General features: G+C 44.6%; 1 protein-coding gene across 1 annotated transcript; it reads left to right on the top strand.

Moving 5' to 3' along the window:
- Positions 1-43507: 43507 nt before the first annotated feature.
- On the top strand, positions 43508-106342 carry kcnj5 (potassium inwardly rectifying channel subfamily J member 5). The gene is made up of 3 exons (XM_068054319.1): positions 43508-43577; positions 100093-101074; positions 105751-106342. The coding sequence occupies exons 2-3, from the start codon at positions 100141-100143 to the stop codon at positions 106149-106151; spliced, it is 1335 nt and encodes a 444-aa protein (XP_067910420.1). The 5' UTR covers positions 43508-43577; positions 100093-100140; the 3' UTR covers positions 106152-106342.
- The last annotated feature ends 37837 nt before the right edge of the window (positions 106343-144179 follow it).

Below are 144179 nucleotides of genomic sequence, written 5' to 3'. Positions count from 1 at the left end.
TCTACAACACGGCCAATCTTTGGGTCTTCTGCAAACTTCTTGATCATGCCCCCTATATATATGTCCAAATTGTTAATATATCCCACAAAAGCAGGGGACCCAATATTGAGCCCTGCAGAACCCCACTGGAAACAGCCCTCCAATCGCAAAAACACCCATCAACAATTACCCTTTGTTTCCTGCCACTGAGCCAATTTTGTATCCACCTTGTTACATTTCCCTGGATCCGATGGGATTTTATTTTTTTAAACCAGTCTGCCATGTGAGACCTTGTCAAAGCCTTGCTAAAATCCATGTAGACCACATCAATTGCACCTCCCTCATCAATCTTCCTTGTTACTTCTTCAAAAAATTCAATCAAGTTGGTCAGATGAGATTTTCCCTTAACAAATCCATGTTGACTATCCTTAATTAATCTGTGCTTTCCTAATTGACAGTTTATCCTGTCTCTCAGATTAGATTCCAATAAGGTTAGATTGACAGGCCTGTAATTATTCGGCCTATCCCTCACTCCCTTTTTAAATAAAGGTAAAATGTTAGCAGTCCTCCGATCCTCCAGCACCACACTTGTATCCAGTGAGGACTGGAAAATTATGGTCAGACCTTCTGCTATTTCCTCTCTTGCTCCTTTTAACAGCCTGGGGTACATTTCATCTGGCCCTGGTGGTTTATCAACTTTCAAGGATGCCATTAATACTTCTTCTTGCCCGATATTTATCACATCAAATACTTCGCACCCCTCTTCCTTAACTACATTATCTGCATTGTTCCCCTCTTTTATGAAGATAGATGCAAAGTATTCATTAAAAACAATACCAACATATTCCACCCCTACACATAGGTTACCTTTTTGGTCTTTTATTGGCCCTGCTCTTTCCTTAGTTATTCTCTTACTCTTAATGTATTGATAAAACGTCTTTGGGTTCACCTTGATTTTGCTTGCAAATATTCTTTCATACCCTCTCTTTGCTTTCCTAATTTCCTTTTTGATTTCACCCCTCCACTTTCTATACTCCTCTTGACTTTCTGTAGTAATGAATTCTCGGTGTCGGACATTTCTGCCTTATCTTCCCCTGTAGGTTCCTTGACATTCATGGATCTCTAGATTTTGCCGTCCCACCCTTTTTCTTTGTGGGAACATGTTTACTCTGAACCCCTTGAATCTCCCCTTTGAATGCCCCGCACTGCTCTGACACTGATTTACCTTCAGGTAGCTGTTTCCAGTCCAATTTCGCTAAATCACTCCTCAGCTTAGTAAAATTGGCCTTGCCCCAATTTAGAACTCTAACTCCTGTTCTATCCTTGCCCTTTTCCATAATTATGTTAAAACTGACTGAATTATGATCACTACCTCCAAAATGCTCGCCCACTGCCACTCCTTCCACCTGCCCCTCTTAATTTCCTAAAACTAAGGATAAAACTGCACCCTTTCTGGTTGGGCTTGCTACATACTGGCCAAATAAGTTCTCCTGAATGCACCTCAAGAATTCTGCTCCCTCAATTCCTTTCACACGAAAACTATCCCAGTTAATATTGGGGTTCTTAAAATACCCTCCTATTGCTGCCCTATTGTTTTTGCACTTCTCAGAGATTTGCCTACATTTCTGCTCTTCTATCTCCCTCTGACTGTTTGGGGTCTATAGTACACACACAGCAGTGTGATTGCCCCTTTTTTGTTCTTTAGCTCAATCATATGGCCTCATTTGATGAACCTTCCAACATGTCATCCCTCCTCACAGCTGTAATTGCTTCTTTGACCAAAATTGCCACTCCCCCTCCTTTCTTATCGCCCTTCACATCGTTTCAGAAAACCCTGTAAACAGGAACATTGAGTTGCCATTCCTGTCCCTGGTGGGCAGGCTTTAAGGAAATCAAGAGGTGAGTTATTTGCTGCAGAATTCCTAGTGTCTGACCAGCTCTTTTAACCATAGTATTTATATGGCTGGTCCAGTTAAGTTTTTGGTCAATGGTAACCCGCAAGACATTGATGGTGGGAATTCAGGTTTGGTCATGCTGCTGAATGTCAAGGGGAGATGATTAGATTCTCTCATGTTGGAGATGGTCATTGCCTGGTGTAGCGCAGATGTCACATGCCACCTATCAGCCCAAGCCTGAATGTTGTTCAGATCTTGCTGCATTTGGGCATGGGCTGCTTCAGTAACTGAGGATTCTCTCCTCAGATACAGAGGTGAGACTAACACAGAATATACTATTATTTACAGGGAACAATACTGGAAGTGGTTGACAGAGAAAAAGGTCTAGGTGTTATTGCGCCCAGATCACTCAAGGTTCATGATGAATGCAAAAAAGTGATAGCCAAAGCAAACAAGGTATTGGGTTGTATGAATGGAACAAATTAATACAAGTCAAAGGACACTTGTCCTTATACAGGTCCTTGATTAGACCACATCTAAATTTTAGTGCACCCAGTTTTGTTTCCTCACATGGTGAGTGATATTGGTAGCTGTGGAAAATGTTTAGAAGAGAGCTAGAAGAGAACTATTCCTAGCTCAAAAAACTGGAGTTACTCAATTAGGCTTAAAAGAAAGACTTGCATTTAAAGCACTCCTTTCATGACCACAGGGCATCCCAAAGCACCTTACAGCTAATGAAGTACAGTCACTGTTGTAATGTAGGAAATGAGGCAGTCAATTTGCACACAGCAAACTCCCACAAACAGCAATGTGATAATGACTGGATATTCTGTTTTTTTATGATGTTGATTGAGGGATAGACATTGGCCTTCGCACCAGGGATAATGCCCTGCTCTTTGAAAGAGTGCCTTAGGATCTTTTATGTCTACTTGAGAGAACAGACTGGGCCCTTGGTCTAGCATCTCATCTAAAGGTCAACACCTCATAATGTAGCATTCAATTTTGAATTAGTTTCTCCTCAAGTCCTAGATTAGGATTTGAACCTACAGCTTTCTACCTTAAAAGTAAGAATACTATCAACTGAGCTGAAGCAGACTACATTTACTTTAGAATGATGTAGACTTATAAATGACCTGATAGGGCTATATAAAAGAATGAATGGGAGGGCTGTGTGTCTTGTGACCAGTGGAGCACACTGACCAATGGAACCTGTTGACCAGTGGAACGTACTGGCCAGTGGAGTGCACTGATCAGTGAAGCACACTAAATAGTGAAGTGTGCTGACCAATCACCTGTGAATTTGAGGTAACAGCCACATTTCCATTGAGCTGGAAAGCCAGACATGTGTTTGGATATAGCTTGCCGTATTATGGCCTACCAATATTGGGCTGTCCCAGCCTCCAGCAAGTTGAGGGACAGGCAGGAGGGAGGGGGTGGCAATCATGGGGGAGGTGTGGTGGTCCTAAGGTGGCAGTGGCCCAGATTATTTTTGTGGGGCCTGAGGCAGCACTCCAGCTCCTCGGAGAGCCACAAAAATAATTTCAAAATTACCTTGGTCAGGTCTTCTCAGGTCCATCTTCCGTGGAACAAGTCGGAGGCTGCATGGCACAAGTAGGGCTGAACGAGCACGATTTGCATATTATACATGGCTTAATGCCTGCGACAGGTGGGCACACGGGGCACCCAGAGGTAGACTTCCTTCCAAATGTTCTCCACCTCTTTGCTGGTGTTAATGGGCAGGAAGGCAACAAACACCATGTGGAGGCCATTAACTCCAGGCTTTAGTCTTGAAGATTCAACTAAGCCCAAGTTTCCATTCCCTCCGATATTACAAGCAGCCGTTCTTAGGCTTTAATCCCCTGACAAAATATTCGATAAAGTTTCTTCTGCCTCCTTCTTCCTGCATTAAATCAAATAGAACATTCAGAATATTTGCAGTTTTTAACATCCTACATGCTGGATCAAGATCAGAATCATCATTTTCAACTTTCAATCATGTCCTCTTGAGATGTACCAGGAACGTGAGGAGTTTGCTAATAACAGCTTCACACTGCCAATGATCAGTAATTGTACAAAAAATCCTTTTGCTATTCCATTTTATTGCTGGCCATCTCTTCACTTTTCATTGTGAACACGTTCTTTCCCTGCTATCTTATCCATAATTTTACATCTATTTTGCATCCATTAAAACCCAGCTGTTGTTCCCCAACCCGTCCATCCAGTTTTTAAACTCTGTGTGGCCTGAAATAGGGCAGTCTCCCTGGGCCAGGCATTTAAAACTTTTTCACTTCATGCACTGAAACAAATTGACACAAATTTCTCTGATATCGCAAATACACAATTTTTTTTAATTACATGGAATCATAGAATCATGGAAAGTTTAAGGCAAAAAGAGGCCACTTGGCCCATCGTGTCTGTGCCGGCCGAAAAACAGTCCACCCATTTTAATCCCACCTTCCAGTATTTGGTCCATAGCCCTGCAGATTATGGCACTTGAGGTGCATATCCAGACTCCTTTCAGGCAGTGAGTTCCAGACCCCCATCATCCTCTGGGTGAAAAAGTTTTTCCTCATCTCCCCTCTAATTTTTCTGCCAATCACTTTAAATCTAATACACTCACCCTTTTTAAAATTTACTTTCTCTCTTTTGTGTCTTTTGTATCTATTCTAAACATTTAATTCTCTCGCTAAATCCTTTAACTCCATACTCACCTGTTTCCTTCCTCGGCTTGCAGGAGGTTGGAGAAATGAGCTTTAAAAAAGGCTTCAACAGGCTTTTTCCAGCCATGTACGGTTGCCAGGCTCGGAGCCAGCAGGAGCTATACTGAGTGAGTAGCCCTAAAACCTGCATACACCTGGAGGGACCAACTTGTCCTTCTTCTGTTGAGGCACACTGCATGTCAAAATTCAGACCCAAAGATCCAGGGTGGATATTAGTCAGCCCGCCTGGTGGGAAACTGGCAGGATTGGATCAGACATGGTGTATAACAGGCGACTGAGTCAATCTCATCAGATTCCCACCAGGCTGATCCCAAGGTGGCGATTGGTGGAGAGGTTGCAAATAGTCTCAATACCCTTCAGCTGGGGAATAAAAGATGGCACAGGGTGTCTGCACCTGATTTTGCTGTTTTTGTCAGCTGTTGCAGAGAAAGCACAAAGCTGGAGTGGAGGGATAGCACTCCATCTCTTAGCAAGAGCAAAATACTGCCAATGCAGGAAATCTGAAATGCTGGAAACCAGGTTCTCAATACTGATAATAGAACCATTAACTCTGTTTATCTCTCCATGAAGCCTAAGCTGCTGCTTGCTTCCAACATTTTCTGTTTTTAATTCCATCCCTAAGCAACTTCTTTTTTAAAAAGTAATGTAAGCACTCAGAATACTGTTCACGTTACTTTATGCTTTTCCTCAACACGTAGCAGGACATTGGGAGTGATAGATGATTACTGCACTCCAGCCCAGCCACATTTACAAGATGAGACACCCAGAGGAGCTGGATGTCCTGAGAGACTGAAAGTGTGACTGTGTGGGCTGAGGACACATAGCACCTGGGACTAATGTGCAGGTGCTCCACGCCCACGAGAGGGATGGGCCCTCACATCTATAAAGATCACCTCGGGCAGGCGGTGCCCAGATTGCAAATGATTTCCTTTTCTTCCTGTGTCTGAGCTTTAAGCTGCTCAGTGATTTCCAAGCTTAGAAATTTGCAGAAAATCAATAACTATTCTCAGTTAATTGTCAAAATATGGTGAGCCTTATATTTAAATTCAGTGCAATTAAACCACCTACATTGAAATGGCTGGAGATCTGCGAGTTTCATCAGGATTGCAATGATAGTGTGGGAGAACACTCAGCCTTACTGAATGATCATTTCAAGGGGTCTGAATGACGCCACCTGCTACGCACAGTATTCCTCACACTCCCAGGTCACCAGCTCAGCACTTTGTTTGCATTTTAAGCAACATAGAACTTTCCCCAATACCTTCATGTGGCTGCGGGAGTTTTTAAATCCAATTAAAAAGACAGGTTTTAAGACTGAAAAGTGCATGTTTAAAACATTATGTTTTCAAGATTTTCACCATCACATTCAAATGGCTTGCCAGCGAGCTTTCTAAATGGATCAAGGCGGCTTATTTGTGCAGCTGGTGTAAATGCAATTACCTGGGTGGAATGCAGAAAGGGTGGAATTTCAGAACGTAAAATGTGAGCAGCATTTAAATTAAATCTCCCCCTCCCAACTGCATTCACAGTTTGAGCTGTAGAGTTGCACAGAATCTGCAGCTGAGAAACAGGCCAATCGGCCCAATGGGTTATGCTCCACATGATCCTTCTCCCACTGTAATTACCTCTCTCCATCCTGCCCACTGTACCCCTCTATTCCCTTCTTCCTCAAGTATACATCAAGCCTCTCCTTAAATGCATCAATGCTCTCTGCCTGAACCACTCCATGTCATTATGCACACGAGCACGCACACACACTCACACACACACAAAAACATTTATGTTTAAGGGGGAGTCACAAAGTAAGGTTTTACATTTTGGTAAGGCTAACTTTGAAGGGATGAGGCAGAAATTGTCAATAGACTGGGCAGAACTGTTCACAGATAAAACTACAGATGGTAGGAGGAAGGTGTTAAGGAAATGGCAGATTTACTAAGCACTCACTTTGTGCCAATTTTCACAGTAGAGGATGAGGATAAAGTACTTGAGATATGAGGAAAAATAAATCAAGTGTAGAAATTAACTTTATTTAATATAAGCTAAAAAAAATGTTGAAAATAATGAGACTAAAGATAGGCAAATCTTGTGGCTATGATCATTTTCCACTCCAGAATATTAAAAGAAGTAACTGAGGAAATTGTAGATGCTTTTGTCATGATCTTTCAAAACTCTCTTAATTCAAGAATTTTTCCCTTGGTTTGAAAAATTGCTAAAGTCATGGCACTATTTCAGAGGGGAAGAGAGATAAACTAGGAAATTGTAGTCCTAGGAGTTTACCGTCTGTTGTGGGAAGGTTACTAGAAATGCTTTCAGGGAAACAGTGACCTGGCACATGGACAAGTATGAGCTGACCAGAGAGAGACAGCATTGATTTGTAAAGGGTAAATCATATCTAACAAACCTAGTTGAATGTTTTGAGATGGTAACTAACTTGGTAGATAGGTGAGTGCCTATGGATTTTATTTATATGGACTTCCAGAAAGAATTTGATAAGATTCCATATAAGAGATTGCTAAGAAAAGTGGAAACACATGGGTTTGGAGGCAACCATTTGACATAGGTAGGGAATTGGTTAGGAAGTAGAAGACAGTGAGGAGATTAATGGGTATGTACTCAAATAGGCAGGATGTGACTAGTGGTGTTGCCCTGGAATCTGTACTGGGCCTTAACTTTTCAATTCATTTATAAATGAATTTGATGAAGCAATGGAGAGTTGTATATCCAAGTTTGCTGATGAGACTAAGTTAGGCGGCACAGTAAGAAGTGTAGTTGGGAGCAGAAAGTTGCAAAGTGACATATTGAGATGAAGTCAGTGGGCAAAACTGTGACAGATGGAGTTCACTGTGAGAAAATGTGAAGTCATCCACTATTGAACTAAGAAAGAAAGATCAGAGTATTTTCTAAATGGTGAGACCCTATCTGGAATACTGTGTTCAGTTCTCAGGAAGGCCTTGGAGGGCAGATTCAGCAGAATGATATCACAGCTAAAAGTGTTACATTATAACGATAAGGTGAATAAATTAGTCTTGCATTCCATTCAGCAGTAAAAAAAAAGGAATGATCTAATTGAGGCTTTTAAGGTAGTTAAAGGATTTGATAGTGTAGATAAACTATTTCCTCTGGTGGGAGAGTCCAGTAAAGGGTGGCATAACCTTAACATTAGAGCTAGACTCTGGGATGATATCAGGAAGCACTTCTTGACACGAAGGACTGTGGAAATGTGGCATTCTTTCTCTTTTAAACCTATTAAAAATGTCAAAACTGACATTGATAGATTTTTGTTAGGCAAAGGTTACAGAACCAAGACAGGTACCTGGAGTTAAGATACAGATCACCTATTGTATAATTCAGTGACGGAACAGGCTTGAGGGGCTGATGAGCCTTCTCCTATGTTCCTACATTATAGAGTTATAGAATCACCGAGCTGACTGACATCAGACAGGGAAGAAACTGGAGAGACTATAAACATACTCCACTCACCCTTGTCAGGCAGACCTGCTGAAACCATCTTACACATGCACCCTCACGCACACACAGATGCCCACACACATGCCCACATGAGCACAATGTATACACGCACACACACGCACACAACTTCAAATGAATAAGATGGGACAGGGAACTGGTGAAAGTAACTCCATGTTGCTTTTATTTGGAGTTGGGGAAATGGGAGCTGAATAAAATTCAGCAATGCAGGTGAAAGATTCCTGAGCTGAGCTCACACTCAGTTTAACTGCTGTTACATATCCCCAAGCTGATCACCACAGAATAGAATGTAGGAGTGCTCACTAATGTGGCCAGACTGTTAAACTCTACCTCAGATGAGGGCAGGGATCTGGTGAAAATAACTTAAGTCTGAAGATAAAGATATAGGAGATGAGAGTAAAGATAAGGAATAAGGGTAACATAAGTGGTCAGGGGACAAATAGTTCCCGGACATGAATATACAAAAACTGTTAAACGTAAAGTGAGTGGGACAATTAGTATAAAAATTAGTATTAAAATTAGTATTAGTCAGTCAGCACGGTTTTGTGAAGGGTAGGTCGTGCCTCACAAACCTTATTGAGTTTTTCGAGAAGGTGACCAAACAGGTGGATGAGGGTAAAGCAGTGGATGTGGTGTATATGGATTTCAGTAAGGCGTTTGATAAAGTTCCCCACGGTAGGCTATTGCAGAAAATACGGAAGTATGGGGTTGAAGGTGATTTAGAGCTTTGGATCAGAAATTGGCTAGCTGAAAGAAGACAGAGGGTGGTGGTTGATGGCAAATGTTCATCCTGGAGTTTAGTTACTAGTGGTGTACCGCAAGGATCTGTTTTGGGGCCACTGCTGTTTGTCATTTTTATAAATGACCTGGAAGAGGGTGTAGAAGGGTGGGTTAGTAAATTTGCGGATGACACGAAGGTCGGTGGAGTTGTGGATAGTGCCGAAGGATGTTGTAGGGTACAGAGGGACATAGATAGGCTGCAGAGCTGGGCTGAGAGATGGCAAATGGAGTTTAATGCGGAAAAGTGTGAGGTGATTCACTTTGGAAGGAGTAACAGGAATGCAGAGTACTGGGCTAATGGGAAGATTCTTGGTAGTGTAGATGAACAGAGAGATCTTGGTGTTCAGGTACATAAATCCCTGAAAGTTGCTACCCAGGTTAATAGGGCTGTGAAGAAGGCATATGGTGTGTTAGCTTTTATTCGTAGGGGAATCGAGTTTCGGAGCCACGAGGTCATGCTGCAGCTGTACAAAACTCTGGTGAGACCGCACCTGGAGTATTGCGTGCAGTTCTGGTCACCGCATTATAGGAAGGATGTGGAAGCTTTGGAAAGGGTGCAGAGGAGATTTACTAGGATGTTGCCTGGTATGGAGGAAAGGCTGAGGGACTTGAGGTTGTTTTCGTTGGAGAGAAGGAGGAGGAGAGGTGACTTAATAGAGACATATAAGATAATCAGAGGGTTAGATAGGGTGGATAGTGAGAGTCTTTTTCCTCGGATGGTGATGGCAAACACGAGGGGACATAGCTTTAAGTTGAGGGGTGATAGATATAGGACAGATGTTAGAGGTAGTTTCTTTACTCAGAGAGTAGTAGGGGCGTGGAACGCCCTGCCTGCTACAGTAGTAGACTCACCAACTTTAAGGGCATTTAAGTGGTCATTGGATAGACATATGGATGAAAATGGAATAGTGTAGGTCAGATGGTTTCACAGGTCGGCGCAACATCGAGGGCCGAAGGGCCTGTACTGCGCTGTAATGTTCTAAAAAAAAACAAAATAAAAGCAAAATACTGCAGATGCTGGAAATCGGAAATAAAAACAGAAAGTGCTGGAAATGCTCAGCAGGTCTGGCAGCATCTGTAGAGAGAGAAACAGAGTTAATGTTTCAGGTCTGTGACCTTTCATCAGAACTGGCAAAGGTTAGAAAGTAAATAGGCTCTGAGCCACTGAAAAGGGGGAGGGGGGAAGAAGAACAGAAGGGAAGGTGTGTGATAGGGCAGAGGGCAAGGGAGATTAAATGACAAAGATGTCACTGAACAAAGGCAAAGGGAGTGTTAATAGTTGTATGAAAAGACAAAGCATTAGGCCAGAGAGAGTGTGAATGGCAGAAAAATGAACAGCTCTGTCCAAAAGCAAAAACCTGAAAAACAAGTTTACAACAGGCATGTGGTTAAAAAATAAAATGAAATTTAAAAAAAAATTAAAAAGGCAGTCACGCTCTGAAATTGTTGAACTCGATTTTGAGTCCAAAAGGCTGTAGAGTGCTGAATCGGAAGATGAAATGCTGTTCCTCGAGCTTGCGTTGAGGTTTACAGGAACACTGCAGTAGGCCAAGGACAGACATGTTAGCATGAGAGTAGGGTGCTGAATTAAAATGACAAGCAACCAAAAGCTCGGGGTCATGCTTGCGGACTGAGCGAAGGTGTTCCGCATAGCAGTCACCCAATCTGCATTTGGTCTCCCCAGTGTAGAGGCGAATGTATTGTGAGCAGTGAATACAATATACTAAATTGAAAGAAGTACAAGTAAATCACTGCTTCTCCTGAAAGGAGTGTTTGGGGCCTTGGATAGTGAGGAAAGAGGAGGTAAAAGGGCAGGTATTACACCTCCTGCAATTGCATGCGAAGGTACCATGGGAACAGAATGAGATGTTGGGGGTGATGGAGGTATGGTGTCACGGAGGGAACAATCTCTTTGGAATGCTGACAGGAGAGGGATGGCAGAGGATGATCCTTTGGATGTGAAGGCTGGTGTGGTAGAAAGTGAGGACAAGGGGAACCCTGTCACGGTTCTGGGAGGGAGAGGAAGGGGTGAGGGTAGAGATGCGGGAAATTGGCTGGACACGGTTGAGGGCCCTGTCAACCACAGTGGGGGGAATCCTCGATTGAGGAAAAAGGAAGACATATCAGAGGCAGTGTTGTCGAAGGTGTCATCATCAGAGTAGATGCTTCGGAGACGGAGAAACTGGGAGAATGGAACGGATTTCTTACAGGAGGCAGGTTGTGAGAAAGTGTAGTAGAGGTCGCTGTGTGAGTCAGTGGGCTTATAATGAATATTAGTGGACAGCCTATCCCCAGACATGGAGACAGAGAAGTCGAGGAAGGGAAGGGAAGTGTCGGAGATGGCCCAGGTGAAGGTGGGAGAAGGGTGGAAATTGGAAGCAAAGTTGATGACGTTTTCCACTTCGGAGCGAGAGCAGAAAACAGCAGTGATACAGTCATCAATATACCAGAAAAAGAGTTGTGGGAGGGGGCCTGAGTAGGACTGTAGGAAGGAATGTTCGACATACCCCACAAAAAGACAGGCATAACCGGGACCCATGCAGGTACCCATAGTGAGTACCAGACTCTTTTCTCCCCTGGTCCAGTCTCTTCCCACCTACATCTGTGACTCTCCTGACACCCTACGTCATTTCGACAGTTTCCAGTTTCCTAGCCCTAACTGCCTCCTCTTCACTATGGATGTCCAATCTCTCTACATCTTCATCCCACACCAGGATGGTCTGAGGGCTCTCCGCTACTTCCTCGAACAGAGGCCCAACTAGTCCCCATCCACTACCACACTCCTCCGGTTGGCCGAACTTGTCCTCACTTTGAACAATGTCTCCTTTAACCCCGCTCACTTCCTCCAAATAAAAGGTGTTGCTATGGGACACCACTAGTCACATCCTGCAATTTAGAGTATCTGCTCATTTTCCCTACTCTCTGTATCCTGCTGTTCAGCCAATTTCCTAACCAAGTCAAAAATTTGCCTTCCATTCCATGAGCTTCAACTGTAGCTAACAGTTTGTTATAAGGGACTTTATCTGGAAGTCCATATAACTAACATCTATAGACATTCCCCTGTCATTACTTTAGTCACCTCTTCAAAAATTCGATCATGTTCATCAGGCATGACCTGCCATGCTGGCTGTCTTTGATCAGCTGAAGATTTTCAAGGTGTTCAATCTCTTTATCCTTAAGTGTAGATTTGAGTAATTTCTTGACAACAGATGCCAGGCTAACTGGTCTATAATTCCCTGGTTTTCCTCTCTCACCTTTTTTAAATTGTGAGTGACATGCACAATTTTCTAATCTAAAGGAGCGGCTCCTGAATCAAGAAAACTTCGGAAGATTATAGTTAGAGCATCTGCAATGTTCTCACCGACTTTACTGAAAACCCTGGGATGGAAACCATCAGAACCTGGGGATTTGTCACTATTTAATGCTATTATTTTCTTCATTACTGTTATTTTAATTATGTTAATTTTTGTGAGTCCTTGTCCCTAATTCAATATTGGTTTCCTTGGGATTTCTGGTATGCTGACCTCTTTCTCTGCAGTAAATACAGATGCAAAGTAATTATTTAAAGTGTCTGCCATTTCCTTGCTTTCATTGACAATATCACCATTATCAGTTTTTAAGGGGCCCACATTGCTCCGGACCACTCTTTTTCCTAATGTAGTTGTAAAATCTTTTATGTTGATTTTGATATTCCTTTCAAGTTTCTTTTCATACTCCCTTTTTGGAGCTCTTACCATCTGATTTGTTATCCTTTGCTGTTCTTTTTATCTTTCTAATTTGCCAGGATTTGTGCTATGTTTTTCATTTTTGTGTGCTTTTTCTTTTAGTTTTACGTTATCTCTCATCACTTTAGCTGTCTATGTCTGCCATTTTTGACAAGTAGACAAGAAAGCATTCGATAAGGTGCCACATAAAAAGATTATTATACAATAGAAGATAGAAGATCACCGTATTGGGGGTAACGTATTAGCATGGATTGAGGATTGGTTAATACACAGAAGTCAGAGAGTGGGGATTAATGGGTCTTTTTCAGCTTGGAAAGATGTAACTAATGGAGTGCCACAAGGATCAGTCATAGGACCTCAATTATTTACTATCTGTATTAATGACTTGGAAGAGGGGGGCAGAGTGTAATATATCCAAATTTGCTGATGATACAAAAATAGGTGGGAGGGCATGTTATGATGAGGACATAAGGAACCTGCAAGGGGATATAGATAGGTTGAGTGAGTGGGCAAAAACTTGGCAGATGGAGTTTAATGTAGGAAAGTGTGAGGAAGAATCAAAAGGCAGACTATTATTTAAATGGAGAGAGACTTCAAAAAGTGCAGCACAGAGGGATCTGGGTGTTCTTGTGCATGAAACACAAAAGTTTAGCATACATGTACAGCAAGTAATTAAGAAGGCAAATGGAATTTTAGTATTTATTGCTAGGGGTTGGAGTTTAAAAATAGGAAAGTTTTGTTACAACTGTACAGGGTGTTGGTGAGGCCGCACCTGGAGTACTGTGTACAGTTTTGGTCCCTGTATTTAAGAAAGGATATACTGGCATTGGAGGTAGTTCAAAAGAGATTCACTAGGCTAATTCCTGGGATGATGGGGTTGTCTTATCAAGAACGGCTAAACAGGTTAGGTCTTTATTCATTAGAGTTTAGAAGAATGAGGGGTGATCTTATTGAAACGTACAAGATCCTGAGGGGGAATGAGCCCGGCCAGGTGGTTGAAGTTTCAGTAGGGGACTACTTTGGGAATAGTGATCACAATTCCGTTACTTTTAGAATACTCATGGACAAAGACGAGAGTGGTCCTAAAGGAAGAGTGCTAAATTGGGGGAAGGCCAACTATAACAAAATTCGGCAGGAGCTGGGGAATGTAAATTGGGAGCAGCTGTTTGAAGGTAAATCCACATTTGATATGTGGGAGGCTTTTAAAGAGAGGTTGATTAGCGTGCAGGAGAGACATGTTTCTGTGAAAATGAGGGATAGAAATGGCAAGATTAGGGAACCATGGATGACAGGTGAAATTGTGAAACTAGCTAAGAGGAAAAAGGAAGCATACATAAGGTCTAGGAGGCTGAAGAAAGACGAAGCTTTGAAAGAATATCGGGAATTTAGGACCAATCTGAAACAAGGAATTAAGAGGGCTAAAAGGGGTCATGAAATATCTTTAGCAAACAGGGTTAAGGAAAATCCCATAGCCTTTTATTCATATATAAGGAGCAAGAGGGTAACTAGAGAAAGGATTGGCCCACTCAAGGACAAAGGAGGAAAGTTATGCGTGGAGTCAGAGAAAATAGGTGAGATTCTAAACAAGTACTTTGCATCGATTTTCACCGAGGAGAGGGACATGACGGATGTTGAGGTTAGGGACAGATCTTTGATTACTCTAGGTCAAGTCGGCATAAGGAGGGAGGAAGTGTTGGGTATTCTAAAAGGCATTAAGGTGGACAAGTCCCCAGGTCCAGATGGGATCGATCCCAGGTTACTGAGGGAAGCGAGAGAGGAAATAGCTGGGGCCTTAACAGATATCTTTGCAGCATCCTTAAACACGGGTGAGGTCCCGGAGGACTGGAGAATTGCTAATGTTGTCCCCTTGTTTAAGAAGGGTAGCAGGGAAAATCCAGGTAATTATAGACCGATGAGCCTGACATCAGTGGTAGGGAAGCTGCTGGAGAAGATACTGAGGGATAGGATCTATTCCCATTTGGAGGAAAATGGGCTTATCAGTGATAGGCAACATGGCTTTGTGCAGGGAAGGTCATGTCTTACCAACTTAATAGAATTCTTTGAGGAAGTGACAAAGTTGATTGATGAGGGAAGGGCTGTAGATGTCATATACATGGACTTCAGTAAGGCATTTGATAAGGTTCCCCATGGTAGGCTGATGGAGAAAGTGAAGTCGCATGGGGTCCAAGGTGTACTAGCTAGATGGATAAAGAACTGGCTGGACAACAGGAGACAGAGAGTAGCAGTGGAAGGGAGTTTCTCAAAATGGAGACGTGTGACCAGTGGTGTTCCACAGGGATACGTGCTGGGACCACTGTTGTTTGTGATATACATAAATGATTTGGAGGAAAGTATAGGTGGTCTGATTAGCAAGTTTGCAGACGACACTAAGATTGGTGGAGTAGCAGATAGTGAAGGGGGCTGTCAGAGAATACAGCAAAATATAGATAGATTGGAGAGTTGGGCAGAGAAATGGCAGATGGAGTTCAATCAGGGCAAATGTGAGGTGATGCATTTTGGAAGATCCAATTCAAGGGTGAACTGTACAGTAAATGGAAAAGTCCTGGGGAAAATTGATGTACAGAGAGATTTGGGTGTTCAGGTCCATTGTTCCCTGAAGGTGGCAACGCAGGTCAATAGAGTGGTCAAGAAGGCATACGGCATGTTTTCCTTCATCGGATGGGGTATTGAGTACAAGGGTTGGCAGGTCATGTCACAGTTGTATAAGACTTTGGTTCGGCCACATTTGGAATACTGCGTGCAGTTCTGGTCGCCACATTACCAAAAGGATGTAGATGCTTTGGAGAGGGTGCAGAGGAGGTTCACCAGGATGTTGCCTGGTATGGAGGGCGCTAGCTATGAAGAGAGGTTGAGTAGATTAGGATTATTTTCATTAGAAAGACGGAGGTTGAGGGGGGACCTGATTGAGGTGTACAAAATCATGAGAGGTATAGGCAGGGTGGATAGCAAGAAGCTTTTTCCCATAGTGGAGGATTCAATTACTAGGGGTCACGAGTTCAAAGTGAGAGGGAAAAAGTTTAGGGGGGATATGCGTGGAAAGTTCTTTACGCAGAGGGTGGTGGGTGCCTGGAACGCTTTGCCAGCGGAGGTGGTAGACGCGGGCACGATAGCGTCTTTTACGATGTTTCTAGACAGATACATGAATGGGCAGGAAGCAAAGAGATGCAGACCCTTAGAAAATAGGCAACATGTTTAGATAGAGGATCTGGATCGGCGCAGGCTTGGAGGGCCGAAGGGCCTGTTCCTGTGCTGTAATTTTCTTTGTTCTTTGACAGGGTGGATGTTGAGAAGATGTTTCCACTAGTGGGGGAATCTCAAACTAGGGGACACAGTTACAGAATAAGGGGACACTCATTTAAAACTGAGATGCAAAGGAATTTCTTCTCTCAGAGGGTAGTGAATGTCTGGAATTCTCCATCCCAGAGAGTTGTGGAGGCTAGATCACTGAAAGTATTTAAAGAGGAGGTAGATAGATTTTTGAAATATCGGGGAGTTGAGGGCTATGAGGAGCTGGCAGGAAAGAGGAGTTGAGGTCTGGGGCAGATCATCCACGATCTTATTGAATGGTGAGGCAGGCTTGAGGGCGGAATGGCCTCCTCCTGCTCCTATTTCTTATGTTCTTACGCTCTTATGTTCTTGCTGCTTAGGGATATAAACTAGTTCTGTATCACATTAAATACTTTTTGAACATCTTCTATTAATCTTCTGTCATTTACAAATTATAAGTTTTCCCAATTTACTCTGGACTGTCTGTGTCATCCCATTGAAGTTAAATTTACCTAAATCTAGAATCTTAGTCGTTGTTTTGTGTTTCTCCCTTTCAAGCACTATGGCTGGGATTTCACTGAGCTCCTGACGTCAGGCTCCATGGCGGGGAGGGCAGGAAGATCGTTCCGGCAGTGGCCCACCACGGAGTCCGACACGGGGAGTTCTGGGTCTGATCTTCCCGGCAGTGGCGAGGCTCCATGGCAGCTTTGAATATTTAAATAAAGCATATGAATAGTTATAAATAAAATTCACTCCAATCTGACCTGCGGGCCCCGATCATCTGAGTGGCGGCTGGGACTCAGGCGCCTTCACTTTCCCGTCCAGGGAAAGCAGGTGCCACCGTGATGAGGAAGAGGGGAACTTTTGATTGTTAGTGCAGTGAGGTGGGGGGGAGCAGGGTCTGATTTACTCGACTAGTGGAGGGGATGGTGGGAAGGGATGACCTCTGCACTTTGTTTAGTTTGAGGGGGGAAGGTCATATGTGGAAGGTAAAGTGTTTTGGGGGAAGAGGAAAAATACTGAATTTAATTGTTATGGGGGGGGGGCGGGTGTTGGGAAGAAGCAACATGTGATTGGATCATATCACTGAAATAAATCCTTTAAAAACATGTGGAATGATGGTAGTCTTTGCCCAGTTTTGTCTGATCATGCTCCTGTGAAGCACCTGGGGATGTTTTACTATGTTAAAGGTACTACATAAATGCAAGTCATTGTCGTAGAGGTGTTTAAGAGTGTTCTTCTGAGGTTGTCGCTAAGGCATATTCTTTGGGCAAATTAGAGGGGACTTTCCTCTTTTTTATTCATTCATGGGATGTGAGTGCCACTGGCAAGGTCAGCATTTGTTGACCATCCCTAATTGCCCTCGAGAAGGTGATGGTAAGCAGTCTTCTTGAACCGTTGCAGTCATAGGATGCAGGTACATCCACCGTGCTGTTAGGAAGGCAGTTCCAGGTTTTTGACCCAGTGATAGTGAAGGAACGAGTATATAGTTCCAAGTGAGGATGAAGTGTGGCCTGGAGGGGAATTTGCAGGTTGTGGTGTTCCCACATGTGGTGTTCCCACATGCCATTGTCCTTCCAGGTGGTAGAGGTCACAGGTTTGAAAGGTGCTGTCGAAGGAGGCTTGACAAGTTGTTGCAATGTATCTTGTCTATGGTACGCACTGCTGTCACTGCGCTGGTGGTGGAGAGAGTGAACGCTTAAGGTGAGTGATGGGGTGCCAACAAATGGGCTTTGTCCTGGATGATGTCGAGCTTCTTGAGTGTTATTGAAACTGCACTCATTCAGCAAGTAGAGAGTATTTTACCATACTGCTGACTTGTGTCCTGTAGATGATGGACAGGCTTTGGAGAGTCAGGAGGTGAGTTACTCACAATAAAACTCCCAGCCTCTGACCTGCTCCTGTAATTATATTTCTGGCCCAGTTATTTTCTGGTCAATGCTGACCTCCAGGATGTTGATGGTGTGGGATTCAGTGATGATAATGCTGTTGAACATCAAGATTCTCTCTTGTTGGGGTTGCCTGCATTTGTGTGATGCAATGTAACTTGCTACTTATCAGCTCAAGCCTGAATGTTAGCCAGGTGTTGCTGCATGCAGGTATGGGCTGCTTCGAAGTTGCAAATGGTATTGAACAGTGCAATAATCAGCGAATATCCCCACTTCTGATATTATACTGAAGGGAAGATCATTGATGAAGCAGCTGAAAATGGTTGGGCGTAGGACACTCACCTGAGGAACTCCTGCAGCGATGTTATGGGCTGAGATAATTGGCCTTCAACAACCAAACCATCTTTCTTTTGTGCTTAGTGGAGAGCTTTCCCCCTGATTCCCATTGATTTCACTTTTGCTAGGGCTTCTTGATACCACACTCATTCAAAGGCTGCCTTGATGTCAAAGGTAGTCACTGTCACCTCTCCTCTGGAATTCAGCTCTTTTGTCCATGTTTGGGCCAAGACTGTAAAGAGCTCTGGAGCTGAGTGGCCCTGGTGGAACCCAAACTGAGCATCAGTGAGTAGGTTGTTGCCAAGCAAGTGGTGCTTGATATCACTATCAATGACACCTTTCATCACTTTGCCGATGGTTGAAAGTAGACTGACGGGACGGTAATTGCCAGATTGGATTTGTCCTGCTTTTTGTGAACGGGATATACTTGGGCAATTTTCCACATTGTCAGATAGATGCCAGTGTTGAGGCTGTACTGGAGCAGATTAGCTAGAGGTGCAGCTAGGTCTGGAGCACAAGCCTTCATTGTTACAGTCGGGATGTTATCAGGGTCCTTATTATGGCCAGGGAATGGTTTTTGGTGACACTAGGTGCCTGTAATTATAGGCCCCAATATTCCTTTACAATGTACTTGGGAACACAGTTTACAGACATTAAGGAAAAGGAAGAAAGCAAGTAGACCCATGAGGCTGGACCTCCAACTCTTTGCCCTTGCATTTCTGGTGCTTTCCGAGATGCAGGTATTGCCTAATGAAGGCCCTCTTCCTCAGCTTCTTCTGGGAAGGCGAGTTGGGCATCCATTTTAAGAGGCATCTAAAGAAGCTAGTCCTTTCGGCCTCATCAGATCCAAGGCTTCAGGAGAAGGCAACAAGGAAGCTAGAAAGATAAGTTTATCTCCACAACAACTGTTTGAAATCCTGGTCTTTTGGCTTCTTTTTTTTGTTACAAAGAGATCTCAATCAAAAGTAATAGCCCTGCAGTCTGGTTCTGGCCACAGGAGTGGGCTAGGTCCTAAACCCACAGTTCCAGGTGGGATATCTGAATTGTGATACAGCATACTTCAGGTGCATTGTGCCACTTACTGTGGCCCTTGTGGAGGGCAGAGGAATATTGGTCAAGCATCCTCCAAGCACTAACATCTCTCCCCTTTCTTAGCACAAAATTTAAAAATATATCACATTTCTTCGAATCATTCAAATTACAACAGAGCATGAGGCCATTCTGCCCATCTCACTTATGCCAGTACAAACTCTTCAACTGAAGTTGTCTCCTCTATCCTTTTAGATGTTTCCTTTTCAAATATTGATCCAACTTTCTTTTAGACAATGCTCTCGTCTCTGTCTCAATACTCCCTTGTGATGAAGTGTTCCCTGTTCTAATTAACCTTCCATGAGAAATTTCTTCTAACTTTAATCCTCAGTCTATGTCCCCTTGTTAACAATTTAACAATGAAGCTTTCACTGTTTACCTTCTCGCTGCTTTTAATAACTTTAGAAGTCTCTATTTGATCTCCCGAAACATCCTTTGTTATGGGGAAACCATCTCAGGAGAGAAATTATTTTGCATAGTGTCGCTTCGACACAGACTTACATTGATTCTCCAGGGACAGGCAGTGCCACAGGCAGCTACCTGCATGACCCACATGGTATTCTTCAATGATATCAATGAAGAATGCTGTGCAGAACATGCAGATAGCTGCTTGTGACATCGCCTGCCCCCAGGGAATTGATGTAAGTCCAGCAGCTCTATGCGAATGGCTTTCTTACCCTTCAATTCCCAAAACCACTTCATAATTATAACCTTTCACTCTGAGAATCTTCAGTCCTTTCTATGGCTCAAATATGCTTCTAAAGAGTAACCAACTGCTTCAACTTTTTCCACTGTGGCTTATTAAACATCTTGAACAAATTTAACGTGACTTTCCTTACTTTTACGCTCAGTGTCCCTATGATGGAAATGGTATCTCTCACAACTCACTGGTGCCAGTGGGAGGTCACACTTGGGTATTTTATTTGGCTGCTGCCTCTAACGATGGTCTCACTGCACTTCTTGAACACAGACCTTGATATGAAGTTGCAGTCGTGTGTTTTTTTTAACCCTGCAGAGACCTTTCACCTTCCAGGACTCATAATCCCAGATCATGAGAGGCCACTCTGAAAGATCTTATCGACACACCTCACTCAATCTGGGCTCAGATTCTGAATTACCTAATGAGATCACCTATACAAATTAAACAAGACAGACAGGAAAACAGCACAAGTTTATGTACAATAACAGCAGGGAGCTATTACTTGCAGATTTATAATCTGCTGTATGTTCACACTTCCCCAAACATCTTTCCACTTTGCAAGTGTAAGTTCTAGACTTTGAAAAGAGCAGAGGTAGACACGCTGGAGTAGTGTTCGCTGCAAAAGTTCATGGTCTGTTGGTGAACTGAGAATTTCAGGTGAAGAGTCAGGTCCATAATGAAGGACACTAGTTAAAGTGTATGAAAAGATTGGGCAACACCAAGGTTGGATTTTCAAAACTTTAAGATTGTGCAGGAAAGGGAAGAGTGGGCCAGGCAAGGAGTTCAGATTGTGCAAGTCCTCAGAGAGAAAGAGTTAGGATTAGGAAGGTGCAATGAATCCTGATTTTAACACAATGAGAATGTAATAAGGAAGAAATTATAGGATAAAACCAAAATACTGCGAATGCTGGAAATCTGAAATAAAAACAGAAAATGCTGGAAATACTCAGCAGGTCTGGTAGCAGCTGTGGAGAGAGAAACAGAGTTCACGTTTCAGGTCAACAACCTTACAGCAGAACTGAAAAAATTAGAGATGTAACAAGTTTTAAGCAAATCCAGAGGCAGGGGAAGGGTGAAGGGAAGAATAAAAGAGAAGGTCTATGATAGGGTGGAAGGCAGAAAAGATTAAATGACTAAAAGGATGATAGTACAAGGCAGAAGGGGTGGTAATAGGACAAGTAAAGAAACAAAAGATAGGGGTTTAGAGGAGGTGGAAATGACAAAAGCAGACAAATTACCAACAGCTGGTGTCCAAAAAAATGGAAGCAGTGGTTATGACCTGAAATTATAGAACTCAGTGTTGAGTCCAGAAGGCAGTAAAGTGCCTACTTGAAAAATGAAGTGCTTTTTCTCGATATTCTATTGTTCATAGGAACAGTGTATGAAGCCAAGGACTTAGATGATGGAATAAAAAGCCACATACCCAAATTTTTCTATGACGCAAAGATCGGTGGCATTGTAAGCAGTGCAGATGGAAATACAAAATTACACAGAGATATTGATAGATTAAGTGAATCGGCAAAACTGTGACAAATGAATATCAATGCAGGCGCATGTGAGATCACCCAATTGGACCTAAAAAGGATACAGCAAGATACTTTCCAAATGGTGAAGAGACTCGGGTGTTCGAGTACACAGATCATTAAAATGTCATGAACAGGTACAGAAAATAATCAAAAAGGCTAATGGAATGCTGGTCTTTATATCAAGAAGATTGGAATTCAAAGGGATAGAAGACATGCTCCAGCTATACAAAGCCCTGGTTAGACCACACCTGCAGTACTGTGAGCTGTACTTGGTACCACACCTTCGGAAGGATGTATTGGGCTTGGAGGGTGTACAGCTTAGATTTACCAGAATGATACCTGAATATTAAGGGAACAGGTAGGGTAGATAGAGATAAACTATTTCCACTGGTTGGGAAGTCTAGGACTAGGGGGCAGGATCCAAAATTAGAGACAGACCTTTCAGGGGTGAAATTAGGAAACCCTTCCAAAGACAAAGGATGGTAGAAGTTTGGAACACTCTTCTGCAAATGGCTATTGATGCTGGATTAATTGTTAACTTTAAATCTGTGATTGATAGATTTTAATTCTCCAAAGTTATTAAGGGATACGGGGCAAAAGCGGGTATATGGAGTTAGGTTGCAGCCATGATCTCACTGAATGGCAGAACAGGCTTGAGGGGCTAAATAGCCTAATCCCATTCCTACGTTCCTACTCTGCAGCAAGTGCCTTTCCTCCTGACTCACCAGAACCTGTCCACCATCTAGAAGGCATTCATTAGGAGTGTGATGGAATACTCTCCACTTGCCTGGATGAGTGCTTCTCCATAACACTAAAGAAGCTCAACATCATTCAGCATAAAGCAGCCCACTTGATTGGACCTCATCCACCACATTGAACAGCCATTCCCTCCACCACAGGCGCATCTTGGCAGCAAGGTGTACCATCTACAGGATGAACTGCAGCAATTCACCAAGGCTCCTTTGACAGCACCTTCCAGGCCAGCAACATCCACCACCTGGAAGGGCCAGGGCAGCAAGCGCATGGGAACACCATCACTTCCACGTTGTCCTCGAAGTCACACATCATCCTTACTTGGAACTATATCTTCATTCTTTCACCATCAGAGTCAAAGTCCTGGGATTGCCTACCTAACAGCACTTCACAACACACAGAATGCAGTGGTTCAAGTAGAAAAGCCACCACTCCTTTCTCAAGGGCAACTAGGGATGGGCAATAAATGTTGACTTTGCCAGTGATGTTCATATCCTGAGAAATAATTTTAATTTCTTTAACTAAATTGGTAAAACATGTTCCACTGGTACCAAACAAAATGACCATGAAAGCTGCCGTTTGTATTAAGAACCTAGTTGATTCACTAATTAATCCTTTATTATTAAAATATACAGAAAATGAATCCGAGAACTGAAGATTTATACCAAATCCATGAGAAAAATTATCCTAAATATTTTATCCCAAATACTTCTGCCAGTTATATGATTTAATTTATAATCATTTCCTAATATAGATGTTATGTTACTAACAGTGTGGGATTTGGAGCACATGGTGATTTTGAGCGGGAGACTGTAGTATGCTAATCCCTGTTGAAAACCTATTTAAATAAATATATCCTCCAGAGGGAAACTAGAGGCCAATTATTGAAGGAAAGTTCTATAAGTGGGCAGCTGCCTGTAAATCCTCAATTCAACTCAAGAAGAGAACGGACATACAAAATCAAAATACTGCGAATGCTGGAAATCTGACACAAAAACAGAAAATGCTGGAAATACGCAGCAGGTCAGGCAGCATCTGTAGAGAGAGGAGCAGAGTTAACGTTTCAGGTCGATGACCTTTTATCAGAACTGGCAAAGGTTAGAAATGTAATAGGTTATGAGCAAGTGAAGGTGGGGGGGGTGGGCGGTGGGAGAAAAAAGGAAGGTCTGTAATAGGGTGGAGGGCGGGAGACATTAAATGACAAAAGTTTTCATGGTACAGAGCCAAGGGAATGGTAATGGCACAAGTAAAGAAACAAAGGATGTGTCTGGATGAGGTGTAAATGGCAGGAGAACAGCCGTCCAAACACAAAGTAAAGGGATTAAGAAAGAAACAATTTCGGGGGGTGAGGGAGGTGAGGAGTTGAACAAACTGGTCAAAGACACATGAGAACAGGAAAATAAATAGGAGCAAAGGTTATGATCCAAAATTATTGAATTCAACTTTGAGTCCAGAAGGCTGTAAAGTGCCCAGTCGAAAGAGGAGGTGCTGTTCCTTGAGATTGTGTTGAGCTTCATTGGAACACTGTGGCAGGACAAGAACAGAAAGGTCAGAGTGTGAACAAGGTGGACAATTAAAATGACAAGCAACAGCAATCTCGGGATCGCGCTTGCAGACTGAACAGTGGTGTTCTGCAATGAGGTCACCCAGTCTGCACTTAGTCTCCCCAATGTAGAGGACACCACATTGTAAGCAGCGAATACAGTATACTAAATTGAAAGAAGTACAAATGAATCACTGTTTCACTGGGAAGGAATGTTTGGGGCCCTGGATGGTGGGAATGGAGGAGGTAAAAGGGTGTTACATCTCCTGCGCTTGTATGGAAAAGTGGCATAGGAAAGGGTGGGAGTTTTGGGGGTGACTGAGGAGTGGGTCAGGGTGTCACAGAGGGAACAGTCCCTTTGCAATGCTAAAAGTAAAGGGGAGGGGAAGATGTGTTTGATAGTGGCATCACACTGGAAGTGGCAGAAATGGCGGAGGATGATCCATTGAATACGGAGGCTGGTGGGGTGGAAGGTGAGGACAATGGGAATCCTATCATTGTTCTGGGAGAGTGGGGAAGGGGTGAGAACAGAAGTGCATGAAATAGATCGAACATGGTTGAGGGCCCTGTCAACCACGGTGGGGGGGAAATCCTTGGTTGAGGGAAAAGGAAGACATATCAGAGGCGCTAGTATGGAAGATCGCATCGTTCAAACAGATGCGATGGAGATGAAGAAACTGGGAGAATGAAATCGAGTCCTGCAGGAAGTGGGGTGTGAGGAAGTGTAGTCCAGGTAGCTGTGGGTGTCTGGAAGCTTATAAACAATATTGGTTGATAGCCTATGCCCAGAAATGGAGACAGAGAAGTCGAGGATAGGATATTTAGATCTCCCAGATTATTGCCAACAATCATTCAGAGACCTGCCATTCTCAGGGTGTGAAAGCTATAGAGAGGAGCACACCTCCAGTGAATAGCTTATAGTAATATCTCTTCTCAGAGGCTTTATTGCAAGTATTTATTGCTTTTTATTGCTTCCTGGAAAATAAATATATATCACAGTTAGATAAATAAATCTGTTTATATGAACAATTATTTTCAAATAAAAGCAAAATACTGCGGATGCTGGAAATCTGAAACAAAAACAAGAAATGCTGGAATCACTCAGCAGGTCTGGCAGCATCTGTGGAAAGAGAAGCAGAGTTAACGTTTCGGGTCAGTGACCCTTCTTCGGAACTGCTGAATTATTTTCAAAACTCAGTTTCAACAAAAGCTAGGCAGCTGTTACAACCATTAGAATAGGGCACAGAATAGAGGATTCCACTTGTTTAAAGTTTAATTTGGCTCCCATATAACATGCAGTAAACCTTAGTTGAATAGAATTACAGAAATTACCACAGAGACAGCTGAATGCATGAATTACTTTGCTTGACAAGATTAGGAAAGTTGGATAAACTCTGAATAACGACATGACTGCTTTAACAAACAGATATTACATAACAAATAACCTCATCTATATGTAAAATTGTGTTTATCTTTAGTTCTGATGAAGGATAATCAACTGGAACACCGTGGCCTGGAAGCTTCATTGTGCTCAGGGTTCGCAGTGCGGCAGTAACCCACACCACATAAGATCCGTACTGCTTGCTGCTGGCATGACTGCTACTCACATCATTCATTGGCTGCATCAACAGAGCCCTCCCCTAATTACCCCATTTACTGGTTTCCTTGTTTAACTTCCCCATTTACCAATGCCTGCCCACACTCCATCATGCCTCCATTCATTGGTGTCCTGCCCTAATTCCCCAATTACTGGCGTTCTTCCCTATTGCCCCATTTATTGGTGCCTTCCTCTAGTCCCTCATTTACTGATACTCTATCCTAATTCACCCATTTACGATGCCCTCCCCTAATTCCCCCATTTGCTGATGATCTCACAATAAAACAGCATGTGCACGTGCTTCTATACAGAGAATGCTGGTGCAGAATGATACAGGATTGCCTCGGTACCGCAACACTGGCTTGAGCAAGGAAGAATTTGGTATGAATTTTTTATTGAACCTTTTCCTTTTAAATTAATGAACCCCAAAATTTCTCAGGCATTTTGCTGTAATTCCGTTGGTAGACTGGCGAAAACAGGAATATGAGGTGAAGATTAATTTATGCCTTATAAGGGACTGAATGATCGAGTGAGGTGAGGGTGAGGCATGTCGGCCTCCTCAAGGATGGATCGGAGTCCAACAAGTGGCCAACACTCCTGAAGACAAGAGGAATAATAAAAAAACGATAAATCCCTGTAAGGATGAGGGCTTTCCACGGTACCCAAAAACACCTCGAGAGTCGGATGTCTTGTCCAAACGAATGATCTTTATTACGAGCGCGCAAGGAGAAGTCCTACTGTCACGAATGATCGTGGGGATTCCACTAGTACAATGTTTGAGCTGTCATTTTATACAGTTACAGGAGCTTTACTTGACAAGCTGTTTCTTTAATTACATCATCTCCCATCTACTGTCTTCCCTAATCTCATCCTGCCTTGATTATATTATTCATCTCGTCAACCTCTTGATTAGGTTATTCATGTGATTTGGGTGTCTCCCTCCTGATCTCGTTTACCTTTTGATCAGGTTATTCATGAGATTAGTGTGTCTAACAGGCAAGCTTTTCTCAAGTTTCAGGGACCTAAGTTATGCCAAGTACCCCATGATTCCCTAAGCCAGTCTCCCCTACAATCCCCATCCTCAGATGGCGATGCATCCAAAGTGGTGCTTGTGTACGCCTGTCCCATTTATCCCACAATCTCCAATGGGGCCTATATTGGAAGGTGCAATCCCAGTATGACCTCCAGGATGAAGACCTGAGAAATTTCAGAACCATGGTCCTTAATGATTATTGTAATGGGTTGCTCCCTTTAGTGAAAAGTCACTGGTAAATGATAGTTTGAAAACTTGACCTGAACTTTCTGTAATGACATTCTGGAAAACTAACCACTTGCAGTACCTTCTTCTGTTTATCTTTAAGGATAAAAACTCACATGTAGACCAGGTAAGGATAGCAGATTTCCTTCCCTAAAGGATTGTAGTGAACCAGATGGGTTTTTATGACAATTAGGTAGTTCAACATCCTGGGGGTCACCATTGACCATAAACTTAATAGAATCAGCCATATAAATACTGTGGCTACAAGAGCAGGTCAGAGGCTGGGAGTTCTGCAGTGAGTAACTCATCTCCTGACTCCCCAATGCCGGTCCACCATCTATAAGGCACTAGTCAGGAGTGTGATGGATATGGTCCACTTGCCTGGATGACACCATCCAGGGCAAAGCAGCCCGCTTGATCGGCACCCCATCCACCACCTTAAACATTCACTCCCTCCACCACTGGTGCACAGTGGCAGAAGTGTGTACCATCTCAAGATGCACTGTAGCAATTTGCCAAGGCTCCTTTCACAGCACCTTTCAAACCGGCAACCTCTACCACCTAGAAGGACTAGGGCAGCAGACCCTTGGAACACCACCACCTGCAAGTCCACCTCCTAGCCACACAGAAATATAAAAACATGGGAAAATAGGAGCAGGAGTAGGCCATTCGGCCCTTCGAGCCTGCACCGTCATTCAATATGATCATGGCTGATCATCCAAACTTAGTACCCAGTTCCCGCTTTCTCCCTGTATCCCTTGATCCCTTTAGCACTAAGAACTATATATCTGACTTGGAACTTTGTCGCCATTCCTTCCTCGTTGCTGGGTCAGATTCCTGGAACTACTTCTCTAAGGGCACTGTGGGTGTACCTACACCATATGGACTGCCGAGGTTCAAGAAGACAGCTCACCACCACCTTCTCAAGGGCAATTAGGAATGGGCAATAAATGCTGGCCTTGCCAGCGATACTCCCATCCCACGAATGAATGAAAAAATGTTTCATGGTCATCATTGCTGAGAGTAACATTTCATTCCAAATGTATTAATTAAATTTAAATTCTACCAACTGCCATATTAGGATTTGAACTCAGGGCTCTGGAGTATTAGTTCAGGTCTCTGAATTACTAGTCCAGGAACATTGTTGCTATGCTAACATTCCCTTTTGCCGCCTCGGTCTATAAACTTGTTCTGTATCATATTAAATTTTTTTTGAACATCTCCCACTGATCATCTGTTGTTTTTCCCCATTCATGGACTTAACCAGTTTACGGAGGTAAGTCTCTGTCTCATCCTACTGAGTTCAGCCTTCCCTCCGTCTAGAATCATGATAGCCGTTTCATGGATCTCCCTTACAAACACTAAGGTGAATATGATCCTATTATGATTTCTGTTAGATAAATGTCCATGTGCCATGACACTGTTAACTAAATCTGGCTCATTACTAATTAGTAAATCTATTATGAGTTGAGGTGGTGCAGAGACTGGTGAAGTTACGGAGGTGGAAATAGGTGCTCCTGTTATTGAATGGATATGTGGTTGGGAAGCACATTTCAGGATCAAATAAGGCACCAAGTTTCTGAACAGTCTGGTTCAGCGTCAGACAATGGCCAGGTAGAGGGATTGTAGTGTATTGAACTGGCTGAAGATTTTATATACTGCCTTTCTGCTGCACTCTCTGTGGGGAAGGTGTGAATAAAGTTCAGCAATGGCTGCTTACAATAAGACCTCATGTTAGACCAGAGTTTGTCCAACCTTTTCAGGCGGAGGGGCACATTATGATTTTTTGCTCGGCCCAGGGGGCCGGTGAGCAAATTTCGCAAGATAAAGGTATGAAACATGTATCTTACTAATAAGAATAACAGCAAATGTGCATTTTTGTGAAGAAGCTTTAAATGAGAAGACTAATTTATTGATCTACTTCCTCGTCACTATATTGAAAACTGATTTATTTTTGCTTGCAATCTCTGCCTGCACACTTGATGTCCATCTGTCAGGAGAGACGTTGGTCTCTCTTCCCCCACCTCTCCCCACGCTCTGTGTATGTGTGTCCTGTTCTTTCTTCCCCCATCCCTACCCTCTCCTCTAGGACTAGGGGACACAGATTGAAGGTTTTATGCAAAAAATGCAGGGTGAATATGAGGAAGCACTTTTTTATGCAGCGGGTGGTAATGACCTGGAACTCACTGCCCACAAAGGTGGTGGAAGTGGGGGCGATCAATGACTTCAAGAGGAAGTTGCATGGATGCCTGAGAGAAATAGACTTGCAGGGCTATGGGGACAGAGTCAGGGAGTGGGACTGACTGCATAGCTTCATGGAGAGTCAGCATGGGCTCAATGGACAGAATGGCCTCCTTCTGTGCCGTAAGTAAATGATTCTTTTGACTCTCTCTCTCTCTCTCTCTCCAGTGTTCCCCTCTGTCTCTCTCCCCCTCTCCCTCTTTTGCTCTCTCTCTGTTCTCTCTCTCTCTGCCCCCTCTCTCTCTCTCTCGCTCTCTCTGCCCCCTCTCTCTCTCTCTCTCTCTCTCTCTCTGCCCCCTCTCTCTCTCTCTCTCTCTCTCTGCCCCTCTCTCTCCCACTCTCACAGTTGCAGTGAATGAAACATTCAGCCGATGGGTGGTCAGTTCTTTTAAAAACATTGCACTGTCAATTTCACAGCTCACAGCTGCTGACATCAGGAACCGCCGTTTCCCAACAGACTCGAGGTTTTCCAGCGAGCTTTTAAAAAAAAAAGTCAGAACCCACCAGAAAACCCCGAGTCTGTTGGGGAACAGCTGTTCCTGATGTCAGCAGATGTGAGCTGTGAAACTGACAGCGCAATGTTTTTAAAAAGAAAACAAAGGGAAATTTCTCATCTCCAGTCACGGTGAGGATGAGGATTGGCCCCGGGAACAGTTTACATCTGTGGGCCAGATGGAAACCTTTGGCGGGCCAGATCTTGGCTTGCGGGCCATATGTTAGACAACCCCCTGTTAGACCTTACTCCGTGAATACACAACAGAAAGATGACAACAGGATGAGATTTAATTTTTTTTTAATTTTTATTCGACAGATTATGGTCTGAAGAACATTGTGACACACGTCTTGGAACTCCCAAAATCGATTTTGAGGAAGTTTGGGTGTTTTGAAAGATTGCTACGGGTGCATCTTATTATGTGAGTGTTCCTATTTTTCTTTGCAGAAAGTGCTTTAAGAACTGATATTTGTGGACTGAGTGAAGTGTACACAGACTGCAAGGCACCTGTTTCCAAGCAGCTCAAAAGAAAATGACAGGAAGATTTATGACTGTCACATGACTTGATTGTGGGTTTTAGTTTCACTTCTGCATTGTGAAAGAGGTGTGGGCTGGACCAGCAGCATGCAGTGAGACCTGGCTGGGAGCTGTTTTGCACACCAGAAAAAAAGACCTACTCTCTGTAAAAGAAGACTTGCCTCTCTTGGAAAAAGAAACCCTACATTTGAGGTGGTAGCTGTGGTCTACCTGGAGAGGGGGCAAGACACCTGGAGAGAGAAAAGACCTAGAAAAAGAGGAATTGCTACACTCTGTGGAGGAACACTGGCTTGCAGAGAGGAAGCCCTGCATTTTTAAAAGTAGCAGATTTCTATTGCCTCCAGTCTCTGGAGAATCCCTGCCTCAAGAGTGATTCCTGTTGCCTCTTGTGTTTTGGGAGATCCTGAAAGCTCTATTGCTAGATTGCTATTTCAAAACCCAAGTAGACCTGTTGCTACACTGCTGAATGATCTGTGTGACGCCTGCTGCAGACAAATTGCCTTGAATGCCTACCCATCACAGACTGTAATCAACCTCGCCTGGAGAGAGTTTGAGTGGCATTTGACTATTAGACTCTGGGACACCTCACCATCCCAGAAATATCCCATCAGACGGTGAAAACCCAAGAAACAGTTATAATCCAAAAACATCCTTTTTCCCCGGTTAACCAGTTTTTAAATGTATGTGTGTGTACATGAGGGTTAGGAAGAATAAGAAGTTTAAAAAGAATCTTTTTTCATATAGAGTTGTCTCATTATTGTTTAAAACTTAATTTATTAATAAATAGTTAATTTTGTTCTTTAAAGAAACCTGGTTTTGTGTGCTTTATTCTGGGGAACAAATAGAATGTTAATTTGGCTATTTTTCTGGTAGGTGGGAAACTTCACTAATATGCTGTGACTTGTGGAGTTGGGGGACTGAATTAACAGTGCATTACTCCCGCCTTTGTCGTAACAGTCTGCACATCGTGTTGAGGTTTAACTCAGTGAGTCAGCACGGTACGTTGTTTTAAAAATATGGCACTGAAGACATAGTTTAGGACAACGGGATCATTCAACTCTAACAAAGAGGGCTGATGTAATCATGAACAAAGATTACACATTTAGCTGCAAGCTAATACAATAGAGGATGAGGATAAAGTGGTTGTTTTCCTAACCAATGTTGCTCTCAAAACCCCAGGGCTATTCTGAAATTAATAAGATTCCAGACTCAGAATGAAATTACACTGCGAGTTGGATTCGGTGGAAGGAAGTAGTTGCCAAATGAGTCTATTGCAGATTATATTCCTGAGTATATTATGGGTATGGACTTAGAAGTCAAGCTTAGAGACACGTTTGTTGGAGGTCCTAAAGACAGTAAAATAACGGTAAAATCCATACCAAGCTCTTGAGTAAAGGAAATAAGCTGGCGTGGAAGGAGGCCTGCGATGAGGCCACAGTCATGGAAATGGCAGGAAGAGATAGTTGCAAATTGCAAGGATGTTCTTTTCCCTGGCCGACAGGGGAGGTCCACTGGATTTCAGCAGGAACCAGGCCACGGCAGCCAAGTTCACAGACTCAGACAGAAATTTAGAAGCTACTGTTGCCATGGTAGTCACCTACCATCTAAATGCCCCCATTTCCAGTCAAAGTGCTATGTCTGTAGGAAAGTTAGTCATATCCAGAGGGCATGCAAGCGTATAGAGGCAGTATACAAAATGTTCAGCCAGTTCAATACATGACAGGGATGGTCAGTGACTAGGGAATAGAATTTGTGATGGCTACCAAGGTATTCCTATTTAGTTGGAGAAAATTTTTGCTCATCCAGTACTGGATGTTGGAAAAGCAGTCTGACATTTAGAAATAGTGGAGGAGTTGGGAGAAATGGTGGTAAGGTAGAGCTAGATGTCATCAGTGTACATGTGGAAACTGATACTGTGTTTTCAAACGATGTCAACAAGGGGGAGCATTTGATGAGAAATAGGAGAGGGACAAAGATTGATCCTTGGAGGACACCAGAAGCAGCAATGCCGGAGAGGGAAGAGCCACCAGTGTAGTATACTGTATTCGCTACTCATAATGTGGTCTCCTCTACATTGGGGAGACCAAACGCAGACTGGGTGACCACTTTGTAGAACACCTCTGCTCAGTCCGAAAGCATGACACTGAGCTTCCGGTTGCTGGCCATTTCAATGCACACCCCTGCTGTCATGCTCACATCTCTGTCCTGGGATTGCTGCAGTGTTCCAGTGAACATCAACGCAAGCTCAAGGAACAGCATCTCATTTACCGATTAGGCACGCTACAGCCTGCTGGACTGAACATTGAGTTCAATAATTTCGGAGCATGACGGTCCCCCCATTTTACTTTTATCTTTAGCTATTTTTTCTTTTTTCTTTTTCTTTTTTGTGTTTATTTTATTTTAGTTTGTTCAGTTTGTTTCTACTATGCCTACCCACAGTTTTTTTTCATGTTTGTGCTTGTGGCTGTTCAGTTTTCACTCCATTAACACCCTATCAGTACTAATGCTTTGTCTTTCAACACACCATTAACATATTGTTTGCCTTTGTTCCATGACTTTCTGGTCAGCTATTCTGTGACCTTGTCCTATCAATCGCCCCTTCTCTTTTGTTATCTCTTGCCCCACCCCGCTTTACTTGCTTAAAATCTTTTACATTTCTTATATCTGCCAGTTCTGAAGAAGGGTCACTGACCTGAAACGTTAGCTCTGCTTCTCTCTCCACAGATGCTGCCAGACCTGCTGAGTTTTTCCAGCAATTTCTGTTTTTATTTCAAATTTCCAGTATCCGCAGTATTTTGCTTTTATATTATTGTGTAGGAGCAGCAGGTTAGAGAAAGGAACACAAGAGACAAGCACTAAAGGAATGTATAATGGTGATTAGTGTTTTTCTCTATGATGGATGAGTATTTATTTGATAATTTTGTTTTGGATTTGATGTATTTTATATTTGTAGTGAGGTGCGGGTGGAATAGAATGAACAAGGACAATATGATGGTAATTGTAAGACAAGCAGTAAGGAATGTGGGACTGGTGAGTGGGAAATTGGAGTTCTGATTTAGTTGAAGCACGTCTCAATGAACTAGTCTCTAAGAGCTTGGGTAGACTTAGGGTATGTTGGTCGCTGTAATGTATTTGTATATTATGCTAATGATGCAATGACACGATGATGTAATGATACAAATAAACACTTTCTTGAACTGTCCATGTTTAAGTATCCATTTTCCCTCCTAGTGCCACCCAAATATATTACAGAAAATTGTGACAAGGATGAGATGAAGGTCTGTAAATATAGGCAGCAAACAGCAGCAGAAACTGCAGTGAACAAGATCAGCCAGCCCCTAGTGACCAACCTAATCAGATGATCAGCTTTTGGCTGGATGGTGCGAAGCCTGAGCCTCAAACTTTCTCCTCAGTTGAATGGGATGTCGCAGGGTCCTAATGTGCATCGGATTCAAAGTGCTCATTTGGGTAAGAGAATATTTGCAACTACCGACTAGACTGGTTTTAGGTATCACTGTTACGGGCAGCTGCAGTAAACTGATTACTGGGTGACTGAGAATTTGGAAAGGGGAAAATATGGCTGTGCCCACAGGATGCATCGAAAAGCTAGGAACATATGAGAGGGCTCGAAAACCATTCCATTTGTATATTGAAAGAATGGACATGTTTTTCAGAGCTGGAACATTCTGGAACTTGAAGGCAAAAGTGAAGAAGTCAAGACTCAGAATAAGGCAATTCTTGAGCACAAGAAAGCAATTTTGCTAACAGAAATGGGCATGCTAACAAACCTTCTCGCTCCCAACAAGGCAAAAGATGTGCCATTCAAAACAATCGTTAACAAGTTGGAGAAACTTTTCAACCCTAAGCCACTAGAGATAGCAGAAAGATACAAATTTGGAACCAGAAATTAGAAAAGTCATGGAACAGTTGGGGAGTATATTGTGGCACTGAAGAATTTATCACTACATTCAACTTTGGCACATTCTTAGATTGTGCATTTTGAGACAGATTTGTGTGAGGATTGGTAGATAAAAGAATCCAATTGAAATTACTGAATACACAAAATCTTATATTTGAGCTAACGTGTAAGATTGCTCTTTCTGTGGAGGTGGCATCAAAGAATGTGCAGGAATTTCATCCGATGCAAGTAACTAGTACAGCTTCTGTCCACTGTCAGAATGCTTCTGCCATGCCTAAAGTGAGGAGACCAAGTCAGAAGACTGTTGGTGATAGCAGTTTAGTGTCTTGTTATCACTGTATTATTACGACTGTAATGGCAATCACACAACACACACATGTCAGTACAGAAATGCCAAATGTTTTAATTGACAAATTGCTGAGTGAAGGCCAAAGCAGGAAAGGGAACTCATTCCAGTGATAATGAAAAACAGTGATGTCACAAGGGTGGAGTTCACAATCTTGAAGTGAATCCAGAGTACCTAAGTGAAGAGGAGCTAGGGCTGTACAGCATTTATGTCACCAGCAATCACTCAAAATACAGAGACTTTTGTACAAAGGCATTGGTAAACCAACAGTACATCAACTTGTGCATCGAAACAGCTGCAGATTGCTCAGTTGAGTAGAGACATGTACAAGAGCAAATTCAGTGATATACCTCTGACAGCACAGTTTAGTTGAAAACCTACTCTGGTGAGGTGTTAGAAATGTGTGGACAAATATAAGGACAAGTCCGTCAAGCTACCCATTGTTGTAGCGAGATATGTCAACAACCAATGTTAATGGGCAAAGCCTGGCTTCACAAACTGAAGTTAGACTGGAAGCATGTTTTCCAAATTGAGACAACCAAGAAGCTTGATCAGCTATTGAATAGTTACAGAAACATTTTCAAAGATAGCTATGAAGGCATAATTGGTGTGAAAGCGCACATCCGAATTAGGCCTGATGCAAAACCAGTCCATTGCAAGGTTAGACCAGTTCCTTAAGCTCTCAAAACCCAGGTTGAAGAGGAACTAAAGAAGCTAAAGAGAAATGGTGTGCCAGTGAAAACTGACCACAGTGATTGGGCAACCCTAATCATAGTAGCGCCAAGTCAGACAAATCCGTAAAGCTATGCAAGGACTACAAAGCCACAAACAACCAGGCAGTGGATGATGAGCAGTATCCACTTCCAACCTCTCAAGATTTATGTGTGGAGCTGACTGGATCCAAGCTACTCATGAAGTTGGATTTGTCCCATGCTTATGCACAATGTTACAACCAAGGCAGGAGTAATGCACTGTTAATTCAGTCCCACTACTCCAAAGGTCATAGCAGATCAAATATAAATTTTCCCACCTACCAGAAAATAGCCAAATTAAACGCTTTATTTATCCCCCAGAATAAAGCACACCAAACCAGGTTTCTGTAAACAACAACATTCAATATTTATTACTAATCTAAGTCTTAAACAATAATGAGAAAAATCTATAAATATATGAAAGGATCCTTTTCAAACTTCTTATTCTTCCTAACCCTCATGCACCACACATACATTCAAAAAAAATTGGTTAACCAGGAAAAAAAGGATGTTTTAGTTTACAACTGTTTCTTAGGAATAATAAAATTATTAGGTTGTAACATTCTGGTAGGATATTTCCAGGTCAGTGAGGTATCCCAGAGTTGAATAGTCAGATGCCACTCCAAGTCTTTCCAGGCAAGATTGCTGAACAGTCTGTGAAGGGTAGGTGTTCGTGGCACTTTGTCTGCAGCAGGCGTCACACAGATCTTTCAGCAACGGGTGTAGCAACAGGTCTACTTGGGCATTGAAGTAGCGGTCTAGCAATAGAAGCTTTCTTAGGATTTCAGGATCTCCCAAAACGTGCTACCTTTAAAAATGCAGGGCTTCCTCTCTGCAAAGCAGCCTTCCTCCACGAGAGCAGCAACAACTCTTTTTTTCTTGGGTCTTTTCCTCTCCAAAGGTCTTTTTCTCTCTCCCAGCAGACCACAGCCACACCTCAAATGTAGGAGTTCTTTCCAAGACATGCAAATCTTCTTGCAGAGAGTTGGTCTTTTCCCCTGGTCTGCAAAAAACAGGCCCCAGCCAGTTTATTCTGCCTTCTGCCTGACCATTTCACTGGTCTTTTACAATGCAGAAGTGAAACTGCAACGCTGACTTGTCATTTCCCTTGCTGTTGTTTGGGACAGGTGTCTTGCAATCTGTCCCACTCAGTTCACACAAGTTTCAGCATTCAATGTTCACAGAAAATCCTTTTTCTCAGTCTTTTAAAAAACACACAGAATTCTAAGCTTACAAATAAAAAAAAACTCTTGTCATGAAGGCCCCCACCTGCCAAGAATGAGGCACATTAATTTTGCCACATGGACTTTAAATTTCACATTGTTGCTAGGAGGAAGAGAAGGCCTATGACAAGGAGTTGTCAGGCCCATGGCTGGAAACACATTTTTGCATATTAACAGAAAGTGTTTGTAGACAAAGGAACTATTCCCTGCTCCAATACAATCCACAAACAGATGTGGTCAGACCAGTTATTCACATGACTAACTGGCTGTAGCAGGGCTTTGAACTGAGAGTCTGCAGAAAGCAGAATGCTCCTGGACTGAAGACCTCCTGTCTGCTCCCATCTCTTTCTCACAAGCCTCTAAATCCACTGAAGACACATGAAGCCCACGAGAGAAAAGACTCCTACAGTGGACAAGGTTTAAGAAGAATACTGGGCCCCAACGAAAAGCAAGACCTACCTACAATCAAGAACTCTACAGTGAGTTCAGTGAACTGTAACAACAACTCTTCAGATATTGCCTCAAACTTTTCCACTTTATTTATCTTCTCTTTTCCCCCTCTTGCATGTGTATATCGTGTATGCATGCTAGCGTGAGCACGTCGTGTATTTGTTGGTGTTAACTGAATTAGAGTTTAAGTTTAATAAATTTGACTTTTCTTCTTTAAACCTGAGAGAACCTGTTGTGCTGGTTTCTTTGTAATTGGAAAGCTGTGAACAAGAATTCACCAAGGGAGAGCTAAAAACACAGTATGTTGAAAAAATAAAACCCTGTTACAGTAAGACCAGGTGAAGGCTGAAAGGAAACCCTAGACCTCTTTCTCACCTGGTTGTAACATTCTTGTGACAACAGCTTAATGTGCTTCAAGAGAGTCCACGGTATCTCATGATAAACTCACACATGGCGTTATACTTCTCCATTGGTTTGAAGTCGTTTCCAAAAATCTTCCAAGCTACAATAGACAAGATTTTGCAAGGAGTGCTCTTGCAATCAGGATGATGTGTTGATCACGACCACAACAGAGGAAGAGAATCTTCAAGTGTTGGATGCTAAAAAGGCCCAATGATCACGATGCAATTGATATTATGTACCTTGTGCTGAAAATCAATGAGAAAGGTCAACAGCCAGTGAAAGAGAAGATAGAGACAATTGTTAATGCTGCTAAGCTAAAAGATGGGTCTGAGCTTAGATCTTTTCTAGGCGTAGTTCAATACCACTCATGATTTCTGCCTGAGCTTGTAATGGTGTTAAATCGACTGCATGAGTTGTTGAAGAAAGATGTGAAATGTGAATGGTATAAATCACAGCAAGGTGCTTATGATGCACGTAAGAGAAGCTTAACCAGTGATGCACTACTCATTCATTACAAAACAAATCGTGACCTGAAGCTAGCATGTGACGCTTCACACTATGGAGCTGGAGCAGTGATCAGTCATGTCCTGATGGTCAAGAGAAGCCCATAGCATTCACATCACATACCCTGACCAACAGTAAACACAACTACGCGCAGATAGAAAAGGAAGTACTCAGAATCATCTTTTGGAATCAAAGCGTTTCACCAGTTTTGTTGAGTAGAAACTTCACGCAAGTAACAGATCATAAACCACTAATAGCTAGGAACCCAAGTCTGCAATACCAATCAAGGATGCAGCAGTGGGCTGTACTTCTTAGTATGGTTGCACAATTGTATATCTCAGTTTGAAAGAGAAGGCTGTCACTGACTCACTGTTGCATTTACTGCATAAGGACTCAGAAGTAGACTGTGATTGATGCAATCTTCACAATGGGAGTAGGAGATGATGACATTCCAATCACTGCAACAGAAATTGCAACTGAAACTCAGACTCAGTGTTGAAAAGCATCTGCGAAAACACATTGAATAGATGGACAGAATTTGACCAGTGTACAGACGAGAAGCTGAAACCATTCCACAATCATCACAATGCATTGTCATGTGAACATGGCTGCATTAAGTGGGGTCATAGAGTAGTGGTACCTAGTTCTTTGAGAGATAGGATTCTGGCAGAACTCCATACTGAACACACAGGAATAGTGAGTATGAAATCCATAGCAAGAGTCTTTGTTTATTGGCTTGATCTAGGCAGTGACCTAGAATCATTGGTTAGCAAATGTATCACTTGCCAAAACTGTAGAAATAAGCTGTCTAAAACTCCTTTGCAATCGTGGACATGGCCATTTCAAAGAGTTCATGTAGACTTCTGTGAAAAGGAAAATGAGATTTTTTCATGCTTTGAGCCCCCCTTCATAGGTCACACAAGTGGAATGTGAGAAATTTAGTAGAAGTGTGTAGAACCAAAAGATACTTGGTTGAAATTGATGCAAAGATGAGAAATGTTCATGTAGATGACATGATCCCAGTAAGGGATGAACCAAAACATGGGCATGGTCCATTTGATCACGAGCTCATGCCAGAGTTTGAACTAGTTCAGACTTCAGTGTCTGAAGTCTCAATTTCTGAAGAAGAAACAAGATCTTCTTTAAGTATTGAACCAAAACTGAGCAGTCCAAAATCTGACTCTACACCAAAACCTGTAAGAAGATCAGAAAGACTTCGTAAACCAGTTATTAAACTTGATTTGCAGATATAGTTCATTGAAGAGTAACAAAAAGGAAAGTACTTTTCTTTTGAAAGGCGAAGCACTGTGATGTATTTGTATTTTATGCTAATGCTGTAATGATGTGATGATGTTATAATACAAATAAATACTTCCTTGAACTGGCCATGCTTGGTGTTCATTTTCTCTACTAGTGCCACCCGAGTATATTGTAGTTGCTACCTCTCCTCCTCCTCCTCATGCTGCTCCTCCTTTTCTTCCTTCTCCTGGCAGTTTGTTCTGCTCTTTGGTGTCTTCCTGCTTGCTCCAATAACGATTGTTTCCCAAAGGCAAATAATTGTTACAATTTTTAAGGGGGTGCAAGAACAGAGAGAACTGTGGGTGTACATGCAAAAATCTTTGAAGGTGCTAGGACAAGCTGAGAGGCTGTTAAAAAAGCATATGGGATCCTTGGCTTTATCAATGGAGGAATAGAGTACAAAAGCAAGGAAGTTATGCTAAGCTTTTATAAAACGCTAATTAAGCCCCAGCTAGAGTACTGTGTTCAGTTCTGGGCACTATACTTTAGGAATAATATCAAGAGCTTAGAGAAGGGGCAGAAGAGATTTACAGGAATGGTACCAGTGATGGGGAACTTCAGTAATGTGGATAGACTGGAGAAGCTGGGATTGTTCTCCCTACAGCAGAAAAGATTAAGAACAGATCTGATAGAGATGTTCAAAATCATGGAGAGTATAAATAGACCAAGTAAAGAGAAATTGTTTCCAGTGGCTGAAGGGTCAGTAACCAAATGACACAGATTTAAGGTGATTAGTAAAAGAACCAGAGATGACATGAGGGAAAAAAATGCATAGCAAATTGTCATGATCTGAGATATACTGCCTGATAGGCAGATTCAGTAGTAACTTTCAGAAGGGTTAGATAAATACTTAGGAAGGGGCAATGTACATGGCTATGGGGAAATAGCAAGGGAGTGGAAATATTTGGATAGCCTTAGCAAAGATCTGGCGCAAGCATGACGGGATGAATGGCCTACATCTGTGCTATTTCATTCTATGATTCTATAAAGATTGGTATGTAATTAAACTGAATCGATATCTTTTCTCTCAAGTGCATTATTCATACTTACACATTTTCATAATTTTTAAAGAGCCATTTATTTAATAATTTTTGAAACAAGGTTTGGAGCACGCAAGCAAGGAAAACTAACCTGTGCCTTGGAAAATGCTTACAATCCAAGAGCAGCTGTGGCCATTTAACTTCATTTCAGGATGAATGTTCCAGTTCTGAGAGCTCATTTATTTATTCAGATAAAATCGCAGTGATGCAAATGGAATGTTAAATATTAAAAAAACAGATCCCATGCTGTGCTTCTTTGTTTTTGTTTTGTGATTTGCCAGAATTTAACCCATTGTTCAGAGACTAGGCTGCACAAAGTGCTGACCAATAATGCCACATTTCATCATTTGTAATAAAAGAGTAAATTAGGAAAGAACTGGAACCATTCTGCCAGTTTACCTTTATATTAAAATATGGATCACGATGAAATGCAATTAAGTTTTGTTATTTCATATCTATTTATCTTTAGACAGCATAACACTGGGCTATTGTTTGATTGACTTTGAACTGCAGATATCTTTTAATTTCTTGTACATTACTCATACCCAAGGTTACATCAGAGTCATTTTATCTTATGTCCTGGATTTTGCAGTCAGCGGTGAAGCTATGGCCCTCATTGTTTACTCTGCTGGCAGCTGCCCACAGAATTTTCAGAGGCTTCTGAGCAATGACTTGCTGTCCTTAGGTGTCTGATCAAGCACATTGCCTGCTCCAGTGGATCTGAGGTGTCGTGAGCAGGAGAAGAAACACTGAGACTCTTCAACCAATCAGATTGGAGAACCCTCACTGAGATATGCAAGATTCAAACCAGGAAATATAAATTAATTTAAATCATGCACAGAGTGCAAAATAAAGACTGGGAAAGAAAGATGGGATTAAGAGAGAGAAATAAAAGGAAGAAAGAAGGACTTGCATGTCACGACCTCCGGATGTCCCAAAGCACTTTGCAGCCAATGAATTATTTTTGAAGTGTAGTCATTATTGTAATGTAGGAAATGCAGCAGCCAATTTACGCACAGCAAGCTCCCACAAACATCAACATGATAATGACCAGATATTCTGTTTTTGCAATGTTAATTGAGGGATAAATAATGGTCAGGGCATCAGGGATAACTCCCCTGCTCTTCTTCAAAATAGTACCATGGGATCTTCACCCAAGCAGACAGATTGTTAAATGTCTCATCTGAAAGATGGCACCTTCAACAGTGCAGTATACTCTCAGTACTGCACTGGAGTATCAGCCTTGATTTCTGCACTGAGGTACTGGAATGGGACTTGAATTCGGAACCTTGTAACGTAAAGGTGAGAGTGCTACCAAGTGAGCCATAGCGGACACACTAAAGAGATAGAAAAAGTGAACAAATTATTTCCATTTTTAAAAAATCACCAACGCTAATTGAATTCTGCAGGAATGAGACTCTACACTTGTAAAAAAAAAATTAGGACCGGAGAGACTGTCATTAAAAATTCACTTACTCTTGAATGCACCAGTCCTAATCTTTTCAGATGTGCTAAGTGGGTAACTAGTGGGTAAGTACAGCAACTTCACGCCTTTAAATTGATTTCAATGTCATATCTCTGGGGAATGTACTGTTATAGCACAGTCTGTGGAGGAGCAGGGTAACTCAGACCACAACTGGATTTCCACATCTAACTGCGCATGTGCAGACTCCGGACATTACTGTCTAATTTACGATGTAATAACTGATAGCCTCACTATTATTCTCAATGCAAAATCCAGGACTATATTTTTACTAACTTGGAATGTTTTGAATTTGAATGGTGGGGCTGGGGGATGGGGTGTGGCGAGGCTGTGGAGCAGCAGGCAGAGGGCAGTTCTGTGTGGCAGGAATGCGTACAGGGATCAGGGCTTGAATATTCTTGTGAGGGCCTCAAGGACTTTTAATGGGGCTCTGCTGCAAGTTCTTTTAATATAGAATTGTGAAGGGATGCTCTATGTGAACAAGACTATATATCCACATGGAATAGAGAATTGGGCTCATTTTATGAAGCTTCACTTGCAGCTACAATTTTGCTAGTGTGGAGAGGAGGTCGGGAAGTCAGGTGTACAAAGTGGTAGCCACATCCCTATTACCATGCACCCCCTCCCTGAATTGATGGCTCAGGACTGGAGTGCAGTAAATGAATCTGTTAGGAACAGAGATAGGATTAGATTTAAAACTATCCAACAATCCAGGGATTAGATAGATAGATAAACAGACAGACAGATAGATAGATGGAGGGATAGATAGATGGAGGGATAGATAGACGGAGGGATAGATGGAAGGATAGATAGGTGGAGGGATAGATAGATATACAGAGAGATAGATAGATGAAAGGATAGATAGATGGAGGGATGGGTAGATAGATATACAGAGAGATCGATAGATGGAGGGATGGATAGATATACAGAGGGAGAGATAGATGCAGGGATAGATAGATATACAGAGAGATAGATAGATGAAAAGATAGATAGATATACGAAGGGATAGATAGATGAAAGGAGAGATAAATATACAGAGGGATAGATAAATGGAAGGATAGATAGATGGAGGGATAGATAGGTGCAGGGATAGATAGATATACAGAGAGATAGATAGATGAAAGGACATATAGATGGAGGGATAGATAGATATACAAAGGGATAGATAGATGGAGGGATAGATAGATATACAGAGAGATAGACAGATGAAAGGATAGATAGGTGGAGGGATAGATAGATGAAAGGATAGATAGATGGAGGGATAGATAGATGGAGGGATAGATAGATGGAGGGATAGATAGATGAAAGGATAGATAGATGGAGGGATAGATAGGTGCAGGGATAGATAGATATACAGAGAGATAGATAGATGAAAGGACATATAGATGGAGGGATAGATAGATGAAAGGATAGATAGATGGAGGGATAGATAGATGGAGGGATAGATAGATGGAGGGATAGATAGATGAAAGGATAGATAGATGGAGGGATAGATAGGTGCAGGGATAGATAGATATACAGAGAGATAGATAGATGAAAAGATAGATAGATATACGAAGGGATAGAAAGATGAAAGGAGAGATAAATATACAGAGGGATAGATAAATGGAAGGATAGATAGATGGAGGGATAGATAGATGAAAGGATAGATAGATGGAGGGATAGATAGGTGCAGGGATAGATAGATATACAGAGAGATAGATAGATGAAAGGACATATAGATGGAGGGATAGATAGATATACAAAGGGATAGATAGGTGGAGGGATAGATAGATGCAGGGATAGATAGATATACAGAGAGATAGATAGATGAAAAGATAGATAGATATACGAAGGGATAGATAGATGAAAGGAGAGATAAATATACAGAGGGATAGATAAATGGAAGGATAGATAGATGGAGGGATAGATAGATATACAGAGAGATAGATAGATGAAAGGATAGATAGATATACAAAGGGATGGATAGATGAAAGGATAGATAGATATACAAAGGGATAGATAAATGGAAGGATAGATAGATGGAGGGATAGGCTGATACACAGAGCCACAGATAGACCGACAGTCGGAACAAATGATAAACAGATCGAGGTAGACAAAATGTGAACAGGAACAAAGGACAGACACACTGAAAGCCCCTGTAACAACTCAGCACTGTTAATTACTAAAGTGTGACGGTGGCTGATGCTGTGATCACATGGCCCCCTCGCTCCCTCATTTATAACTCGCTCTGTACCGGGGAGAATCTGGAACTGCTGCAGCAGACGGATGCGAGTGTGTAGCTGTGATGGAGCGGGGACCGAGGGATTAATCCGAGCTGAGCTGTAAGTCCAATGATGGATTCGCCGCAGTTTACGGAGAATTCAGGAGCGGCTGCAGGCGGGTGGGATGCGCGATTCCAGCTGGGATTGAGGAGCCCGGTTGGTGAAGTTTAGACTATGAAGCCCCTGAACCAGGGGGTTGAAAAGCAGATAGGGAGGAGGCGATAGACTGGAGTGGAGTGAATATGAGTCCCGGAGATGGGAATCTCTGCTCCCTCACACCAGTCTGAGAGAGGCAGGCAGGGTGCAGCCTGTAAAGTTGGGTAAATGGGGTTGGGTTGCTCTCGGAGTTGGAGGAGCTGCTTTGAGAGGTCTCTGCGTTCTGGACTGCGCCAAGTGCGGGTCCGCTAGCACAGAGCCCCAGGCGGGAAGGCTAAAGGATACATCAGTGTTACACTGAGCCGCCTGCTCCCAATCTTTGCTGCTGGCTTTATCAAAGGGAGATTTTATTTTAAAAAATCCTCGAGTTTGCAAAGTGCCGAATGGGGGAAACTATTTCCTGACTGTGATACTGATCCCATACCCCAGTGAGGGTCAGTGTCTGTGGAGCTGTACCCCAGAGAGAGCCTGAAACTGAGCAGAGGAAATGGCTCTGAATCCGAATTAAAGGAGGAAACTCCCTCCCGTGGATTGAGACCAGCCTCTCCAGTCAGACCGCACCTGGTATTGGTGGGAGAGTGGGTCGGATCAGGAGTTAGACCTGATTTACAGAGCCCACTGTCACTTTCTCCTGAGTCTACACCTCAGGTTAGTTTCCTAATGAAGCGACCGTGTCAGGACAGCTGCACCCGGAGTCAGAAGCAGTTCGCCCAAGGTGTGGGGAGGAGAGACAGGTTAACACGAATCCGTGGTTAATGGTCCTGGCTTGTAGCAAAGGGTCGCTGCTGGATTGTTACCTGTCCACAGATGAGGAGCGGCCGAGTGAGCGATGTTGACTTTCTCTGTGTCACAGATTTTCAGTGTATCTTTAACTGATTAGTTTATGAGGGCCTGGTTCATTGCAGTGAGTGGGACTGAGATGTGGGCCACAGGGGTCGCTGTCTGTCCAGGTAGGAGAGCTGGACTGGTGCAAAGTGTGTCCAGCAGACAGTGTACCCAGAGGAGAGAGCTCACTGACATTTCATATGCAGTCACAGACAGTGTACCCAAAGGAGAGGGAGCTCACTGACATTTCATATGCAGTCACATATAGTGTACCCAGAGGAGAGGGAGCTCACTCACATTTCATATACAGTCACATACAGTGTACCCAAAGGAGAGGGAGCTCACTGACATTTCATATACAGTCACATATAGTGTACCCAGAGGAGAGGGAGCTCACTGACATTTCATATGCAGTCACAGACAGTGTACCCAAAGGAGAGGGAGCTCACTGACATTTCATATACAGTCAAATATAGTGTACCCAGAGGAGAGGGAGCTCACTGACATTTCATATGCAGTCACAGACAGTGTACCCAAAGGAGAGGGAGCTCACTGACATTTCATATACAGTCAAATATAGTGTACCCAGAGGAGAGGGAGCTCACTGACATTTCATAGACAGTTACAGACAGTGTACCCAGAGGAGAGGGAGCTCACTGACATTTCATATGCAGTCACATATAGTGTACCCAGAGGAGAGGGAGCTCACTGACATTTCATATACAGTCACAGACAGTGTACCCAGAGGAGAGGGAGATCACTGACATTTCATATGCAGTCACATATCGTGTACCCAAAGGAGAGGGAGCTCACTGACATTTCATATGCAATCACATATAGAGTACCCAAAGGAGAGGGAGCTCACTGACATTTCATATACAGTTACAGACAGTGTCCCCAGAGGAGAGGGAGCTCACTGACATTTCATATGCAGTCACATATAGTGTACCCAAAGGAGAGGGAGCTCACTGACATTTCATATGCAGTCACATATAGTGTACCCAGAGGAGAGGGAGCTCACTGACATTTCATATACCGTCACATATAGTGTACCCAGAGGAGAGGGAGCTCACTGATATTTCATATACAGTCACATATAGTGTACCCAGAGGAGAGGGGGCTCACTGACATTTCATATGCAGTCACATATAGTGTACCCAAAGGAGAGGGAGCTCACTGACATTTCATATACAGTCACAGACAGTGTACCCAAAGGAGAGGGAGCTCACTGACATTTCATATACAGTCACATATAGTGTACCCAAAGGAGAGGGAGCTCACTGACATTTCATATGCAGTCAAATATAGTGTACCCAGAGGAGAGGGAGCTCACTGACATTTCATATGCAGTCACAGACAGTGTACCCAAAGGAGAGGGAGCTCACTGACATTTCATATGCAGTCACATATAGTGTACCCAGAGGAGAGGGAGCTCACTGACATTTCATATGCAGTCACAGACAGTGTACCCAAAGGAGAGGGAGCTCACTGACATTTCATATACAGTCAAATATAGTGTACCCAGAGGAGAGGGAGCTCACTGACATTTCATAGACAGTTACAGACAGTGTACCCAGAGGAGAGGGAGCTCACTGACATTTCATATGCAGTCACATATAGTGTACCCAAAGGAGAGGGAGCTCACTGACATTTCATATACAGTTACAGACAGTGTCCCCAGAGGAGAGGGAGCTCACTGACATTTCATATGCAGTCACATATAGTGTACCCAAAGGAGAGGGAGCTCACTGACGTTTCATATGCAGTCACATATAGTGTACCCAGAGGAGAGGGAGCTCACTGACATTTCATATACCGTCACATATAGTGTACCCAGAGGAGAGGGAGCTCACTGATATTTCATATACAGTCACATATAGTGTACCCAGAGGAGAGGGGGCTCACTGACATTTCATATGCAGTCACATATAGTGTACCCAAAGGAGAGGGAGCTCACTGACATTTCATATACAGTCACAGACAGTGTACCCAAAGGAGAGGGAGCTCACTGACATTTCATATACAGTCACATATAGTGTACCCAAAGGAGAGGGAGCTCACTGACATTTCATATGCAGTCAAATATAGTGTACCCAGAGGAGAGGGAGCTCACTGACATTTCATAGACAGTTACATATAGTGTACCCAAAGGAGAGGGAGCTCACTGACATTTCATATACAGTCACATATAGTGTACCCAAAGGAGAGGGAGCTCACTGACATTTCATATACAGTCACAGATAGTGTACCCAAAGGAGAGGGAGCTCACTGACATTTCATATGCAGTCACAGACAGTGTACCCAGAGGAGAGGGAGCTCACTGACATTTCATAGACAGTTACAGACAGTGTACCCAAAGGAGAGGGAGCTCACTGACATTTCATATACAGTTACATATAGTGTACCCAGAGGAAAGGGAGCTCGCTGACATTTCATAGACAGTTACAGACAGTGTACCCATGGGAGAGGGAGCTCACTGACATTTCATAGACAGTTACAGACAGTGTACCCAAAGCAGAGGGAGCTCACTGACATTTCATATACAGTCACATATAGTGTACCCAGAGGAGAGGGAGCTCACTGACATTTCATATGCAGTCACAGACAGTGTACCCAGAGGAGAGGGAGCTCACTGACATTTCATATACAGTCAAATATAGTGTACCCAGAGGAGAGGGAGCTCACTGACATTTCATATGCAGTCACAGACAGTGTACCCAAAGGAGAGGGAGCTCACTGACATTTCATATACAGTCACATATAGTGTACCCAGAGGAGAGAGAGCTCACTGACATTTCATATGCAGTTACAGACAGTGTACCCAGAGGAGAGGGAGCTCACTGACATTTCATATACAGTCACATATCATGTACCCAGAGGAGAGGGAGCCCTACTGACATTTCATATGCAGTTACAGACAGTGTACCCAGAGGAGAGGGAGCTCACTGACATTTCATATACAGTCACATATAGTGTACCCAGAGGAGAGGGAGCTCACTGACATTTCATAGACAGTTACAGACAGTGTACCCAGAGGAGAGGGAGCTCACTGACATTTCATATGCAGTCACATATAGTGTACCCAGAGGAGAGGGAGCTCACTGACATTTCATATACAGTCACAGACAGTGTACCCAGAGGAGAGGGAGATCACTGACATTTCATATGCAGTCACATATCGTGTACCCAAAGGAGAGGGAGCTCACTGACATTTCATATGCAGTTACAGACAGTGTCCCCAGAGGAGAGGGAGCTCACTGACATTTCATATGCAGTCACATATAGTGTACCCAAAGGAGAGGGAGCTCACTGACATTTCATATGCAGTCACATATAGTGTACCCAGAGGAGAGGGAGCTCACTCACATTTCATATACAGTCACATATAGTGTACCCAAAGGAGAGGGAGCTCACTGACATTTCATATACAGTCACAGACAGTGTACCCAAAGGAGAGGGAGCTCACTGACATTTCATATACAGTCACATATCGTGTACCCAGAGGAGAGGGAGCTCACTGACATTTCATATACAGTCACAGACAGTGTACCCAGAGGAGAGGGAGCTCACTGACATTTCATCTGCAGTCACAGACAGTGTACCCAGAGGAGAGGGAGCTCACTGACATTTCATAGACAGTCACATATAGTGTACCCAGAGGAGAGGGAGCTCACTGACATTTCATAGACAGTTACAGACAGTGTACCCAAAGGAGAGGGAGCTCACTGACATTTCATATACAGTTACATATAGTGTACCCAAAGGAGAGGGAGCTCACTGACATTTCATATACAGTCACATATAGTGTACCCAAAGGAGAGGGAGCCCACTGACATTTCATATACAGTCACAGATAGTGTACCCAAAGGAGAGGGAGCTCACTGACATTTCATATGCAGTCACAGACAGTGTACCCATGGGAGAGGGAGCTCACTGACATTTCATAGACAGTTACAGACAGTGTACCCATGGGAGAGGGAGCTCACTGACATTTCATATACAGTCACATATAGTGTCCCCAAAGGAGAGGGAGCTCACTGACATTTCATATACAGTCACATATAGTGTACCCAGAGGAGAGGGAGCTCACTGACATTTCATATGCAGTCACAGACAGTGTACCCAAAGGAGAGGGAGCTCACTGACATTTCATATACAGTCACATATAGTGTCCCCAAAGGAGAGGGAGCTCACTGACATTTCATATACAGTCACAGATAGTGTACCCAAAGGAGAGGGAGCTCACTGACATTTCATAAACAGTCACATATAGTGTACCCAGAGGAGAGGGAGCTCATTGACATTTCATATGCAGTCACAGACAGTGTACCCAGAGGAGAGGGAGCTCACTGACATTTCATATACAGTCAAATATAGTGTCCGCAGAGGACAGGGAGCTCACTGACATTTCATATGCAGTCACAGACAGTGTACCCAGAGGAGAGGGAGCTCACTGACATTTCATATGCAGTTACAGACAGTGTACCCAGAGGAGAGGGAGTTCACTGACATTTCATATGCAGTCACAGACAGTGCACCCAGAGGAGAGGGAGCTCACTGACATTTCATATACAGTCACATATAGTGTACCCAAAGGAGAGGGAGCTCACTGACATTTCATATACAGTCACATATCATGTACCCAGAGGAGAGGGAGCTCACTGACATTTCATATGCAGTCACAGACAGTGTACCCAGAGGAGAGGGAGCTCACTGACATTTCATATACAGTCAAATATAGTGTACCCAGAGGAGAGGGAGCTCATTGACATTTCATAGACAGTTACAGACAGTGTACCCAAAGGAGAGGGAGCTCACTGACATTTCATATACAGTCACATATAGTGTACCCAGAGGAGAGGGAGCTCACTGACATTTCATATGCAGTCACATATAGTGTACCCAAAGGAGAGGGAGCTCACTGACATTTCATATGCAGTCACAGACAGTGTACCCAGAGGAGAGGGAGCTCACTGACATTTCATATGCAGTTACAGACAGTGTACCCAGAGGAGAGGGAGTTCACTGACATTTCATATGCAGTCACAGACAGTGCACCCAGAGGAGAGGGAGCTCACTGACATTTCATATACAGTCACATATAGTGTACCCAAAGGAGAGGGAGCTCACTGACATTTCATATACAGTCACATATCATGTACCCAGAGGAGAGGGAGCTCACTGACATTTCATATGCAGTCACATATAGTGTACCCAGAGGAGAGGGAGCTCACTGACATTTCATATACAGTCACAGACAGTGTACCCAGAGGAGAGGGAGATCACTGACATTTCATATGCAGTCACATATCGTGTACCCAAAGGAGAGGGAGCTCACTGACATTTCATATGCAGTCACATATAGAGTACCCAAAGGAGAGGGAGCTCACTGACATTTCATATGCAGTCACAGACAGTGTACCCAGAGGAGAGGGAGCTCACTGATATTTCATATACAGTCACAGACAGTGTACCCAGAGGAGAGGGAGCTCACTGACATTTCATATGCAGTCAAATATAGTGTACCCAGAGGAGAGGGAGCTCACTGACATTTCATATGCAGTCACAGACAGTGTACCCAGAGGAGAGGGAGCTCACTGATATTTCATATACAGTCACATATAGTGTACCCAGAGGAGAGGGGGCTCACTGACATTTCATATGCAGTCACATATAGTGTACCCAAAGGAGAGGGAGCTCACTGACATTTCATATACAGTCACATATAGTGTACCCAAAGGAGAGGGAGCTCACTGACATTTCATATGCAGTCAAATATAGTGTACCCAGAGGAGAGGGAGCTCACTGACATTTCATATGCAGTCACAGACAGTGTACCCAAAGGAGAGGGAGCTCACTGACATTTCATATACAGTCACAGATAGTGTACCCAAAGGAGAGGGAGCTCACTGACATTTCATATACAGTCACAGATAGTGTACCCAAAGGAGAGGGAGCTCACTGACATTTCAGATGCAGTCACATATAGTGTACCCAAAGGAGAGGGAGCTCACTGACATTTCATTTTCAGTCACAGACAGTGTACCCAGAGGAGAGGGAGCTCACTGATATTTCATATACAGTCACATATAGTGTACCCAGAGGAGAGGGAGCTCACTGACATTTCATATACAGTCACAGACAGTGTAACCAAAGGAGAGGGAGCTCACTGACATTTCATATACAGTCACATATAGTGTACCCAGAGGAGAGGGAGCTCACTGACATTTCATATGCAGTCACATATAGTGTACCCAGAGGAGAGGGAGTTCACTGACATTTCATATGCAGTCACAGACAGTGTACCCAAAGGAGAGGGAGCTCACTGACATTTCATATACAGTCAAATATAGTGTACCCAGAGGAGAGGGAGCTCACTGACATTTCATATACAGTTACAGACAGTGTCCCCAGAGGAGAGGGAGCTCACTGACATTTCATATGCAGTCACATATAGTGTACCCAAAGGAGAGGGAGCTCACTGACATTTCATATACAGTCACAGACAGTGTACCCAAAGGAGAGGGAGCTCACTGACATTTCATATACAGTCACATATAGTGTACCCAAAGGAGAGGGAGCTCACTGACATTTCATATGCAGTCAAATATAGTGTACCCAGAGGAGAGGGAGCTCACTGACATTTCATATGCAGTCACAGACAGTGTACCCAAAGGAGAGGGAGCTCACTGACATTTCAGATGCAGTCACAGACAGTGTACCCAGAGGAGAGGGAGCTCACTGACATTTCATAGACAGTTACAGACAGTGTACCCAAAGGAGAGGGAGCTCACTGACATTTCATATACAGTCAAATATAGTGTACCCAGAGGAGAGGGAGCTCACTGACATTTCATATGCAGTCACAGACAGTGTACCCAGAGGAGAGGGAGCTCACTGACATTTCATATACAGTCACATATCATGTACCCAGAGGAGAGGGAGCTCACTGACATTTCATATGCAGTTACAGACAGTGTACCCAGAGGAGAGGGAGTTCACTGACATTTCATATGCAGTCACAGACAGTGTACCCAGAGGAGAGGGAGCTCACTGACATTTCATATACAGTCACATATAGTGTACCCAAAGGAGAGGGAGCTCACTGACATTTCATATACAGTCACATATCATGTACCCAGAGGAGAGGGAGCTCACTGACATTTGATATGCAGTTACAGACAGTGTACCCAGAGGAGAGGGAGTTCACTGACATTTCATATACAGTCAAATATAGTGTACCCAGAGGAGAGGGAGCTCATTGACATTTCATAGACAGTTACAGACAGTGTACCCAAAGGAGAGGGAGCTCACTGACATTTCATATACAGTCACATATAGTGTACCCAGAGGAGAGGGAGCTCACTGACATTTCATATGCAGTCACATATAGTGTACCCAAAGGAGAGGGAGCTCACTGACATTTCATATGCAGTCACATATAGTGTACCCAAAGGAGAGGGAGCTCACTGACATTTCATATACCGTCACATATAGTGTACCCAGACGAGAGGGAGCTCACTGATATTTCAGATGCAGTCACATATAGTGTACCCAAAGGAGAGGGAGCTCACTGACATTTCATATACAGTCACAGACAGTGTACCCAAAGGAGAGGGAGCTCACTGATATTTCATATGCAGTCACATATAGTGTACCCAGAGGAGAGGGAGCTCACTGACATTTCATATACAGTCACAGACAGTGTAACCAAAGGAGAGGGAGCTCACTGACATTTCATATACAGTCACATATAGTGTACCCAGAGGAGAGGGAGCTCACTGACATTTCATATGCAGTTACAGACAGTGTACCCAGAGGAGAGGGAGTTCACTGACATTTCATATGCAGTCACAGACAGTGTACCCAAAGGAGAGGGAGCTCACTGACATTTCATATACAGTCAAATATAGTGTACCCAGAGGAGAGGGAGCTCACTGACATTTCATATGCAGTCACAGACAGTGTACCCAGAGGAGAGGGAGCTCACTGACATTTCATATACAGTCAAATATAGTGTACCCAGAGGAGAGGGAGCTCATTGACATTTCATAGACAGTTACAGACAGTGTACCCAAAGGAGAGGGAGCTCACTGACATTTCATATACAGTCACATATAGTGTACCCAGAGGAGAGGGAGCTCACTGACATTTCATATGCAGTCACATATAGTGTACCCAAAGGAGAGGGAGCTCACTGACATTTCATATGCAGTCACATATAGTGTCCCCAAAGGAGAGGGAGCTCACTGACATTTCATATACCGTCACATATAGTGTACCCAAAGGAGAGGGAGCTCACTGACATTTCATAGACAGTTACAGACAGTGTACCCAGAGGAGAGGGAGCTCACTGACATTTCATATGCAGTCACATATAGTGTACCCAGAGGAGAGGGAGCTCACTGACATTTCATATACAGTCACAGACAGTGTACCCAGAGGAGAGGGAGATCACTGACATTTCATATGCAGTCACATATCGTGTACCCAGAGGAGAGGGAGCTCACTGACATTTCATATGCAGTTAAATATAGTGTACCCAGAGGAGAGGGAGCTCACTGACATTTCATATGCAGTCACAGACAGTGTACCCAGAGGAGAGGGAGCTCACTGATATTTCATATACAGTCACATATAGTGTACCCAGAGGAGAGGGGGCTCACTGACATTTCATATGCAGTCACATATAGTGTACCCAAAGGAGAGGGAGCTCACTGACATTTCATATACAGTCACAGACAGTGTACCCAAAGGAGAGGGAGCTCACTGACATTTCATATACAGTCACATATAGTGTACCCAAAGGAGAGGGAGCTCACTGACATTTCATATGCAGTCAAATATAGTGTACCCAGAGGAGAGGGAGCTCACTGACATTTCATATACAGTCACAGATAGTGTACCCAAAGGAGAGGGAGCTCACTGACATTTCATATACAGTCACAGATAGTGTACCCAAAGGAGAGGGAGCTCACTGACATTTCATATACAGTCACAGATAGTGTACCCAAAGGAGAGGGAGCTCACTGACATTTCATATACAGTCACAGATAGTGTACCCAAAGGAGAGGGAGCTCACTGACATTTCATTTTCAGTCACAGACAGTGTACCCAAAGGAGAGGGAGCTCACTGATATTTCATATACAGTCACATATAGTGTACCCAGAGGAGAGGGAGCTCACTGACATTTCATATACAGTCACAGACAGTGTAACCAAAGGAGAGGGAGCTCACTGACATTTCATATACAGTCACATATAGTGTACCCAGAGGAGAGGGAGCTCACTGACATTTCATATGCAGTTACAGACAGTGTACCCAGAGGAGAGGGAGTTCACTGACATTTCATATGCAGTCACAGACAGTGTACCCAAAGGAGAGGGAGCTCACTGACATTTCATATACAGTCAAATATAGTGTACCCAGAGGAGAGGGAGCTCACTGACATTTCATATACAGTTACAGACAGTGTCCCCAGAGGAGAGGGAGCTCACTGACATTTCATATGCAGTCACATATAGTGTACCCAAAGGAGAGGGAGCTCACTGACATTTCATTTACAGTCACAGACAGTGTACCCAAAGGAGAGGGAGCTCACTGACATTTCATATACAGTCACATATAGTGTACCCAAAGGAGAGGGAGCTCACTGACATTTCATATGCAGTCAAATATAGTGTACCCAGAGGAGAGGGAGCTCACTGACATTTCATATGCAGTCACAGACAGTGTACCCAAAGGAGAGGGAGCTCACTGACATTTCATATGCAGTCACAGACAGTGTACCCAGAGGAGAGGGAGCTCACTGACATTTCATAGACAGTTACAGACAGTGTACCCAAAGGAGAGGGAGCTCACTGACATTTCATATACAGTCAAATATAGTGTACCCAGAGGAGAGGGAGCTCACTGACATTTCATATGCAGTCACAGACAGTGTACCCAGAGGAGAGGGAGCTCACTGACATTTCATATACAGTCACATATCATGTACCCAGAGGAGAGGGAGCTCACTGACATTTCATATGCAGTTACAGACAGTGTACCCAGAGGAGAGGGAGTTCACTGACATTTCATATGCAGTCACAGACAGTGTACCCAGAGGAGAGGGAGCTCACTGACATTTCATATACAGTCACATATAGTGTACCCAAAGGAGAGGGAGCTCACTGACATTTCATATACAGTCACATATCATGTACCCAGAGGAGAGGGAGCTCACTGACATTTCATATGCAGTTACAGACAGTGTACCCAGAGGAGAGGGAGTTCACTGACATTTCATATACAGTCACATATAGTGTACCCAGAGGAGAGGGAGCTCACTGACATTTCATATGCAGTCACATATAGTGTACCCAAAGGAGCGGGAGCTCACTGACATTTCATATGCAGTCACATATAGTGTACCCAAAGGAGAGGGAGCTCACTGACATTTCATATACCGTCACATATAGTGTACCCAGAGGAGAGGGAGCTCACTGATATTTCAGATGCAGTCACATATAGTGTACCCAAAGGAGAGGGAGCTCACTGACATTTCATATACAGTCACAGACAGTGTACCCAAAGGAGAGGGAGCTCACTGATATTTCATATGCAGTCACATATAGTGTACCCAGAGGAGAGGGAGCTCACTGACATTTCATATACAGTCACAGACAGTGTAACCAAAGGAGAGGGAGCTCACTGACATTTCATATACAGTCACATATAGTGTACCCAGAGGAGAGGGAGCTCACTGACATTTCATATGCAGTTACAGACAGTGTACCCAGAGGAGAGGGAGTTCACTGACATTTCATATGCAGTCACAGACAGTGTACCCAAAGGAGAGGGAGCTCACTGACATTTCATATACAGTCAAATATAGTGTACCCAGAGGAGAGGGAGCTCACTGACATTTCATATGCAGTCACAGACAGTGTACCCAAAGGAGAGGGAGCTCACTGACATTTCATATACAGTCAAATATAGTGTACCCAGAGGAGAGGGAGCTCACTGACATTTCATAGACAGTTACAGACAGTGTACCCAGAGGAGAGGGAGCTCACTGACATTTCATATGCAGTCACATATAGTGTACCCAGAGGAGAGGGAGCTCACTGACATTTCATATACAGTCACAGACAGTGTACCCAGAGGAGAGGGAGCTCACTGACATTTCATATGCAGTCACAGACAGTGTACCCAGAGGAGAGGGAGCTCACTGACATTTCATATGCAGTCACATATCGTGTACCCAAAGGAGAGGGAGCTCACTGACATTTCATATGCAGTCACAGACAGTGTACCCAAAGGAGAGGGAGCTCACTGACATTTCATATACAGTTACAGGCAGTGTCCCCAGAGGAGAGGGAGCTCACTGACATTTCATATGCAGTCACATATAGTGTACCCAAAGGAGAGGGAGCTCACTGACATTTCATATGCAGTCACATATAGTGTACCCAGAGGAGAGGGAGCTCACTGACATTTCATATACCGTCACATATAGTGTACCCAGAGGAGAGGGAGCTCACTGATATTTCCTATACAGTCACATATAGTGTACCCAGAGGAGAGGGGGCTCACTGACATTTCATATGCAGTCACATATAGTGTACCCAAAGGAGAGGGAGCTCACTGACATTTCATATACAGTCACAGACAGTGTACCCAAAGGAGAGGGAGCTCACTGACATTTCATATGCAGTCACATATAGTGTACCCAAAGGAGAGGGAGCTCACTGACATTTCATATGCAGTCAAATATAGTGTACCCAGAGGAGAGGGAGCTCACTGACATTTCATATGCAGTCACAGACAGTGTACCCAAAGGAGAGGGAGCTCACTGACATTTCATTTACAGTCAAATATAGTGTACCCAGAGGAGAGGGAGCTCACTGACATTTCATAGACAGTCCCAGACAGTGTACCCAGAGGAGAGGGAGCTCACTGACATTTCATATACAGTCACAGACAGTGTAACCAAAGGAGAGGGAGCTCACTGACATTTCATATACAGTCACATATCATGTACCCAGAGGAGAGGGAGCTCACTGACATTTCATATACAGTTACAGACAGTGTCCCCAGAGGAGAGGGAGCTCACTGACATTTCATATGCAGTCAAATATAGTGTACCCAGAGGAGAGGGAGCTCACTGACATTTCATATGCAGTCACAGACAGTGTACCCAAAGGAGAGGGAGCTCACTGACATTTCATATACAGTCACAGACAGTGTACCCAAAGGAGAGGGAGCTCACTGACATTTCATATACAGTCACATATAGTGTACCCAAAGGAGAGGGAGCTCACTGACATTTCATATGCAGTCAAATATAGTGTACCCAGAGGAGAGGGAGCTCACTGACATTTCATATGCAGTCACAGACAGTGTACCCAAAGGAGAGGGAGCTCACTGACATTTCATATACAGTCACAGATAGTGTACCCAAAGGAGAGGGAGCTCACTGACATTTCATATACAGTCACAGATAGTGTACCCAAAGGAGAGGGAGCTCACTGACATTTCATATACAGTCACAGATAGTGTACCCAAAGGAGAGGGAGCTCACTGACATTTCATATACAGTCACAGATAGTGTACCCAAAGGAGAGGGAGCTCACTGACATTTCATTTTCAGTCACAGACAGTGTACCCAAAGGAGAGGGAGCTCACTGATATTTCATATACAGTCACATATAGTGTACCCAGAGGAGAGGGAGCTCACTGACATTTCATATACAGTCACAGACAGTGTAACCAAAGGAGAGGGAGCTCACTGACATTTCATATACAGTCACATATAGTGTACCCAGAGGAGAGGGAGCTCACTGACATTTCATATGCAGTTACAGACAGTGTACCCAGAGGAGAGGGAGTTCACTGACATTTCATATGCAGTCACAGACAGTGTACCCAAAGGAGAGGGAGCTCACTGACATTTCATATACAGTCAAATATAGTGTACCCAGAGGAGAGGGAGCTCACTGACATTTCATATACAGTTACAGACAGTGTCCCCAGAGGAGAGGGAGCTCACTGACATTTCATATGCAGTCACATATAGTGTACCCAAAGGAGAGGGAGCTCACTGACATTTCATATACAGTCACAGACAGTGTACCCAAAGGAGAGGGAGCTCACTGACATTTCATATACAGTCACATATAGTGTACCCAAAGGAGAGGGAGCTCACTGACATTTCATATGCAGTCAAATATAGTGTACCCAGAGGAGAGGGAGCTCACTGACATTTCATATGCAGTCACAGACAGTGTACCCAAAGGAGAGGGAGCTCACTGACATTTCATATGCAGTCACAGACAGTGTACCCAGAGGAGAGGGAGCTCACTGACATTTCATAGACAGTTACAGACAGTGTACCCAAAGGAGAGGGAGCTCACTGACATTTCATATACAGTCAAATATAGTGTACCCAGAGGAGAGGGAGCTCACTGACATTTCATATGCAGTCACAGACAGTGTACCCAGAGGAGAGGGAGCTCACTGACATTTCATATACAGTCACATATCATGTACCCAGAGGAGAGGGAGCTCACTGACATTTCATATGCAGTTACAGACAGTGTACCCAGAGGAGAGGGAGTTCACTGACATTTCATATGCAGTCACAGACAGTGTACCCAGAGGAGAGGGAGCTCACTGACATTTCATATACAGTCACATATAGTGTACCCAAAGGAGAGGGAGCTCACTGACATTTCATATACAGTCACATATCATGTACCCAGAGGAGAGGGAGCTCACTGACATTTCATATACAGTCACATATAGTGTACCCAGAGGAGAGGGAGCTCACTGATATTTCCTATACAGTCACATATAGTGTACCCAGAGGAGAGGGGGCTCACTGACATTTCATATGCAGTCACATATAGTGTACCCAAAGGAGAGGGAGCTCACTGACATTTCATATACAGTCACAGACAGTGTACCCAAAGGAGAGGGAGCTCACTGACATTTCATATACAGTCACATATAGTGTACCCAAAGGAGAGGGAGCTCACTGACATTTCATATGCAGTCAAATATAGTGTACCCAGAGGAGAGGGAGCTCACTGACATTTCATATGCAGTCACAGACAGTGTACCCAAAGGAGAGGGAGCTCACTGACATTTCATATACAGTCAAATATAGTGTACCCAGAGGAGAGGGAGCTCACTGACATTTCATAGACAGTCCCAGACAGTGTACCCAGAGGAGAGGGAGCTCACTGACATTTCATATACAGTCACAGACAGTGTAACCAAAGGAGAGGGAGCTCACTGACATTTCATATACAGTCACATATAGTGCACCCAGAGGAGAGGGAGCTCACTGACATTTCATATGCAGTTACAGTCAGTGTACCCAGAGGAGAGGGAGTTCACTGACATTTCATATGCAGTCACAGACAGTGTACCCAAAGGAGAGGGAGCTCACTGACACTTCATATACAGTCAAATGTAGTGTACCCAGAGGAGAGGGAGCTCACTGACATTTCATATGCAGTCACAGACAGTGTACCCAAAGGAGAGGGAGCTCACTGACATTTCATATACAGTCAAATATAGTGTACCCAGAGGAGAGGGAGCTCACTGACATTTCATAGACAGTTACAGACAGTGTACCCAGAGGAGAGGGAGCTCACTGACATTTCATATGCAGTCACATATAGTGTACCCAGAAGAGAGGGAGCTCACTGACATTTCATATACAGTCACAGACAGTGTACCCAGAGGAGAGGGAGATCACTGACATTTCATATGCAGTCACATATCGTGTACCCAAAGGAGAGGGAGCTCACTGACATTTCATATGCAGTCACATATAGTGTACCCAAAGGAGAGGGAGCTCACTGACATTTCATATACAGTTACAGACAGTGTCCCCAGAGGAGAGGGAGCTCACTGACATTTCATATGCAGTCACATATAGTGTACCCAAAGGAGAGGGAGCTCACTGACATTTCATATGCAGTCACATATAGTGTACCCAGAGGAGAGGGAGCTCACTGACATTTCATATACCGTCACATATAGTGTACCCAGAGGAGAGGGAGCTCACTGATATTTCATATACAGTCACATATAGTGTACCCAAAGGAGAGGGAGTTCACTGACATTTCATATACAGTCACATATAGTGTACCCAGAGGAGAGGGAGCTCACTGACATTTCATATACAGTCACATATAGTGTACCCAAAGGAGAGGGAGCTCACTGACATTTCATATGCAGTCACAGACAGTGTACCCAGAGGAGAGGGAGCTCACTGACATTTCATATGCAGTCAAATATAGTGTCCCCAGAGGAGAGGGAGCTCACTGACATTTCATATGCAGTCACAGACAGTGTCCCCAGAGGAGAGGGAGCTCACTGACATTTCATATACAGTTACAGACAGTGTACCCAAAGGAGAGGGAGCTCACTGACATTTCATATACAGTCAAATATAGTGTACCCAGAGGAGAGGGAGCTCACTGACATTTCATAGACAGTCACAGACAGTGCACCCAAAGGAGAGGGAGCTCACTGACATTTCATATACAGTCACAGACAGTGTACCCAAAGGAGAGGGAGCTCACTGACATTTCATATGCAGTCACAGATAGTGTACCCAAAGGAGAGGGAGCTCACTGACATTTCATATACAGTCACATGTACTGTACCCAGAGGAGAGGGAGCTCACTGACATTTCATATGCAGTTACAGACAGTGTACCCAAAGGAGAGGGAGCTCACTGACATTTCATATACAGTCAAATATAGTGTACCCAGAGGAGTGGGAGCTCACTGACATTTCATATGCAGTCACAGACAGTGTACCCAAAGGAGATGGAGCTTACTGACATTTCATATACAGTCACATATAGTGTACCCAGAGGAGAGGGAGCTCACTGACATTTCATATGCAGTCACAGACAGTGTACCCAAAGGAGATGGAGCTTACTGACATTTCATATACAGTCACATATAGTGTACCCAGAGGAGAGGGAGCTCACTGACATTTCATATGCAGTCACAGACAGTGTACCCAAAGGAGAGGGAGCTCACTGACATTTCATATACAGTCACATATCGTGTACCCAGAGGAGAGGGAGCTCACTGACATTTCATATGCAGTTACAGACAGTGTACCCAGAGGAGAGGGAGTTCACTGACATTTCATATGCAGTCACAGACAGTGTACCCAGAGGAGAGGGAGCTCATTGACATTTCATATACAGTCAAATATAGTGTACCCAGAGGAGAGGGAGCTCACTGACATTTCATAGACAGTTACAGACAGTGTACCCAAAGGAGAGGGAGCTCACTGACATTTCATATACAGTCACATATAGTGTACCCAGAGAAGAGGGAGCTCACTGACATTTCATATGCAGTCACATATAGTGTACCCAAAGGAGAGGGAGCTCACTGACATTTCATATGCAGTCACATATAATGTACCCAAACGAGAGGGAGCTCACTGACATTTCATATACCGTCACATATAGTGTACCCAGAGGAGAGGGAGCTCACTGACATTTCATATACAGTCACAGACAGTGTACCCAGAGGAGAGGGAGCTCACTGACATTTCATATGCAGTCACATATAGTGTACCCAAAGGAGAGGGAGCTCACTGACATTTCATATGCAGTCACATATAGTGTACCCAAAGGAGAGGGAGCTCACTGACATTTCATATACAGTTACAGACAGTGTCCCCAGTGGAGAGGGAGCTCACTGAGATTTCATATGCAGTCACATATCGTGTACCCAAAGGAGAGGGAGCTCACTGACATTTCATATGCAGTCAAATATAGTGTACCCAGAGGAGAGGGAGCTCACTGACATTTCATATGCAGTCAAATATAGTGTACCCAGAGGAGAGGGAGCTCACTGACATTTCATATGCAGTCACAGACAGTGTACCCAGAGGAGAGGGAGCTCACTGACATTTCATAGACAGTTACAGACAGTGTCCCCAGAGGAGAGGGAGCTCACTGACATTTCATATACAGTCACATATAGTGTATCCAAAGGAGAGGGAGCTCACTGACATTTCATAGACAGTTACAGACAGTGTACCCAAAGGAGAGGGAGCTCACTGACATTTCATATACAGTCAAATATAGTGTACCCAGAGGAGAGGGAGCTCACTGACATTTCATAGACAGTTACAGACAGTGTACCCAGAGGAGAGGGAGCTCGCTGACGTTTCATAGACAGTCAAATATAGTGTCCCCAGAGGAGAGGGAGCTCACTGACATTTCATATACAGTCACAGACAGTGTACCCAAAGGAGAGGGAGCTCACTGACATTTCATCGACAGTTACAGACAGTGTACCCAGAGGAGAGGGAGCTCACTGACATTTCATATGCAGTCACAGACAGTGTACCCAAAGGAGAGGGAGCTCACTGACATTTCATATACAGTCACAGACAGTGTACCCAGAGGAGAGGGAGCTCACTGACATTTCATATGCAGTCACATATAGTGTCCCCAGAGGAGAGGGAGCTCACTGACATTTCATATGCAGTCACATATCGTGTACCCAGAGGAGAGGGAGCTCACTGACATTTCATATGCAGTCACATATCGTGTACCCAAAGGAGAGGGAGCTCACTGACATTTCATATGCAGTCACATATAGTGTACCCAAAGGAGAGGGAGCTCACTGACATTTCATATACAGCTACAGACAGTGTCCCCAGAGGAGAGGGAGCTCACGGACATTTCATATGCAGTCACATATAGTGTACCCAAAGGAGAGGGAGCTCACTGACATTTCATATGCAGTCACATATAGTGTACCCAAAGGAGAGGGAGCTCACTGACATTTCATATGCAGTCACATATAGTGTACCCAGAGGAGAGGGAGCTCACTGACATTTCATATACCGTCACATATAGTGTACCCAGAGGAGAGGGAGCTCACTGATATTTCCTATACAGTCACATATAGTGTACCCAGAGGAGAGGGGGCTCACTGACATTTCATATGCAGTCACATATAGTGTACCCAAAGGAGAGGGAGCTCACTGACATTTCATATACAGTCACAGACAGTGTACCCAAAGGAGAGGGAGCTCACTGACATTTCATATACAGTCACATATAGTGTACCCAAAGGAGAGGGAGCTCACTGACATTTCATATGCAGTCAAATATAGTGTACCCAGAGGAGAGGGAGCTCACTGACATTTCATATGCAGTCACAGACAGTGTACCCAAAGGAGAGGGAGCTCACTGACATTTCATATACAGTCAAATATAGTGTACCCAGAGGAGAGGGAGCTCACTGACATTTCATAGACAGTCCCAGACAGTGTACCCAGAGGAGAGGGAGCTCACTGACATTTCATATACAGTCACAGACAGTGTAACCAAAGGAGAGGGAGCTCACTGACATTTCATATACAGTCACATATAGTGCACCCAGAGGAGAGGGAGCTCACTGACATTTCATATGCAGTTACAGTCAGTGTACCCAGAGGAGAGGGAGTTCACTGACATTTCATATGCAGTCACAGACAGTGTACCCAAAGGAGAGGGAGCTCACTGACACTTCATATACAGTCAAATGTAGTGTACCCAGAGGAGAGGGAGCTCACTGACATTTCATATGCAGTCACAGACAGTGTACCCAAAGGAGAGGGAGCTCACTGACATTTCATATACAGTCAAATATAGTGTACCCAGAGGAGAGGGAGCTCACTGACATTTCATAGACAGTTACAGACAGTGTACCCAGAGGAGAGGGAGCTCACTGACATTTCATATGCAGTCACATATAGTGTACCCAGAAGAGAGGGAGCTCACTGACATTTCATATACAGTCACAGACAGTGTACCCAGAGGAGAGGGAGATCACTGACATTTCATATGCAGTCACATATCGTGTACCCAAAGGAGAGGGAGCTCACTGACATTTCATATGCAGTCACATATAGTGTACCCAAAGGAGAGGGAGCTCACTGACATTTCATATACAGTTACAGACAGTGTCCCCAGAGGAGAGGGAGCTCACTGACATTTCATATGCAGTCACATATAGTGTACCCAAAGGAGAGGGAGCTCACTGACATTTCATATGCAGTCACATATAGTGTACCCAGAGGAGAGGGAGCTCACTGACATTTCATATACCGTCACATATAGTGTACCCAGAGGAGAGGGAGCTCACTGATATTTCATATACAGTCACATATAGTGTACCCAGAGGAGAGGGAGCTCACTGACATTTCATATGCAGTCAAATATAGTGTACCCAGAGGAGAGGGAGCTCACTGACATTTCATATGCAGTCAAATATAGTGTCCCCAGAGGAGAGGGAGCTCACTGACATTTCATATGCAGTCACAGACAGTGTCCCCAGAGGAGAGGGAGCTCACTGACATTTCATATACAGTTACAGACAGTGTACCCAAAGGAGAGGGAGCTCACTGACATTTCATATACAGTCAAATATAGTGTACCCAGAGGAGAGGGAGCTCACTGACATTTCATAGACAGTCACAGACAGTGCACCCAAAGGAGAGGGAGCTCACTGACATTTCATATACAGTCACAGACAGTGTACCCAAAGGAGAGGGAGCTCACTGACATTTCATATGCAGTCACAGATAGTGTACCCAAAGGAGAGGGAGCTCACTGACATTTCATATACAGTCACATGTACTGTACCCAGAGCAGAGGGAGCTCACTGACATTTCATATGCAGTTACAGACAGTGTACCCAAAGGAGAGGGAGCTCACTGACATTTCATATACAGTCAAATATAGTGTACCCAGAGGAGTGGGAGCTCACTGACATTTCATATGCAGTCACAGACAGTGTACCCAAAGGAGATGGAGCTTGCTGACATTTCATATACAGTCACAGACAGTGTACCCAGAGGAGAGGGAGCTCACTGACATTTCATATGCAGTCACAGACAGTGTACCCAAAGGAGATGGAGCTTACTGACATTTCATATACAGTCACATATAGTGTACCCAGAGGAGAGGGAGCTCACTGACATTTCATATGCAGTCACAGACAGTGTACCCAAAGGAGAGGGAGCTCACTGACATTTCATATACAGTCACATATCGTGTACCCAGAGGAGAGGGAGCTCACTGACATTTCATATGCAGTTACAGACAGTGTACCCAGAGGAGAGGGAGTTCACTGACATTTCATATGCAGTCACAGACAGTGTACCCAGAGGAGAGGGAGCTCATTGACATTTCATATACAGTCAAATATAGTGTACCCAGAGGAGAGGGAGCTCACTGACATTTCATAGACAGTTACAGACAGTGTACCCAAAGGAGAGGGAGCTCACTGACATTTCATATACAGTCACATATAGTGTACCCAGAGAAGAGGGAGCTCACTGACATTTCATATGCAGTCACATATAGTGTACCCAAAGGAGAGGGAGCTCACTGACATTTCATATGCAGTCACATATAATGTACCCAAACGAGAGGGAGCTCACTGACATTTCATATACCGTCACATATAGTGTACCCAGAGGAGAGGGAGCTCACTGACATTTCATATACAGTCACAGACAGTGTACCCAGAGGAGAGGGAGCTCACTGACATTTCATATGCAGTCACATATAGTGTACCCAAAGGAGAGGGAGCTCACTGACATTTCATATGCAGTCACATATAGTGTACCCAAAGGAGAGGGAGCTCACTGACATTTCATATACAGTTACAGACAGTGTCCCCAGTGGAGAGGGAGCTCACTGAGATTTCATATGCAGTCACATATCGTGTACCCAAAGGAGAGGGAGCTCACTGACATTTCATATGCAGTCAAATATAGTGTACCCAGAGGAGAGGGAGCTCACTGACATTTCATATGCAGTCAAATATAGTGTACCCAGAGGAGAGGGAGCTCACTGACATTTCATATGCAGTCACAGACAGTGTACCCAGAGGAGAGGGAGCTCACTGACATTTCATAGACAGTTACAGACAGTGTCCCCAGAGGAGAGGGAGCTCACTGACATTTCATATACAGTCACATATAGTGTATCCAAAGGAGAGGGAGCTCACTGACATTTCATAGACAGTTACAGACAGTGTACCCAAAGGAGAGGGAGCTCACTGACATTTCATATACAGTCAAATATAGTGTACCCAGAGGAGAGGGAGCTCACTGACATTTCATAGACAGTTACAGACAGTGTACCCAGAGGAGAGGGAGCTCGCTGACGTTTCATAGACAGTCAAATATAGTGTCCCCAGAGGAGAGGGAGCTCACTGACATTTCATATACAGTCACAGACAGTGTACCCAAAGGAGAGGGAGCTCACTGACATTTCATCGACAGTTACAGACAGTGTACCCAGAGGAGAGGGAGCTCACTGACATTTCATATGCAGTCACAGACAGTGTACCCAAAGGAGAGGGAGCTCACTGACATTTCATATACAGTCACAGACAGTGTACCCAGAGGAGAGGGAGCTCACTGACATTTCATATGCAGTCACATATAGTGTCCCCAGAGGAGAGGGAGCTCACTGACATTTCATATGCAGTCACATATCGTGTACCCAGAGGAGAGGGAGCTCACTGACATTTCATATGCAGTCACATATCGTGTACCCAAAGGAGAGGGAGCTCACTGACATTTCATATGCAGTCACATATAGTGTACCCAAAGGAGAGGGAGCTCACTGACATTTCATATACAGCTACAGACAGTGTCCCCAGAGGAGAGGGAGCTCACGGACATTTCATATGCAGTCACATATAGTGTACCCAAAGGAGAGGGAGCTCACTGACATTTCATATGCAGTCACATATAGTGTACCCAAAGGAGAGGGAGCTCACTGACATTTCATATGCAGTCAAATATAGTGTACCCAGAGGAGAGGGAGCTCACTGACATTTCATATGCAGTCACAGACAGTGTACCCAAAGGAGAGCGAGCTCACTGACATTTCATATGCAGTTACAGTCAGTGTACCCAGAGGAGAGGGAGTTCACTGACATTTCATATGCAGTCACACACAGTGTACCCAAAGGAGAGGGAGCTCACTGACACTTCATATACAGTCAAATGTGGTGTACCCAGAGGAGAGGGAGCTCACTGACATTTCATATGCAGTCACAGACAGTGTACCCAAAGGAGAGGGAGCTCACTGACATTTCATATACAGTCAAATATAGTGTACCCAGAGGAGAGGGAGCTCACTGACATTTCATAGACAGTTACAGACAGTGTACCCAGAGGAGAGGGAGCTCACTGACATTTCATATGCAGTCACATATAGTGTACCCAGAGGAGAGGGAGCTCACTGACATTTCATATACAGTCACAGACAGTGTACCCAGAGGAGAGGGAGATCACTGACATTTCATATGCAGTCACATATCGTGTACCCAAAGGAGAGGGAGCTCACTGACATTTCATATGCAGTCACATATAGTGTACCCAAAGGAGAGGGAGCTCACTGACATTTCATATACAGTTACAGACAGTGTCCCCAGAGGAGAGGGAGCTCACTGACATTTCATATGCAGTCACATATAGTGTACCCAAAGGAGAGGGAGCTCACTGACATTTCATATGCAGTCACATATAGTGTACCCAGAGGAGAGGGAGCTCACTGACATTTCATATACCGTCACATATAGTGTACCCAGAGGAGAGGGAGCTCACTGATATTTCATATACAGTCACATACAGTGTACCCAGAGGAGAGGGAGCTCACTGACATTTCATATGCAGTCAAATATAGTGTACCCAGAGGAGAGGGAGCTCACTGACATTTCATAGACAGTTACAGACAGTGTACCCAAAGGAGAGGGAGCTCACTGACATTTCATATGCAGTCACAGATAGTGTACCCAGAGGAGAGGGAGCTCACTCACATTTCATATACAGTCACATATAGTGTACCCAAAGGAGAGGGAGCTCACTGACATTTCATATACAGTCACATATAGTGTACCCAGAGGAGAGGGAGCTCACTGACATTTCATATACAGTCACATATAGTGTACCCAGAGGAGAGGGAGCTCACTGACATTTCATATGCAGTCAAATATAGTGTCCCCAGAGGAGAGGGAGCTCACTGACATTTCATATGCAGTCACAGACAGTGCACCCAAAGGAGAGGGAGCTCACTGACATTTCATATACAGTCACAGACAGTGTACCCAAAGGAGAGGGAGCTCACTGACATTTCATATGCAGTCACAGATAGTGTACCCAAAGGAGAGGGAGCTCACTGACATTTCATATACAGTCACATGTACTGTACCCAGAGGAGAGGGAGCTCACTGACATTTCATATGCAGTCACAGACAGTGTACCCAAAGGAGATGGAGCTTACTGACATTTCATATACAGTCACATATAGTGTACCCAGAGGAGAGGGAGCTCACTGACATTTCATATGCAGTCACAGACAGTGTACCCAAAGGAGATGGAGCTTACTGACATTTCATATACAGTCACATATAGTGTACCCAGAGGAGAGGGAGCTCACTGACATTTCATATGCAGTCACAGACAGTGTACCCAAAGGAGAGGGAGCTCACTGACATTTCATATACAGTCACATATAGTGTACCCAGAGAAGAGGGAGCTCACTGACATTTCATATGCAGTCACATATAGTGTACCCAAAGGAGAGGGAGCTCACTGACATTTCATATGCAGTCACATATAATGTACCCAAACGAGAGGGAGCTCACTGACATTTCATATACCGTCACATATAGTGTACCCAGAGGAGAGGGAGCTCACTGATATTTCATATACAGTCACATATAGTGTACCCAGAGGAGAGGGAGCTCACTGACATTTCATAGACAGTTACATACAGTGTACCCAAAGGAGAGGGAGCTCACTGACATTTCATATACAGTCACAGACAGTGTACCCAGAGGAGAGGGAGCTCACTGACATTTCATATGCAGTCACATATAGTGTACCCAGAGGAGAGGGAGCTCACTGACATTTCATATGCAGTCACATATAGTGTACCCAAAGGAGAGGGAGCTCACTGACATTTCATATGCAGTCAAATATAGTGTACCCAGAGGAGAGGGAGCTCACTGACATTTCATATGCAGTCAAATATAGTGTACCCAGAGGAGAGGGAGCTCACTGACATTTCATATGCAGTCACAGACAGTGTACCCAGAGGAGAGGGAGCTCACTGACATTTCATAGACAGTTACAGACAGTGTCCCCAGAGGAGAGGGAGCTCACTGACATTTCATATACAGTCACATATAGTGTATCCAAAGGAGAGGGAGCTCACTGACATTTCATAGACAGTTACAGACAGTGTACCCAAAGGAGAGGGAGCTCACTGACATTTCATATACAGTCAAATATAGTGTACCCAGAGGAGAGGGAGCTCACTGACATTTCATAGACAGTTACAGACAGTGTACCCAGAGGAGAGGGAGCTCGCTGACATTTCATAGACAGTCAAATATAGTGTCCCCAGAGGAGAGGGAGCTCACTGACATTTCATATACAGTCACAGACAGTGTACCCAAAGGAGAGGGAGCTCACTGACATTTCATCGACAGTTACAGACAGTGTACCCAGAGGAGAGGGAGCTCACTGACATTTCATATGCAGTCACAGACAGTGTACCCAAAGGAGAGGGAGCTCACTGACATTTCATATACCGTCACAGACAGTGTACCCAGAGGAGAGGGAGCTCACTGACATTTCATATGCAGTCACATATAGTGTCCCCAGAGGAGAGGGAGCTCACTGACATTTCATATGCAGTCACATATCGTGTACCCAGAGGAGAGGGAGCTCACTGACATTTCATATGCAGTCACATATCGTGTACCCAAAGGAGAGGGAGCTCACTGACATTTCATATGCAGTCACATATCGTGTACCCAAAGGAGAGGGAGCTCACTGACATTTCATATACAGCTACAGACAGTGTCCCCAGAGGAGAGGGAGCTCACGGACATTTCATATGCAGTCACATATAGTGTACCCAAAGGAGAGGGAGCTCACTGACATTTCATATGCAGTCACATATAGTGTACCCAAAGGAGAGGGAGCTCACTGACATTTGATATGCAGTCAAATATAGTGTACCCAGAGGAGAGGGAGCTCACTGACATTTCATATGCAGTCACAGACAGTGTACCCAAAGGAGAGCGAGCTCACTGACATTTCATATACAGTCAAATATAGTGTACCCAGTGCAGAGGGAGCTCACTGACATTTCATAGACAGTTACAGACAGTGTACCCAGAGGAGAGGGAGCTCACTGACATTTCATATACAGTCACAGACAGTGTACCCAAAGGAGAGGGAGCTCACTGACATTTCATATACAGTCACATATAGTGTACCCAAAGGAGAGGGAGCTCACTGACATTTCATATGCAGTCACATATAGTGTACCCAAAGGAGAGGGAGCTCACTGATATTTCATATACAGTTACATATAGTGTACCCAAAGGAGAGGGAGCTCACTGACATTTCATATACAGTCACATATAGTGTACCCAAAGGAGAGGGAGCTCACTGACATTTCATATACAGTCACAGATAGTGTACCCAGAGGAGAGGGAGCTCACTGACATTTCATATGCAGTCACAGACAGTGTACCCAAAGGAGAGGGAGCTCACTGACATTTCATATACAGTCACAGATAGTGTACCCAGAGGAGAGGGAGCTCACTGACATTTCATATGCAGTCACATATAGTGTACCCAGAGGAGAGGGAGCTCACTCACATTTCATATACAGTCACATATAGTGTACCCAAAGGAGAGGGAGCTCACTGACATTTCATATACAGTCACAGACAGTGTACCCAAAGGAGAGGGAGCTCACTGACATTTCATATGCAGTCACATATAGTGTACCCAGAGGAGAGGGAGCTCACTGACATTTCATATGCTGTCACATATAGTGTACCCGGAGGAGTGGGAGCTCACTGACATTTCATATGCAGTCACAGACAGTGTACCCAAAGGAGAGGGAGCTTACTGACATTTCATATACAGTCACATATAGTGTACCCAGAGGAGAGGGAGCTCACTGACATTTCATATGCAGTCACATATAGTGTACCCAAAGGAGAGGGAGCTCACTGACATTTCATATGCAGTCACATATAATGTACCCAAAGGAGAGGGAGCTCACTGACATTTCATATACCGTCACATATAGTGTACCCAGAGGAGAGGGAGCTCACTGATATTTCATATACAGTCACATATAGTGTACCCAGAGGAGAGGGAGCTCACTGACATTTCATGTGCAGTCACATATAGTGTACCCAAAGGAGAGGGAGCTCACTGACATTTCATATACAGTCACAGACAGTGTACCCAAAGGAGAGGGAGCTCACTGACATTTCATATACCGTCACATATAGTGTACCCAGAGGAGAGGGAGCTCACTGATATTTCATATACAGTCACATATAGTGTACCCAGAGGAGAGGGAGCTCACTGACATTTCACATGCAGTCACATATAGTGTACCCAAAGGAGAGGGAGCTCACTGACATTTCATATACAGTCACAGACAGTGTACCCAGAGGAGAGGGAGTTCACTGACATTTCATATACAGTCAAATATAGTGTACCCAGAGGAGAGGGAGCTCACTGACATTTCATATGCAGTCACAGACAGTGTACCCAAAGGAGAGGGAGCTCACTGACATTTCATATACAGTCAAATATAGTGTACCCAGAGGAGAGGGAGCTCACTGACATTTCATATACAGTCACATATAGTGGACCCAAAGGAGAGGGAGCTCACTGACATTTCATATGCAGTCACATATAGTGTACCCAAAGGAGAGGGAGCTCACTGACATTTCATATACAGTTAAATATCGTGTACCCAAAGGAGAGGGAGCTCACTGACATTTCATATACAGTCACATATCGTGTACCCAAAGGAGAGGGAGCTCACTGACATTTCATATACAGTCACAGATAGTGTACCCAAAGGAGAGGGAGCTCACTGACATTTCATATACAGTTACAGACAGTGTACCCATGGGAGAGGGAGCTCACTGACATTTCATAGACAGTCACATATAATGAACCCAGAGGAGAGGGAGCTCACTGACATTTCATATGCAGTCACAGACAGTGTACCCATGGGAGAGGGAGCTCACTGACATTTCATATACCGTCACATATAGTGTACCCAGAGGAGAGGGAGCTCACTGATATTTCATATACAGTCACATATAGTGTACCCAGAGGAGAGGGAGCTCACTGACATTTCATATGCAGTCACATATAGTGTACCCAGAGGAGAGGGAGCTCACTGACATTTCATATGCAGTTGCAGACAGTGTACCCAGAGGAGAGGGAGTTCACTGACATTTCATATACAGTCACAGACAGTGTACCCAAAGGAGAGGGAGCTCACTGACATTTCATATACAGTCAAATATAGTGTACCCAGAGGAGAGGGAGCTCACTGACATTTCATATGCAGTCACAGTGTACCCAAAGGAGAGGGAGCTCACTGACATTTCATATACAGTCAAATATAGTGTACCCAGAGGAGAGGGAGCTCACTGACATTTCATAGACAGTTGCAGACAGTGTACCCAGAGGAGAGGGAGCTCACTGACATTTCATATACAGTCACAGACAGTGTACCCAAAGGAGAGGGAGCTCACTGACATTTCATATACAGTCACATATAGTGTGCCCAGAGGAGAGGGAGCTCACTGACATTTCATATACAGTCACAGACAGTGTACCCAGAGGAGAGGGAGCTCACTGACATTTCATTTACAGTCACATATAGTGTACCCAGAGGAGAGGGAGCTCACTCACATTTCATCGACAGTCACATATAGTGTACCCAAAGGAGAGGGAGCTCACTGACATTTCATATACAGTCACAGACAGTGTACCCAAAGGAGAGGGAGCTCACTGACATTTCATATACAGTCACATATAGTGTACCCAGAGGAGAGGGAGCTCACTGACATTTCATATACAGTCACATATAGTGTACCCAGAGGAGAGGGAGCTCACTGACATTTCATAGACCGTTACAGACAGTGTACCCAAAGGAGAGGGAGCTCACTGACATTTCATATACAGTCACAGATAGTGTACCCAAAGGAGAGGGAGCTCACTGACATTTCATATACAGTTACAGACAGTGTACCCATGGGAGAGGGAGCTCACTGACATTTCATAGACAGTCACATATAATGAACCCAGAGGAGAGGGAGCTCACTGACATTTCATATGCAGTCACAGACAGTGTACCCATGGGAGAGGGAGCTCACTGACATTTCATATACCGTCACATATAGTGTACCCAGAGGAGAGGGAGCTCACTGATATTTCATATACAGTCACATATAGTGTACCCAGAGGAGAGGGAGCTCACTGACATTTCATATGCAGTCACATATAGTGTACCCAAAGGAGAGGGAGCTCACTGACATTTCATATACAGTCACAGACAGTGTACCCAGAGGAGAGGGAGCTCACTGACATTTCATATGCAGTTGCAGACAGTGTACCCAGAGGAGAGGGAGTTCACTGACATTTCATATACAGTCACAGACAGTGTACCCAAAGGAGAGGGAGCTCACTGACATTTCATATACAGTCAAATATAGTGTACCCAGAGGAGAGGGAGCTCACTGACATTTCATAGACAGTTGCAGACAGTGTACCCAGAGGAGAGGGAGCTCACTGACATTTCATATGCAGTCACAGTGTACCCAAAGGAGAGGGAGCTCACTGACATTTCATATACAGTCAAATATAGTGTACCCAGAGGAGAGGGAGCTCACTGACATTTCATAGACAGTTGCAGACAGTGTACCCAGAGGAGAGGGAGCTCACTGACATTTCATATACAGTCACAGACAGTGTACCCAAAGGAGAGGGAGCTCACTGACATTTCATATACAGTCACATATAGTGTGCCCAGAGGAGAGGGAGCTCACTGACATTTCATATACAGTCACAGACAGTGTACCCAGAGGAGAGGGAGCTCACTGACATTTCATTTACAGTCACATATAGTGTACCCAGAGGAGAGGGAGCTCACTCACATTTCATAGACAGTCACATATAGTGTACCCAAAGGAGAGGGAGCTCACTGACATTTCATATACAGTCACAGACAGTGTACCCAAAGGAGAGGGAGCTCACTGACATTTCATATACAGTCACATATAGTGTACCCAGAGGAGAGGGAGCTCACTGACATTTCATATACAGTCACATATAGTGTACCCAGAGGAGAGGGAGCTCACTGACATTTCATATGCAGTCAAATATAGTGTACCCAGAGGAGAGGGAGCTCACTGACATTTCATAGACAGTTACAGACAGTGTCCCCAGAGGAGAGGGAGCTCACTGACATTTCATATACAGTCACATATAGTGTACCCAAAGGAGAGGGAGCTCACTGACATTTCATATACAGTCAAATATAGTGTCCCCAAAGGAGAGGGAGCTCACTGACATTTCATATACAGTTACAGACAGTGTACCCAGAGGAGAGGGAGCTCACTGACATTTCATAGACAGTTACAGACAGTGTACCCAGAGGAGAGGGAGCTCACTGACATTTCATAGATAGTTACAGACAGTGTACCCAGAGGAGAGGGAGCTCACTGACATTTCATATACAATCAATTAACACAGCAGAAAAAATTATCAATTTTTATCTCATTTGTTCCTTTCTATGTCAGTTACCCATTTATTTTGCTTCTATAAATTTAAAATTGCTGTTAAATTGAGGTTAGGTCTAGACAGGGAGCAACAGTTTCCAGTGGCAGGAGGGATGGTTACCAGAGGTAACAGATTTAAAATCATTGGTAAAAACATTGCAGTGCTCTGCCTGAAAGGCTTGTGGAAGCGAATTCAATAGTAACTTTGAAAAGGAATCTGAATGAATATTTGGAAAGAAAAAGGTTACAGGGCTGTAGGGAAGATAACAGAAGTGGGATTAATAGATCAGGTCTTTCAGAAAACTGGCACAGGCACAATGGGCCAAAGGGCCTCCTTCGCTGCTGTCTGATTCTACTAATATGCATTTGTGTATTAATGCACTGGAAAAACAGTGTATAATGTTACATCGTGTGTTGTAATAACCAAGCTTATTGTCTCACTCTTGGTATAACTCAGCTCAGACTATAGTCAGCGATTTTATTTGCTTTTCACAATTGTCTTCAGAAGGCATTGACTCTCACTGGGGTATGGGATCTACCGACACTGACTCTCACTGGGGTATGGGATCTACAGACAGACTCTCACTGGGGTATGGGATCTACAGACAGACTCTCACTGGGGTATGGGATCTACAGACAGACTCTCACTGGGGTATGGGATCTACCGACACTGACTCTCACTGGGGTACAGTTCCACAGACACTGACTCTCACTGGGGTATGGGATCTACAGACAGACTCTCTGGGGTATGGGATCTACAGACACTGACTCTCACTGGGGTATGGGATCTACAGACAGACTCTCACTGGGGTATGGGATCTACCGACACTGACTCTCACTGGGGTACAGTTCCACAGACACTGACTCTCACTGGGGTATGGGATCTACAGACAGACTCTCTGGGGTATGGGATCTACAGACACTGACTCTCACTGGGGTATGGGATCTACAGACAGACTCTCACTGGGGTACAGTTCCACAGACACTGACTCTCACTGGGGTATGGGATCTACAGACAGACTCTCTGGGGTATGGGATCTACAGACACTGACTCTCACTGGGGTATGGGATCTACAGACAGACTCTCACTGGGGTATGGGATCTACAGACACTGACTCTCACTGGGGTATGGGATCTACAGACACTGACTCTCACTGGGGTATGGGATCTACAGACAGACTCTCTGGGGTATGGGATCTACAGACACTGACTCACTGGGGTATGGGATCTACAGACACTCACTGGAGTATGGGATCTACAGACACTGTCTTTCTCTTGTGTATGGGGTCTACAGACAGACTCTCACTGGGGTATGGGATCTACTGACACTGACTCTCACTGGGGTATGGGATCTACAGACAGACTCTCACTGGGGTATGGGTTCCACAGACACTGACTCTCACTGGGGTATGGGTTCCACAGACACTGACTCTCACTGGGGTATGGGTGCCACAGACACTGACTCTCACTGGGGTATGGGTTCCACAGACACTGACTCTCACTGGGGTATGGGTTCCACAGACACTGACTCTCACTGGGGTATGGGTTCCACAGACACTGACTCTCACTGGGGTATGGGTTCCACAGACACTGACTCTCACTGGGGTACAGTTCCACAGACACTGACTCTCACTGGGGTACAGTTCCACAGACACTGTCTCTCTCTTGGGGTATGGGATCTACAGACACTGACTCTCTCTGGGGTACAGTTCCACAGACACTGACTCTCACTGGGGTATGGGTTCCACAGACACTGACTCTCACTGGGGTATGGGTTCCAGAGACACTGACTCTCACTGGGGTACAGTTCCACAGACACTGACTCTCACTGGGGTACAGTTCCACAGACACTGTCTCTCTCTTGGGGTATGGGATCTACAGACACTGACTCTCTCTGGGGTACAGTTCCACAGACACTGACTCTCACTGGGGTATGGGTTCCACAGACACTGACTCTCTCTGGGGTATGGGTTCCACAGACACTGACTCTCACTGGGGTATGGGTTCCAGAGACACTGACTCTCACTGGGGTATGGGTTCCACAGACACTGACTCTCTCTGGGGTATGGGTTCCACAGACACTGACTCTCACTGGGGTATGGGTTCCACAGACACTGACTGTCACTGGGGTATGGGTTCCACAGACACTGACTCTCACTGGGGTACAGTTCCACAGACACTGACTCTCACTGGGGTACAGTTCCACAGACACTGTCTCTCTCTTGGGGTATGGGATCTACAGACACTGACTCTCTCTGGGGTACAGTTCCACAGACACTGACTCTCACTGGGGTATGGGATCTACAGACACTGACTCTCTCTGGGGTATGGGTTCCACAGACACTGACTCTCTCTGGGGTATGGGTTCCACAGACACTGACTCTCACTGGGGTATGGGTTCCACAGACACTGACTCTCACTGGGGTATGGGTTCCACAGACACTGACTCTCACTGGGGTATGGGTTCCAGAGACACTGACTCTCACTGGGGTATGGGTTCCACAGACACTGACTCTCACTGGGGTACAGTTCCACAGACACTGTCTCTCTCTTGGGGTATGGGATCTACAGACACTGACTCTCTCTGGGGTACAGTTTCACAGACACTGACTCTCACTGGGGTATGGGATCTACAGACACTGACTCTCTCTGGGGTACAGTTTCACAGACACTGACTCTCTCTGGGGTACAGTTTCACAGACACTGACTCTCACTGGGGTATGGGATCTACCGACTGACTCTCTCTGGGGTACAGTTCCACAGACACTGACTCTCACTGGGGTATGGGATCTATCGACACTGACTCTCACTGGGGTACAGTTCCACAGACACTGACTCTCACTGGGGTATGGGATCTGCAGACAGACTCTCACTGGGGTATGGGATCTACAGACAGACTCTCACTGGGGTATGGGATCTACAGACACTGGGCTGGATTTTACCAACCCCCTCCTGATATCGGGGGTCGTGACGTGGTGGACCGGAAAATGCCTCCGGGAGGGTCCGCCCCAATATTGCCGGCGGCACCGAGGCCTCATGCTGGTGCCCCCCAATGCTCGGCGACAGGAGGCCAATCTAAATATTTAAGATTATTAAAATAAGTGAATTAAATACTTACCCGCTCCCGTCATCCGTCCAGTCCCGATATTGTAGCTGATGGCTGGCACTCCTTTCGGAGATCCGAAGACGGGATACTAGTGGAGAGTGGGGAGCAGGTAAGTATTTCAGTGCAGTGGTGGGGGGGGGGGGGGGGGAAGTGGGGTCAAACTAATATGATTGATGGAAGGGATGGTGGGAAGCGTTAAAGATAAAGGTTTGGGAACTTTAGGGATGTGAAAGGTCAGGTACACAAGATAAGTATTTTAGGGGAGAGGGCACAGAATGATGTGTATGTTTAATGGGGGGTGGGAGAGGGGCCGGAAACAATCATTGAATTGATTTTAATAAAGGTTACTCCGATTTTTCTTTAAGTATTTAAATTGTCATCGAGGGCTCAAGCCCTTTAAAAATGGTGCGGCCCCTGTGGATGTGCACCAGCTGCCATTGCCAGGGACGGCAAGCCCGCCCCCTGCATGGCATTGGTGGGGGGCGCAGAGGCAGTCTGCCCCGGCCATTTAAATGAGCTGCCGCGCTGAATAGCATAGCAGCTCCACGAAGCTTAATCCACATGTGCAGGCCACCATCTTTGAAGCTTGCTGCCGATTTTGGTGGCGAGCTGGTAAAATCCAGCCCACTGTCTCTCACTGGGGTACGGGATCCACAGATACAGGGCGGCACAGTGGAGCAGTGCATAGCATTGTAGCCTCACAGCGACCCGGGTTCAGTTCTGGGTACTGCCTGTGCGAAGTTTGCAAGTTCTCCCTGTGACCGCGTGGGTTTCTGCCGGGTGCTCCGGTTTCCTCCCACAGCCAAAGACTTGCAGGTTGATGGGTAAATTGGCCATTATAAATTACCCCTAATATAGGTAGAGAATTGAGGGAAGATGGGTTAGGAATATGGGATTAATGTAGGATTAGTATAAATGGGTGGTTGATGGTCGGCACAGATTCGGTGGGCCGAAGGGCCTGTTTCAGTGCTGTATCTCTAAATAAAATACTGACACTCACTGTGGTACGGGATCCACAGACAGTGTCTCTCACTGGGCTATGGGATCCACCGAGACTGACTCTCACTGGGGTACAGGGTCCACAGATACTGACACTCACTGGGGTAAGGGTTCCACAGATAAAAACAAGAAATGCTGGAAATACTCAGTAGGTCTGGCAGCATCTGTGGAGAGAGAAGCAGAGTTAACGTTTCAGGTCAGTGACCCTTCTTCAGAACTGGCAGATATAAGAAATGTAAAAGGTTATAAGCAAGTAAAGCGGGGGTGGGGCAAGAGATAACAAAGGAGAAGGTGTAGATTGGACAAGGTCACAGAATAGATGACCAGAAGGTCGTGGAGCAAAGGCAAACAATATGTGAATGGTGTGTTGAAAGACAAAGCATTAGTACAGACAGGGTGTTAACAGACTGAAAATTGAACAGCTGCAAGTACAAACATGAAAAAAGTAGGTAAGCAAACTGAACAAACTAAGATAAAATAAAATAAACACAAAAAAATATATAAATAAAAAAGGAAAAAGAAAAAAAAACTAAAAATAAAAGTAAAATGGAGCCAGTCATACTCTGAAATTACTGAACTCAATGTTCAGTCCGGCAGACTGTAGTGTGCCTAATCGGTAAATGAGATGCTGTTCCTCGAGCTTGCGTTGATGTTCCATGGAACACTGCAGCAATCCCAGGACAGAGATGTGAGCATGAGAGCAGGGGGGAGTGTTGTAATGGCAAGCAACCGGAAGCTCGGGGTCCTGCTGACAGACTGAACGGAGGTGTTCTGCAAAGCGGTCGCCCAGTCTGCGTTTGGTCTTGCCAATGTACAGGAGACCACACTGTGAGCAGCGAATACAGTATACTAAATTGAAAGAAGTACAAGTAAATCGCTGCTTCACCTGAAAGGAGTGTTCGGGGCCTGGGATAATGAGGAGAGAGGAGGTAAATGGGCAGTTATTACACCTCTTGCGATTGCAGGGGAAGGTGCCATGGGAAAGGGACGAGCTGGTGCGGGTAATGGAGGAATGGACCAGGGTGTCACGGAGGGAACAACCCCTTCGGAATGCTGGGAGGGGAAAATGCATTTGGTAGTGGCATCACGCTGGAGGTGGCGGAAATGGTGAAGGATGATCCTTTGGATATGGAGGCTGATGGGGTGGAAAGTGAGGACAAGTGGAACCCTGTCGCGGTTCTGGGAGGGAGGGTAAGGAGTGAGGGTGGAGGTGCGAGAAATGGGGGGAATCCTCGGTTGAGGAAAAAGGATGACGGAGCAGAAGCACTGATATGAAGCGCTGAGGGAAAAGGAAAACATATCGTTCCCCCACCACTGTGGTTGACATGGCCCTCAACCGTGTCGGGCCTATTTGCCGCACCTCTATCCTCACCTCTTCCCCTCCCTCCCAGAACCATGACAGGGTTCCACTTGTCCTCACTTTCCACCCCATCAGCCTCCATATCCAAAGAATCATCCTCCGCCATTTCCGCCACCTCCAGTGTGATGCCACTACCAAACGCATCTTCCCCTCCCTTCCCCTGTCAGCATTCCGAAGGGATTGTTCCCTCCGTGACACTCTGGTCCACTCCTCCATTACCCCCACCACCTCGTCCCCTTCCCATGGCACCTTCCCCTACAATCGCAGGGGGTGCAATACCTGCCCGTTTACCTCCTCTCTCCTCACTATCCCAGGCCCCAACACTCCTTTAAGGTGAAGCAGTGATTTACTTGTACTTCTTTCAATGTAGTATGCTGTATTCGCTGCTCACAATGTGGTCTCCTCTACATTGGGGAGACCAAACGCAGACTGGGTGATCGCTTTGCGGCACACCTCCGCTCAGTCTGCAAGCAGGATCCCGAGCTTCCGGTTGCTTGCCACTTCAACACTCCCCCCCCCCCCCCCCCCACCCCCTGCTCTCATCCCTGTCCTGGGATTGCTGCAGTGTTCCAGTGAACATCAATGCAAGCTCGTGGAACAGCATCTCATTTACCGATTAGGCACACTACAGCCTGCCGGACTGAACATAGAGTTCAGTAATTTCAGAGCATGACAGGGCCCCCATTTTACTTTTATTTTTAGTTATTTTTTTTCTTTATCCTTTTTTATTTATATATTTTTTTGTTTGTTTTATTTTATTTCATCTTAGTTTGTTCAGTTTGCTTACCCACTTTTTTTCATGTTTGTACTTGCGGCTGTTCAATATTCAGTCCATTATATCCCTATCTGTACTAATGCTTTGTCTTTCAACACACCATTAACATATTGTTTGCCTTTGCTCCACGACCTTCTGGTCATCTATTCTGTGACCTTGTGCTATCTACACCTCCTTTGTTATCTCTTGCCCCACCCCGCTTTACTTGCTTGTAACCTTTTACATTTCTAATATTTGCCAGTTCTGAAGAAGGGTCACTGACCTGAAAGATTAACTCTGCTTCTCTCTCCACAGATGCTGCCAGACCTGCTGAGTATTTCCAACATTTCTTGCTTTAATTTCAGATTTCCAGCCTCCACAGTATTTTGCTTTTATCATATGGGTTCCACAGACACTGACTCTCAGGTGCCAAAGGTATGTGTCCCACAGACAGTGATTCTCACAGTTCCGTGGGCACTGACTCTCTTTAGGATATAGTTCCACTGACACAGTGTGTTCAAATTTCTATTCTTTAGGTATGTTATTACAGTGAGGCCCAAATATTTATTTATTCATGGTGAGGCCAAAAATGGCTGAAGAGGTCAGTAAGTCTCTCCAGGGATGTGAAGTTCCAACCGTATTTAACGGCATGACCTCAGTACGATTTCTCTTTTGCTTTCCCATCTGGCAGTCAGTCGCATGGACTGCCTGACCAATGGCCAGGAGAGAACACCAGTGGCAATCATTCGGGAGGTGAGGTGATCAGAGTGTGGGATTATCTGCAATCAGCGACAAGTAGAGAAAGACTGTGGACAGGGCTGGAGGGGGAGGCCATGGTTGGTAGGGACTTTGTACCAGCCCTTCCTTGTCATGAGACTCTCCCTATGATTTTGGGACTGAATTGCAACTTCAGCAGGTGTACAATGGGGTTGGGTGGGTGCAGAGGGGCAGAGGATCAGCTGCCCTTTCCACCACCTTTGAAGTCAGTGGAAAGGAGAACGGGAGACTGCTGCCTGATTTGCACCCCTTGATGAATTTCATCCATTTAGTCTTTTGAGGCAGAGATCTGTAAAGATCCTATCTGCTCATTGCACCTCCAGTCTCCTCAGCACTGAAACTACAGACTCTAGGACCCTGTGTTATCTTTGACTATTTGTCTCCTTCGTGGTAGGGAAGATAGGAATTTCTGGACAAAAATAGACCAAGGTCCTTCTAGTTTGCCTTCTACCATCCTCGTAGCTGCATAATACAATGATAATGGAGTTGTTGGTAGTCAATCTCTATCAGTTAGTCTACAACAGACAGAGGCATGGGGCAAGGTAAGCCTCAGTAGTGGAGAGGTTTATCATATCCCATCAAACTGCACAGTGTTTGCTTATCTCCATCTGCCCCTGTCCTGATGTAATCTGCACGTTTGAAACCAGCTGACAAATACCCTTTCCCCACCCACCCCCATAACTCCCATGTGCCTGGAAACTGCTCCAACCCTTCGATTCAGTAACTCACTCCTGCATATTAATTGTTAGGGATGTTATAGATGATCTTTCTCTCAATTTGAGTTTCCAGTTACACTATCCCTCACACTCAGTGTTGAAATTGAGACTCTCAGCTCCCTGTCTTCATCTGCAACTCAATCTTTCCCAGTTCTCCAAAACCAGCTTCCCTCTCAGTCTTGGTGATCTCCTGCAGTGTGGGTCTTAGCAGGTTCTCAATTTGCTTGCTGGTGGAATTCTGTTCAGTTTTGACTGGCATCAGGAGGCCTCGCTCGCAGTTCTATATGTCAGGGATCGTCTCTTAGTACTGTCAGTGGGTGTGAGGCCCACCACTGCCACAGTCTGGAAAATTCAGTGCAGAATGGAAATCAACTGAATCTCTCACCACCCCAACCAGGTTAAATTATAGCCTGTAGTCAGGATGGCCATTAATCCCTGTAATAATGTTATTTATGATGTTTAGATAAAACAAGGCTGGTTCAGAATGATTAGCTTTATTAAATTGAATTGTATTATCTTTCCATTGAAACAGCCAGTACTTCACTTCTGTCAAATGAGGAGCTCTGTTTATTTTTAATAATAGAAGCAGAAAATGCTGGAAATACTCAGCAGGTCTGGCAGCATCTGTGGAGAGAGAAACAAGAGTTAACCTTTCAGGTCGATGACCTTTCATCAAAACTCGGGGCTCTGATGCAAGGTCATCGACCTGACACGTTGACTCCGTTTCTCTCTGCACATATGCAGCTAGACATGCTGAGTATTTTCCAGAATTTTCTGTTTTTATTTCTGTTGATTTTTAGTGGCGTGGAAGCATCAAAGATACACTTTTGAGTGTGCGAGTGTGATCAAGGCTGCTCTAGGAGCTGAACTGCAGTGTATTTTGCTTAAAGCCCCTGAATCTTGGGGCATCTAAAATTAGATCTGCTTGCTTTGTCGAAAAAGAAGCCAGTAATGTTCATTATTAATGAGCAGCTTATCCAGGACACTGATGTGGAAATACTGTGTTGTTTGGGGAATTGCGCTGCATTGTTGCATACTCTGGTGATTTACTGCAGAACTGATGAGTGAATAATCAGCTACTGAATCCACGCTGTGTGCTGTATTGAGAACTGACTTAGACAGCCATGTTGGAATGAATATCATGCAGAGGAGGTTAGCTTTCAGGTGAACTTTGAGTTTCATGTGTGTCAGCCTTAATAACAGGCACGAACTGAGACAACCCTGGGAACACTCACAGCTCAAAGGCCAGTTCGACCCATGTAATGAATCTCGGCTTTGTCACGATATACCCACATTCCCAGTGCTAGGCAAGAAACCTATTTGCAGCAGTGATGAATTTAAAAATTACTGAAGGGAGATGGTGAGTGCTGGAGGCATGGGATTTTATTTCTACTGGGGTCATGGAGTAGCAGAACATGCAATAATAGGGAGGAGGAAGTCATTCAATACCTTGAGCTTCACTATTTAGTTAGATTATTCTGATCTATACCTCACCCCCATTTACCTGTTTTAGCTCCATTTGCCTTGATGCCCTTACCCAACAAGAACTCAGTCTTCAAACCTCCAACTGTCTTCCAATATCCACAGCATTTTGGGGAGAGAATTCCAAATTTCTACTACATGTTGTGTGAAAGATAGTTTCTTCTTTTTCACTCCTGAACAACCTAATTCAAATTTTAAGGTCCTGTCTCCTTGTTCTTCATTTCCCTACCAGAGGAAATAGTTTCTCTGTATCTGCCCTTTCGATTCCTTTTAACATTTTAAACACCTCAAATAAATCCCCCCTTAATCTTCCATACTCCAGAGAATATAAGCCACGTTTATGCAACCTTTTTTTATTCATTCATGTGATGTGGGCGTCACTGGCCAGGCCAGCATTTATTGCCCATCCCTAATTGCCCTTGAGAAGGTGGTGGTGAGCTGCCTTCTTGAACCGCTGCAGTCCATGTGAGGTAGGTACACCCACAGTGCTGTTAGGAAGGGAGTTCCAGGATTTTGACCCAGCGACAGTGAAGGAATGGCGATATAGTTCCAAGTCAGGATAGTGTGTGACTTGGACAGGAACTTGCAGGTGATGGTGTCCCCACGCATCTGCTGCTCTTGTCCTTCGAGGTGGTAGAGGTCGCGGGTTTGGAAGGTGCTGTCTAAGGAGCCTTGGTGTGTTGCTGCAGTGCATCTTGTAGATGGTACACACTGCTGCCACTATGCATCAGTGGTGGAGGGAATTAATTTTTTTTTTGTGGATGGTGTGCCAATCAAGTGGGCTGCTTTGTTCTGGATGGTGTCGAGCTTCTTGAGTGTTGTTGGAGCTGCACCCATCCAGGCAAGTGGCAACCTGACTCTCTCTAAACCCTGTATAATTTCTGGTGAATCTGTGCTGCATGCCCTTACAGGGCCAGTATATCCTTCCTGAGGAGCGGTGCCTAGAACTGAATGCAATAGTTTAATTGGAATCTAACCAGAGCTCTGTACAGATGTAGCTTAACTTCTTTGTAACCCCTTTGTATTCCAGCCCCCTTACGATAAAGGCCAACATTTGATTAGCCTTGTAGTTATTCTTTGTACATTCCCACTAACTTTAAGTGATTGCTGTTCTTGGACCCCTAAATATCTCTACCTTCTCAGTTCCCAGTTTCTCACCATTTAGAAAATACTTGGGCCCAAATTAGATGTGGTCACACTTTCCCAGATTGAACTCCAATGGCTGTAGTTTGTCCCACTTAATTAATCTCTCAATGCCCCTTTGCAAATGCCTGCTCACATCTACACTACTTACTCTCACTGCTAATTGTTATGATCCTGTAGTTTTTTTAGGGGGAAATATGTGGTATGTCTTTAAGACAGCAAAGGATCAGTACTGCTTTAAGAACAAGCAAGCCTCGGGTGTTACCGTGAAGGTGCATTTTAGTTGCCGTTGGACACAACCATACAGAGAGGGATCCAAACAGCTTCAAAGGGTGCATCCCAGTTGCCTTGGATACAGCCACTCAGACTGAGCATCGAGAGATACATTTGTTGCAATTTAATTTTGAAGTGGCTTATAGTGGAAAAAACAGCTTGTTCTATCAGAGGACACGGACAGATAGCTGTGTGTTAGCACTTGAAAGGAGAAACAGACCATTTAAACTGAAGGAAGAGAATTTAGTCTGTTTATTTATTATTCTCTCTCTCAAGATTCTAAAGTCAAGCCAAAACCGAGATCGCTGATAACTTAAACTGAAGGAAGGGAAGTTAGATTGTGACGATCTTTTATCCCTCAAAAAATTCTAAAGCCAAATTGATTCATTAAAAAGTATTTGCAAGTTGTTAATTATTGAAATTCATCGCTGGAGAAGGAAAGCAACAATTTCGCCTTCTGGATTAGATGTCCCATCGGACAACCGTGAGGACTTTAAGCAACCTTGGACCACATGCAGCAGGAGCATAAATCTGCAAGGACTCTTTTTTTTTTCTATTTTAAATGTTGTTTATATCTTAATAGTGTTTAAGAATATAGTTTTTCTAATTAAACAGTTAATTTGTTTATTTAAACACACCTGGTTTGGTTAGCTTGATTCAGGGGCTAATAGATGGTACAATTTGGCTGGGTCTTTAATTTGGAAAGTTTGAAATTATATGTTAGGCGATCTGTGGAGGTATGGGATTGAATTAACAGTGCGTTTCTCCCTACCACAATCAGAATCTTATATTTTGATTGGGGGCTTTGACTAGAGCAGTCGGTCGTAACTAATTTAGGGTCATGTGCAATCTTGGGTACACAACTCTCTATTCCTTCAAGTCATTAATAAATATAATGAGAAGTTGTGGGTCCAGAAGAGATACCTCTACCTCCAATTTCAGGCGCTCTTATTTTTACTAAGAATCACTTGTGTGGAACTTTATTGGGTGTCTTTTGGAAGTCTCTCGCCACCTGCCACAGGCACAGTCTGGCAGCTATGTCCTTCACTCGGTTAGTAGTGATGCTACCAAGCCACTCTTGATGGACATTGAAGCCCCCCACCCTGAGTACATTCTGTTCCCTTGCTACCCTCAGTACTTCTTCCAAGTGTTGTTCAACATGGAGTACTGATTCATCAGCTGAGGGAGGGCAGTACGTGGTATTCAGCAGGAGGTTTCCTTGCCCATGTTTGACCTGTTGCCATGAGACTTCATGGAGTCCAGAGTCAATGTTGAGGATTCTCAGGGCCACTCTCTCCTGACTGTATACCACTGTGCCGCCGCCTCGGGTGGGTCTGACCTGACAGTGAAACAAGACATACCCAGGGATGGTGATGGAGGTGTCTGGGACATAGGCTGTAAAGTATGACTTGGTGAGTATGACTTTGTCAGGCTGCTGCTTGACTAGTCTGGGGGCAGCTCTCCCAATTTAACACTAGTCCCCAGATGTTAGGAGGACTTTGCAGGGTCAACTGGGCAAGGTATGGCTTTGACATATCTGAATCTGATGCCCTAGTCACACACTGTTTATGTGTTGTCTCTCTCTCTCCCCCTCTCTCTGTGTGTCTGTCTCCCTCTCTTTGCGTGTGTGTGTGTGTCTTTTTCTCTCTTTCCTGTGCTAATGCATCACTGATTCATTAATGTCTCTCTATGTACAAATCTGTCCTAGAACACAAGTTTCACTTCCTTTTTCTCCCCCCAGGGGTTGATTATAACTCCGAACGGGTTTTGAAAACATGGTCTGTTTCAGGCCTGGAGTATTTTAACTCCGAGGCTTCGTAGAACCATAGAAAAATTACAGCACAGGAGGAGGCCATTCAGCCCATCATGTCTACGCTGGCCGAATAAACTATCTGCCCAAACTAATCCCACCTTCCAGCACCTGGTCCATAGCTCTGCAGGTTGCAGCACGTCAGGTACATGTCCAGGTACCTTTTAAAAGAATTGAGGGTCTCTGCCTCCACCACTGTTCCTGGCAGTGAATTCCAGACGCCTGCTACCCTCTGGGTGAAAAGGTTTCCCCTCATGTCCCTTCTAATCCTTCTACCAATCACCTTAAATCTGTGCCCCCTGGTAACTGACCTCTCCACCAGGGGAAACAGATCCTTCCTGTCCAGTCTATCTAGGCCCCTCATAATTTTGTACACCTCAAACAAGTCATCCCTCAGCCACCTCAGTTCCAGGGAAAACAACCCTAGCCTATCCAATATTTCCTCATAGCTGCAACCTTCAAGGTCTGGCAACATTCTTGTAAATCTCCTCTGTACTCTCTCCAAAGCAATTATGCCCTTTCTGTATGTGGTGACCAGAACTGCACGCAACATTCAAGCTGTGGCCTAACCAACACTCTATACAGTTCCAGCATCACATCCCTACTTTTGTACTCTATACTTTGGCCAGTAAAGGAAAGCAATCCATATACCTCTTCACCACTCTATCCACCTGTTCTGCCACCTTCAGGACATGCACTCCAAGGTCTCTCATTTCTTCTACCCCTCTCAATATCCTCCTGTTTATTGTGTATTCCCTCGCTTTATTTGCGTTCTCCAAATGCAATACCTCGCACTTCTCTGGATTGAATTCCATTTGCCACTTTTCCACCCACTCAACCAAACCATTGATATCATTCTGGAGTCTACGACTCTCCTTCTCACTATTAACTACACGGCCAATTTTTGTGTTATCAGCAAATTTCCCAATCATGCCTCACACATTTAAGTCCAGATCATTAGTATATACCATAAACAGCAAGGGTCCCAACACTGAGCCCTGTGGAACACCACTGGAAACCGCTTTCCATTCACAAAATCATCCGTCAACTACTACCCTTTGTTTCCTGTCACTGAGCCAATTCTGGATCCAACCTGCCACATTCCCCTGTATCCCATGGGCTTTCATTTTTCTGACCAGTTTGCCATGCGGGACCTTGTCAAATGCCTCACTAAACCACATTCGCTGCACTACCCTCATCAATCCTCCCTGTCACCACCTCAAAAAACTCAATCAACTTAGTGACATGACCTTCCCCTAACAAATCCATGCTGACTATCCCTGATTAATCCATGCCTTTCTAAGTGACAGAATCTATTCTGAGGGACAGGAATCACCGAGGTCAGACTGACTGGCCTATAATTACCTGGCTTATCCCTCACACCCTTTTTAAACAATGGTACAACATTCGCAGACCACCTATCATCTGGTACCTCGCCTGTATCTAGTGAGGATTTGAAGATGATCTTCAGCTCATCCGTTATTTCCCCCCTGGCTTCCTTTAACAGTCTGGGATGCAATCGATCCGGTCCTGGCGATTTAATCACTTTCAGGGATGTCAGACCCTCAAGCACTTCCTCTCTTATTATAGTTTTCATATCTAATATTCCACACACTTCCTCTTTAGCTACAATGTCTGCATCAACCCTCTTCTTTGTGAAGATAGAAATAAAAAACTCATTAAGAACCCTGCCCACATCTTCTGCATCCATGCATAAGTTCCCTTGTACATCTGTGATAGCCTCTACCCTTCCCTTAGTTATCCTCTTGCTCTTAATGTACTGATAAAACATCTTGAGGTTTTCCTTGATATTACCATATAGATTTCATCTATATTCTCCCAGTCCTGTGCCGGTCTGAAACAGGCAGAATGCAGCCATTGACTAGTGGGGGGGGGGGGGGGGGTCCAAGGCTGCTGGCACTCAGATGGGGCTCAGCCGCAAACAGGCTTTAGGAGAGGGGCGTGAGTCTGGGGCAGGGAGGCTGTGACTTTCCCTGTGGGGTCCTGTGGAATTCTCCTGATCCTCTTGGCCTCAGAAAGCAAAGCTTTATACTCTCACCAAGGGTCTGGACCTATGGACCTGCATCTGCTGACTGGGAATGCTGAGCAGACTCTTCGTACCTGTAGAATAAAGTCAGTAATGTAGGGAAAGAGACCAGTCACACAGGTCAGTAACCCACTTGCCTTCGCTGAATCCACAGAGGACCACCCAATCTTGTCCCCTCTCCTTTCCCCTCCCTTCCACCCGCCCCCCCTCCCGCTCCACACACTCCCTCTGCACCTTCACCCCCTTTGCCCTCCTCCCTATGCTCCCACCACTCTCATCCACCCAACACTTCCCTTCCTCCCTGCTTCCCTTCCCTGCTCTCACCACTCTCCATTCGTCCTCCCACTCGCATTCTTACTCCTCCCTCCCTCCTACCCATCCCCACCCACTCAGCCTCCCTTCTCTATCCCTCCTCTCCATCCTCTCAATACTCCCCATTTCCACCCACTTCCCTCACTAAATGTTCACTCCACACCCCCACTTACTCCTTTCCACCAATTTCCTTTCACCCCCACCACCCCCCCCCCCCCCAAACTGAACTCTCCCCTCCACATACTCCACCACCTCACGCTTTCTCTCTCCCTCTCTCTCTTTCCCCCTCACTCACCCTATCCTGGTTCCCTTGTGCTCTCCTTTCCCCCCTCTGACAGAGCTGTGCATATCACAAGGTTTGAAGAGTTCGGTGCCACTGACGGACGAAGGGGTTTTGGGCAGGTGCATCTCGGGTAATTGAGGATGTGAATGGGATATATGGCAGGTATGTATGGGGTAATTGGGAATGTGTATGGGGCTGGGGGTAGAGCATAGCTACCCAACCCGAACCCGATGGGATCCGACGACATGTTTTGGGTTTGGGTCGGGTCACTCTTCCAGGTCTGGCATTCGGTCTCGGGTCAGCTGGGACAGACACACACTATCACCACCTCCGGTAAGTGGCACCAACGTTAATGTACTTTTTGAACTTGAAATGTTGTTTAGTTACAGTTTTTGTTTAGCATGTGCAGATAAGTAACAAAGTGAAATACGGAAGCTAGGTTAACTGATGGTCGGGTCAGGCATGGGAAAAAATGGAAGGATTCGGGCTGAGTCAGGCTCGGGAAGGATGTGGTTCTGTCGGGCTTGGGTCGGGTTTCATTTGCAGACCCGAGCAGGCCTTTAGCTGAGGGTATTTGCAGATATGTATGGGACTGGGGGTGTTTGGAGTGTGTGTGGGGGGCTGGGGGTATTTGGGGTGTGTTTATGGGGCTGGGGTGTTTGCAGGTGTGTTTGTGGGGCTGGGGGTATTTGGGGTGTGTATGGGACTGGGGTATTTGCAGGGGTCTGGTGTTCATGCAGGCAGGTGCAGCTTCAATTTGCTTCTGTCCTCTGTACAGAGTACATTCCCTCCACCTCAACCATTCAGCTTCCAGATTCAGTGGTGGTTCCCACAGCAAACAATGAATGCAGAGAGAGGTAGTTTAAAGCCGAGAGTCGGCATTTAAATAGCGGCTGTGGGGGAGCCAAGTCCAGATGAGCATGAGAAGGAGCACGGTGTTGCCCTGGTGTGGCAGTCGTGGGGAGACTGAGTGAGTCAGTAGAGGGAAGCTGTTTAACAGTAAACCTCATCTGGAACAAGGATGGTGGTTTTATTTTTCAGTTTTCAGGGATGCAGTTTGTGGAGGGCAGAATCATCCAATATACAGGTTGCCTTGAGCTCAAGTTATGTACAAAATGTGGCTGCATCTATCTTCACAAGGCAAAATAGCTCTGTGCAGAAGTGAGATTTATAAGCAGTACAAGCTCTCAATGTGTTTTATTGCCTCTGTTTTTGTTGGAAGAGGAGAGAAAAAAGTAAATTAGTATTACGGTCCTCAGTGCTGTTTGCAGGATCTTGCTGTGTGCGAATTGGCTGCGGGACTTTCTACCATATAGAATGACTACACTCCAAAAATACTTATTTGGCTGTAAAAGACTGCCTGACAGCTGATATCAGTGGAGCAAACAGAAACCATCACATGTCATGGTGTGCACTCGATGATGCTGTCTCTACTCCGTGCTCAACAACCAATGAAATTGAAAGTACAAGCAAGTCGCTGTTTCACCTAGGAGTGCTGGGGTCCTTGGACAGGGAGGAGGTCAAAGGATAGATGTCGCATCTCCTGTACTGGCATGGAAAGGTGCTGTGTGAAGGGGAGGGGGTGTTGTTAGTGACTGAGGAGTGGTCTTCAATCATACGAAGCCTTGTAGTATTGTGAGCAGTTCTGGCCATCACACTTTCGGAAGGATATGTTGGCCAGGCAAGGAGTGCAGCATAGGTTTATCAGAATGATATCTGGACTCCAAGGAAATATTACATAAACAAGGATTGTATTCCATGGAATTTAGAAGGTTAAAGGGTGATTTGATTGAACTTTTTAAGATATTATGTGGAACGGACAGGGTAGATAGCGAGAAACTATTTCCACCGGTTGGGAGGTCTAGGACTAGGGGGGCAGAGTCTAAAAATTAGACACAGATCTTTCAGGGGTGAAATTAGGAAACACTTCTACACACAAAGAGCTGGATTTTGTCATGCTGATGGGGTGCCAGCGTCGGGCTGAAAAGACGAGGGGAACTCCGCTTTGGCCTTTTGGAGCCCCTACCAGCACAATTTAACAAGGCTCAAGCAATTAAATGCCCGGTGCCAGGCTCCCCGTCCCTTTAAAGATGGAGATCCCGCCTCCAAGAGCTGCTGGGCAATCAGAGGGCCGGCAGCTCAGTGGTATCAGCAGCACCACCAGAAGTGGTGACCACTGCCAGCACCACAAGAGGTCTTGGACCCAGGCTCAGCGCTGGAGTTTGGTTCCAAAATGAGTGAGGCGGGGTCGCCAGGACCAGAGCAGCAGGCCCTGGCAAGTGGTGGGGGGGGGGGGGTGGGGGTTCGTGGGGAGGGTGGGTGTTTAGAGCAGGGGGAGGGGGTTAACATAGGTGGGGCTTTTCCTGGCAGGGGGCTTCCGTCGGCCACAGATAGTTTTGTTTCACTGAACGACCGCCCCGTGTTGCAGAGGCACCCCCCCCCACCCCCAGCCCCCTGCTGCTGGTTAAATCCCAAAGGCAGCAGAAAGAGTCCCTTAAGAGGTTGGAAATAGGCCACTTAAGGGTCTCAGTTGGCCTCTGGGTGTGAGTCCATCGTCAGCCTATCCCACCCCCGACTAAATTCTGGTGTGACGGGAAGACAACAGGCCCCTCCGCCTCACACCTGCCAACACAATTCTATGGGCCTCCCCTTGCCTCTGAACCTGTCTCTAGGGGGCCATAAAATTCTAATAAGCCCAAAGCATGCAGAAGACAATTGTTGCTCGATCAATTGTTCATTTCAAATCTAGGACTGATTGATTTTTGTTATCCAAAGATATTCAGGGATGTGGCGTTAGGTCACAGATCAGCCTTGATCTCATTGAATAGCAGAACAGGCACAAGGGGCAAAATGAGTGACTGCTGTTCCTCTGATCCTATTCTGTGGCGAGTGCTTCAACTCCTGATTCCCCAAAGCTTCTTCATCTTCAAATCAAACTGAAGCATTAACTCTGTTTCTCTCTCCAAAGATGCTGCCAAAACTGCTAAATATTTACAGCATTTTCTGTTTTTATTCCTCTAGGCACATCTTTTGTTTCTTTACTTATCCCCATTACCACCCATTTTTGCCTTGCACCATCATCCTTTTTGTCATTTTAATCTCTCCTGCCTTCCATGTAACTTTCGTGAAGTCATCCAATGGCATTGCCTCCTGACTCGACTAATCATGTAGACTTGTACACGTCATACAGTACGGTTATATTCCCGGTTACACGCCGCAGGTGTATTCCCAGTTGCAAATTGCATGGTGTGCGTTTATTCCCAGTTACAGGGTGTGGGTAGATTCCTGGTTATATGTCAGACGGTAAGGGCATATTCCTGGTTGCCCAGTGCTTGTAGATTCCCAGTTACACGGTGCACATTGCAGGTAGATTCCTGGTTAAACAGTGCCATGGGTGGGTAGATTCTTGGTTACATGGAGCACAATACAGGAAGATTCCCTGTTACAAAGTGCACAGTGCAGATAGATTCCCAGTTGCATCGTGCAGGTGGGTTCCCGGTTCACAGTTAAATTGTGCACAGTGCGTGTAGATCCCCGGTTACATAGTGCACAGTGTGGTTAGGTTCCCGGTTACATGTCAGACAATAAGAATATATTCCTGGTTACCCAGTGCATGGTGTGGGTAGATTACGGGTTACATGGTGCATAGTGCGCATAGGTTCCTGGTTACACTTCAGACGGTAAGGATATATTCCTGGTTACACAATGCAGGTAGATTCCCGGTTACACTGTGCATGGTGCGTGTAGGTTCCTGGTTACACATTAGACAGTAAGGATATATTCCTGGTTACATGGTGCATTGTGTGGGTAGATTCCCAGTTACATGCTTCACAGTGCGCGTAGGTTCCCGGTTACATGGCAGACGGTAAGGATATATTCATGGTTACACTGTACTTGTAGATTCTTGGTTATGCAGTGCACGGTGCAGGTAGATTCCTGGTTAAACAGTGTGGGTAGATTCCCGGTTACACAGTGCTTGGTGCGGGTAGGTTCCTGGTTGCATGGTGTACAGTGAAGGTAGATTCCCGGGTGGATGGTATGGGTAGTTTCCCAGTTACACTGTGCACTGTGCAGGTAGATTCCCAGTTAAATGGTGCATGGCGAGGGTAGATTCCTGGTTACACAGTGCACGGTGTGGGTATATTCCCGTTTACACAGTGTGGGTGTATTCCCGGTTATGCACACCATTCTAGATGGTAAATTTACAAATGTGCAAGGTGGGAGACCAGCCAGGATTTGTTGGAATAATGAAGTTTCGAAGTAATAAAGGCATGGATGAGAGTTTCAGCAGCAGATAAGCTGAGGCAGGGAGTAAGATCACTTCTCATTTTCTAAACTCCAGGGAATATAAACCTAGTCTACTCAATCTCTCTTCATAGGACAATCCCCTTATCCCAGGAATCAGTCCAGTGAATTTTCTTTGCACTTGCTCTGAGGCGATGTTACTGAGGTGGAAACAGTGTCACACAAGACAGTCTGACAATGTCACTGCGCCCAGTACAAAGTGGCTGGCCTGTGGTTAGTGAGTCACGTTGGCCGAGGAGTCTGATTCCAAGCTTGGAGAATGAATCTTCTTTGTCTAAGGTTTGGTGCAGTATTGATTTCAATTCTGTGACAGTCCATGATAAGCTAACAACTAGCTTCATTCACAGAAAATATTCCAACTCATTCCTCTTATGGCTTGTTGCAATAATTTGTAAGTTTGTGTGAAAAACAAGTGTCGGAGGGAAGGGAGGAGAGGAGAGGTCAAACTGCTTAATTCAAATACAAGCATTCTGCATGATTTCAGTATCCGTTTTATTGAAACACCTTTTTGAATTTGTCATTTAAATTCATGAAGTTTCATTTCATTTTAAAGATATCTTCAGCCTAAAGGAATGCTAAACTTCATCAGTAGTGGCTGGTTGCTCTGTTACACCTCATCCTTTGAATAATCATCAAAGAATTGTTTATCTGAGAATATAGATGTGTTATTTAACACCGTCAGTAAATTCTCTCTGGATCATGTACACTATTGACTCGTGTACCCATTAGGTACTGCTTCATCACATTATGTCCTGGACCCTGGGGAAAGTCAGTGTAACAGTAACTATTTTATCTCATCTGCTTCTGCTCCGTATCTGTGGGGAATTTCCTGGTGAAGATGAAAAGGGCCAGCAGTGGCGTGCCAGGTTCTGTGATGTGTCAGAAACTGTCTGCGTTCAGGGAAATCTCCAGCAGTGACGGAAAAAACCCCTTGGAATAGGAGCTCAGGGCATTCGTCAGCCAATGGGAATCCAGTGCTGAGATGAGAACTTCTCGTCTGGTTGAGTCAATACCTCCCACTCTGAGATGGGACATTCTGATGCAGTGTTACTCTGAGGTTCCAGTAGCCACTTCTTGAAATATATGTAGGTTACGCCAAGGAAACAGACCTTTCAACCCAACCAGTCCCCGAGATGTGAACCAATAGTCCCAATTAAATCCACCCACCTGTCAAATGGGTGCAGAGATGAGAGAAGCTGGGACTGTTCTCTTTAAAGCAGAGAAGGTTAGGGAGAGATTTCAAAATCATGAAGGTTTTGATAAAGTAGATACGGAGAATCTTTCTGCGAGCAGGAGGGTTAATGACCAGGAGACAGAGTTAAGGCAGTTGCCAAAAGAGCCAGAGATGAGATGAGGATTTTATTTTACACTTTATGAACTGGAATGCACTGCCCTTAAGGGTGCTGGAAGCAGATTCAATAATAACTTTCAAAAGGGAATTGGATAAATACCTGAAAGGGAGAAAATGGCTGTGCGGAAAGAGCAGGGGAGTGGGACTAATTGGATAGTTCTACCAAAGAGCCATCATAGGCATGATGGGCCCAATGGTCTCCTTCTGCGCTGTAAGATTCCATGATTCTATCCTGAATGTTGACATAGTTTCTGCCTCAAACACTAAACCTGGAATTGAAAGCCTCACAACTCTTCTGTTCACTGTTCTAAATCCTGTACATTTAATCTTGTATCTATGGCCCCCTCATTCTGGACTCAACTATTGGAAGTCTGTTTGTATCTAGCCTATCCAATGGTTTTATAATTTTTAAATGCTTTTATGATATCCTCCTGAACGGTACTTAGCCTGCATGGGTTAATGAGAAACCGCTCCCCCACGCCCCCCCCCCCCCCCGATAAATACTCTCCTATAGCCTCTTCAACCTGTGCTGCTGATGTTCCTCCTAAACGACATCACATAACTCCATCACTAAGTGCAACTATTGACAGCTGGAACATGTTTGCTGCTGAATTTAGCTCATTCTACCATGCAGCTAGACAACTCAAGGAGCTCTATGTGCTGCTGTCAAACCTGCTTTAGGCTTGGCAGACGCAGAAATTGCGTATTGCTCAACTGGGGAATTAGCCTAATGCCTTAATTGACGTTGAACAAGGAAGGAGCATGTTACAAAACACTCTCGCCCACTTTACTAGCAAAGGCAGCGCCTGTAATAGGGATAGATTTTAGGTGAAGTGAAGTGAGGTAAAATGCTTCCCATCTGTTTGCAAAATATGACCATCTGACGAACTTTCTAGGCTTTAATAATCAGCTTAATTAACCAACGCCCCAGTAAACTGACTGACGTAGGTTGTGTTATCAACGCAAAGAGTCGAAGAGACCAGTAGTGCAGAGACTGACCGGGAAGTGCACTAGTAATGGAAGTGGGTAATTGTCAACTTTCTCTTCAGTACCTAGCAGTACACGACGGAGCCTGTTTTTCCATTGCTTTTACAGGTCATGCTCTGGGTTATCTCTGTAACAGCCCCTTTTCATATGGGCAGGTCGTTAACCTGACTCCCAGCTCCTTACTCAGAGGACCAGCTAGCTGTAGTCAGGGGTCATATCAGGCACCAATACCCAGATGGATGTCAACTCCATATTCAGAGACCAGAACTCGGGTCTCCACTCATCGGCACAGAGGCACAAATGCTACCACTGACCCAAGGCTCATTCCCAAATGCAAAATTGTGCACAAGTGAAATTTAAAGACTCATAGAAGCATTACAGCACAGAAAGAGGCCATTCAGCCCATCTATGTAGTACTCTCCACTCAGCCCATTCTCCTGCTCTATCCCCTTTGAAGTGCCTATTGAATTTTTCCCTGATTATTATTTCTAAAACCTTACCCACCTTTGACGTCAACTTCAAACACAAAAAGCAAAATACTGTAGATGCTGGAGATCTGAAACCAAAGCAGAAAATGCTGGAAATACTCAAAAGCTCAGGCAGCATTTGTGGAGAGAAAAACAGTTAGCATTTCAGGTCTGTGACCTTTCATCAGAACTGGCCTGTTTTTTTGTATTCTATTTGGTCTGGTTCTCACTTCAATTCACCTGGCATACATGATGCACCTTTTTTTTTTGTTTCATCATATTCTCTATATCTCGCGTCATCCAAGGAGCCCTGGCTTTGGTTTCCCTTACTTTTCGCTCTTGTTGGAATGTAACTAGCCTGTACCTGAAACATCTCCTTTAAAGATAAAAGCAAAATGCTGTAGATGCTGGAAATCTGAAATAAAAACAAAAAGTGCTGGAAAATACTCAGCAGGTTTGGAAGCATCTGTGGAGAGAGAAACAAAGTTAATGTTTCAGGTCTGTGACCTTTCATCCGCTCAAACTTTGCTTCTCTCTCCACAGATGCTGCCAGACCTGCTAAGTGTTTTCCAGCATTTTTTGTTTTTATTCCTCCTTTTAAAGATCACCCATTGTTCCATTATAAATTTCCCTCTCACTCTTTGGTTCCATTGTAACCAGCTAGATCCCTTCTCAGCCCATTGAAGTTAGCCCTCTTCCAATTTAGAAGTTCTACTTTAGATTGTTCCTTCCTCTTCTCCATGACCAATCTAAACTTTTTGATATGATGATCGCTCTTACCCAAATATTCCCCCATAGAGACTTGGTCCACTTGGCTGCTTCAATCCCCATTACCAGATCCAGCAATTCCACCTTCCTAGTTGGACCAAGAACATACTGACTAAGGAAGTTCTTCTGAATACATTTCAGAAATTCCTTCCCTCCTTTCCCTTCACTCTAACACTATCCCAATCAATATTTGGGTAATTTAAGTCCCATAATATCACCACAATATAGTTCTTGCACAGCTGTGTGATTTCCCTGCAGATTGGCTCCTCTAACTCACTCTCGTTATTTGGTGGCCTATGGAATACCAGTTTTGCTTCTCAACTCTAACCCAATGGGTTCTGTCCTTGTCCCCTCAAGGACATCCATTCTTTCCAACACTACAATGTCTTCCCTAATTAGGACTGCCACCCCACCTCCCTTTTTGCCTTCCCTATCTTTTCTGAACACTTTGTATCCTTACATATTAAGTGCCCAGTCCTCACAATTTTTAAGTCACATTTCAGTTATTGCCACTACATCATATTCACACGCAGCTATTCGTGCTTGTAGCTCACCAACTTTATCCACCACATTTTGTGTGTTTACATATAAAGATGTACAGACTATTAATGAGTCAGAGGGCAAGAATTCTTACAGGGTTGGGAAAGGTTCAGAAGGTATCTCAGCCTGTCAATGACCTTTACCAAAGCCCAAAGTGGAGGTGTTTACATGGAATAAAGTGCAAGGAGATCCAACACATTGCACAAGTGTGCAGGAGGAGATGGTGCAGCTTGGCACTCACCCTGTGTTTGGTTGGTACTGAGAGGAGGGCTGCCCTTTGAGGCACTGCTCAACGCCACCCTCATAGGTTCATATTGCAGCACCCCGAGGTGGAGGCTGCTCAGAGGCCACAGCTGGCTTGTATTGATGGTAGCCATGCCAACCCTTTGTTGCCTGGTAACACCAGAGTCCCATCTGCAGATGGACTTATTGTCTAGTGAGGAATGAGGGAAACGGGGGGGGGGGGGAAAGAATGCATGATAACTAAATTGTATACGGAAATAAAGGAGCAAAAAGCTGCATTCATGTCATATCTTCCTAAATCTCTCAGGGCAACCCCAAAATCTCCACATACGATGAATTGCAATCAGTGTTATGCAAGCAAACCGTGCAATGGGGCAGCTGAATGGTTTTGATTCTTATGTTTTGTTATGCAGCACCTTTTTAATGGTTATGTTTCCATGGAGGCAGGCTGATGATGGAGTACACATTGTAAAAGGACAGCATTTATTTCAGAGCATGTAGCTTGTTCATGTTTACCTCAACTTTCCATTTAGGTAATCTGCTTAAGAATGAGCTCTTCTATAAAGCCACATTCGTGGACTTGTGTCCCTCTACACGATTGGGAATTATACTGCATGCAGTCTCGGGGAAACAATGCTAGAGAACAGCATCTAATTGCAGTGTTTCACCTTGACTAACTACTGTTGAGACTGAGGCAAAATGCGTGCTTTGCTCTTGCAGCCATTTGCTGTGATGATTGACCTTGTTTAAATCAGTGTAATTAGACCCGTCAGTAGCCAGTTGTAATTCAAAAAATCAATCACCTCAAATAGGTACACTGTCCAAGGCGGAGGCCAACCGGGCATAAGGAAAGATTGGATTGGCTAAGACAGAGGAGGCTGAGGGGGTGACTTAGTTGAGGTATACAAAATTGAGGGGCCTAGATAGAGTAGACAGGAAGGACCTGTTTCCCTTAGCAGAGAGGCTAATTACCAGGGGACACAGATTTAAGGTGATTGGTAGAAGGATTAGAGGTCACATGAGGAAAAACTTTTTCACCCAGAGGGTGGAGGGTGTCTGGAATTCACTGCCAGGAATGGTGGTGGAAGCAGAAACCCTCAACTCATTTAAAAGGTATCTGGACATGCACCTGAAGTGCTGTAACCTGCAAAGCTATGGACCAGGTGTTGGAAGGTGGGATTAGATTGGGCGACTAGTTTTTTTCGGCCGTGCAGACACGATGGGCTGAATGTCCTCTTTCTGTGTTGTAATTTTTCTATGGTTCTATGCTGACCAGAGCGGGGGCCAAATGGGCACGCTGTCCAGGACAGAAGAGGGCTCTGCCCACGGCACCTGAATAGCTTGCTGGCATTCGCTAATTCAGTCCAAAAATGAATAATGGCCAATTGGACCATGTAATCTATTAAATTCTTAAGAGACTTAACAGGCGAGACCTGGGGAAAATGTTTCCACGGGCTGGGGAATCTAGCATGCAGGGTCACAGTTTCATGATAAATGTTTGGCCATTTAGGGCTGAGATAATAGAGACATTTCTTCACTCAAAGGGTTGTGAATCTTTGGAATTCTCAACTCTGGAGAGCTGTGGATGCTCAGTTGTTGTATATATTCAAGACAGAGTTTGATAGGTTTTGGATATGGGGAAGGTGGAGTTGAGGTAGATCAGTCCTAGTCTTGTTGAATGACTGAGTCGGCTTAAAGGGCTAAATGGCCTACTCCAGCCCCTATTTCTATGTACCCAGGGCAATAGGTGCATATGATGCAATACTCCAACAAGGGGTAAACACCATTAGGAGATAGAACGAGAGGGGGTTATGAGTGAAAACAAGGTATCTCATTGTTATTGGTAAGCAGACCCTGGTCAAAGCCCCCTCATTCCTTTTTCACCGAGATTAAGCAATGTTGGACATATGCCAACCAAGGTCAGTAATGTAGAGACAAGATCAGGGTCCTACACTGAAGCTCCAAGGTATACCCTTTGGAAGGAGTGATAGGAAGATGGGAGCACATGAACACTTGCTCGAGACACAACAACAATAGCGATCCAACCCAATAATGCCACAAGACCACCCCACTTCCCGTGACCCTAATCCTGATGTGACTATGTTGTCAGACTTATTGTGCCGATGTATGCTGCTGTACATTCCGTGCAACAAATTGTGCAACTGTACAATTTTACAGCTGAAATAGTCTCTTTATTTCAGGTGGTAATATTAGAGTGAGATCCATATTTGATCTGAAATAACTGCAGAATGGCGGGAGATTCCAGAGTCCTCCCGAACAAGGACATGGACATTAGAGCAACTGCAAGAGAATCAAAGAGGTTACCTAAACAAGCACGGGACAACATTTTAACAACCGACAGGACACGGCTACTCACTGAGCCAAAGAAAATCAAGCAAAGGTATGTTGACAAGGATGGGAAGTGCAATGTCCACCATGGAAATGTCCAGGAGACCTACAGATACTTTAGTGACCTGTTTACCACGTTGGTGGACCTCAAATGGCGGTTTAACCTCTTAATCTTCACGTTGGTCTTTACTGTCACCTGGCTGTTCTTTGGCTTCATCTGGTGGCTTATAGCCTACATCCGAGGAGACCTGGATCATTTGGGCGATCCAACATGGACCCCTTGTGTGGATAATTTGAATGGGTTTGTGTCTGCATTTTTATTTTCTATCGAAACTGAAACAACTATTGGCTACGGCCACCGAGTTATCACTGAAAAGTGCCCAGAGGGGATTATCCTGCTTTTGATCCAAGCCATCCTGGGATCCATTGTAAATGCTTTGATGGTTGGCTGTATGTTTGTGAAGATTTCCCAGCCAAAGAATCGAGCTGAGACCCTCATGTTTTCAAACCGTGCAGTCGTATCTCTCCGAGATGAGAAGATGTGTCTCATGTTCCGGGTTGGGGATCTTCGCAACTCTCATATTGTGGAGGCTTCCATCCGAGCCAAGCTCATCAAATCCAGGCAGACCAAAGAAGGAGAGTTCATACCCCTCAACCAGACTGACATCAACGTGGGCTTTGATACCGGGGATGACCGGCTCTTTCTGGTGTCGCCGCTGATAATTTCACACGAAATTAACGAGAAGAGCCCCTTTTGGGAAATGAACAAAAGTCAACTGGAGAAGGAGGATTTTGAGATTGTCGTGATCCTTGAAGGCATGGTAGAAGCAACAGGTAGAGCCTAAATAACATGAATGTTTTATCTTTAGTGTGTGGTTCAATGTGTGTGGAAGATAACTGAGAAGAAGGCCCCCCATTTTAAAGGGGGAGGGGGGTTGGGTACAATGTTTTGAGAGTCCCAAAGCAGTAGGCAAACCCAAGGAATCCAAAGAGTTGGAGGCCCAGCCAATGTTAACGGCCAGAACCTATCACCAGAACATACATCGGACCCTGCCTGCCCCATCCCGGCCAGGTTCTGCATTTGCAGACTGGCAGGCAGGAGGTCACAGTTGGAGACCCCTGGGATCAGTCTGCAGCTTTCAGGCAAGAGGGGCAGCAAAGGCAATCGGAGTTTGAGGGGGGAGGGGGTGGTGGCCCATTCTTCCTTAAGAGGCCAGAGGAGCAGTCAGTCAACATAAAATAAAAATGCAAACCTGGGCCTCTTCTGGCCGATGATCCCTCTTCACAAGTCCGGCCTGACAGTGAAGCTGTCACTGCTCTCCTACTCACACCTCAGAGTAAAGTATCAGATCTGGCCCTGATCAGCATAATTAAAGAGGATCGCGCCAGATTGGAACAGGTATCCTACTCGCCTGCTCAAAAGAACAGGTAAATATTTAGATCTGGCAGAAGGCAGTGCAATCGGAGAGGATAAATCATTCCCTTTACTTTAACTAGATGCCCACCACCACCACTCACAACCCCCGCCTTACCTGGTTTCTAGCAGAAAACATTAAACCAAAGCCCAATCTGCCCTCTCGGATGTAAAGAAAAATCACATGGCACCATTGAAGGAAGAGTCGGAGTTCTCCCTGGTGTCCTGACCAATATTTATCCCTCCATCTCAATATCTCTTTATTTTAAAAAAAAAACCCAGATTATCTGGTCGTTATCACATTGCTGTTTGTGGAAGTTTGCTGTGCACAAATTGGCTGCTGCGTTTCCTATATTGCAACAGTGACTGCACTTCAAAAGTATTTCATCAGCTGTAAAACACTGGGACATCCCAAAGTCGTGAAAGGCGCTATATAAATGTAAGTCTTTGTGTAGATGTAATTCAGTCTCCACTTGATTAGTCAGGATGAAGAAACAATTTTACATTAGAGACTCCTTTTAAGGTTGGCTGTTTTCAGGTCTGTCTGTGTGTCTATCTGTGTGTCTGTGTTTAGCAGTGGTTTATATAGCTTCATCATAGTGCTTCAGTGCTTAAGGACAAATGTGTTAGCCCTGGGGGTAAGCAGTCATTGTGGTAAACCTACTTTACACAGGAAGCGACAAGTACAGACAGCCCAGTGAGTCAGACCACATAGGGACATGTAAGGGAGAACTCCATAGGTATTTGAGGGAATATGCGATTGTGGGGGTTTCATTATTAGACTGTACTGTGTCATGTTCTTGAAGAAGAAGTCAGACATACACTCAATCCCTAGATTATATCTAATCCATAATATGACTGTAATATTTTTAGGGTGTCACCAGATATTTCTTAGTGCCACGGATCAATCCTCTCAGCAAAATCGATGACTTTATTTTCACCATATCTGGTAAAGTAGCAGATTCAGGGGTCTAAAGCTTACGGATATGTCACCAGCCTCGTCGTCTTCAGAAAGGAAAAAAATAAATAATCCGTCAGGTCATAGTTTATAAACCTAAAATATCAGGTTTATTAGTTTGAAGGAACAAAGTAAAAAATGAATACAGCAGGCAATACAGTGTCCCTAATGCAAACACATGTGCACAGCTCACCAAAGCTGACAAGACCAGCATTTATTGCCTTGCGAAGGTGGTGGTGAGCCACCTTCTTCAACCACTGTAGTCCCTGTGGTGAAGGTACTCCCTCAATGCTGATACATCGTGAGTTCCATGATTTTGACTCAGTGACAGTGAAGTAACGGCAATATAGTTCCAGGTCAGGATGGTGTGTGGCTTGGAGGAGAACTTGAGTGGTGGTGTTCCCGTGCGCCTACTGCCTGTGTTTTTCTCAGTGATAGAGGTTGCGGGTTTGGAAGGTGCTGTCATAGGAGTCATGTTGAGTTGCTGCAGTGCATCTTGTCGATGGTACACACTGTTTCCACTGTGCGCTGGTGTGGAAGCAGTCTTCCCTTCAGTTGACTCCCTTAGAACCAACCAAGCATTCTATTTTTCTGGTTTCTGATTAATGTGGAAATGAGTACATGCATGTCTAGGAATAATGGCTCTTCCAAGTGAGCTTGAATGCCCATTCGATATCTTCTGTTCAGACTATGTTTGTCCAGCTTTTAAAGTGTTGTTTTACATAAGGGATAACAGTGGAGAAACAAGTCAACTGAAAAACAAAGGACAGGAACTTTAATTCACCTTCTCCGAGCCTCCCACAGCGGAGAGCATCCAAGTGTGCTGAGCATTTCAACACAGCAGTCCTCCTGCTCAATGTTTATCATTTGCTAAAACTGTGTTTTCCTTTAAAAGGCCATTCACCTTTTTTGGCGCTTGGTTTTTGGTTTACTCCAACCTCTTCTCATACCCTCCAATCAGAAGGACTGGTGCTGTTGCCAAGGGCCACCTATTGTGGCTGCGGCGATGGTCGGACCTCTGAGCAGAGCAGACCCAGAATGAGGTGGGAGATGTGTTCATTCCTGCTCCGATCACAGCATATGCTATAATCGAAGTGTACAGCACTGGGGGTGGGCATTCGGCTCACCGTGCCTGTGTCAGCTCTATGAAAGAGTGATCCAAATAGTTCCAGTCCCCTTCTCTTTGCCCATAGCCCTCCAATTTTTATTTTCCTTTTAAAATATTCATCCAATTATCTTTTGAAAGTTGCTATTGAATCTGCTTCCACCACCTTTTCAGGCAGTGCGTTCCAGATCATAACAGTTCTCAGCGTGAAAATACATTTGCCTCATCTCCCCAATTTGCCAATTATCTTAAATCTGTGTCCTCTGGTAAGGAACAGGAGGAAGTCATTCAATTAGATCATGGCTGATCTGTATTTTAACATCATCTACGTGTTGGCTTCATATCCCATAATACCCTTGCTTAACAAAAATCTAACCATCTCCGTTTTAAGATTATCAATTGCCCCCCAGAAACAACAGCTTTTTGGGTCGAGGGAGTTCCAACTTTCTAACTATTGTTTTGGTGAAGAAGTGTTTCCTGACATCACCACTGAATGGCCTGGCTGTAATTTTAAGGGTCTGTACATTATTCTGGACTCCCACCACCGAAGGAAATAGTTTCTCTCTATCTACCTGATCAATTCCTTTAATCATTTTAAAATACCTCAAGATCGAGTTTCCATCAGTTTTGTGCCCAGATTCCAGCACAATCACCAAACCAGCACAAGAGGAAATTTTAAATGTGAGTTATGCGCTAACCCGCTTGTGTTCATGTTTTCTGTGATATTTTACATTGGTTCAACATTTAATTCACTCAGGTCGGGCCCCGCACACAAAACTGCCACACCCCTAGGTGACAGTTCCAATATTCCGCTGGTTTGGGAAGGCTCTTAAATTGAGTTCATTTTCTTAGACGCGCAGGCACTGGTCAGCTCGTTTTAAACGTTTTTTTATCAAAAAGAAATAAATGTACTAAGAAACTGACTAGTGTGCAATAATCAAATTATTAAATGGTTCATTATAGTTTTGAAGTCATTTTCAGTGAATTTAAATCAGGCCACTCAGGTGGAGGACTGGGCACAGTTATTAAAATGCTTATTTCTGGTGATAAAGCACTTTTTTGCTGTATTAATAAAACGGCATCAGGTTACTGGTCTTAAATACATTGAGGTACACTTTTTAATGGAAAGCAATAAAAAGAATTGATGACCTGTTGCACTGCCTGATTGTGCCGGTTCACAGAAGATTTTCTGTTTGTGATTCTGCAAATTGAATTTGCCGAATAAGATTTAGAGTGTGGTAAAGGGGATGACGTGAACCCTGATCCCTTCTAGTGGTTGTTCCGATTCTGTATAGCTGCTGGTTAGACCCAGGTTGGGAGCAGATATTTTAGTTTAAACGTTCTGATTGGAAGTTCCAGATACAGCTCCTTTCCCCCAAGCAGCACGCACCAAAGAATTGAGCAGTCCGTGACTCTTCATGACACAAACTTCAGCTAAAATGACACTGTGAGGAGAAAGAACTGCCCATCATCCACAGGAGGACAAACTGTACACAATGTGGTTGACTTTATAGCCAATGAAGCATATTTGAAGTACAGTCATTGTTGTAATATTGGAAACAGCAGGCAATTTGCACACAGCAAGCGCCCACAAACAGCAATGTGATAATGGCCGGATAATCTGTTTTAGTGATGTTGATTGAGGGATACATATTGGCCCTGAAACTGAGGAAAGCTCCCCAGCTCTTCTTCAAATAGTACCATGCAATCTTTTACATCCACCTGAAGGGGCAGATGGGACCTCAGTTTAAAGTGTCGCATTCAAAAGATGACACCTCTGACAGTGCAGCACACTCTCAGTACTGCACTGGAATGTCAGCTTGGACTTCTGTGCTCGAGTCCTGGAGTTGGACTTGAACTTACAACCTTCTGAATCAAAGCAGAGATTGCTAGCACTGAGCCATGGTGAAGTGTGGATATCTCCGTATAGAGCGTCTACGGAATAATATAGCCAACTTCTTATTTCACATACAGATATTCCCTTGTATTGTTGGAATTGTGCATTCACCCTGTCCAATATACTTTCCCAACAGGAATGACCTGTCAGGCCAGAAGCTCATACTCCGACTCAGAGGTTCTTTGGGGTCATCGATTCAACCCAGTGTTAACTCTGGAGAAAGATTTCTATGAAGTGGATTATAACAGTTTCCATGAGACCTATGAAACCAACACCCCAGACTGCAGCGCCAAGCAAGTGGCAGAGATGAAGAAGGCAGGCCGGATCCTGTCTGAGCTATCTTACCCAAACCTTCCCACTGAGGAGGTCGACACGGAGGAAGCAGAAAACGCAGGCAAAGAAGGAGACCTCGGCACAAACAGCCCCACTGCCAAAATGGAGGACTTGATGCCTTTCTCTGCAACTGAAGACTCTGAATATTGTACAGGGTTTTCGGCCAGGTTTATACAAGGACTTGAAGAAGCACAAAAACTCTAGCATGCCCAGACTCCAGTGAACTGTGGTATTCCCCTAGATGGTACTTTTCTGTTACCGGTTGGCCAAACCAGTGATTAACAATATAAACCGAACTGAATGCAAGGTGTATATACATAAGAGAAGCTCACCATTTGACCTATCATGTACAGTGTGGATCAATCAGAATTAGGGAAGGGGCTAGTATCAGTTGTACATAAAGAATAAATGTCACCATTCACTCTGCTCCTGCCTGCTTATTACTGGGCCACCTGTTGTGCACTCTATATTTTGTCTTTTGGGTCTGGGGTTGTTCCAAGATACTTGGTACAATGGTTAGTTCCAGAAAGTGAATGCTCAGCTGTCTTAGCAAGCTGGTACTGGAGGCAATGAGAGAGCCCTTCCAGAGGCCTCGGGCCACTTACTGCCATTAACAGTATCCCTATCATTGATGTGAGAATCTGCTTTTTAAACTAATGTTCCTTTTTAAAATTCTAGTAGTGACATTGAATGGGAATAAATTAGAAAGAAATGCTCTGTTGGGGGAGGGTGGGTGAGCTGTGCTTGACTATACCTGCCGCTGCTTTTCTACCTGCCTTGCTTCCACAGCCCCATGAGCTGGCAATGCTCTAAATTGTTAGGGTTGCTGCTGACCTCTACTCATGATATCAGACACACAACCAGCCCAACCCTACATGGAATGGCAACTCTGTGGAGCTGAACTTGCACACACTGCATACTGTACATCCCAAAGTGAGGGAGTCAACAGGTAGCTCAGCGGATATCTGACTTAACCAGTGACCTCAAGTCCCTTTCACTTTTTGCCCAGCCTGTTAACTTTTTCAGCAACTCATAACTCATTGGTCTACTTGATCCTTCTTTACAACCAATGGTGACTGGGTTTGACTTTCAGAAACTGGGACACTGTGAATCCAGGAACTAATTCACTGCAGTGTGATTCTTGCGGTGATTTTTTTCCTCCTGAATACCCAGTGCAATGGCACCAACAAAGTAGCCTTTGAAGTCAAAGAGCCCAAGTCTGCTGTCCCTTCACAAGAGTCTCAAGGGTTGGTGGTTGAGTGACCCAGCCAGACTATCACATCACAACCCTGCATGTTCCCACAGAGAAGCTGGCAAGTGGCAGGCTGGCAACTTCCTGCGATTACTGCCCGCTGTGAAATGCCAGGTGAAAAGCAGGTGGTACTGATAATGTATCCCAGAAACCAATTTCCAATTCCTTGTCCTATCCCGTGATCTTGTCCTTATAGCCTAATATTCAGTGTTTCAGTCTAGCTGACCTGCCTATGATATTTTCTGCGCTGTTCCTGCTGCTCTTGTTTTTCAGCCAGAGGAAAAAAAGAGAATAAAGTTCACAGGTATCACTATCCAGCAGTTATCAGTCTGTCAAAGACCTCAATTAAAACAAATCTTTCTCTCTACCCTATCTCTCTTTCTCTGTCTCTGATTAGTGTTTTCAATGTTTCTACAGATGGATGATCTCAATCACTTGTGCTACCTCGAATGCTCCATCACATTCTCTGCCCATCCTGGCTATATTGCCAGATAGGAATACTGCTCAACCACTTTCCTTCTGATTTTCAAGTGATCTGTCAGCTTGTCTCAATTGGTTGTACTCTTGGCTCTGAGGCAGGGCTCAGCTCTGACCTTACTCCAGGACTTGAGCATGTGATCTAGGCTGTCATTCAGTGCAATACTGAAGGTGTGCTGCACTGACAGAGTTGCCATCTTTCAAATGAGGCATTAAACCAAGGCCTTCCCTGCCTGTTCAAGTGGACATCAAGGATCTCGTGACACTTTTTAAAGAAGAACGGGGAGGTTTCATGATGCCCTGGTCACCAATCCTCCTTCAACTAACAGGGCTAAAACCAGATCAGCTGGCTATTTATGTCATGTTTGAGGGGCCTAGTTATATGCTGCAATTAGCATCATAAAAACCGTGTCTACACCTCAAAACTAATTCATGTCAAGTGCTTTGACACATTAAGGAAGAAAGACATACATTTATATAATGTGCTTAGAGTGTTTCCATTTCTCATACTAGTCCATCTCCTCCCTCCCCTCTCATGTTGGTTGAAGGAGTTCCCTTCAACAGTATTGGTCTGGAGTGTCTGTGGGCCTTTCTTCCAGCCCAGTGCCAGTGCCTTGCGATCACTTGGTCAGGGGGGATTGTGAGCTCTCTGGACACGGTGGAGAGGCGGAGCCACAGCTGTAGGCCTGCATCCCACTTCTTGGGTACAAAACATTGGAGCATTCCTGAGCATAGCCATCAATTAAGAAACCACAGCTTGGGACTGTTCCTGGGAAAAACATGAGTGGATAGCAGTGGTGTGGGGTGGGGAGGAGGAGGGGAGGGGAGGGGAGGGGAGGGGAGGTGGCGGGCGGTCACTGGGTTCCATTCAGAAGTTTCTCCCACCAACCTGCTCCCAGCTGTCCTATTGGAGCACAGAATGCAAGGAAACTCACTTATTATTCAATTCAGAAAGGAGGGAGGATGATTGGATTTTACATAAAGAAAGACAAACTTGCATTTATACACCTTTCCTGACTTCAGAGCATCCAAAGTACTTTTCAGCCAATGAAATACTTTTAAAGTAAGGCCAATGGTAGCACCACAAACCTGGTTAGGAACAACAGACACAGTACAGACCAGGAGTTAAAGCTCAGGGTTGGGGGCTGGGGTGCATATTAAAGCTCTGTCTCCTCTTTGGATGGTGCAATTACCAAATGAGCTATAAATCATGGGATTATATTGGAGACATTGGGTGAGAGATGAATCTGAGTAGAGAGTCAACATATTTCAAAATGCCTCAGTGCTTCCTAATAATGGCATTGAGTTATCAAAACATCAAAAGAACTCATTGGCAATGTAAATTTTGCATTTTATTACTGCCAATTTGAGGACACAGATGATTTTTATAAACATTCCCTACTGTTTATGCAAATAATATATTTTCCAACTGCTTTGAGTAACTTCCTAGATCTTTAGCCATTCACCAGTGCTGTCCTGCTGGATTTGGAACAATGGGCAGGAATCAGTGTGATCCCCAATGGTCTACAGGTGGAGCCCACCTCACTCCGAGTACAGGCCAATTACAGCACTTGGGTAGGGAGCATGGTTTGGTGCAGTGCCCACCTGCTGAAAAATTAAACCCATCACCCTTGTGCAAAAGTGTAAAAGGTTCCTAAAGTGTAAATGGTTCTGCTTAACACTTTTCCAAGTGACCCTCCCAGTTATTCCAATCTCGAAAAAACTGCTGAACATCTAAGAAAATCTAACCCTTCAAATAATGACCAAAAGCTCATACACGAACATTGTCCAGAGAACGTGCCATGCAATGAATTCTGCTTCATTACATTGTATTCCAGGATTTTCACCCACCTCCCAGGTTCACGTTGCACAATCCAGACCCTTTAATTCTGTGAAAAATTAAATGCATTGCCTGTGGCATGAAAGCAAGTGGTTACACTGAGCATACAGTGGGACAGCAGCTTGCTATAACTTAAGCTGTGCTCATGATACCCTGCACCATATTGTAAGGAAAAACTGAAATACACAAAAATGGATGTTTCACAGTGTTGAATCTGGTCGGTTTATTTTCTAGAAGGTCATGAGGCATTTTTGGTGTATTTTGGCCTGTATATTCAACCTTTGAACAAGAGTATAATTTATTCTGGAAAGGTTTCAGATATTTTAATTATTAAAATAAAGTAGCTCTTGCAAATTACAATTGGCTGGTGATTTTTGTTCCGTCAGAAGGTAAAACTCAGTATGACATCATTCCGCCAGTGCATGGTGAAGTGAGACCTCAGTGGTTGAAGCTCCAAGATCATATCCCAAATTGCAAAGACGGGTGTTAATTGGCATAGTCAGGATGGTGAAGGCTTATGGAGATATGGGATATTGGCACTGCCTTCCCAATTCCGCTTCACAAAAGATACCCAGGGTTCCTTCCAATGAATGGAGACTAAAACGATACTTAGAAATTTCAGCTTCAAAGGGATTCATAAGGCATGAGACTGAAAGGAATGGATTGTCTCCAGTTAATTACCTTTACACGTATGTTCTACGGCCTCAAGAACCCACACCAGTCCCAGTTGGTGTGAATTCCCCTTCTACCAGCTGAGAACTCAATGAGCAAAATATGAGCCTCCTGCCATCCTACTTCACCTAAACCCCATTAGTATATCCATCTATTCCTTTGTCCCTCATGCTTATCCAACTTCCTCTTAAATTCAGCTGTTACTCACCTCAACTACTCCATGTGATAGTGAGTTCCATATAATCGCCACTCCTTAGATAACAAAGTTTATTCTGAATTTTCTATTGGATTTACTGGAAACTATCCTATATTTATGGACCCTAGTTTTGGACTTCCCCAACTATCTGATCAACACTTACATAATCTTAAAGATCGCTATCTGCTCGCCCCTTAGTCTTCTAGCGAAAAGAACCCGAGTCTATTCAGGATTGTGAGGGCAGCCTAAGAATACCCCCTTGATGGACAGGGATGTCGGTGGAAGATTTGCCCATCTCAACCTACACTGGAAAATCAATCACTGTTAAATATGAGGTGGAGCTAAACAGGGCGTTGGAAAGAGTGGGTGGATCTAAGTTGCTGGAGCAGTAAATATTTTTATTTGAAACCCCTTTTTAGTCATGCTCGCTCATTCTCACTAAAGAGTATTTATTTCATTTATTTATTTAGAGATACAGTACTGAAACAGAAATAGTAAAAATAGTTCAGAAGTGGGAGGGATCGGACAGTGGGAAATTGTGGGGCAGACTTGGATAGGTTTGGAGTGCATGTGCATAAATGCACAGAAAGTAGTAAATAAGGTTGGTGAGCTGCAGGCACAAATTACCATAAGGGGTTAAGATATAGTGGCAATAACAGAGACCTGGGCCAAACAAGGGGAGGCTGTGCGTTTAATATCCCCCGGCTACAAACTATTTAGGAAAGATGAGGAAGGTTAAAAAAAGGAGCGGGGCGACAGTATTGATAGAAGATAACTGTCACAATAAAGGAAGGGGAATAGCTGAGGGTTCAAAAACAGAATCTATTTGGTTAAAGTAAGGAACAATAAATGCAGGAGCTATTACACTACTGGGTGTATACTATAGGTCGCCAAATAGTGGGAAGGAGTTAGAGTAGTAAATTGCAGAAAATCATAGCAATAGGCTATTTGGTTAAACTGTGCTTAATCCCACATCCCCACTTTTTGTCTGTAACCCTGTAAGTTCCTCATCCTCAAGTACCTGTATCTTTTAAAATTATTTATGGAATTAGCTTTCACCACCTTTTTAAATAAAGTGTTCCAGATCCGATAACTCTCTGAAAAGATTTCTCCTCATCTCCCCTCTAGATCTTTTGCCAACGATTTTGAATCTGTAACCTTTGGTTATTGACCCACTTGCCAGACGGAATAGCTTGTCTCTATCTACTCTATCAAAACTTCTCAACATCTTGAAATCCTCTATTAGGTCACTGATTAACCTTCTCTGTTCCAAAGAGAACAGTCCTAACTTTTCCAACCTCTTCTCATAACTGCAGTCCCATATTCCTGGTAACATCCTGGTAAAACTCCTCTATTTCCTTTCTAAAGCCTTTATATCTCTCCTAAAGTGTGGTCCTCAGAATTGTCCACAATACTGAGGTCTAGCCAAGTGATTTATAAAGTTCTAGAATGATTGCTTTGCTCTTCTATTCTATCCCTCTATTTATAAAAGCAATTAACTCCAATATTTTATAACCACCTTATTAACTCGGCCTGACACCTTTAAGTGTTTATGTATATGAACACCAAAGTCCATAGACAGTCATCCAGAAAATTTCAAAAAGCTGCAAGAGTTTTAGAGTAATGATTATGGGGAACTTCAGTTATCTTACTATAGACTGGGAGAAAAAAATGTAAAAGACAAAAAGTGGGAGGAAATCCTAGAATGTGTACAAGGGAATTTTCTCAGTTAGTATGTTTCCAACAAGGAAGGAAGTAATTCTGGATCTTGTGCTGTGGAGTGAAGTGAGGCAAGTGGAATAAATTTCAGTGGGGGAGTATTTCGGAGACAGTGATCACAATATCATCAGGTTTAGAATAGTTATGGAAAAGGACAAGAAGCAATCAAACTTGAAAATATCCAACCAGAGGAGGGTTAGTTTCAGTTTGTTGAAAAAAATATAGACCAGGTGGATTAGAAGCAAAGATTGGCAGACAAAACAGTAAATGAGCAATGGAAGGCCTTTAAACAGGATATGGTTCGGATACAGACTAGACACATTCCCACGAGACGAAAAGAAGGGCAACCAAAACTAAAGCTTCCTGGTTGACTAAAGAAATAGGGACTAAAATGAAACAGATAAAGGAGAATATAATGAAGAACCAAGCTGAATACAGGAAGTACAGAGGAGAACTGGAATGGAAATAAAAGGAGCAAAGTGAGTGTCTGAGGAAAGATTAGCAAGGAACATGAAAGTGATCCCAAAAGTCTCTTACAACATATAAATTGAATAAAGGATAGTCAAAGGAAGGATAGGGCCAATTATAGGGGCCAGAAGGAGATCTTTTAGTAGAGGCGGAAGTCACGGTTGAGATAGCAAATGAGTACTTTGGATCTGTCTTCATTAAAGAAGTTGATGCCATCAATGCCACAGTAAAAGAGGAGGTAACAAAGAAATGGGATCCCATGAAAATCATTAATGAGGAGGTACTTCAAAGGTGGGTAGCACTCAAAATAGAAAATTCTCCCCATCTGGATGAGATGATTCCCAGGTTGTTGGAGGAATTAAGGTTGGATATGGTGGAAACTTTGGTCACATTGTTTCAATCCTCCTTAGGTATGAGGGTGTGCCAGAGGACTGGAGGAAAGCAAATATTCAAAAATATTCTGTTCAAAAAAGGAGAGCGACAAACCTGCCAATTACAGGCCAGTCAGCTGAATATCAGGGAACTTTGAGGGACCATAATCCGGACAAAACTAATTACCATTTATAACAATATGGGTTACTAAATGAAAGCCAACATGGATTTGTTAAAGGCACATCATATTTGATTAACTTAATTAAGTTTTTTGATGAAGTAACAAAGACATTTGATAAAGATAGTGTAGTTGATGTGTCTGTGGACTTTCAACAGATGCTTGATAAAGTACTCCATAGTAGACCTGTTAGCAAAAGTAAAGCTCATGGGATCAAAGGGACAGTGGCAGCAAGGATACAAAATTGGCTGAGGAACAGAAAGCAGAGAGTAGTGATGAATGCTTGTTTTTCAGACTCTAGGGTAGTATATAGTGGTGTTCTACAGGGGTCAGTATTAGGACCACAGTGGGGTACAGGAAAGACTGGAACAGCCATAATGATAGGTGATTTAATAGTCAGGGGAACAGACAGCCGTTTCTGTGGCTGCAGACGTCAATCCAGGATGGTGTGTTGCCTCCCTGGTGCCAGGGTCAAGGATGTCACTGAGCGGCTGCAGATCATCCTGAAGGGGGAGGGTGAACAACATCAGAACCAACGACATAGGGATGTGGTCTTGCAGTCAGAATTTAGGGAGCTAGGGAAGAAATTAGCAGCAGGAACTCAAAAGTAGTAATCTCTGGATTACTCCCAGTGTCACGCGCAGTGAGTATAGAAATAGAAGGATAATACAGATGAATGCGTGGCTGGAAAGATGATGCAAGAGGGAGGGCTTTAGATTCCTGGGATATTGGGACCGGCTCTGGGGGAGGTGGGACCTGTACAGGCCGGAAGGGTTGTACCTGAACAAATCCGGGACTGAATTCCTTGCAGAATGTTTTCCTAGTGCTGTTGGGGAGGGTTTAAACTAGTTTGGCAGGGGGATGGGGACCGAGGGTAGACTCAGTTGGGACAAAATCAGAAATGAAAATGGAAGGCAGAAAATTAGCGGATGAGTCTGGAAGACAGAAGAAACAAGGGTTAGAAAAAAAAAGAGTTTGGCAGTGCTCAAGGGTAAAGCATGGCTACCCGACCCGAACTAGATCGGACTTGATGACATTGTGTCGGGTTTGGGTCGGGTCTCTCTTCCGAATCCGGCATTCGAGTTCAGGTTCGGGTCGGGCTGGTCGTGGACACAGTACTGCCGTGCTCAGGGAGGGAAGTAATCTTCAAAATTTGAACATTCAGCCGGGACGTCAAGGCAGGAAATTGCTGCCGGAACGGAGGATCACAACATTTGGACAGGATATAGCACAATAACCTGTTTGATATAATTAACTATATTACAGTAGTCAGGTCGGGTCGGGTCGGGTCGGGCACGGGAAAAAAATCAAAGGACTCGGGCCCACTTCGGGTTGGATGTGGTCGGGTTGGGCTCGGATCGGGTTTCAATTTCATACCCAAGCAGGCTTTTACTCAAGGGTATCTATTTCAGTGCAAGGAGTATAGCAAATAAAGCAGATGAGCAAAGACACGTGGCAGTATGATATCATAGCTATTACAGAAACATGGCTTAAGGCGGGACAGGAATGGCAGCTCAATGTTCCTGGCTACAGAGCATTTAGACGCAATAGGTAGGGGGATAAGAAAGGAGGGGGAGTGGCAATTTTGGTCTAGGAAACTATTACAGCTGTGAGGAGGGATGATATGTTGGAAGGTTCATCAAATGAGGCCATATGGATTGAGCTAAGAATCAGAAAAGGGGCAATCACACTGCTGGGAGTGTACTATAGACCCCCAAACAGTCAGACGGGGATAGAAGAGTAGATATGTAGGCAAATCTCTGAGAAGTACAAGAACAATAGGGCAGTAATAGTAGGGGATTTTAACTGCCCCAATATTAACTGGGATAGTTTTAGTGTGAAAGGAATTGAGGGAGCAGAATTCTTGAGGTGCATTCAGGAGAACTTTTTTGCCCAGTATGGAGCAAGTTCAACAAGAGAGGGTGCAGTTTTAGACTTAGTTTTAGGAAATGAAGATTGGAGGGTGGAAGGGGTGGCAGTGGGAGAGCATTTAGTGGTAGTGATCATAATTCAGTCAGGTTTAACATAATTATGGAAAAGGACAGAGCTGGAACAGGAGTTCGAGTTCTCAACTGGGGCAAGGCCAATTTTACTAAACTGAGGAGTGATTTAGCGAAAATGGACTGGAAACAGCTACCTGAAAGTAAATCAGTGTCAGAGCAGTGGGAGGCATTCAAAGGGGAGATCAGCATAAAGGTACTGAATTGGGGGAAGGATGATTTCAATATGATAAAACAGGATCTGGTCAAAGTGGACTGGGAGCAGCTACTTGTAGGAAAGTCTACATCAGACCAGTGGGAGTCATTCAAAAAAGAAATAGTGAGAGTTCAGGGCCAACATGTTCCCATTAAGGTGAAGGGTAGGACCAACAAGTCCAGAGAACCTTGGATGTCAAGGGACATAGAGGATTGGATAAGGGGAAAAAAGGAGGCTTATGGCAGATTCAGAGGGCTGAAAACAGCAGCGGCCCTAGAGGAGTATAGAAAGTGTAGGGAGTACTTAAAAAAGTAACTAGGCGAGCGAAGAAGGGGCATGAAAAACACTGGTGGGCAAGATAAAGGAAAATCCCAAGACGTTTTATAAGTATATTAAGGGCAAGAGGATAACCATGGAAAGAGTAGGGCCCATTAGGGACCAAAGTGGCAATCTGTGTGAGGAGCCGGAGGACGTAGGTGAGGTTTTAGATGATTACTTTTCATCTGTGTTCACTATGGAGAAGGACGATGTATGTGTAGAGATCAGGGAGGGGATTGTGATACACTTGAATAAGGAGAAAGGGAGGAGGTATTAGCGGTTTTAGTGGGCTTAAAAGTGGATAAATCCCCAGGACCTGATGAGATTTATCCCAGGCTGTTATGTGAGGCAAGGGAGGTGATTGCGGGGGCTCTGACACAAATTTTCAAATCCTCTCTGGCCACAGGAGAGGTGCCAGAGGACTGGAGGACAGCAAATGTGGTGCCATTATTCAAGAAGGGTAGTAGGGATAAACCAGGTAATTACAGGCCGGTGAGTCTAACATCAGTGGTAGGGAAACTATTGGAAAAAATTCTGAGGGACAGGATTTATCTCCACTTGGAGAGGCAGGGATTAATCAAGGATAGGCAGCATGGCTTTGTCAGAGGGAGATCATGTCTAACAAATTTGATTGAATTTTTCGAGGAGGTGACTAGGTGTGTAGATGAGGGTAAATCATTTGATGTAGTCTACATGGACATCAGTAAGGCTTTTGATAAGGTCCCGCATGAGAGATTGGTCAAGAAGGTCAGAGCCCATGGGATCCAGGGCAATTTGGCAAATCGGATCCAAAATTGGCTTAGTGGTAGGAGGCAGAGGGTGATGGTTGAGGGTTGTTTTTGCGGTTGGAAGCCTGTGACCAGTGCTGTTTGTAGTGTACATTAATGATTTAGACGTGAATATAGGAGGTATGATCAGGAAGTTTGTAGATGACATGAAAATTGGTGGTGTCATAAATAGCGAGGAGGAAAGCCTTAGATTACAGGATGATATAGATGGGCTGGTAAGATGGGCAGAGCAGTGGCAGATGGAATTTAATCCTGAGAAATGTGAGGTGATGCATTTTGGGAGGACTAACAAGGCAAGGGATTATACAATGTATGGTAGGAGCCTAGGAAGTACAGAGGGTCAGAGGGATCTTGGTGTACTTGACCATAGATCACTGAAGGCCCAGCACAGGTAGATAAGGTGGTTAGGAAGGCATATGGGATACTTGCCTTTATTAGCCGAGGCATAGAATATAAGAGCAGGGAGGTTATGATGGAGCTGTATAAAATGCTAGTTAGGCCACAGCTGGAGTACTGTGTACAGTTCTGGGCACCACACTATAGGAAGGATATGATTGCACTGGAGAGGGTGCAGAGGAGATTCACTAGGATGTTGACTGGGTTGGAGCATTTCAGCTATGAAGAGAGACTGGATAGGCAAGGGTTGTTTTCCTTAGAGCAGAGAAGGCTGAGGGGGGACCTGATTGAGGTGTACAAAATTGTGAAGGGCATTGATAGGGTAGCTAGGAATAAACTTTTTCCCTTAGCAGAGGTGTCAATAACCAGGGGCATAGATTTAAGGTAATATGCAGGAGGTTTAGAGGGGATTTGAGGAAAAGATTTTTCACCCAGAGGGTGGTTGGAATCTGGAACACACTGCCTGAAGGGGTGGTAGAGGCAGGACCCCTCACAACATTTAAGAAGTATTTAGATGAACACTTGAAAGGCCATAGCATACAAAGCTACAGGCTAAGTGCTGGAAAATGGGATTAGAATAGATAGGTGCTTGATGGCCGACACAGACACGATGCCGAAGGGCCTGTTTCTGTGCTGTATAACTCTATGATTCAAGGGGTTCAGAGTAAGCATGTTCCCACAAAGAAAAAGGGTGAGACGGCCAAATCTAGACCCCCATGGATGTCAAGGAGCCTACATGGTAAGATAAGGCTGAAAAGGAAAGCTTATTTCCGACACCAAGAACTCAATAGTGCAGAAAGCCGTAAGGAGTATAGAAAGTGGAGGGGTGAAATCAAAAAGGAAATTAGGAAAGCAAAGAGAGGGCATGAAAGAATATTGGCAAGCAAAATCAAGGTGAACCCAAAGATGTCTTATCCATACATTATGAGTAAGAGGATAACTAAGGAGAGAGTAGGGCCCATAAAAGACAAAAAAAGCAACCTTTATGTAGGGGTGGAAGATATTGGTATGGTTCTTAATGAATATTTTGCATCTCTCTTCACAAAAGAGTGGACGATGCAGATATTGTAGTTAAGGAGGAAGAGTGTGAAGTATTGGATGTGATAAACATAGGGAGAGAGGAAGTATTAATGGGATTAGTATCCTTGAAACCACCAGGGCCAGATGAAATATATCCTAGGCCATTAAGAGAAGCAGAAGAGGAAATAGCAGCAGGTCTAACCATCATTTTCCAGTCCTCACTGGATACAGGTGTGGTGTCGGAGGATTGGAGAACTACTATCATTGTACCTCTGTTTAAAAAGAGAGTGAAGGATAGACCAAATAATTACAGGCCGGTCAGTCTAACCTCAGTAGTGGGAAAATTATTGGAATCTATTCTGAGAGACAAAGAACAAAAGAACAAAGAAAATTACAGCACAGGAACAGGCCCTTCGGCCCTCCAAGCCTGCGCCGATCCAGATCCTCTATCTAAACCTGTCGCCTATTTTCTAAGGGTCTGTATCTCTTTTCTTCCTGCCCATTCATGTATCTGTCTAAATACATCTTAAAAGACGCTATCGTGCCCGCGTCTACCACCTCCGCTGGCAACGCGTTCCAGGCACCCACCACCCTCTGCGTAAAGAACTTTCCACGCATATCCCCCCTAAACTTTTCCCCTCTCACTTTGAACTCGTAACCCCTAGTCATTGAATCCCCCACTCTGGGAAAAAGCTTCTTGCTCTCCACCCTGTCTATACCTCTCATGATTTTGTACACCTCAATCAGGTCCCCCCTCAACCTCCGTCTTTCTAATGAAAATAATCCTAATCTACTCAACCTCTCTTCATAGCTAGCACCCTCCATACCAGGCAACATCCTGGTGAACCTCCTCTGCACCCTCTCCAAAGCAGCTACATCCTTTTGGTAATGTGGCGACCAGAACTGCACGCAGTATTCCAAATGTGGCCGAACCAAAGTCTTATACAACTGTGACATAACCTGCCAACTCTTGTACTCAATACCCCGTCCGATGAAGGAAAGCATGTCGTATGCCCTCTTGACCACTCTATTGACCTGCGTTGCCACCTTCAGGGAACAATGGACCTGAACACCCAAATCTCTCTGTACATCAATTTTCCCCAGGACTTTTCCATTTATTGTATAGTTCACTCTTGAATTGGATCTTCCAAAATGCATCACCTCGCATTTGCCCGGATTGAACTCCATCTGCCATTTCTCTGCCCAACTCTCCAATCTATCTATATTCTGCTGTATTCTCTGACAGTCCCCTTCACTATCTGCTACTCCACCAATCTTAGTGTCGTCTGCAAACTTGCTAATCAGACCACCTATACTTTCCTCCAAATCATTTATGTATATCGCAAACAACAGTGGTCCCAGAACGGATCCCTGTGGAACACCACTGGTCACACGTCTCCATTTTGAGAAACTCCCTTCCACTGCTACTCTCTGTCTCCTGTTGCCCAGCCAGTTCTTTATCCATCTAGCTAGTACACCCTGGACCCCATGCGACTTCACTTTCTCCATCAAACTACCATGGGGAACCTTATCAAACGCCTTACTGAAGTCCATGTATGTGACATCTACAGCCCTTCCCTCATCAATCAACTTTGTCACTTCCTCAAAGAATTTTATTAAGTTGGTAAGACATGACCTTCCCTGCACAAAACCATGTTGCCTATCACTGATGAGCCCATTTTCTTCCAAATGGGAATAGATCCTATCCCTCAGTATCTTCTCCAGCAGCTTCCCTACCACTGACGTCAGGCTCACCGGTCTATAATTACCTGGATTATCCCTGCTACCCTTCTTAAACAAGGGGACTACATTAGCAATTCTCCACAGGATAAACTGTCACTTAAAAAGGCACAGGTTAATCAAGGATAGTCAGCTTGGATTTGTTAAGGGAAGATCTTGTTTGACCAACTTGATTACATTTTTTGAAGAAGTAACAAGGAAGATAGATGAGGGTAGTGCAGTTGATGTGGTCTGCATGGATTTTAGCAAGGTTTTTGATAAGGTCCCACATGGAAGACTGGTTAAAAAAATAAAATCCTATGGGATCCAGGGAATTGCAACAAGGTGGATACAAAATTGGCTCAGTGACAGGAAACAAAGGGTAATTGTTGACAGCTGTTTTAGCGACTGGAGGGCTGTTTCCAGTGGCATTCCGCAGGGCTCAGTACTGGGTCCCCTGCTTTTTGTGCTATATATTAACGATTTGGATGTAAATGTAGGGGGCATGATCAAGAAGTTTGCAGACGACATAAAGATTGGCCGTGTGGTAGATAGCAAGGAGGATAGCTGTGGGCTGCAGAAAGATATTGATGGTCTAGTCAGATGGGCAGAAAAGTGGCAAATGGAATTCAACTTGGAGAGGTGTGAGGTGATGCATTTGGGGAGGTCAAACAAGGCAAAGGAATAATGGGAAAATACTGATAAGTGTAGAAGAAGTGCGGGACCTTGGAGTGAATGTCCACAGATCCCTGAAGGTAATAGGACAGGTTGATAAGGTGATTAAGAAGATATGTGGAATCCTATCCTTTATTAGTCGAGGTATAGGATACAAGAGCAGGGAGATTATGCTGAAACTATATAACTCATTGGTTAGCCCACAACTTGAGTACTGTGTGCAGTTCTGGTCACCTCATTACAGAAAGGATGTAATTGCACTCGAGAGGGTACAGAGGAGATTTACAAGGATGTTGCTAGGACTGGAAAAATGCAGCTATGAGGAAAGATTGGATAGAATGGGGTTGTTCTCCTCGGAACAGAGAAGGCTGAGGGGAGATCTGATTGAAATGTACAAAATTTTGAGGGGCATGGGGAGACTGGAGGTGAAGGGTCTAATTAGTCTTAGCAGAGAGGTCAGTGACGAGGGGGCACAGATTTAAAGTGATTGGTAGAAAAATTAGAGGGGAGATGAGGAAACACTTTTTCACCCAGAGGATGGTGGGGTCTGGAACTCACTGCCTGAAAGGGTAGTTGAAGCAGAGACCCTCAACTCATTCAAAAGGAGTCTGGATATGCACCTCAAGTGCCGTAATCTGCAGGGCTACAGACCAAATACTGGAAGGTGGGATTCGAATAGGTGGATCGTTTTTTTGGCCAGCACAGACACGATGGGCCAAGTGGCCTCTTTCTGTACCTTAAACTTTCTATGATTCTGCGATTCTATTCTATGACTTCAGGAGGATACAGACTGGTGAAATTGGCAGATGCATGGCAGCTGCAGTTTACTGCAGAGAAGTGTGAAGTGATGCATTTGGGTAGAATGAGGGGATACAATTTTAAAGGGGTGTTGGATCAGAGATATGTGTGGGGTATATGAACACAAATTTTTGACAGTAACAGAACAAGTTGAGAAGGCTATTTAAAAGGCATAAGGGATTCTTGGGTTTATAAATAACAGGCATAGATTACAAAGCAAGGATGTTATGCTAAAGCTTTATAAAATACTGGTTAGGCCCCAGCTGGAGTCTTGTGTTCTATTCTGGACACTGCACTTTAGGAAGAATGGCAAGGCCTTGGAGAGGGTGCAGAAGCGATTCACCAGAATGGTATCAGGGATGAGGGACTTCAGTTATATGGAGAGACTAGAGAAGTTGGGATTGTTCTCCTTTAGCGCAGAGGAGTTTAAGAGAAGATTGAATAGAAGTGTTGAAAATCATGAAGGGTTTTGATAGAGTAATAAGGATAAATTGTTTCCAGTGGCAAAAGCGTCAGTAACCAGAGGATACAGATTTAAGGTAACTGGCACAGTGGCGCAGTGGTTAGCACCGCAGCCTCACAGCTCCAGTGACCCGGGTTCAATTCTGGGTACTGCCTGTGTGGAGTTTGCAAGTTCTCCCTGTGTCTGCGTGGGTTTCCTCCGGGTGCTCCGGTTTCCTCCCACAAGCCAAAAAGACTTGCAGGTTGTTAGGTAAATTGGCCATTATAAATTACCCCTAGTATAGGTAGGTGGTAGGGAAATATAGAGACAGGTGGGGATGTTTGGTAGTAATATGGGATTAGTGTAGGATTAGAATAAATGGGTGGTTGATGGTCGGCACAGACTCGGTGGGCCGAAGGGCCTGTTTCAGTGCTGTATCTCTAAACTAAAAACTAAACATGAGGAACGGGTTGTTATGATCTGGAATACATTGTCTGAAAGGTTGGTGGAACCAAATTCAATCAGAATTTTCAAAGGGGAATTGGGTAAGTAATTGAAGGCGGTAAATGCCAAGGCTTTGGGGAAAGGGAAAGGGATTGGGACTAATTGAATAGCTCGTTCAAGGTGCTGATATAGGCATGATGGGCCGAATGTCTCCCTCTGTGCTGTATCATTCCATGAAATCTAAAACACTTTTTAAAAATTAATTTTTGGGATGTGGGCATTGCTTGCAAGGCTGGCATTTATTGCCCATCTCTAGTTGCCCTGAGAAGGTGGTTTTGGGCCTTCTTGATCCACAAGTGGTGGTTTGTTACAACTGAGTGGTTTACTCGGCTACTTCAGAGGGCAGATAAGAATCAACCACTTTGATGGTGAGACTGGAACCACATATAGGCCAGACCAGGTATATATAGCAGGTTTCATTCCCTAAAAGGCATTAGAATCCCAGTTGTGTTCTGTTTGCTTCAGTGATCCTCAAAATGGTTTTCTTTAAGACCAGATCCATGGAAGAAGACCTCTCATGCCTTGTAACAAAGACTGTTGAAACTGGGAATCCTCTCTTGCTCTTTTTTTTTATTCATTCATGGGATGTGGGCGTCACTGGCCAGGCCAGCATTTATTACCCCTCCCTAATTGACCTTGAGAAGATGGTGGTAAGCCGCCTTCTTGAAACTCTGCGGTCCATTTGGGGTAGGTACACCCACAGTGCTGTTAGGAAGGGAGTTCCAGGATTTTGACCCAGCAACAGTGAAGGAACAGTGATATAGTTCCAAGTCAGGATGGTGTGTGACTTGCAGATGGTGGTGTTCCCATGCATTTGCTGCCCCTGTCCTTCTAGTTGGTAGAGGTCGCGGGTTTGGAAGATGCTGTCTAAGGAGCCCTGGTGCGTTGCTGCAGTGCATCTTGTAGATGGTACACACTGCTGCCACTGTGCGTCGGTGGTGGAGGGAGTGAATGTTTGAAGATGGGGTGCCAATCAATCGGGCTGCTTTGTCCTGGATGGCATCAAGCTTCTTGAGTATTGTTGGAGCTGCACCCATCCAGGCAAGCGGAGAGTATTCCATCACACTCCTGACTTGTGCCTTGTAGATGGTGGACAGGTTTTGGGGAGTCAGGAGGTGAGTTACTCGCCGCAGGATTCTAAGCCTCTGAACTGCTCTTGTAGCCACGGTATTTATATGGCTACTCCAGTTCAGTTTCAATGGTAGCCCCTAGAATGTTGATAGTGGGGGATTCAGCAATGGTAATGCCGTTGAATGTCAAGGGGAGATGGTTAGATTCTCTCTTGTTGGAGATGGTCATTGCCTGGCACTTGTGTGGCGCAAATGTTACTTGCCATTTATCAGCCCAAGCCTGGATATTGTCCAGGTCTTGCTGAATTTCTACACGGACTGCTTCAGTATCTGAGGAGTCACGAATGGTGCTGAACATTGTGCAATCATCAGCAAACATCCCCACTTCTGACCTTATGATTGAAGGAAGGTCATTGATGAAGCAGCTGAAGATGGTTGGGCCTAGGACACTACCCTGAGGAACTCCTGCAGTGATGTCCTGGAGCTCAGATGATTGACCTGCAACAACTACAACTATCTTCCTTTGCACTAGGTATGACTCCAGCCAGCGGAGGGTTTACCCCTGATTCCCATTGACCTCAGTTTTGTTAGGGCTCCTTGATGCCATACTCGGTCAAATGCTGCCTTGATGTCAAGGGCAGTCACTCTCACCTCACCTCTTGAGTTCAGGTCTTTTGTCCATGTTTGGACCAAGGCTGTAACGAGGGCAGGAGCTGAGTGGCCCAGGCGGAACCCAAACTGAGCGTCACTGAGCAGGTTATTGCTAAGCAAGTGCCGCTTGATGACACTGTTGATGACACCTTCCATCACTTTACTGATGGTTGACAGGAGGCTGATGGAGCAGTAATTGGCCGGGTTGGACTTGTCCTGCTTTTTGTGTACAGGACATACCTGGGCAATTTTCCACATTGCTGGGTAGATGCCAGTGTTGTAGCTGTACTGGAACAGCTTGGCTAGGGGCGCGGCAAGTTCTGGAGCACAGGTCTTCAGTACTATTACCTGAATATTGTCAGGGCCTATAGCTTTTGCAGTATCCAGTGCCTTAAGTCATTTCTTGATATCACGCGGAGTGAATCGAGTTGGCTGAAGTCTGGCATCTGTGATGCTGGGGACTTCAGGAGGAGGCCAAGATGGATCATCAACTCGGCACTTCTGGCTGAAAATTGTTGCAAATGCTTCAGCCTTATCTTTCACACTGATGTGCTGGGCTCCCCCATCATTGAGGATGGGGATATTTATGGAGACATCTCCTCCAGTTCGTTGTTTAATTGTCCACCACCATTCACAGCTGGATGTGGCAGGACTGCAGAGCTTAGATCTGATCCATTGGTTATGGGATTGCTTAGCTCTGTCTATCGCATGCTGCTTACACAGTTTGGCACGCAGATAGTCCTGTCTTGTTGCTTCACCAGGTTGACACCTCATTTTGAGGTGTGCCTGGTGCTGCTCCTGACATGCCCTCCTGCACTCTTCATTAAACCAGGGTTGGTCTCCTGGCTTGATGGTAATGGTAGAGTGGGGGATATGCCGGGCCATGAGGTTACAGATTGTGGTTGAGTACAATTCTACTGCTGCTGATGGCCCACAGCGCCTCATGGATGCCTAGTTTTGCATTGCTAGATCTGTTCGAAATCTATCCCATTTAGCACGGTGGTAGTGCCACACAACACGATGGAGGGTATCCTCAATGTGAAGGCGGGACTTCGTCTCCACAAGGACTGTGCGGTGGTCACTCCAACCAATACAGTCATGGACAGAAGCATCTGCGGCAGGCAGATTGGTGAGGCCGAGGTCAAGTATGTTTTCCCCTCTTGTTGGTTCCATCACCTGCCGCATACTCAGTCTAGCAGATATGTCCTTTACGACTTGGCCAGCTCGGTCAGTAGTGGTGCTACCGAGCCACTCTTGGTGATGGACATTGAAGTCCCTCACCCAGAGTACATTTTGTGCCCTTACCACCCTCAGTGCTTCCTCCAAGTGGTGTTCAACATGGAGGAGTACTGAATCATCAGGTGAGGGAGGGCAGTAGGTGGTAATCAGCAGGTTACCTAGTCCACGTTTGATCTGATGCCATGAGACTTCATGGTGTCCACAGTCGATGTTGAGGACTCCCAGGGCAACTCCCTCCCTACTGTAGACCACTGTGCCACCACCTCTGGTGGGTCTGTCCTGCCGGTGAGACAGGACATACCCGAGGATGGTGATGGCAGTGTCTGGGACATTGTCTGTAAGGTATGATTCCTTGAGTATGACTATGTCAGGCTGTTGCTTGTCTAGTCTGTGGGACAGCTCTCCCAACTTTGGCACAAGCCCCCAGATGTTAGTAAGGAGGACTTTGCAGGGTCGACAGGGCTAGGTTTGCCATTGTCGTTTCCGGTGCCTAGGTCGATGCCGAGTGATCCGTCCTGTTCCATTCCTTTTTATTGACTTTGTCGCGGTTAGATACAATTGAGTGGCTTGCTAGGCCATTTCAGAGGGCATGTAAGAGTCAACCACATTGCTGTGGGTCTGGAGTCACATGTAGGCCAGACCAGGTAAGGACAGCAGATTTCCTTCCCTAAAGGACATTAGTGAACCAGATGGGTTTTCACAACAATCGACAATGGTTTCATGGCCGTCATTAGACTAGCTTTTTAATTCCAGATTTATTAATTGAATTCAAATTCCATCTTCTGCTGTGGTGGAATTTGAACTCATGTCCCCAGAGCAATACCCTGGGTCTCTAGTCCAGCGACAATACCAGTACGCCACCACCTCCCTCTTTGTCGGTCTCCTCACTGTCTCTCACCTCCTTCCCTTCTGTCTCTTGTATTTCCTCCCCTTCTTTGTCCATCTCTCTCTTCTTTCTAATTTGGGACAAGCAAAGGCACAAATTAGATCCCATAATGGCAGCAACCAATGTGACAGCCAGCAGAGGAGTTAAACCCAGTTTGGGTGATAGAAAAGAAGCCAGGGATGATCCAAGAATTGCCAGAGGACTGGGGTTATCCTGTCACCTTTGAAGGAGCAATGAATTGCAGCAACCAGCAAGAGCTCGATCCCAGAAGACAGTAGGGAAGATCAAATTTGGTCCGAGGGAACAGTCAAGAAGTTCAGTTTCATCCAGGAGGCTCAGTGGAGGGTGATGCCTAGGAAGTGCGACAGTCTGGGGTCTTATGGAAGAGTGGAGAGCACCTCAGAAAACCAACGGAGAACCAGAGTTAATCCAAGGACAAACAGGAGGAGTGGAAAATAGCCCAAGAAATTTGGGGGGGTGCGGGGGTGGGGGGGGACCCAGGAAAACAGGAGTATGGACAAATCCAGGGGTGGAGCAACGAAACCCAGCCTTAGGAGTCAAGTGAGAAAAAGGATAAAGTCCAGGAAACCAGTGGAGCAGCATATTTTGCATTGGGGCTAATGTGGCAGTGGAGTGAAGAGCAGAAGCTCAGTGAATTTAAGTCAGGAACTCAATGCCACACAAGAGACTTCAGATGGGAGAGAATTACCTGCTTGTTTCTGTATTGCTGCAAGACAATTTCTAGAGTATTTTTCATCTGCTTATTTTCCTTTATGTAGCTAATAATTGCAGATTTGAAGGTGGTGGTGTTGTGGGGGGATGGGAGTGATGGAGGGTTGCAGTACTGGTGCCTGCGGCAGCAGAGATCAGAATAGGGACTTTGTGAGATGCTCTTCACGATGGAATAGCCAGCAACACCTAATAGATCAGATTTCCCAATTGGGCATCTAATGAGAGATACTTGAGCTATGTATTATTGACAACAATTCAACTGAGAGAGAGCTGAGGTCATCAGATTTTAGGATCTGCTTGATCGCTTCAATATAGGCTAGATTTAGGAGATCACCAGATGGTCCAATGCAAATTTTGTGTCTTTAAAAGGATACATTTAAAGGTAGTTGCACCCTATGGGGACCATTGTCACATGGATGGTAGGCAGAGGAAGACAATTTTGAGGGAACAGTTGATGTTACTGTCATTGGCAATGCCAGACATATATGGTGATTGCCCCATTCTGCTTGTGGCTGCCTGCTGAATAGAAAGCTGTAAAGTCAGCTCCACTCGCTCATTGCCAGGTAAGTGTGGCTTCTATAAGTTTGGGTTTTTTCTTAAATATTCTCTTGGGTACAGTGGTGCGAGTCACGGCTGTAAGTGTTTGAATATCTTATTCTTAGGGGTGTACCTACACTGTCAGATATATAATTATACACTAATAACCCTATGAGTTAATAATAGGACCACCTTGTGATTGGAACTGGATTTTCAAGTCTTTTGTATATGCCTTCATATGTACCTTTGCAATCTTTTCAAAGCCCAGCCTAGAAGACAGATGATAAGACAAATTGTTAAGCAGTTTTAGTTCACAGCAAGTGAACTTACAGATCAACAGTTATGAAAAGATTCATTTTGTTCAATTGGTCTGACTTTGAATTCATGCAATAATGCAAAATAATGCATTTGCTGCACTTACCCACATCAGTGGGTGCTTTGCTTGTCTCAAACAAAATAACTTCTGGCAACCCTCTTACAGCCTGACATTTTGTTCTTGGTGAAAGTTTGCCCTTGTAGCTTTCTCTTCTAGATAATTTTCTTTCTCTTTGTTCACGATTGAGCAGAGAGCTTGTATCAGACAAGTCCTGTTGAATGCCTGGAGTCAGGAACCTCCCACCACAATGGGTGTGAGATGTTTATTGATTATTGAAGCGAGCTAACAAGGTGCTTACCATTTTGCTTTTGTGGAAACGACTTCTATACTGAGTCCACTCAGAGTTTTAATCACCTTTCACCTCTGTGCATTTTTTAAAATGAACATTTTCTTTTTTAAAAACCCAATGTTTAAACATAATTCTATCTCTTAATCCTTTCTGTGGAAAAGTGGTCAAGAATCTTGAGATATGACAATGTCTCTGCTTGTAAATGTACATGAGCAAATATGAGTAGATAGCCTGTCTTGTACTCATTCTTGATTTCCTCTTCTTTCACCAAAAAAAAGTAAAGGGGAAATTCCCATTGAGAAGCCCAGGGCAGAATTTTGCACGGCTGTTTGAAGCAGGAATTGTGTTGTGAGGGGGGGGTGGGGGGCAGAGAATTTTGTTGGAAGTGTCTGCCTGGAAATCAGGCGTCTTGATGTCAGTTCTGGATTTAGTCAATGGCAGGCGGCATTGATGCCTCGACGCGAAAGGAATCTAGTTTAAATTGCTGAGCAGTTGATTGTAATGCATTTGTATCTAATTCATCTCGATTTAATTGTGGGTTTGTGATTTAGTCTGCTGTGGGCAGCACTCACGTGGCTGTTCATGACTGCTAAAAGCTGACAGCACCAAGGTGTGTGACTTCAGTGCCATAACAGGTAGGCAGCCATGAACAGTGCTGCATAGGGAAAGAGGGGGGAACAGAGGCCATTGTCGGACTTTGGTGTTGTGTGCTCTGCAAGAGGGGTCAGGATCTGGGGTCTCTGCAAGGGGATGTCCTTTGTTTTGCATGGCTTTATTGGGTGATCAAACTGTTGGCTGAGATGTGTGGTTGCCCAAACTGCTGGATGAGAGGGATGGCGATCAGTAAGGGTGGGCACTGAGGGCCATCAGTAAGGGTGGGCACTGAGGGCCATCAGTAAGGGTGGGCACTGAGGGCCAGCAGTAAGGGTAGGCACTGAGGGCCATCAGTAAGGGTGGGCACTGAGGGCCATCAGTAAGGGTGGGCACTGAGGGCCATCAGGAAGGGTGGGCACTGAGGGCCATCAGTAAGGGTGGGCACTGAGGGCCATCAGTAAGGATGGGCACTGAGGGCCATCAGTAAGGGTGGGCACTGAGGGCCATCAGGAAGGGTGGGCACTGAGGGCCATCAGTAAGGGTGGGCACTGAGGGCCATCAGTAAGGCTGGGCACTGAGGGCCATCAGGAAGTCTGCAGGAGAAGTTACAAACGCTCAGCTGCCAAGGCAGGGTCGTCTCTGCATTGACAGTGCTCTGGAGGCTCACTGGTCACCTGGAATGGGTCTCACACACCCTCTATTTTTGCCCCCCCCCCCCCCCCCCCTTGGCGTGATGTGGTGTTTTTGACGGATAGAATGCCAAGAGGCCTGTGCCTGTCCGTGAAGCTCCATAACAACAGCAGCAGCAGCCAGCCATGCCAAGAAGGGCCCATCTGCGCTAGAGAGTGTACCGGACTCGAATCAGCTACTTCCAAATGTTTGAGAGGCATTGCCAGAGAACAACACGCCTCTGCAGGGAGGCCATCATCTTCGCCCTACTGTCAGACGAGTTGCAACCTATGTGGCCCTGAAGATCACAGTGCCACTAAACTTTGACACATCTGGATCATTCCAAGGATCTACCAGGGACATGGGTGGGCGTTCACAGGCAGCAGCCCACCACTGCATTAACAAGGTGACCGATGCCCTGTTCAAGAGGGCCCACAACTATGTGCGCTACCGGACCGACCCTGACAGTCAGGCTAAGAGAACCATTGGCTTTGGGGCCATTGCTGGATTTCCCTGGGTGCAAGCTGTGATAGATTGGCCATCAAGGCTCCAACAGACCAGCCAGCTTTCTTCATCAACAGGAAGGGCTTCTATGCAATAAAAGTTCAACTGCTCTGTGACCACCAAAAGCGTTTCCTGCAGGTGTGTGCCTGCTTTCTGGGAAGCAGACACAATGCCTACATACTTCAACTGTCCCTGATGCCTCGGCTGTTTAGGCACCCCGCTCGTCTTCAGGGATGGATTCTCGGGGACAAGGGCTACTCATTGAAAACTTGGCTACTCACGCCTGTGAGGAATCATCACACTGCAGCGGAGGAGAGGTATAGAACATTTGCTACGGCTCCACCTGATTGACCATTGAGCAGCTCATTGAGCTGCTGACGATGAGATTCTGTGGCCTAGGTCGATCCGGTAGAGCCCTGCAGTATGCCACAGCTAGGGTTTTGCGTATTGTTGTGATCTGCTGTGCTAAACATATGAACATATGAACTAGGAGCAGGAGCAGGCTATTCAGCCCCTCGAGCCTGCTCCACATTTCTATAAGATCATGATTGCTCTGTTTGTGGACTCGACTCCATTTTCCTGTCTATCTACGATACCTTTTGACTCCCTTGTTTGTCAAGAGTCTGTCTACCTCTGCCTTAAAAACATTCAATGACCCTGCAACCTCCGCCCTACTCTCCAGGGAAGAGAGTTCCACAGACTCATGATCCTCCGAGAGAAAAAGTTTCTCCTCATCTCTGTCTTAAATGGGAGACCCCCTATTATTAAACTGTACCCCCTAGCTTTAGTCTCTCCCACAAGGGGAAACATCCTTTCAACATCCACCCTGTCAAATCCCCTCAGGATCTTAATTGTTTCAATAAGATCACCACTCATCCTTCTAAACTCCAGTGAATACAGACCCAATCTGTCCGACCTTTCCTCATAAGATAACCCTCTCATCCCAGGAATCAGTGGAGTGAACCTTGTCTGAATTGCTTCCAATGCAATTATATCCTTTCTTAAGTCAGGAGACCAAACTGTACACAATACTCGAGATGTGCACAATCTAGCTCTGCAGAGGTGGGGGAAGCCTTGCATGACAATGAAATGCCTGAGCGACACTCCTGCACTGACAAGGAGGACATGGAGGAGAGTGATAAGTGATGTAGACCTTGCACCGAAGGCCAGGCAGATTGAGCGACGTGCCAAGGAGGCAAGTGAGAATCTCACACTTATCCGCTTCCAGCCACCATTAGTCCATTTACAGAGAATCCAATAAAGGCTCACCTCAACGCATGTAGTCTGTCGCCTCCTTTCCATTTATGTTCCATGCCTAGCGCTAGTGCCCATGGGAGATCATATTCAAATGAGAGCTGTGCTTACATTGGCATTCCACTAAGGGAGAAGAGTGAAGCCAGCAGCTCACAATTAATGCATGATAGAATAATCACCTTTACACAATGAGCGGCAATGGCTTGAACAAAAGAACTTTATCTGAAGCATCACATCTCAGAAATCAAACACCTGTGAACCCCCAAGTGTGTCTAGGTGCTTCTCTTTTTACATTTATGAGTACTTCTATGAGATGTGACTCCATCAGTAGCAGCTGGGCTGGAGGCAGGCTGCTGATCAGGCTGCCCCTTGGCCTGTAATGACTTCAGCAGCTGTCGTCTGGCTGCCTGAGGCTTGGAGGGCCCCGGCTACCTGAGGGTTTCCTGCACTGGTGCAGGACTCTCCTCAGGCATCGCAGTTGCTGGAACCGGGCTGACTGGCAGAGGGGCTGAGGAGCCGCTGTCCACACTCAGAGCACCCTGAGGGAAGCCCCCAGCTGTGGCGGTCAGCCTCTCCTCCTCCCTTTCAAGGCTCACTTGAATTCCCTGCTCACCAGAGAAGGATGAGTAGAAGACTCCATACACCTCATCCTTCTCGCGCCTTGCCACTGCTGCGTCGAGCTCATGGCCAAGGCGATGATGTGCAGGTCTGCGCGCATCTGTGGGATCTGGCTCTCCATGAGTGTCATCAACCTCTCGATGGAGGAAGCCATGACCTTAAAGGTCTGAGACATGGCAGCACTCATGACATGGATAGACTCTCCATCGTCCACTCATGGCTGTAAATTGCCTCTGGCATCTCCGCCAGATGTTGCCTTACCTCTCTCTCTACAACTCCAGCATCAGGTATGCTGTTGACACCAGAGGCTCATCATCAGTCGGGGGATCAGCATGGGCCTGGCCACCCTCAGTCCTCCGACTGTCAGAGACCTCGACTGTCTCAGCCTCAGCAAGCGGCTTGTGCAGATGTGCGGTGCTTTCACCAGCTTGTGACCCTGATTCTAAAGCCGAGCAGAAACCCACTGAGGTGAAAGTGTCTGCACTGGTAGAAGGTGCAGGAAAGTCATGGGAAGTTGCATCCTCTGAGTGCTCCTCCCCCTCAGAGGTGACCATCTGGCCCCTTTCAGCCTGGGTCTCTTGCGGATACCGACCTGCACGAGAGTGGGTTAGGCTGTGCAGATCTCGTCATGCCAACCATACGTGTTGTGGTTCTCCAGGAGTGCATGTTGATGGAAGCCAATCCTCACTTTCTTGCGTGGAAACTCCAGACTCTCCATCGGAAATGGCACAGCCACCCTGGGTCCCTGCCAATTCTAAGGCCTCTTCCTCAGCTGAGGAATGAGGCCAAAGATCTGGAATTCCTCAGCCAGTTTGGGCTGCCTCCTTCCTGTTGTGGGCCCTCTTATTCTCCAATGGAAAGATGGAGATAGTCAAACTTCATAGAGAGATCAACATGACAGTTCTGCTGGTGTCAGCCCCTCATCCCCAACTGGGGTATCCTATAATAGCTCATACCTGCTCTCAGGTGAGTAAATGGGGGTGAGCTGTGAAAGAATGTGACCTGTGGCTAAGATGCAGCCATACATTTGTCAGGATGAGGTGATACCTAACCCTCTCTGCCTGCCCAGTTGCAATGCCTCCTTCCCCATGTCCCACATCCTCCTGCATAGGCACTTGCTATCCCTAAAAAGGAGAGAGTTATCGAGCATTCACTATGGCAGAATGAAGGAAGTTGTTGACCCTCTTACGTCACTAAGCCCAGTTGCGTCGGGTGACCCCACAGCTGCTAACCTCCCCAGCAATCTCCATCTTGGCTTACTTGGTCAACTGGAAGACCTCTTCTTACCATCACTGGGGAAGAGTATCTCCCTGCCTTTCCCTTTCAGCCTGGAGGAGAACCTTAAGGGAGGCATCGCAGTACAACAGTTCAGCAATGACAAAACTTCATCAAAGGAAAAACAGCAACAAAGTCAGTAGGTGCAGCAGCAGTTTAAGCAGAGCTGGCAGCTCTTTACAGATGACACCAGCACTTACCTTGTCTCTGTCGATGACATATCATGTCACCATCCGCCCCCGGCACCTGATTGGCCGGGCCCTGTGCCACCATTATAATAATTGGCTGCCCACCATGTGATCGCGGTGGGCCGATCGCACACATGACGAGCAGCGACGGCAACCATTTCTGGGTCCACCGCTGGGACCTACTATGAATGAACTAAATTTTGCAACCAATGTAACAATATTATAGAAAAGTTTATTGGCCTGCAAGTGGGCCAATTCATCATATTTTCATCTCTCAGAAGTGTGTGTTAGTGTAACATGAGATCACATTTATACCAACAACACTACAAGTGGAATCTAATATTATGAGTCAAAATTCCTCAGGGGTTCTCCCAGTTTCATGCTATAACTCTGATGGGACACCAATGGAAAACCCAGAAAATGGCGGATCACCAACATTTTCTGGGGGTTTCCAATTCATCTTCTAAGGGGCAGAACCCCTACCTGGCCTATTAAAAGGCAAATGATGGCAAGGGGCGAGACAGGAATTCAGACTCCTTACACCAGAGTTCCCATTCACTGTGGTCTCGGTCTATCTGTGGACAGCAATATGCACAGTGAGGTGAGGAATACTACTCTCTGCACTGGTGAGGGGTCAGGGGGTGGTGGGGCGGGTGGTGGATTGGTGGGAGGTGGTGAGGGGCATCAGTCTCTGCACAGGTGAGGGGTGTGTGGGGGAGGAAGAAGTGGAATGTGTCCACACAGATGAAGGGTACTGCTCTCCATACAGGTGTATGTCAATCCCACCGCTAGAGTTCAGGCTAGTGAAGTAGGCAGCAGCCCCAAAGAAACCTCAGGCAATTCTGTTATAGTGTTTCACTGGAGTAAAGCCCTTGTTCAGGGGCCAAGGAGAACATGACTGAGGTCAGGATTCATAGGCAACTCAGTCCCCAATCACAGAGAGGTTCCAAAGTTTCTGTCAGCTAGTTCAGGTAGGTATTGTAGCTTTGCCAGCAGTGACATTGGTGCCCACCATACAAGGTTAATTAGGGTGCCTCCCTGCAGACCTAGGTGTGGTTACCACTGGAGGATAATGTGCCGAGAGGTCTTGGCTCCTCAATCTCTGGGGCCATGCATTCTGCAAGGGCGTGGGCAGTTAAATTCACCCAGGTTCGTTAGTCACTAGAAACTTCCAGGATCCCACTGCCCAGGACTTTAACATTCTCTCCTGAGCAGGTAGCATCCCAATGATGTCACAGTCTTCCAGGACCCAGCTGCAAATTTAGCTCAGGCCTGAGTGAGAAAGCCAAGCCAAACCAGATCAGGTGAACCCCAGAAAAGGCCACAAAATGGTGCGTCCTTTTTGTTATTTTCTGGGCCTCACGGGGAAAGCTTAGGCCTCTCATGCCCTTGATTCCCTTACCCCCTCCCTCAGACCTCCACTTCCCTTCTTTTCTCCCCCTCATTTTCTCCCCTCACACCCACTCCCCATCTTGCTGCCCCTGCCCCTCCCCCACTTCTGTGTTGTTCAAGGAGCCAGTCCCTAAAGCAACCACTGAGGAAACGGCTCTAATATTCCCCGCTGCAATGCAAACTTCCCTTGTTAATCTTTTTGATGATATAATTCTCTCATTTTCGTGCTAAAGATAGACTAATTATTTCCTCTGTGATTCACTACATCTCTCGGGAGGGATTAACCTATTTTGCATTAATATTAAGAAATTGCTTTCATCACTTGCTAGCTCATCCACGGCAGGACACTGGTCATGTGACTTCTTACCTCCCACTGCCCAGGGAAAGTACCATCAGGATTCAGCCACAGTTGTATTTAACATTGTTGCATAATTCTTCACCAGTGCCTTCACTCACTGCCGATCTAGCAGCCCCTGTCACTGAGGAAAGACTCCTCATGTCACTGTGTGTGACTAAAGTCAAAGATCTCTTTAGAAAAAATAGGTTTCCAATTTCTATGCAGATGGTTTATATCAGACATCACCACTGCAAATGAATGGTTCCTTTCTCTATATGAAAGAACTTGCATTTATATAGAGTTATGATCCTGTAGTTTTTTTTTCGGAAAGAATGTGGTGTGCCTTTAAGGCAAGAAAAGAAGCCGTACTGCTTTAAAAACCAGCAAGCCTCAGTGGTTAGAGAAAGTGCATTTTGGTTGCCATTGGATACAACCATACGGAGAGGGAGCCAACCAGCTTCCAAGAATGCATCCTGGTTACCCAGCAACAGCCATTCAGAGACCAAGGACCGGATGTACAATGTTGCAATTATCTTTAAAACTGGCTTTTTAGTTGAGACAGACTGTTCTAACAGGAGAAACAGATAGCTGTGTGTTAGCACCTGAAAGGAGAAACAGACCATTTAAGCTGAAGGAAGAGAATTTAGTCTGTTTATTTATTATTCTCTCTCAAAATTCTAAAAAGTCAGGCCAAAACAAAGATCTCTGATAATTTAACTTGAAGGAAGGGAAGTTAGACTGTGACAATCTTTTGTCCCTCAAAAATTCTAAAGCTAAATTGATTCATTAAAAAGTATTTGCAAGTTGGTAATTATTGAAATTCATCGCTGGAGAAAGAAAGCAACAATTTCAACTACTGGATTAGACTACGGACTGTTCTACTGCTGAAGAACCTTTTTTCCCCATCGGACGGTTGTGAGGACTTCAAACAACCTAGGACTGTTCCACATCCGGCAGGAGCGTAAATTTGCAAAGACTCTAATTTTTTCCATTTTAAATGTTGTTTACATCTTATTAGTGTTTAAGATTTTATTTTTTCTAATAAAACAGCTAATTTGTTGATCTAAAGACACCTGGTTTGGTTAGCTTCATTCAGGGTTAATAGATGGTACAATTTGGCTGGGTTTTCTTTAATTTGGAAAGTTTAAATGATATATTAGGCAATCTGTGGAGGGATGGGATTGAATTAATAGTGTGTTTCTCCCACCACAATTAGAATCATATATTTTGATTGGGGGCTTTGACTGGAGCAGTCGGTCGTAACAATAGCACCTTTCACAACTTCAGGACATCTGAAAACAATGAAATACTTTTGAAGTACAGTCATTGGGCTGAATTTACCCAGCCCTTTGGGGACGGACTCAGAGTTGGAGGGGGGAGAGGAGGGCACAGAATATCATGATGGAAGACATTGGAGTGGAAGCCCAATGTCTTCACGTTGCTGTTGGATCTTCCCGACAGTGACTGACTAGCCAGAGGACATGGTGCATCAATGCAGCAGGAAGGTAATTAAGCCAATTAATTGACCAATTGAGAAGAATTTTATGCGGGTTTTTTTTAACTTTACAAATGGCTCCTGAAAAATACAGGGATTCGTAGCCTCATCCATTAAAAGGAAGCAACCAAGCAGGAGCTCAGGGCTGGCTTCATGCGGCAGCCACTGTGAGAACCAGAGTGGCGTGCCAGGGAAGGTGGAAAGGTGCAAACACTGGCAAACAAAGGCAGAAGGTGGGGGAAAAGATGCCAGTACTGCGGGGGCATTCTGCCAGAGCCCCATCTGTGCAGTGGCACTTGATCACTAGAAATGGGGTGAAGGCACGGGGTGCAATTGCATAAGAGGCCTTGAAAACTGAGAGAGGTCCTTCCAGGGGCTCATTCACTTAAGCTTCAGAGCCTCCAGTGAGGAAGAGGAGCAGCATAGAGGGAGGGAGGGAGGTCCAGCTACAGGCAGTGGGAGACCAGCAACCTCAGGGCAACAGGAGGGGTGGGGGTGCAGAAGAAGGGCACGTGATCAGCTTCCTGAACATGAGAGCCAACCCTCCAAAGAAGGATTATCGTCCGAGGCTCAGCTACCTTCAAATGTCAAAGTGGCAGTGGCACCGAAGACTGCGCCTTTCCCAGGAGATAGTCACTGATCTGTGTGCCATGCTAAAGGGCAAGCTGAGCCTCACGGGAGGTGCGGGCCCACCCAATGCCAGAGGCACTGAACTTCTACACATCTGGATCTTTCCATGGATCCGCTAGAGATATGTGTGGGATGTTCGCTGTTAATTGTGTGATATTCAGCACCATTCACAACTCCTCAGATATTGAAGCAGACAGTGTTCATATGCAGCAAGACCTGGCCAACATTCAGGCTTGGACTGATAAGTGGCAAGTAACATTCCTTCCATACAAGTGCCAGGCAATGACCATCTCCAACAAGGGAGAATCTAACCATCTCCCCTTGACATTAAATGGTATTACTATCGCTGAAACCCCCACTATCAACATCCTGGGGTTATCATTGGCCAGAAACCAAACTGAAGCAGCCACATAAATGCTGTGGCTACAAGAGCAGGTCAGAGGCTGGGAATTCTGCAGCAAGTAACTCACCTCCTGAATCCCCGAAGCCTGTCCACCATCTACAAATCACAAGGCAGGATTGTGATGGAATACTCTCCACTTGCCTGGATGAGTGCGACTCCAACAACACTCAAGAAGGTCAACACCATCCAATTACAAGTGGCCTGGTTTATTGGCACTCCATCCACCACCTTCAACATTCACTTCCTCCACCACTGACACACAGTGGCAGCAGTGTGTACCATCTACAAGATTTACTGCAGCAACTCACTATGCCTGCTTTGACAGCACCTTCCAAACCTGCGATCTTTTCCAACTAGAAGGACGAGGGCAGCAGACACGTTGGAACACTACGATCTGCAAGTTCCCCAAAGCCACAAACCATCCTGACTTGGAAATATATTGCCGTTCCTTCACTGCCACTGGATCAAAATCCTGGAACTCCCTAACAGCACTGTGTGTGCAGCTGCACCAGATGGACTGTAGAGGTCTAAGGAAACAGCTCATCACCACCTTCTCAAGTGCAATTACAGTACAAGGCAACAAATGTTGGCCTTGCCAGTGACGCCCACATTCCATGAAACACATAAAAAAATGATGTTAAACTTGTATAGAACACTGGTGCGACCTCAACTTGAGTATTGCATCCAGTTCTGGGTGCCCCACTTCAGGAAAGATGTGAAGGCATTAGAGTGAGTGCAGAAAAGATTCAAGAGAATGTTTCCAGGGATGAGGAACTTCATTTACATGGATAGATTAGAGAAGTTTGGACTGTTTTCCTTGGAGAAAAGAAGGTTGAGGGGAGGTTTGATAGAGATATGCAAAATCATGAGGGTCTGGACAGAGTAGGTCGGCAAAAATTGTTCCCGTTGGTGGAAGGATCGAGAACAAGAGGGCACAGATTTAAAGTAATTGGCAAGAAAGCAATGACGACATGAGGAAAACTTTTTCACCCAGAAAGTGGTTAGCATCTGGAATACACTGCCTGAGAGAGTGGTGGAAGCAAGTTGAATCGAGGCATTCAAGAGGGAATTGGACTGTTATCTGAAAAGGAAGAATGTGCAGGGTTACAGGGAGAAGGCGGGGGAGTGGCACTTGGTAAATTGATGCTTCGGAGAGCCAGTGCAAACACGATGGGCCCCACAGTCAGCAATATGTCAGGCACTCTGGAATCTATCCCACAGTCAGTGATCTGCGCCACACTCTGGAATCTATGCCAAGGTCAGTAATCTGTCCCACCCGCTGGAATCTATCCCAGAGTTAGTAATCGATCCCAGAGTCATTAATCTGTCCCGCACTTTGGAATCTTTCTCGGGTCAGTTATCTGTCCTAGAATCGTTGGAGGGCTGGAGGAGCACAGTGAAAGAGAGTGGAAGGGTGTTGGGAGGGAAAGTTGATGGGGAGGTTGAGGGAGAGGGGATTAGGGCGAAAAGGGAGGAGGATGGGTGGGCGAGTGGGTGGGTGCTGGGGAAAGGATGAGAAAGGGAAAGGTGATGAAAGGTTGGGGAGGTGGTGTTGAGGGGCAAGGTGAGTGGGAAGGACTGGGGGAGGAAGAGGACATGGATGCAGAGGGCCAGTTTGGATAGTTGTTCTGGATGACAGTGCCGGTGACTCTCAGACACAGCCTGCCATTTCTCTTTTTCCACCCAGTTCCATATTTCAATGGGTCTGACAGGTACCATAGCATGCAGTTTTTGATGTTTGGTGAGCATTGATGATCCTTAGACCCAATCAGAATCTGACATTGCAGGAGTTAAATGCAGTGCAACCGAGGCTTGTTGTAGGGATGTGTAATGGTACAATTGCTAATTTCAGTAACTCTCAGTGTGTTATGTGCGATGGCACTAGGCTGAGATCCAGGCAGACCAGAGCTGTGTCTCATTTGCCTGATGGTAAAGATATAGGAGTAAGTAGAACGAACAAGAGTAAAATGTGATAGAGTCATCTACTTAGACTCAGGAGTTGTTGCATTCTATCAGCAGTCTTACTGGGATCATGACTGAAATATCAGTTTTACTCAGGTCTGTCAGATGATGCTCGTACAGTTTGTTTCAATTTGGACTAGTTACTGCCTCTGGACCCCAGTGATGTCACCCATCCCATCTTACTTGTTATCGTGGTAATGAAATCATTTTGCGGCAGAGAGATTTAGAGAGGATTGCGGGGAAAGTGTCGATAAACCTTTGAGAATAACAAGAGGAGATTGAAGGAACGTGATTAAAATCTCATCTCCGAAATGAACTAAGTTCAAGTCTATTTCACCTTCGCTGTCCCTGGTGACTTTTTTAAAGCTCACTGGAAGTCAGTTCTGCACTGCACTGAGCTGAGTGCATCTGACTGATAATTTGTTTCAAATCCTATTACAAGCTCACCAAGAAACGGATGATCCAGAAAAACATTTGAAAAGCATGTTTTTAACAAGCCTGCAGATTTACCATTGATCGGTAATCACAAGATAAGAACCTAAGGACATCATTGTAATGACTAGTACTTAAATATTGCTACCAGTCCAGGATCATAATTATTGTTCATAGCTCCAATTACTAGTTCAGGAATAAATATTGGTTCATAATAATAATCGCTAGTAAATAATATAAATTATGACGCCGTGAAATGTTATTCTGATATCAGGTTTATTGTTTCAAGCAATACTGCTGATGTTACACAGCAAAAACTTGGGGATTGGTAGATCAGCAGCCAGAGAGAGGATGACAAAGAGAAGTGGTGGAAAACAAGATGTATGTTCAAAAGCATCAAAGAATAAAGACAAGACAGGGTCTATTACCAATTAAAATTTCTATACACGAATGCACCTAGCATAAGAAATGGAAAATTACAAGCATTTCAGATTAAAGAGTACAATATAGTGGTCATCACTGAGACTTGGCTCCAAGCTGCACATTTTTAAATTTATTTAGAGATACAGCACTGAAACAGGCCCTTTGGCCCACTGAGTCTGTGCTGACCATCAACCACCCATTTATACTAATCATATTACCCTCTCCCCCTACCTATACTAGGGGCAATTTATAATGGCCAATTTACCTATCAATCTGCAAGTCTTTGGCTGTGGGAGGAAACCGGAGCACCCGGCGAAAACCCACGTGGTCACAGGGAGAACTTACAAACTCCACACAGGCAGTACCCAGAATTGAACCTGGGTCACTGGAGCTGTGAGGCTGTGGTGCTAACCACTATGCCACCCAATGTTGAGGCTATAAATATTCCAGGTTATAAGAGAAAAGACAATGACATTGGGAAAGGAGAATGAGTCACAATATTGATGAGAGATTATTACAGCATTAGAAAGAAGGGATATTAGTAAGAGTGAGGAAGCAGTAGAAACTCTCTGGGTAGAATTGAGAGATACAAAAGAATGCAAGATTTTGGTGGAATAAACACAGAAAATGCTGTAAATACTCAGCAGGTCTGGCAGCATCTGTGGAGCGAGAAGCAATTAATGTTTCAGGTCGATGAGCTTTCCTCAAAACTGGGAAAAGTTAGAAATGCAATAGGTTTTAAGCAACTGAAAGGGGGGAGGGTGGGAAAACGAACAAAAAGGAAGAACTGTGATAAGGTGAAAGGCAGGAGAGAAAAAATGACAAAAAGCTAGTAGTGCAAGGCCAAAGGGAATGGTAATGGGGCAAATAAAAGATGTGTCTAGAGGAGGTGTGAATGGCAAAATGATGAACAGCTGCCATCCAAAAGCAGAAACCAGGGAAAAACGAGATTAAAACCGAAACCTGCAAAGAAAAGGAAACAAAATGGGGGAAGATTAAGGTCTGAAATTGTTAAACGCAATGTTGAGTCTGAAAGTCTGTAAAGTGCCTAATCAAAAGATGAGGTGCTGTTCCTGGAGCTTACTTTGAGCTTCATTGGAACACTGCAGAAGGCCAATGACAGAGAGGCCAGCCTGACTTTGGTGGAGTTATTTATAGACCTTCAGGTAGCAGTGATAAAGCAGCGGATACGTAAACACTAAGATCAGAGAAGCTTGCTGCAAAAATGCAATGGGCGTAACAGGAGATTTTCATTTTCACATAGCCTGGGAGAAGCATAACAGCTCGAGTTCCAAAGGCAGCAATTTTCTTGAAGGTATTTGGGGTCAGTTTTCTGCAGCAATATGTCCTTGAACCAGCAAGGGAATGGACCATCTTAGATTTTGTGATGAGCAATAATCCTGAATTAGTCAGCAATCTAACAGTGAGGGAGCACTTATCTAACAGTGGCTATAATATGAGAGAATTCAATATTAGGTTTGAGACAGAGAAGTCATGAACCAATTTAAATTTAGGTAAAGCTGACTTTGGAGGGAGGAGGTAGAAATTGACCACAATAGATTCGGTAGAACTACTAATTGATAAAACTACAGATACAGGAGATGTTCAAATATATTTGATAGACTACAAGTCTTGTACAGATCACTAAATAGAAAGAGCTCTACATGTGTAATTAAACAACACTAATCAACAGGGATCATATAAAACTAAAAGAAAGGGACTATAGAAAAGTGGAGAGATTGTGCTAACTGAGAGATATAAAGAACAGAAAAGAGAACCTAAGAAAGAGGTAACAGCTGAAAAAGGAATACAAGAAAAAGACTTGCATGGGATATCAAAGACAGTACTAAAGGTTTTTACAAGTTTAGAAAGAGAAAGAGGGTGGCTAAGAATAATGTCAGCCCCTTAATGAGAGATGCAGGTGATATTTTAATTCAGAATGGGGACTTGCTAAATACTCACTTTGTATCGAACTTCACAGTGGAGACTGAGAGTAAAATACCAGAGATACAAAGAAAACTCAAAATAAATCAGGGGGAGGAACTAACTAGATTCAATGAATGTACAAAAATTGTGATGGAGAAACTAATAAGATGAAAGATAGACAAATCTCCAGAACTGGATGATTTCCACCTTCGATCAGGGGCAAGAGAGAAGGGACAAGGAGATGGGATGAAGACAGAGGGGAGAGGAATAACAGTGTTGTATGTTTGGTTAGTCTGCCACCATTTTGTATGTTTGGTTAGTCTAGCTAGGAGAGATTAATGAGTCTTCAGTAATGTTAACATTAACTCATTTATTACTGATTAACTATATACAGCTTTACATAAGTCTGTATGATTTCTCTGAAACCATGCTGTTTCTTCTTCAAGTCTCTCTCACAGGTGATCTCTTACATCAACATGGTGGGAGATATTCCTCACACTTTTCCAATATGAACCCTTTCAACCCTTATACCACATCTCCCCCCAAATCTTTGTCCATATATGTTATGCATTCATTTTTTTCATTTTTACATACTACCCCATCTCCCCCCAAGTCTCTGACATCACAGATTCAATCTGTCAGGAGGCTTCACAACTCTCCCTTATCGTGTTGCTGTCAGGCGCAGAAGATCTTTCTCTGAACTCTTGTTTCTTGACTTGGACGCCCTTCATTGATGTTTGTAGTATTTGGTGCTTTCTGAATTTCAGGTTCAATGTCTGGTTCAGCCAAAGGTATGACTGATTGAAAACTTTGATGAATAGAAATAAGATTTCTCCTGTTTATTCTTATAGTACCTTCTGAAGTATGTACTAAATAAGCTCTCTGTTGATTCTCATCACTCTGGACGATTACTCCTTCTCTGCCTTGGTCTTGTACCCATACCTTTTCTCCTTCCATCAGCTTGGGTAGGTTCCTGGTGTTGTATCTCCTGTTGTAATTATAAGCCTGTTGTTTTCGATAAGACTTTCCTCTGTCTTGAATTCTCTGATAATCCTGGACATCTAGCCCTGGAAGTAATTTTTTTGGGTAGGATGGGAAGTTGTGTTTGAAGCTTCATTCCCATCAACAGTTCTTATGGTGCTAATCCACATAGCAATGGAGTAGATTTATAGTTTAGGAGTGCTGTTTGAAAAGCTGCATTCTGTTTCAGCATTGGTTGATAGTTCTAACTCCTCTTTCAGCTTCACCATTAGATTGAGGATATCTAGGGGAACTTGTAAGATTTGCAAATCCACATTTTTCCGCAAAGTGTTTAACGTAGTCATTTGTAAATTATGGTCCATTATCGGAAACTATCTGATCAGGAATGCCATTGTTTCAAAGGTGAATGAATATTTCAGTAGCTGTTGTGTACAAATGTTTGAATTCAATTCATCTTGAAAAATAATCAATGACAATCAGGTAGATTTTCCATTAAACATGAATAGATCCATCCCTACATGTTCCCACAGTCAGGTTGGGAATTGTGTCGAGATAAGGGGTTCCCTCTGATCGTGTCTGTGTACTGCACATATCTGGCAATTAGACATCAGTTCTTCTATATCTCTCGATAGTCCTGGCCACCACATGGACGACTGAGCCTGTGCTCTGCATTTCGTTATGCCCATGTGGCCCTGGTGTATTTTCTCCAAGATGTCTACCCGGAGTGAGTCTGGAATCACCAGTCTTTCGTCATATACCAGCAAATCATCCACAATAGTGAAGCGCCTTCTGTGTTCGGAGAAGATTTTCATCACCTTACCACTGGGGACTCTGCTGCGGCCAACCTTGAATGCAATATTGGCGGATACAGATGCATTCCTCATCTTGCATCTAAGCATGATGCATATCTTAGAATTTTTTTGAACTTGCTGGCCATTGTGATGCAGTGAACTGAGAATATGACTCAATCTTATTAATGAAGGTAACATCCTGTTGTGTAGAATGGTCACCAGTAGCTCTGGATAATGTATCTGCTGTCATTTGCTGCTTTTGCCCTCTATGTACATTGCTTCACACGTAAATCTCATTAACCTCAACTGGAATCTCTAGATTCCTAGAGGCATCCCAGCGAGTTCCTTTTCATCAAGTAAGGAAAGTAAGGGTTTGTGGTCTGTCTCTATGATGACCTATAAATTGATAATATAATCTGAGAACTTCTCACAAGCACGCGTGACTGCAAGAGCTTCTTTCCCTATGATGGCAGACCTCATCTCAGGCTCAGACTATGCTCCAGATGCATAATAAATCGGTCTTCAACAGCCATCTGGTTGTTCTTGGA

The sequence above is a fragment of the Heterodontus francisci genome, chromosome 22 (assembly GCF_036365525.1).
Source record: "Heterodontus francisci isolate sHetFra1 chromosome 22, sHetFra1.hap1, whole genome shotgun sequence".
In the NCBI taxonomy this organism is placed as follows: Eukaryota; Metazoa; Chordata; class Chondrichthyes; order Heterodontiformes; family Heterodontidae; genus Heterodontus; species Heterodontus francisci.
Note: the sequence above shows the minus strand (reverse complement) of the source record. Positions and strands in the feature narration are given on the sequence as shown.

Bases quoted from the DNA above. Each gene is read 5' to 3' on its own strand.
- kcnj5 (XM_068054319.1), top strand. From the start codon at position 100,141: ATGGCGGGAGATTCCAGAGTCCTCCCGAACAAGGACATGGACATTAGA. The intron at 101,075-105,750 runs GTAGAGCCTAAA...CTTTCCCAACAG, and splicing joins AGGCATGGTAGAAGCAACAG to GAATGACCTGTCAGGCCAGA.